General features: G+C 49.0%; 1 protein-coding gene and 1 long non-coding RNA gene across 3 annotated transcripts; one reads left to right on the top strand and one right to left on the bottom strand.

Annotated features, from left to right (window-relative positions):
• Nucleotides 1-59,242: 59,242 nt before the first annotated feature.
• LOC144140991 (uncharacterized) lies at nt 59,243-65,720 on the bottom strand. The gene is made up of 4 exons (XR_013316412.1): nt 65,172-65,720; nt 63,853-63,942; nt 62,630-62,740; nt 59,243-59,380 (listed from the first exon to the last, which is right to left on the bottom strand). It is a non-coding gene; the product is annotated as an uncharacterized LOC144140991 (long non-coding RNA).
• A 1,666-nt stretch (nt 65,721-67,386) lies between these two features.
• Nucleotides 67,387-96,750, top strand: LOC144140990 (uncharacterized). Of its 2 annotated transcripts, XM_077672477.1 has the most exons (12): nt 67,387-67,547; nt 67,681-67,774; nt 73,938-74,231; nt 75,230-75,271; nt 75,825-75,923; nt 82,428-82,460; nt 84,928-85,033; nt 85,488-85,712; nt 86,636-86,757; nt 92,281-92,642; nt 95,854-95,902; nt 96,516-96,750. In XM_077672477.1, exons 1-11 carry the CDS (start codon nt 67,494-67,496, stop codon nt 95,863-95,865), a joined length of 1,443 nt encoding a protein of 480 aa, XP_077528603.1. In that variant the 5' UTR covers nt 67,387-67,493; the 3' UTR covers nt 95,866-95,902; nt 96,516-96,750. The 2 variants fall into 2 exon arrangements, with proteins under 2 accessions (XP_077528603.1, XP_077528602.1); XM_077672476.1 differs by lacking the exon at nt 95,854-95,902.
• Nucleotides 96,751-144,179: the final 47,429 nt, after the last annotated feature.

Raw genomic sequence — 144,179 nt, 5'->3', positions numbered from 1 at the left:
CTGCATTTATTTCCTGTCCAGTGCGTCCATACATACCTAATCCGCGAAGGTGTTTTAAGTGCCAGAAGTATGGCCATGGAACTCTGTCGTGCCGTGGCCGATCCATCTGTGCTCACTGCGCAAGCACTGACCACACCAGTGACGATTGTAACAAGCAACAAGTCAAATGCCCAAACTGCAATGGACCAGACTCTGCCTTCTCACGTGCATGTCCATCATTCAAAAAAGAAAAAGAAATAATCCAACTGAAAGTCACTGAGAACCTAACGTTCCCACAAGCACGCCTGAAGCATGCCTTGCTATCGGGCAAAAGTTACGCAGACGCAGCTCGCCGGGGGGTGGGGCGTCGTCTGGTAGATGCGGGCACCCAGTACAGCGAGGCTGACCTGGTCCCATCGCAGCCCCCCACTCAGCAGCAGAAAGTCGCTACCGTGGCTTCTGCTGCTGCACTCCGACCTAGTACTGGGCGAAAGGCCGCCAGCACGACTCCTGTCCAGGTCAGCGATGTTGACCTGGCCTCGTCTCAGGCACCTGTGCAACAGCAGAAGACTGCTCCTGTGGCTACTGCTGTTCCAGCTGTGCCCAGTGCTGCGGCTACGGCCTCTAGCACAAAGTCTGGTTCTGACAATCATTCAACTTCAGAAACCGCGGTTGAGGCCATGGATGTATCTCCAAGTACGTTTGCTCCTGAGGCATCACAGGAGCGCCGCGGTGCCACAGGTCGTGGCAAACCGACCAAACCAAAGGCCAGTAAAGTCGTTGCCCCTGGAAATGACCCCACAACCTAAGTGAACGTGCTCAGAAGGGCCCCGAGACACGACCTGCTAAAAAGAGGGGAAAAAACATGATCCAGAACATGATCCTTTTTTCTCTTTTGCTGATTTTCATGGCTGCTGAAAGTGTTATGTACTGGAATTGTAGGGGGTTGTTAAGAAATCTAGACGATATTTATGACATCCTCACCAATCACAAACCACAAATACTGTGTCTCCAAGAAACACACCTGCGCCCATCACAGACAAACTTCCTAACACAGTACATTGTTTACCGTAAGGACAGACAAAATTGCATCCAGCCGTCTGGTGGTGTGGCAGTAGTATTCCAAAAATCTGTGGCTTGTCAGTACCTCCAGCTACAGACGTCACTCGAAGCTGTAGCTGTCAGAGCCATAGTTTTTGGCAAACTAGTGACAGTTTGCTCTCTCTACATTTCACCCGACTAGCGCCTTTCCAACGTCGAATTTGAAAACCTAATCAATGAATTACATCATAACCGGTGATTACATCATAACCGGTGATTTTAATGCTCACAACCCCATCTGGGGATCTGTGCGAGCCGATGCTCGAGGGCGGCTCATTGAAAGGTTTGTCACGACATCCGGATGTTGCATCCTTAATAAGAAACGCCCCACATATTACAACTCCACACACCACACATACTCAGCAATAGACCTTGCAATTGGCTCTGCAATCTTACTGCCTATGCTTGAATGGAGTGTATTTAACAACCCGTATGGCAGTGATCATTTTCCTGCAAAACTAACCGCTGGAAACAATGACTCTCAAGGCACAGAACCACTTCGAACATTTAAATTACAAGCAGCTGACTGGAAAACATACAAAGAACTTTCCAGGCTACCCCTTACACCAATATGCCATTTAGATGTTGAAGCAGCAAGTTCACTGATTACAGCCCACATTCTTGACTCTGCTCGGAAAAGCATTCCAGAGACTACTTTTAAAACTCTCCCAAAACCCAGGCCATGGTGGAATGAGGACTGCGCGCGTGCACGGTCTGAACAGAACAAGGCGTGGGCACTTTTACGCCGCTACCCCACGGCCGACAACCTTCTCAAGTTTAAGCAGGCAAAAGCTAAAGGGAAGCGTACGCGACGTATGGCAAAAAACGAAAGTTGGACCAGGTTTATATCATCTATAAATTCTTATAAAGATTCTAGGAAAGTCTGGACTAGAATAAAGAAGCTGAAAGGATACAAGAGTCATCATATTCCCCTAGTAAGTAGTGTGGGTAACTCAGTAAAAGATCAAGCAGATGCTCTTGGGAAACACTTTGAACATGTGTTCAGTTCTTCACATTATACACAAACATTTTTACAGCATAAGAAGGCAGCAGAGCGTCAGCCCCTTCGTGTGAACCAACGCTCGAATGAGGGATATAATGCTCCATTTACCATGCTTGAATTGATAGTGCACTCTCGACATGTGGTAAGTCAGCCCCTGGAGCTGACCGAATCAGCTATGACATGATCAGACACCTACACAGTGAAACCCTGCATGCAATACTCTCTCTCTTTAACAAAATATGGCAAACAGGCCGCTTTCCAAGAACATGGAAAGAGGCTATCGTTGTACCGCTTCTAAAAGAAGGAAAAGAATCCTGTCTTGCTGCGAGTTACAGACCCATCGCCTTGACGAGTTGTTTATGTAAGCTGCTCGAAAAAATGATAAATCGGCGACTATTGTACTTTCTCGAGTTTAATGGTCTGTTAGACAAAAATCAGACAGGCTTCAGGTCTGGAAGGTCAACTACAGATAGCCTGGTTGCATTTGAATCATATGTGAAAGACGCCTTCATCCATAAGCCACACTGCTTCTCTGTGTTCTTTGACATGGAGAAGGCGTATGATAGAACATGGCGATACGGTATATTGCTAGATTTGCAGTCATTTGGCCTTACTGGTAATATGCTCAACGTTATTAAGGACTATCTCTCTGATCGCACATTTCGTGTTCGTGTGGGTAACGTGCTGTCTAGAACCTTTGTTCAAGAAAATGGTGCACCCCAGGGGGGAGTGCTGAGCTGCGCACTTTTTCTTGTTAAAATGAGTTCACTAAAAAGTGTTCTCCCACGAACTGTCTCATACTCCACTTATGTTGATGACATTCAAGTTAGTTTTAAGTCCTGTAATTTATCGATATGTGAACGCCAAATCCAATTAAGTGTCAACAGACTGGTTACATGGGCTGACAAGAACGAGTTTATGTTTAATGCTGATAAAAGTGCTGTTGTGGTATTTTCCAGGCGGCGTGGTGTCCATCCCCCTCCTTGTATTACATTACAAGGTCAGCCCATACCAGTAAAAAATGAACACAAGTTTCTGGGTATTTTACTTGACCACAAACTCACATTTATACCGCATATTAAATTACTAAAAACGAAATGCCTGAAAACGATGAACATTTTAAAGGTACTATCGCATCAGTCATGGGGAACGGACACAAAGTGTCTGCTTTCACTTCTAAATAGCCTAGTAAGGTCAAGAATTGACTATGGATGTATTGTATACCAGTCTGCAACCACAACAGCACTGAAAATGTTGGACCCAGTATACAACTTGGGGCTTCGCTTGGCAACAGGTGCATATCGAACAAGCCCCATTCCATCCCTTCACGTTGAATCTAATCAGTGTGGCTTGGAGTACCAGCGCACTTACACAGCTCTGATGTATGCTGCAAAGATTACTTCTATGAAGGAACACCCTTTGGACGCAATTATGAAAAATAACACTAATAATACTTTTGAAAATCGACCATCCATAGCACCACCCTTCCCTTTGGCAGTGTCACGCCTCTCAAAGGACCTACAAGTTCCTCTTGCTGAAGTTTACTGCACCTTCATTCATGAGTTGGTTGCTCCATGGGACATTTGCCCAATTCAGTGTGACATGTCTTTCAGAGAACTGCAAAAGAAAAATGTGCCAAACTTTGTTATTACTCAGCACTTTCTGTCACTGAGGGACAAATACAAGGCAGCTGAATTCTACACAGATGCCTCGAAGACTTCTGCAGCGGTGTCTTGTGCTGCAATTGGCCCCATATTCACTTTGTCCAAAACAATGAACAGGAACACTAGTATATTTACTGCAGAGGCATATGGTATCCTGCTAGCTTTGAACCACATTCTCCAAAACAAAATTAAGAGCTCAGTTATATACACAGACTCGCTGAGTGTTGTTACAAAGCTTTCATCTCTGAAGGCTAGTAAAAACCCAACTTTTAATGCTGTTCTAAGAGCTCTGTACTTGGCTTATAGTCTCAAGCTTGCTGTCACAGTGTGCTGGGTTCCGGGCCACTGTGGCATTGCTGGAAATGAAGCCGCTGACCAAAGTGATGCAGCTGCTGCCCTTCGTGAAAGCATATTAAGCTGGTTCCATATCAAGACCTCAAACCTTATGTGAGGAGTAAGCTGCGAGAGCACTGGCAACAACAGTGGGATAAAGAAATAAGCAACAAATTACATGTCATTAAACCTAAAATTGAAAAACCTCCCTCTGAGAAACATGCTAGATCAATAGAAGTGGCCTTATGCAGACTTAGAATCGGCCACACACACACATCACACATTCATACCTGTTGACTGACACAAACAAGCCACGGTGTCATCGATGTGGAGGGCAGCTATCTGTCCTTCATGAGCTTGTTGAATTCAAGATGTGCAACATTGAAAGGAAACGTCACTTTAATGAAGTTTACACATATAATATTCCCTTGCACCCTTCATTATTTCTTGCAGACCATCCCATGTTCTCTTACAAAAAAGTTTTTAGCTACCTTGCAGACGTAGATTTTTTAAAACACATAGTATCTTATTGCCCATAACCTCACCTGTGCTCATGACGTGTTGCAAAACAGTGGCGGGACCTGAGGCTTTACACCTTAGGTGCCTGCACTCACTGTGTTTTAATGTGACCCTATAAAGGCACCCTTTCTCTTAGTATACTCATTATGTTTTAACATGGCCCTATACACCATTTCTCTTAGAAAATTTTTAATCTAGTGCCTTTATTACAAATCTTTCTCCTCTCATTCACGATCGTCATGGCGCTCTTTGCCTTTGTCGGCCTTGCGCCATTAAACCTGAAATCATCATCATTCCACCTGCGTTATATTCTTGGCCGATGGCATGCCATCGGCATCAAAAAACGTCACTGTAGTGGTTTTTTAACATCATCTGTAGGGTTTTTTTAACACCATATTAACATCATCCTCCCTAAAGACATTACCAGACTTCTAGAACGTGCTGAGGCGAATTTTCAGAATGCTTTGGCGAATCGGTGGGTGCTTACTCCCCAATAAGCACGTCATATGAACTTTTCAGACCCGTAGTAACAACGCGACATGAAACAAGCTAAACCCGGCCAGCGTTAGCCAATGCGTTCCACATTTGATTCGATGCTGCCGTTACCTCTGCCTTCAAGTTCCCCTGCGCCAAGCTTAGCGACCTTTCTTCGATAACAGCTTATAAAGGTTTCTCCGTGTGGTCTCCCAACACACACACTAGCATGCGCGCACATACATCCTCTAATCTTCCTGCTCACGCCGGGCAAGACGAAAATTTTCGTTTTCGTTTTCGTAACGTTTGGCCGAATGAGCCAGCTTTCGGCTCATTCGGCCAAACTTTGCGTTATTAGGGTTTCCAAAAGCCACTCCAGAATAAAAATTGAATCCATTCTTCCCTGCGAAGGTGGATGACCAGCGGGGCTGCATAGCACCTGGGCGAAAAGGGGGGGAGGGGGGCGAACACCTATCCGCTTGTCGTAAGCCGCGGAACAGCACCGCGCAGTAAGGAATTCATTGGTGTACGCCCTGTGCACACCTTGAACTTGCACGTTGGCCAGGGAAAGGTACGCAGCAACGGGTCCTTGCAGGCTCACGCTTCGCGCCGCTCGTTCAATTCACTGGCATGGCACCCGCGTCGATTCGCCGCATTCTCCGCTTCGCGGCACCCGTCTCTCTGTGGAGCCCGCCGCTTCCGGGCAGACTCTCGGGCGCGACCTTCGCTACCGATCGCCTTTGCATTGCATGGCGTTCGGATTCGTAAGCTGCCCGCTCTTTATCCGAGGCAGCCGAATCTATGATGGCACCAAGCGAGGAACGACATTTGCATGATGGCTGGTTTTTAAGCATTCCTCTACCTTGCTACGCAGGCGTCAGAACATTTATTGGATTGCTTTGCCCCCTCAAAAAGGGCGCTCAAGAGATTTTGGGCCTAGAGTTCCTCTACATAGCTCCCGCAGGGATCTAAGAGTGGCGCGACCTTTTTCCGTGCGACGCCGTGATGACGTCGCTCCGGTTATCTATGCCTCGCAGAAAAGCCCCCTCGACGGCCGCTCTGCAAACAGCCGACGCGGGCGGTATCACTCCTCGCCCAGTAGCAGCAGCTACTCCACTCCTAATCTAGTTCACTCTACAGAATCCAGCGACCGAAGCGCCCCCATCACGCTTCGGCCGCCGTCGGAAGCGCGGCGGCGTGGCTCCTGCACGAGCGACGGGCGGCTTTCCCGCAGCAATCCGGATAACAAGATGGCGGGCAGTCGCGAAACTCTTAGCTCCCCACGGGAGCCATATAGAGGAACTGTATTTGGGCACGGAGACGAAAAATCCACCGGAAGGTAGTCATATACACCTACGCTGTAAAAATAATGTAAAAACACGCAGTCTCGCGCACTAAGAGAATGGGAAAACGAACGGGAGAGCACAGTGCAGCACAACAAAGTAGCCTATGGCTCATACAATCTGGCTCCTTTCCACACCGCTACGACACTCCATGTAAATTTTGCCCAGAAGTAGGTACACATCGCCACAAACTGCGCGACTCCAGCTCTGAGCACCCGGCCCTCCTCCCGTCGACTTCCCAACAAGAGCACTGGGAGATCTTGTTGTCCAGTCCCTCTTTGCCTATACGCCTCGAGCTTCGCGATCCCTGCGCCGCCTGCCGCCGGTCCTCCGCGGCGCTTACGGGATGTTCGCAGAGCAGCTGATAGCGGCCCATGCAGTGTTTTGGTTCTCTTTCGCTTCTTTTTGCCTTTTCGCGACCTAAACATCGTGTTATTCTGATGTCTGTAAGCAAATAGTACGTTTAGGGCACTTTAAAAAACAGCTGCGTCCTGATTAGAGTTGTAAGAGTGCTCGAAAGCCGACAAGAGCTAGCCGGGGACGCGGTACTGCGCGCTTCTTCGACGCTCTTACGGGCGTCGGCGACGGCAGCGGCATAGCACCACTGTCACCTCCGAATATCTCAGGCTTAAAGGAGCCATGAAGATAAAATGCCAGTTTGTGCTATTCGAAAGATTTCGTGTTTTATAGTGCCCCCAGTGCCTGTCCGAATGCAAACGATGCTTTATTCACTGAGAAATAATCAATTTAGGTAAAAAGTTTGATTTTCCCGCTCAATCGTGCGTTTTCGTGGTCCCAAATGACATCACAGGAACCGACCGCTCTGCAGCCTAGGGTCCCTTGATTCACGCATCCACCGTACAGGGTGGAGACACGTATGCGCTGGCGCCGCCATTTTGGTCCACTCGCTCGCTGCCGAAACAAGTCATTGTATCAAAACCGCGCTAAAATTATCGCCGCAACGGGGTTAACTGGCGAAGTTTTAATCATCTTATCTGTTTCGCGTTGCTAGGTCTCGTGGGAAACGAGAACAACGCGTTGTGCACGTTGACCCAACTGCAGCGGCACGGGACCGTTCAAAAAGTGTCTCCACCCTGTACGTTGGCGCTGGCACTGAGGTACTCGCGCGTTTGTTTAAGCTACTGAACCTAGATGGCGCCACCATACCGTGGCGTGTCGTTCTCTGCCTTTTTTTCGTTCTGGGAGAAAATGGTTTCGTGAACCATAGTGACCGCTCGACAAATATGTTCACGTAAGACACCGTCGCGCCAATCAATCGGCCAGTGTCGTCTGAGACAACCCCGAAGCCCCGTAGTTCTGTGCAGCTAAACAAGCATAGTGCGCGCAGTACCAGCAACAGCAGTACGAAGCGCTACTTCTATGTTTACACGTGCTTTCGTAACTTACACTTACCACTATTATTACGGCTTTAAAAAGAATGTGCCTTAAATTTAAGCGCAAATAGCTCGTTCGGCAAGCTTGTAAGCTCTGCCTAATTTGCGTTTACTTTCGCCGGCCTCCGCCAATCGCAGAAGTGGCTCGAATGACATCATAGGTTCTGTTGCGGGAAATGAGCTAGTGCGTCGCATGGCCATTCCCTTTGTTCCTAATTATGTAGCTTATTTGAGCGAAGTTTACGTTAAAAGTGGTGTCAGTATGATTCTAACGAGGCAATCTTTTGAATGAACCAAACTTGTATTTTCTCTTCATGGCTCCTTTAAGTGAATTCTATTGACACCTCGTTTAGTCCTGATATTGGCACAGTGAGAGGTAGGTTTAGTTTTGCAGCGCGGACAACGAATCCGGCCTTGTTTTGAATGTATACGTCGTCCAAAAATATCATTCGGGGAGGTGATTACCTAATATACCTGGGAATAACTTGTGCGTTTTATAAAAATAGAGGTCACGTGGACATGTTAAGTATATTCCAAGTCTATGGGTCGTTAAATATGTGCCCATTCCCGCCTGATAGAACGGACCAAGAGGAGTTAATGAAACCACGGAAAAATAAATGATCTGCCAAGTCTGGAAGCAATGTGATAGCTATTGCGAGAATAACAAAAAAAACAGTGCAGCTTCGAAAATCCTACATCTTACCTCAAGCAAGGTTGAGCTCACTAGACCAACTAGATTCGAAAAGTACTTGTGTTTTCCTAGACGGGGCAGGGGGGGGGGGGGGGGGGAGGAGGAGGAGGGACGCTTAACTATCGTTGTGTACAAATGCGGAGTGAAATCAAGGAAAGACCGTTTTAGAAAATCACACACAAGCTGCACGTTCACCTTTATTTTGTTTTTCGACTTTAACGAGCAGGGGATCACTCGGTGGACACAATTTTTGAAGTACAGTAAGGAAGTTCACAGGCGATAAAAGCTGTCGTTGGATTGAGTAGGGTCCCCTGATTTCACTTTTGTGGTGAATTGGGCAGGCTCCCTGTTTCATATGATGATGTTTCGAAAAAGCGTTTAGTCACCGCCGCGGATATAAGCGGAGAATATATGTAACCGATGACTGTTTGGGGAAGCTCACCTCGCGACAAGACGATCCAGCCGTAAATTCTTGGTGCTGACTCCCGCATGTAATTTTGCATTATCAATACTACTTATTGCGTGGAATGACCGTGATATTCATGCCACATTGGCTTGTTCAGGGTAGTGATCAATATCCGAGATATGAAGCGTAACTGGCGGGCTGTCAGGTATGAGTGCTCCGCTAGATTATGAAACCACACGAAACCCGTTTACATTGCAGTGTAAAGCCGTAGAATGAGCATTTGAACGAACGCTGTTTACGGAGTTACTGTTAGTAAATTTCAGGGAAGTGTAATTACAGTCATATCCATGATATATGCCGATTTCGTGACGCCAGCTTGTGACGCACACCTGGTGCTTATGCGGACCGAATGTACCACAGTAAGATCGCGTCAGAAGTATTTACACTCCCGTAAATGCACCACGTTTGTGAACAGAGTGACTGCTCCACATAAATATGTATTTCCAACGCATACAAACGAAAAATATCAGTCGCGAACGTGCCTCAAAAGCAACGGCGACAGTGGTGAGCGGGCCGACAACTCCCGCGACTGCTTTCGAAACGGGCCGCTAGGGGAATTTCAGTGGCGCCCCTACAGGCAGCGCTCGAGGCGTATACCTGCAGCTGCAGTTGGGGTCCAGAACACAGGCGGCACGGACTGCTCATGGGCTCCAGTGAAGAAGGAACCACTCCCCTGGGCCATCTGCGCTGTTCAGAATGCCAAATGTATTTCCTCCTCCTCCTCCGACTCCTCCAGTAGCCGCACAAAATGAGAGAATCCCTGCAGCTGGTGAGGGCGCCAGCCGCACGGGTCACGAAACGCCACGTGAATCAACGATCGCGTGGGCTTAGAAAGAACGCCGAACAACGCCACACGGAACTTTACCGGCGGCCTCCGCTCCTGATTACGAACACCTCGCTTTGAATGCGACGACGCGGTGTCTCGGGGGGGGAAAAAAGCTCCCAGTCCTCCATTGGCAACACAGCCGAAATTACGTTCAAAGGGCGACCACCTGGAAAGTATACTGTATATAGGCGGTATTCAATGAAAAGTTTAGCGGGCGATTTCTCCGCCTGGAAACACTGAAAACCGCCATGTCGGTGACCACCGTGCCAGCGCATGCGCTTTGCGACCGCATCTCGAAGAGAAAAAAAAACACTAGCGCACATCGTCTGCAGCGTTTCAGCCCGATTATCGGTAGTGGCGTCAAGTGACTCACATTAAGTGGTGGCGCTCTACCTACCCTCGAGCACTTCGAATCCACGGAGGATGAAACCGCGGCTGCGAACGGCGCGTGTAAGCAGCCTAAGTCCGACGCTGCAGTTGGCTGCCGCCGCGGATGTCGACGCAAGTGCACCCGCACCGCATCCACGACTTTATGTCTGGTAGGTGCCCTCTAATACGTGGTTGAGTACAAAAACCGAATAATTTCTTCGGAGAAATGGTTCACGCGTACACCGATTTAGCGCTGGCTTTCTTGAGCGCTAAATGTTTCACACCCAGCAAAACAACTCACGTCTGACTTTAGAGCGCGGCGGCTGGCAATCAGCTGATCTGCGGCGGCTACTTCATACGCGTCTGGCGATAGGTAGATCGTACCATGCTGCACTCAACAGTACTTGGCGTCGAGGTATTACTTTGCGTTCAGAGGGCAACAGTTTGGAAACAATGCAGTTCCTGCGGTCAAACGGACCACTGCGCTCACGTTGCAACCTTTGTGCCACAACCGACTCGCACTCGCTCGTAGGTGTGCGCGGAGGCTGGGGTTGAATTGCAGATAAGGTTGTCACACTGTGAGCCGAATCATGACTTTTCGCGTAACCAACGCTATCGCGGTACAATCAACTGACTATCGAATCACTCGCTCACGCCTTGCACGGAAACCCAAGGTTACGTCGCGGCCCGCGGCCTGCCTGGCCGCCATGAAGGCATGCAGGAGAAGAGGGGTGCCTGATCTGGGGGCCGTGCGCACAACGTCACTTTGGCAACAAACGCTTGGCCCCCTGGCTCTGACGTCGGCTTAGGGACTCGCGCCGCTGTCGTCTGCTACACTCCGCTTGTGAGGGGCAGCAGTGCCTGTGCTAGAAATCGCCCGCTGTGATGCTTTCGTGCATTAAAAGCACATTTCCAGCAATTCAGTTATTTTTCCAGCTTCTGACACCTCTGTGTAATTACAAGCTGTATCACCCACAAGTTCGCAACACACGATGAGAGAGAGAACGTCTTTCTTCAGAGCATCGGTCAAAAGATCATGTGCAACTCGTCCTTTCTAGATTATTCGAGAGGTTCAGCACTCAGAGCTCCTCAACTTAAGTATTCAAAATGCGGAAGCTTCCCTACAGCATTTTTGAGATGCTCTTATGAAGACTCAACAGTCTAATGCTACATACCAAGCAGCGGGCATCGCGCATCGCGCAGCAGGAAATAAAGCGACTGTCTTCTTTCTTTCGTTGTTGTCGACCTGTATCAGATGAATGTTCTTTTTTCTATGCCCAACTCATTATTTTTTCTGCGCCGTCACAAACGTCTTATTCTTAGGTCTAGGGATGTTTGGGAGGCTCACAAAGATCGTGTGGATATTTTCTTCAGGCTGTATGGCATACATTTCATTCTTCACAAATTGGCTTTCGTTGTGGCTGCGTGCAAGAAGGTGCATATCAGCAGCGTGCGTTGTTTATTCAGGTGCAAATACAATGAGAAGGTTCGTGCTACGCACACCGCGATCGCGCGCCAGACAACGTTGTCCATAGTACTCGAAGGCAGCTTTTGTGCTCCGAATTTCTATCGTAACCATCGTTATCATAACCAACCGACTCTCAACCCGAACAATTATGACGTTATTGCGGGGTTGAAGGCTTGATATACACTCTTAAAAAAAAGGTCGGGGCATTCACTAATGGAATACTAGCAAGTTACTTGTCCCACTATACACTAGGTATTTAGTAACTGGAGGTAGTAAATTTAGCACTAGTCAGGATTGCTAACTGAAGCAGGCAGTAAGTACCACTACCCCCCTAGTAAAATTCTAGCGATAGCACCCTTCTGAGCTACATGCGTTTACTAACTGGCCATGCATAACCTAGTCATAAGCACGACCTGAATCTAGTGTATACTACTTCCTACACTCAGTTAATTTACTAACCATGCAGTTGTTAGTAGCAGAGCCTACCTACAAAACTGAGGGGTAGTAACGAACTATTTATTGCGCTAACGAACGCAATAAATAGTATACGTGCATATATTACAAGAATCGAAATCGATGAATATTTCCAAGCAGCTCTTCATTGTTTCCTACCCTTCCAGGCGTAAAGAAAAAATCCTGGTCTACTCGGGATGGCGTTCTATGAATTGAAGAAAATTACTCTTACTTTCTTTCCCTGGACTGGGGACCGGGCCCACTAATCAGCTCAATTTTACTGTTAAATATATCCTCTTGAGTGAGGTTTTTCTATAACGCATATCTGAATATTGAGAAGATATGGCTGCGAGAAATGTACCGAAATATCCCCCCAGGTCTGAACAAACATAGTGTTACTGTATCTTTACCGTAGACCTTACTCGTTTTGCTCAATAAACCTCCACTCTGGCTAGAAGCCTGGTATAAAACCAGTACGCGCTTATACACAGAGTGGGTTATTTGAAACTCAACCTACACTTTTTGCAGCCCGTAGTGCATGTCGGCACACTTTCATGTCATGGCAACGTAAAGTGATGTGATACACTATTTTCGAGCGTTCGGCGAGGTTGCGGAAACTGTTTTACCTTACATAAGATTACCAGGAATCGTAACGCTTGTCAAACCGACAGCCCCGGAGGCCTGGATTTGTTTTGGTCGTGTATTTTCGCTGTTGTCGGTTACTAGCAGCTGGCTGTTCCCTTTGTTTGATAGACTGCTTAAAGAGACACTGAAGTGAATTTGTCAAGCTCCAGTTTTTGCTTGCACTGCGTAGACTGGCTCAAATTAACACAATTTTCATCGTTTATCCGGTTGACAAGTCGGTAATTATTTTATAAAGCGCGAAAGAAGAAAAACTACCATGCGCGGTCTGCGGCGGCCGCACCAACTAAAGGCTGTGACGACGGGAGACGCACCGTGATTGGTCAGCATTCAAACAAGTTTCGGTTTCGGTTCTGTAAAACAACATACTTGAAACCTGACGGCATCGTTGGATGGGCATTCTCAATATCTCAGTAATCGTCGTACCGCGCTTCTGCCATGTTGTCGGCTGTAAAATGCATAATATAAGCCTCCCAGGACGGCTTGGAATCGTAGCAATCACTAGCCGAGGCCTACGCAGTGGATGAACGCCCTCTGCGTCCCCGCAGACGCTCAAATGCCATGCGCTTTTCCCCCATATTTGGAGCTTGCCTCACTCATGCCTGTATCGTAAAAAGCGTGTTCGCACCAGGCCAAGGGTGTGCTGATTCAGGCCTGTGCCCACTGCCCGCAAGCAATCGGTGCTTATGGCAACAGCACGCCAACGAGAACTCGCTAGCGCGCCAGTGTCAGCCTGCAGCGCGTTCTGTGAACTAGTTCGTGGAGCAGTGAACGTTACGGCCCAAAAATGGTGAACTCAGTATAGGCTCCGTGCGCTGGTATGGTGGCGACACCGGCGCCTGAACAACTAGCGCCACCTACGGCCACCAGCGGCATTTATCGGATGTTCACATCGCTTGCTCGCTGCCCTGCACTGCCCGTGCAACGCTGCGATGAATGATTGCTCAAACCTGCGAGCTCGTTTTAAAGGGACAGACAACCGATTTTTGTCGAGTAAATATTCTCTATCCCAAACGAAAGGGCATCTCTTAAAGTACCTTGACGAGAAACGGTTTTGCTGATAACGCTCTAGAACTTTTTAAATCGAATTTTTTGATCTAAGAGCCGTATGTGTCCCTCCCGAAACTAATGCTGGCAACCATGGCATAGAGTAGCTCGGCAACATACTTTTGTCTGTATGCGAAATAAAAAAACGATATTTAAAAACTTGTTCCCAGCTAAAAAAGTTTGAATCGCAGGCTTTCCTGTTCCTCTGTGTGTTTTTTAATGCAAGGGTCTATTTTGCACGAATGCGCCATCTGTTGGGATAGACGATAGGTAGAATCTGGCTTCACGTTGTGGAGGCGGGAAGTTCGATTCTCCCCGGGCGCGACGTTTTCCTTTTTTCTTTTTAAGCCGCCGTTGGCGTATTTGGAGACTGAAATAAAATATTTTGGCAGAACAAACGCCCCTGACTCAGACAGAATCGTCAAAGCTCCTTCGCTGGGTCTGTTTGCCGAACGCTGCCGTTGATTCTGGGCATGGTGGCTCAGTTAGCCACACTGAGAGCAACCCAGCGGCGGCGGGCGGCGTGTCTTTAGAATTTTCAAAGTAATGTTTAGAAATACATATACTATTTAAGCTTGTACAAATACTTGTGTTAAAACGTTTTCAATACGTAAATAAACGTTTCAGCAGTTACAGTAGCTGGTAGGTTTGCAGGTCACGTGACAGGGACACATATTGTAGTGTCAAGTTTCGACACTACGAACCGCCACCCTTCCGATTTCAGGAAGTTTGCTGCCAAATTAAAATTATTTCCGCCAGTTTGTTTAAAAATTGCATGTGGTTACCGGGCTATATAAAACGCTGGCTTTCATATGAGCTAGAGAACATATACGCGAAAAAAATCGGTTGTCTGTCCCTTTAATGGTTTTGAAGAGGTAGGAAAGATGGGTACGTTTTTTTATTTTAAAAAAACCGCAAAACGTGGTCGCCAGCTACAAGCCGCAAAGGATGTTTACTGCGTCCGGGAGGAGCTAGCAAGCGCAGCGGAGCCGTCCGATGTTTCCAGCAATGGCGTTGGGGGCATAACAGGCGTGGCCCTGGGCTACGACTTTTGGTTAAGGGCGGGTACAGTGAGCAGTTATGAGTTCTGTTGCAAACACGCGGCTCACGCATCACTGCACTTTATTGCGAGTTCAGTTAATCCAATTGAAGTAGTCGGGGCAACCTGCACTCGCAAAGCCAGGTGCCACGGCACGCGTGTAAACATGCTGATGCAGTTGTTTTGTTCGTCAAATTATAACTGTGAACACAGGGAAACTAATGCCCAAGTTTAGCACGGGTATCAACGCCGGTGTTCCCTCTGTCCGAGTCAACGACATGTTAGTCGTGTGGAGTTGGCCGCGATATCTGCGTCGAAGCCGCCGCCGAGGCCGCACAGGCAGGAACTCCGCGCGTACACGTAGGAAGGGGTAAGGAGCTATGAGCACCGTAATACAGAAGAGAAATAAACCATACAGATTGTTAAAGCATAAGCGAAACGTAATACAAAAATGCCAGGGTAGGCATAAGCTCAGCGACTAAAAAATATCCTTGCTTGCGGCCGCCAACTGAAGGGAACCGATAGCGCCATCCGAGAAGATTTCGCTCCCGCTACTCGATACGCGCGCTCCAAATTAAAAAATCGATTTTGTAGAATTCAAATTTGGCGCCCTTGGAAGACCGCCTCATAGTCTCTACAATGGCAGAAAGAGGGCGCCAGGAGTCCGCCAGAAGTAGGAGTTACTATACAAACATCCCCCTCGCGAGGGGCACGATCAAATGCAGAGCATTTCCGGGGGCGCACGACGTTAAGTAGTTTGCGTTACGTTAATGTTGTTGCCCTTGTGGCAACTGCTGACGAGAGAGCGCTCGTCAGCAGTAATTTGAATGAGTCAACGATATAAGGCGCGTTAGTAGCGTCCCATTCTGTGTCGGCTTTGTGGCGCAGTGGGTAGAGCACCATGTACATTGCGTTCCGCCCGTAGGGTCGAGGGATCGAAGCCTGGCGCCGGATAGTATTTTCTTTTTTATATAGTAGGGACAACGACGGTGCGGACTACGGACGTCAACGCGGGTGACATCGTGAGTTACTGAAATGCTCTGCATTTAATATATATATACAGACACCGTCACTGCTTCAAGATGACCGACGCGCATAATAATGGCCGATTCGTTAAGCTGCGGTGGTTGCCTGTGAAATCCCTGCCGTTTCGTGGCACCGTTACTCTGCGTCATATTCCGTAGCACTCAGGGAAGATTACTGGGAGGTATGCTGGCACGCTGTTTTTATTCCCGGCGAAGTTCGTGTTGCCTATTGTTGCGACATTGATTCCTCGAAAACCTGCCTTGGACCCTCAGTCATCGACTTTCCACAAACCGGCGTATTCACAGACCGAACTATGGAACTACTTGAATTATGCGCCTTTCAGTGGCCTCGTGGCTTCTCAGGCGCCAACCGCTAACAATGGCAAGTGCTAACAATGGCATTGCTTGGCGCCCTGCACTTCAAGCCTCGGCGGCGTGCCCACGCTTTATTGTCGCGCCCTTTTGTGGCGTGTTGTCTTCAATAGGCCACTCGAAGAATATTGCCACCGAGGGATGCAAGGCGTCTTCGTGGTAGTGCAACATCGCCAGGACAAAGGGGGCTCTGACCCACGGCGGATTGCCACGGCGGGAGCAACTTAGCGCTCTCCTGCCCAGGAGAGGAGCGGGTCTCTTGGGCGTGTGTGTGTGTGTGTTTGTGTGTGGGGGCGCTGCCATCAGTGCCATGCTCTGTGATTGGTGCATCCTGACGTCAACCGGAGAAAAGGGGTGAAGGGGAATGGACCCAACGTGCCCTATTTAATCCCGCGCGCGCAGGAGCGCACTGCCCTTCTGATTTGAAGATGTAAATAATTGTACATAAAGTTTTCTTCTTCTCCGTCAACCTCGCCACGCCATCATGACTGCCCCGGCACAACACCCACCTCAGTCCACAGCAACCACGCTACCATGGTTCGCAACAGTGGAGTCAGCCCCTGGCTTCCCAACAGTGGTGGCCAGCGGTGGGATTCGGCTTCCCAATACTATGCAAGTTTCGCCGGGCACCAGCTGTCGCAGGTGACCCCCAAAGCTGATAGCGGGCGTGCAATAAAACAAGATTCCCTAGTATAAATCGGATTCACACAAAACAGCAAAAAGAACGTTTATGGCCAGAAGTCGATTGGCGTTGTTTACACTGCACGTCGCACTGCGCGGATTCATCGCTCTCGCGTTTACGCTTCATTTCAAGGGAACTGAGATAAACTATTTTTTTCGGCAGCCTGTTCGCGACCCTTCTAAAAATGTTGCGGGAGCCATAGACCCAGAAATACACAGAAATACGCACTACTAGCTCGACTTTTTCGTAACGAGTGCGGAATCTCTGCCCCGTGCAGCCGCTCCTTCGGGCTAACCAACATTCGATTTTGGACGGCGCCGCTGTTCGGCGGCGCTGCGGTCGCGCTTGAAACACCAGCGCACGGAGCCTATAGAAAACATCGCCCGAAAACGGAAAAGTCAAATCCCCCTAGGGGATTCGAACTTGTGTCTTGCAAAATATAATACCTAGCGCTCCAGACAACTCAGCCACGTGCCAGCGCTGCCAGCATTGGAAATATAAAGTATATAATGTATAGCCAGTTTACACTTTTATTTAGTTTTAGCATTTCAAGCAGCTTAGGTGACTATTTGTTGTATAGCGCTCGTGCAGTAAGCGTCCCCCAAACTTCCACAATATCTCACGTCTAGCAATTGCATTTCTTAGATGGAAAAGCGTTCGCAGATGTGTGGTCGTGCTGCTGACCGATGTGCTTGTTCACCCAGCGCAAAGAAGTGCTTCCTGCTCCCTACTTTTACGCTGTACGGTAAAAGTTTCAGCTGATTTTATTTCCTTATAGTACTTATATTGACTTCGCTGACTCTTCTCCTGCCTTCAAGTGGCCTTAGATTTTCTACTAGCGTACCAGTCAGCGAAGCGTCGCATTTGCGCTTGTGCAGCGCTTGTGTTAAGGGACCTTGACTTGGAGCTAGATACAGTGTACAAACTAACAAAGTAAAGAAAGGCACATTCTTCCATCCACAAACGTGTCGTGGCTTAGTTTCAACTGAGCGAATTAATGAATTGCGGTGACTCGTCGGCGGCCGGCGGACTAAACGCTGGGTCGACTGACTCTGTCGGGAGGTCGGCGAGCCGTGCAGTAGCGCAGTCAAGCCAAGTCATCTCCTCCTGACGTCACACGAAAACGCCACAGAAAATGGGCGAAGGTGCAGAGAGGAGGACAGCATTTTCGAATTGATTTTTCTACTAGATAAATTCGCGTAAACGCACTCAGAGTGATCGAAACATGGCCTATGGACTCCGGACTACAATTTGCGCTAGTAATCCCGCAATGTTTACAAATCACTTCCGTGTCTAAGCTGACCCCTATAGCTCTGACTCTCCGCCCGCCGCACTGCAGGACCGAATTCGCAAGGAATGGGGCGACGCCTGCAATGTTTCTTCCATAGCGGTTTCCAAAACTAGACTTTAAAGGGACCCTGAAACACTCTTCGAGCAGTGCAAGTAAACCTGCGTGACGTTTAGATTACACTGCCAAAAATACCTGAGCCAAATATTACACATGCACGTGAAGCGCAAACCGCTGTGAAAGACGCGGAAAAAACAACCGCGCTCTTTTCAATTTTCCTCATTAGGCACCCCTGGCGTGGCCTAAACGACGTCATTGAGGGCATGGATGTCTTATTGGTGGTCGCTGGTCAACTTTGCGGCTTATTTCTCGCATTTCCTGTGACGATCCGCCGTCGTCGGCGCTGTGTTCCAACCTCTTAATGCCTGAAACTGTACGCACAATTTTGGCGTTTGAGTGCGCGCGGAGTTTGAGTGACGAACTCAATACTCGGGACCCTTTCAACGAGACCACTCGACAACAAATGTTTATTGCTTGAAAACGCCCTACCAGCCTGAGCGCGCGCTTGCGAGCAGGCAGCCATGCCTGCTTTTTTTGTGGCACCAGACCGGAAATAGGCCCCTCCACATTGCGGAGAAAACGAGAAAATTCCCCGGCCTGTGACAATCTAAGGCCGCTATTATGCTATTAGTTTAGTTTTTTTTTTTTTTTTTTTGAGGGGGCGGGGAGGGGGGGGTGGATGAAAAGGGTCCGAAACTGTTTGACGCAGGGTGTCGACGAAGAGAACGCCGCGAGCCGCGCTCTCTCCCTCTTCGGGAGAGAGCGCGCAGATTTCGCCGCGTTGTCCGCAATCGAGGTGAGAGGGAACAACTAAGCGCGATTTCTCATCACTCGTATTTACGGTGACAGTGAACGGATTTTCATAATTCTTGCGGGACGAGATTGCTGGGACAATAGACTTTGCCCCAAAATACACTCCGAGTAGTCGATGGTAAGTGTTGCAGGGTCCCTTTAGCTCACGCCATGCGATTTTAAGTCTATTATTATGATAAAAAGTTACGCACACCCAAAAAATCGGGTGCGGACAGCATCAGACGCCAGCCGAGTGCAAAGAAACAGCGTGGAGAGTGAGCCCGAGTGAAGCAGACGACAAATTCGGGAATCCCTAAGCCGACGTCACGGAGGCGCGCTTCGCAGCGCCGCCCGTGATCGCGCTCCATGCTTCCGACGTGATCAATGGTCAGTTAGCATCACGTGACATTTGCTTACACTGCGACGGTTCATGGGCACCGCCATTTCGTTGTTTATGCGTTTTCTGTCGGTCAACTGTGGTAGTCTCAGCTTATCCTCCCTGCTCTGCGGCTGCGCGCGTCTGGCGTCGCTCCGAACGCGAATAAAAAATAACGCGCTTCGCAGTATTTCAGCTGGAGAAGTATGTCCGAAGATACCGTGTTGCTGCTTCTTCGGCAGTGTTGTTTACAAATAACCTCGTCAAAGTGGGCGGTGAGGCCGCACAAGCGGCAGTCTGGCCACACTGAGTAAACACCAAAGTGACCGCCGTTGCTCACTTGCGTGCCTCAATGATGGTACTTTGTGTCTTATCTAGTGACACAAGTCTCTTCTATTCCCTGGTCTCTTAATGCTTCTAGCACGGCTGCGGTGTGTGCGGAGTCAAACGCTTTCTCATAAATGCCATGTAAAGGGGTTTCGTGTACTGTGCGTATTTTTCGATTACTTGATTGACGACATGTATGTGATATATGGTTGACTACCCTTTCCTAAACCCAGCCTGTTCTCATGGTTGTCGGGAATCTAAGCTGTCACTTATGCGGTTAGTTGTTACTTTGGTAAACAGCTTGTAAACAACTGAGAGAAGGCTGATTGGTCTGTAATTCTTAAGGTCTTTGTTATATCCCGAGTTCTAATGAATCAGAATAATGTTCGTGTTTTTCCAGGCCATGTGCACTTTTTGAGTCCTTAAGCATTCTGAAAATAGTGCACCGATCTTTTCTAGTACAATAGCTCATCCATCCTTTAAACGGCCCACGGTTACGCCGTCGTCACCTGCAGCATTTTCCTCTTTTCATGCCTTTGAGGACCTTTTCTATTTTACTAGTGAGACATCACAAGCTAAGCTTGTATGCTCGTCTAACGTCGCTGGCGTATAGCCTGGTGTATAATCGTTCTGCAATCTTTATTATCTTGTCCGTGCTGTGCGTAATGTTACCCTGCTCGTCTCTGAGTGCGTAAATTCTGTCTTTGCCGATGGCTAGCTTCTGAGTCTAATACCCCTGCTACACTGGGGTCCAAATGTCATTTGAACCAAATGTCATTTGACTCAAATGGGTTGCTTCAAATGCCATTCAGAATCCGCCGTGCTACACTACAATTTCGATGGCATTTGAAAGCTTTCACAACTGTTCGCTGTGCTGTAGTGGCGCTGTTGTTGCCCCGTTCAGTTTTCGTACACTAATACAACAATCAAACTTTTTGGCATTTGAAATCTTATACCCCTGCTACACTGGGGTCCAAATGTCATTTGAACCAAATGTCATTTGACTCAAATGGGTTGCTTCAAATGCCATTCAGAATCCGCCGTGCTACACTACAATTTCGATGGCATTTGAAAGCTTTCACAACTGTTCGCTGTGCTGTAGTGGCGCTGTTGTTGCCCCGTTCTGTTTTCGTACACTAATACAACAATCAAACTTTGGAGCAGTCCGAGGCAGTAAAATGATATCAAATTAGAAGAGACACCAGTTTTGACTCTATATGGCTGTCTTGCGTTGTTTTTGTTTGTGTTTTTTGCAACTGACCCACTGGTTTTGAGAGTATGAAAATTAAATTTGTTGATTTCGTATTTTAAGTAAATAAACAGTGAACAAAGTTTTACAAACAACAATATTTTGTTTGTTTTACGTACGGAAGTATTATATTTTTTATTGCCGATCGAAGACGCTGCGTCCGAGAGTGCTGGAAATGGCATTTGAAATCCTAAATGTCTCTCTCGGTGCTCATTTGGCTCAAATGTCATTTGAGCCAAATGGCATTTAAAAGCCTAGTGTAGCAGCACAACTTGGCATTTGAGCCAAATGACATTTGGTTCAAATGACATTTAGACCCCAGTGTAGCAGGGGTATTAATGGCATTTGAAATCTTAAATGTCTCTCTCGGTGCTCATTTGGCTCAAATGTCATTTGAGCCAAATGGCATTTAAAAACCTAGTGTAGCAGCACAACTTGGCAGTTGAGCCAAATGACATTTGGTTCAAATGACATTTAGACCCCAGTGTAGCAGATATACCCCTGCTACACTGGGGTCTAAATGTCATTTGAACCAAATGTCATTTGGCTCAAATGCCAAGTTGTGCTGCTACACTAGGTTTTTTTGCTTTTATGATATACCTCCTATTGCCATGATACCTCCTATCACTGCCATGTTATATGCACGTTTGTTTAACTTCAGTTTATCAATTTCAACAGATCTGCTAATTCAACTTGATCAACCGTATTTGACACTTACGTGTTTCTACAATGCGCAATTATTTCCCTCGTATTCTTAGTTTTCCGGTTTGTCCCCCACATGCTGCTTCGCCCATAGATGCTGATTCTGTGATACCCACACATTCGCTTTTTCCTTTAGTTTTAATAGTCATTTTATTATCCAAACCACTTACCGTCCGAAACACTTCTATTTGAACGTTTTATTTTCGAGAGGATTACATCAATTAGAGGTATGCTTCAGTTTTAATCACCTAGCTTTTCGGGTCATTCTGAATAATCGCGAGTATATCTGCGTCATTTTCCAGCCTTTTTTTTTTCGAAGTTTAAGCGATGTTCGTTATTGTGGTCGCTCTTGCTCAGCGAATTTTGTCTTTTATGTGGGCGTTCTATATAATGTAGTAGAAATGTTTGGTAGTGGTTGTAGCCAGTCTAGGTTAATTTTCTAGTTTAGTAAATTTTAAGTCGTACTGAAAAGGCCTCACATCCCCCCCCCCCCTCCAGTTCTTACACGAAAACAAAGATCGGGAAAAGCATCAATCTTGTACTACGCCTTGTATCTGCACAAAAATGCACAATTTTCGAAGTTAAGGCATTCAAACACCCGCCACGGTGACTCAGTGGCTAAGGCGTTGCGCTACTGAGCATGAGGACGCGGGTTCGATTCCCGGCCGCGGAGGCCGCTGCATATATTTGAGCTGAAATGCAGTTCTGAACAATAATGTTTGTTGTTGATGGTGGGTGACCAGTATCGATGAGCACACCTGCTGCCCTTCCTAGCTCACCTATTTCCTAGCTCTCACCTCCACCACGACGTTTCGCGTTGCCTGTGTTTACCTTTCTCTCAGCCGCTCACAGTGAAGCAGCAATGGTTGCACGGACTTTCCAGCCCCTTCTCGCGCATGTTTTGAGTTTTTGAAGAAACGAACGACCCGAAACGCATCAAATGCGCGCCGCGCCGTCTTCTCGCTGGCGGCCGTGGGCGAATCCGCCGGCCGCGCCCCCTCGATTCCTGAGTGTAACGTCACGTCTGACCGGCCGTAATGGCCCCCCTTTTAGATGCGACGCTGAGAGGAGCATCTCTTGCCGGCGGCCCTGTCATGCGTGCGTCCGCCGTCCGCGTCCGCACAGCAGCGTCTCTCCTCCGCTTGCCTCCTCTCCTCTCTCCGATAGCGACCACTCTCTCCCAACATCTGCGGTCGCGCTGCGCGCGGCTGCGCACTGTGCGCATGTGCAGCACTCTCTCTCTCTTAGCGGTCTCCTCTCCTTCGGGCGCGCTGCGCATAGAAGCGGAGTGCCGCGCTCCGGCCGGTCTCTCAGTCGACGGTCGTCCGCGCTTGCGCTCTTGCCGTACCCGACGATTGCTTGATGCGACGCCAATGGAACCCCCTTCAGCGTCGCATCACACCAGGGTTCCCGCGAGGGGAGGTGGGCGTAATTTTTTTCAATTTCCGCTTGGAAAAGAGCAATTTTTCATCTTCGTTTACAATGCAGCGATGCATATTTGGGCCTCCAAATTTTGTACGTAGCATATTTTAAAGTAATACTACCGGGAAACAGTGCATTTAGGGAGCCGAAAATTTCGTTGCACTTCGGCAGTGTCACAAGCCCAAGTGAATAAACACTTGCTTAGGAGGAGGAGAAAAGCGGACGGAAAGGCTGAGACGTTAAATCCAGGCTTAGAGCCCGACACTAGGGAAGCGGTGTGCATGGGATGGAAGAGAGGGCAGGCGAAAAAGAGGGGATAGGAGCGGGGCCGCCCACACACTTTAGTCCCTTTGTGGGGACTATATTCCTTCAGCTATAGCCTGTGTCCTTCATGAAACGCAGAAGGCCTTTGTTGCCTACTGCGAAGTCGATTGTAGGGGTCGATGCCCTAGAATAGTCTCTACTGTGTACGGTTGATTGCCCAATCGGCTGAGCTTGGCGGCCAAAACACGTCTTTCCGATAAATACTGGGGGCAACGACAAAGCAAATGTTCGATTGTCTCTTCAACTCCGCAGGCATCGCAGTGGGCACTACTGGTCATCCCGATGAGGAAGGAGTAGGCGTTTGTGAAGGCCACTCCCAACCACAGTCTACAAAGTAAAGTAGACTGTGATCGAGATAGCCCACACGGAAGACGGTGCTGGAGTAGAGGGTCCTCGTTGTGGAGGCGCGGAAGATAGTGCTTTCACTGTCATGGCCCGTCCGGGCAGCTGCATCAGCTAAAACATTGCCGGTTATTCCACAGTGACTTGGTAGCCACTGAAATAAAATATTATAACCCATAGTATGACGGCCTGGTGAAATAATTATCCAATTTCTGTCACCAGTTTGTGCAAAGGACCGCAGCGCAAGGCTGATCGGAAGCTTCGCAGGGCGCCTTTGGAGTCGGTAAAAATACACCATTTTTGGGGAGGAGCGTATTGAAGAGCTTCACGTATGGCTGCAAGTTCAGTAGCCATCGAGCTCGTGACATGGGCGACACGGAATCGAATTTCGGTTGATTCTGATGGTATAACCACCGCACCTGCCGAGCTCGAGGGCGTTACAGAACCATCTGTGTATATATGCTTCAACAAAGCGCAATCTTACGCTCACCTGCACGAGATAAAAAACTGCTGCAAGAGCGCTTATACGCACTTATTATTGCTGCGTCGGCACGACCGGCTCCTTCGGAGCCTTGATACCTTGCAAAGGTAAGCGAAGTAAACGTTTTCATACGCCGATACAGCAATTACATTGCATGTCAGGCTAAATATTAGTGATCGCAGAACATTAGCGGCTTGAAGCGCGGTAAACGATTGCCCTGAACCGACGCAGTAGATTCGGCCGAGCGCATCCTCCATGGCCGAGCGCTCGGCGCCGACAGCGCCGACAGCGGCGATCCTAGCGGCAGCTTTTGCCCCCGAATGAAACTGAGGCCGGAGTTTTGTGACCAAGAAAGCATTGAAGGACTCTGTTCATCGTCACGTGATCCGACGTCTTGTCTTCCCCCAATTTTTCTAGTCACGTTGTTTGCACGTGATGCCTGGTTTGCATCGTGGAGAAATATCGTGCCTAGAACTTTGGGGAAAAAAACAGGGCTATATGAATGGACTGGGGGTGGGGTCCGACGGTGAAAGCGAGGTCCACACAGAGAGGGGGTAAGGCCGCGAGCACTGATTGTGTTATGTGGGCTCCTTCCCCTCTGCCCCGAATTTCCTCAGGCCAATACAGCGGGACCAAAGCTGGCCTTTTGGCAGAAGTCTTAATTCAGACGTTGACATTGTGCATTTATATATCTGGAAGCGCCTTAGTTCATTCGTCAAGCACCAAAAACGTGACGAAATGGTAGACTAAGTGGAACCAAAAGCAAGTTGGAGGAAACCGGGTCACAAGAACAGCTGTCTTCGACCTTGTATTTAGCCTTTGAAACCGTTTCAGGAGGCGAGAGAGAGAGAGAAAAAAATTTATTTCGCCAGCGGAGGCTGATGTGTGGGCGTCGCCCCGTGGAAGGCGTCCCTAGTCCGGGATGCCTTGACTTTGGCTGGCCGTCCGTGCTCGGGTCACCAACTTAAGCTGGATATCCGGGTCCGGGCTGGCCAGGGAAGCCCTCCAGGCGAAGTTCTGACCCAGGCGTACGGAGGCGGGAGCACCATGAATAGAGATATCACCGAAAAATAAAATAACAGGTGGCCTGAGCGCCCCCCCCCCCCCAAAAAAAAAAAAATACAGCTATACTCGGATACAAGTCAAGAAAAAAGGGGCGTCGCCTAATCCCCCACTTCCACCACCCCCTTCCAGCCAATAGTGTCGCTCTATCAAGGTGACGTCGTGGCCGACCGCATTGCACCTGCGGGCAGCACTCGGAGCCACGCTTTCCTTAATGCGTCCGTGCCGAAAAGTAGTTCGTAAGGGCGCCTTCACTTTGAGCGGAGATAAAAACCTTAGCTAAAATTTTTTATGTGCCCGTTTTAATGCAATGCGTGAAAGAATTTATCGTCAGCTGCAGTAGCGAGTTTCAATTATATTCCTGATGGTGAATTTCTGCTCTTCCGGGTTTTCCCTCAGCCGCTTGCTTCTGGCAGCTTCTGGTTTTATGCATTGCCGGCCCCATTTCCCGCTATGGATCCCGAAGAAGTCGCATCTGAATGTGCTTCATCGTTCTCGACTGAGAATTGTGGTGCGTTGCCATCTACGCCACGCCGATGGTACAAGAAAAACAAAAGCGGCCGTGTCATCTGCAGCTGCGGACGGGAGATGATCCGGAACGCGTACGTTCGTTTGCGGCATCTTCACCCAGAGCGCAGCGTTGAAGAAACGGCCGCGACCGTTAGCGATCTTCTTGGAGTCAGCGTGAGCTTGGTGATGGACGTGAAGAAGGAGATGAAAAATAACGACGGAAATGTTGCGACGCCCTCCCGAAAGCGCCCGCGAAGCGCCGGAAAGAGACGACGCACAGAAGTGTACGACGACTTCACGAAGTGCGCATTGCGGTCGTCCGTGCATCGTTTTTTTCGCAGCAATGAGATTCCGACAGTGAAGGCAATTGCTGCGGATTTCAACGCTAGCGGCGATGTTACTCCTCTCAAGCCATGGACTGTGCGCCGCCTGCTGAATGACATCGGGTTCAGGTATGAGAAGAGGGGCCGGAACTCGCTGCTGATCGAGCGGGACGACATTGTCGCGTGGCAGCAGAAGTACCTCTACGACGTCACCAGGTACAGGATGGAAGGTCGAAAAATCTTCTACCTTGATGAAACCTGGGTGAATGCGGGACACACGCTATCGACTGTTTGGACGGACACGACGGTTGCTTCCCACCACGACGCCTTCATGCGTGGTCTGACGACAGGTTTGAAGCAGCCGTCAGGGAAAGGACAGCGCCTGATTGTAACGCACATCGGCAGCGAGGACGGCTTCGTCAGTGGTTGCCTGGATATCTTTCGGGGTACGAAGACCGGCGACTACCACGAGGAGATGGACGGCACCCGCTTTGAAAGGTGGTTTGGCGCCGTTTTGCCGCAACTGCCACAAGGTAGTGTAATTGTCATGGACAATGCCTCGTACCACTCGCGGCTGGAAGAAGCAGTGCCTACGACGTCTTCGCGCAAACAGGTCGTTCAGGATTGGCTGACGTCCAAAGGACTTGCTTGGGATGAAAAAATGCTTAAAAAGGAGCTCCTCAGCCTTGTGACCTCTGTAAAGACACGGTACATCAAATATCGTGTTGACGGTGCAGCTGAAAGGGCAGGATGTATTGTGCTTAGGCTCCCACCCTACCATTGTGAGCTCAATCCCATTGAGCTCATATGGGCGCAGATGAAACGAGGTGTCGCAGCCAGAAATGCCACATTTAAGCTGGCAGATGTAGAGGTGCTCCTGAGGGAAGAAGCTGCCAAGGTAACAGCTCAACACTGGGCAAACGCAGTTCAGCATGTGATCAGCATTGAAACAAAGTTCAGGGGAGACGGTGGAGCAAGTGCGCATGTTCAACCTATTATAATCCATCTGGATGAAGATGACATGGACTCCGACAGTGACCTATCTGGTATCGAGTCCTTTGAAGATGTGTAAGGCGGCCAGCTATTCGCCAGTGCCGCCTTTGCCCCTTTCAGTTAGTGTGGAGTGCGCAATTTAGCTTAAGTAGGTGTGTTTCCATAGCTGCAGGAGCAAGAAACTCCATCAGACAGCAGAGAAGACCAGACATGCTGTTTGTGTGCGTTATTAAGACTTATTTCTGGAGTTAACTGAGCTGCCTGTGTGTGCTGCGTAACTTGTTCATGGTTGATTGCTTTGATATGTAGCTATGAGAATCAGAAGATGGAATTGCAGTGTTTGGTTTTTATTTCATTTGCCATTACTGAATGTTGTATGCTGTGTTGTAGAGTCGACAGGGATTTTCCAGTATGACAGTGAGGGTGACAAGTTATTTCAACAATCGATGCATGATATCATTTGCTGTAGTGAACCGAGCGGTGTATTGTGTGGTGCTGGCTCAGGCCTGGTTGCCTTGACATGTAGCTATGAGAATCAGAAAAGGCTGTTGCAGTGCTTGGTTTCTGATTGCATTTGTTGCAAGTGTGGTGCAGGAATTAGGCCGAATGAATGCAGTCCTGACAAGACACTGCGTGGCAGACGTATCCATAAAAGAAAATTGTACATCTCGAGCTAGAGGAAACCCACACTGTTCCAAACTATTTTCTGGAAGCAGGGCCACGCTTGCACTATGCGATAGTTTTCGCTGCACAAGGAGGATGGCTATTCGCATGTGTAGCGTGAGGTGTGTGCAAGCAGAGTCAAGCGAGTTCGCAAATTCACTTCAAGCAGAATCATCTGCAGTGTGTGGCTCTACGGCTCCTTGTGCGACACTATATAAATGGCTATAAAGGCAAGTTTCACCTACAGGAAAAGACGCTAGCTCGAGTTTTCACCCCACGTTTTTTACATTGTTTGGACACTTATGCGTGTATTGGATGCAGAAACAAAGTTGCAAATTAAATGCCTACGTGAAAGCATGTAACTGAACATTGTGTGTCCGTGTGGCTGGCTGAGCCAAGTTGTCTTCTTGTAGAACATTGAGAACAAATAAATCTGTTTAAGTGTCTTATTGCTCGTTTCATTTGCTATGCATAATTCAGCAGTGCGTCTGTTTAGCTGTCTGAGCCAAATCTGACAGGATACAGCAGTGAGGACAAGAAACGTTGCTTCGGTGTTTTATTTCTAATTTGATTCTATTTAGCTATCTGCTGTCTTACGCACGACTTAGGATAAATAGGTTTTATCTGTTGCCTACTCCACTGGATAAAATGCAGAATCACAATGTTAAAAACAATCCCCAAAGCTTTGGGAAGGGGAAACAAGGTTGGTTTCAATCGATCCTCCCATGTATGGGAATCATTTCATGTAGTGCATATTTGGCGAGATTATAAATTTCCTCCTGAACATATGATCCGATTTTGCCTTTGCGTAGCAAGAAAAGTATGATATGCATTGACCAGTTTCAGTGCAGCGATGTGTACCATATGTGTGGTTCCATGCATCAACTCAACCGACATGTCATCAATCAGTGCAGATCACTACGTAACCCTTCAAACAGACTTCATTGCCTGTGTTATGAAGTGGGCATCAATTCATGTTCTGTCATTGTGATTTACACTCCTAATATATGTGTAGACATTGCACGAGTTGAGTTGCGAACAGTCCTGTGGCAAGCAGCAGCTTGCTATTTGACTTGGAGCAGCGAGCTTCTCGCTCCAGCGGCCACTTGTGACACAACAGTGAGAATGGATGAAATGCTGAGCTGTTTTCCACCCTGAATGCTCTATTTTGAATTTAGAGCTCGTGCATGCAGATGACCATTGCAGCAGCAGCTTCTTACTTAAGAGACAAACACAAGGCGGGCAGTGTCTATATAGCTTCAATAATGCACATCTCATGCAAGAATTTGATTTGGTGAACAATATGCATGCGCATGTGTAGAAAAAGCTGAAAGGTGGTTTATTTGATTTCAGTGCTGCGTTTCATGTCTTCACATGCATTGTTGCAGCTGGTCATACCGGTGAAATCTAGCTAATGCAATGTCACTATCGCGAACCACAGCTCATTCACAAAGCATAAACGGGACAATGAAATTGAACTTACAGTGGTAACACTCCTGGGGAATCTTAATTATCATATACAATGCAAACTCAAAGCAGATGCCTATTCGTATTTAATTCACAAAGGTTTTTGTCCGAAACAACAACTTAAGGCACTCCAACAAAAAACAGGCGACAAAAACATACTTGTGGCAATTAACACATTTAACAATGGTATCTCAGCGTAACCGAGAAAAAAAATAGAGAAGGTGGCATATTAAATCCCATCACGTAGCTAAGCTACAGCTCGTACGCATTCACGGTCAAAAAGTGCGAAAATTCTGCTTCTTGTATTTGGCAACTTGATCACAATTTGGGCGAATACGCTTGCGCCCGACATGGACTTGGGACACACGGCTCGACATATATGCTTTAACGAAATGCAGCGCGCGCCGTCGCGTGGCTTGCGTTTCGCCCCGTGCGTACTGTCCATGGCGTTAATAACTTGCTGGCGTAATCTACGAGAAATAAACAAGGAGTTATCGCCCCCTGTCGCAGACACTGGTGCGATAACGTGGGTAGCACAGACACAGGAGGTACTAAACGGTAGAACGGTACTTCACGCTCAAGGCCAAACGCCCGCACAGGATGACGACGACAGCTTCGTATCATACAGCGTACTGCAGTAACTGCAGCGGCGGCTGCTTACCGGCAACGCGAGCGCTCGCAAAGCAGAAGAAAAAACACCGTAGCGATTGTCATTACCGAGCATGTTAAGAACACTGCACACAACACGCAAACAATGAATACGACTGAACGGCACTAAAAATCGTCCTCAGAGAGCCCGACGACGCCGACGGTTTGACGCGAACAGCGGAGGCGGCCATTTTGGTAAAAGTCCGGAAGCGCGGAAGAACATGTTTTGTGATTTCTTCCGTGAGCGCGGCGTGGAGGCGGTCTACCGCGACGTCACGTTGATACGGCGACACCATTGGCTGGAAGGGGGTCCTTTGATGAGGAAAAGCCGCACTTTTCTTGAGTTGTATCCGAGTATAGAAAATGAAAGCGTGTGGGTTGACAACACGTGACACGCCGAGGTGCAAGGACGGACAGACAGACCAACCTGCAGTATGGCGACTAACTTTGTTGTAAGCAAGGCGTTGAGAACAGTAGGACAAGGCCTGGTAACCATCTAGCAACTGAATTCAGAAATCGGAGGGGAGTTTTGCTAGCTGTCCAGTTGGATTTTTGACATTGGAGCCGCAAGCGGCGCGAAATGCGTTACTTATGTAGAACAGACGCGCAAAATATTTAGAATTATGTGCCAATCAAAAGCGAAGTGTGAAAAAAAAAAAGTAAGAAGGATGTCACGGCATTGTAGCCTTTACTCTACAATGCCGCGGGGTCTAGGCCCACTCAAGGGCAGCTCGACACGCGTAAACGGGTCAGGAAGGCCGACTTGTCATAGAGCATTTCATACGAGGAATGCTCGTGTTACCGGAATATTCGTCCCACGGAAAACTCGCATTAAGAGCTTGTTTTGGATCGTTAACGCCATCTTTCCGCCTGCTATATGTCGCCTATATAAAAAAAAAGGTGTTGGCGAGCGAGTGTGCATCAAAGTTTTTTTTTTTTTAAATAGAAAGTTAGGGGAATATGCCGTCACACCGCGTGTTAATTATATTGAAATGATAACTGCATTCAAATTTGTATCAGATGACACGCAAGCAAGGTAAAAAAATAATCGTACAACTGACGCAGTGAACAGGTTGTGCATGAAATTAGCACTGCTGTGCATTGCACTAGCTTAATACCTCATCTCAAAAGCGCACGTTCCGAAGCGTGTTGACTGGGGCTCCGCTGATGGGCCACAAGGAGTCACGGGATCTTACCGTAGCCCATTCTTCCTTGCCCTTTCCAGCTAGGGCTTTGTGTACAAGGTTCGAATCACGATTTTTGTCGGGTTCCGTGACAACTCGGGAGGGAACACTGGGACTCGTTGCAGGATTGAAGGCAGAAACTGTTTCAGCGGTTACGCGGGTGAGACTGAAACGTTGTTTATTCTAACCCACACTTGGTTTGCGTACACAAGGCGAAAAGTGCACCCTTCACTTTCTTCAACACTTTCAGGCAAAGTGACGGCTACCGGCCCCAAACTCCAGCTGACCTCTCTTGTCCACGTCTGCCTCTCGACTCCCCAGAGCCACCCCTTCAACCCGAAAATCCCGCAGCTCCTTCTTTCCCCCCAAAAAACGATCACTCAAAACACACCTCAATGGAATGACGACCGTGCGTGGCACGCAGGGCGCCCGGAACTATTTCCTAAGAATTTGGGTGCTTCAACCTTTTCCCCCGCGAGCCAAGGCCAGCACGTTGCTAGCGTGCTGACCGGGACCCGTCTGGGCACTTGGGCATTCGTCACGGTAGGGGGATTAGTTCCACGGGCCTGCCTTCGCCATGTCTGCGCCTCCTCGCCTTTCCTCCTCACCCTTCCTCAATAATTCCTCAATAATGGTACCCTTCAAACAGACTTCATTGCCTGTGTTATGAAGTGGGCATCAATTCATGTTCTGTCATTGTGATTTACACTCCTAATATATGTGTAGACATTGCACGAGTTGAGTTGCGAACAGTCCTGTGGCAAGCAGCAGCTTGCTATTTGACTTGGAGCAGCGAGCTTCTCGCTCCAGCGGCCACTTGTGACACAACAGTGAGAATGGATGAAATGCTGAGCTGTTTTCCACCCTGAATGCTCTATTTTGAATTTAGAGCTCGTGCATGCAGATGACCATTGCAGCAGCAGCTTCTTACTTAAGAGACAAACACAAGGCGGGCAGTGTCTATATAGCTTCAATAATGCACATCTCATGCAAGAATTTGATTTGGTGAACAATATGCATGCGCATGTGTAGAAAAAGCTGAAAGGTGGTTTATTTGATTTCAGTGCTGCGTTTCATGTCTTCACATGCATTGTTGCAGCTGGTCATACCGGTGAAATCTAGCTAATGCAATGTCACTATCGCGAACCACAGCTCATTCACAAAGCATAAACGGGACAATGAAATTGAACTTACAGTGGTAACACTCCTGGGGAATCTTAATTATCATATACAATGCAAACTCAAAGCAGATGCCTATTCGTATTTAATTCACAAAGGTTTTTGTCCGAAACAACAACTTAAGGCACTCCAACAAAAAACAGGCGACAAAAACATACTTGTGGCAATTAACACATTTAACAATGGTATCTCAGCGTAACCGAGAAAAAAAATAGAGAAGGTGGCATATTAAATCCCATCACGTAGCTAAGCTACAGCTCGTACGCATTCACGGTCAAAAAGTGCGAAAATTCTGCTTCTTGTATTTGGCAACTTGATCACAATTTGGGCGAATACGCTTGCGCCCGACATGGACTTGGGACACACGGCTCGACATATATGCTTTAACGAAATGCAGCGCGCGCCGTCGCGTGGCTTGCGTTTCGCCCCGTGCGTACTGTCCATGGCGTTAATAACTTGCTGGCGTAATCTACGAGAAATAAACAAGGAGTTATCGCCCCCTGTCGCAGACACTGGTGCGATAACGTGGGTAGCACAGACACAGGAGGTACTAAACGGTAGAACGGTACTTCACGCTCAAGGCCAAACGCCCGCACAGGATGACGACGACAGCTTCGTATCATACAGCGTACTGCAGTAACTGCAGCGGCGGCTGCTTACCGGCAACGCGAGCGCTCGCAAAGCAGAAGAAAAAACACCGTAGCGATTGTCATTACCGAGCATGTTAAGAACACTGCACACAACACGCAAACAATGAATACGACTGAACGGCACTAAAAATCGTCCTCAGAGAGCCCGACGACGCCGACGGTTTGACGCGAACAGCGGAGGCGGCCATTTTGGTAAAAGTCCGGAAGCGCGGAAGAACATGTTTTGTGATTTCTTCCGTGAGCGCGGCGTGGAGGCGGTCTACCGCGACGTCACGTTGATACGGCGACACCATTGGCTGGAAGGGGGTCCTTTGATGAGGAAAAGCCGCACTTTTCTTGAGTTGTATCCGAGTATAGAAAATGAAAGCGTGTGGGTTGACAACACGTGACACGCCGAGGTGCAAGGACGGACAGACAGACCAACCTGCAGTATGGCGACTAACTTTGTTGTAAGCAAGGCGTTGAGAACAGTAGGACAAGGCCTGGTAACCATCTAGCAACTGAATTCAGAAATCGGAGGGGAGTTTTGCTAGCTGTCCAGTTGGATTTTTGACATTGGAGCCGCAAGCGGCGCGAAATGCGTTACTTATGTAGAACAGACGCGCAAAATATTTAGAATTATGTGCCAATCAAAAGCGAAGTGTGAAAAAAAAAAAGTAAGAAGGATGTCACGGCATTGTAGCCTTTACTCTACAATGCCGCGGGGTCTAGGCCCACTCAAGGGCAGCTCGACACGCGTAAACGGGTCAGGAAGGCCGACTTGTCATAGAGCATTTCATACGAGGAATGCTCGTGTTACCGGAATATTCGTCCCACGGAAAACTCGCATTAAGAGCTTGTTTTGGATCGTTAACGCCATCTTTCCGCCTGCTATATGTCGCCTATATAAAAAAAAAGGTGTTGGCGAGCGAGTGTGCATCAAAGTTTTTTTTTTTTTAAATAGAAAGTTAGGGGAATATGCCGTCACACCGCGTGTTAATTATATTGAAATGATAACTGCATTCAAATTTGTATCAGATGACACGCAAGCAAGGTAAAAAAATAATCGTACAACTGACGCAGTGAACAGGTTGTGCATGAAATTAGCACTGCTGTGCATTGCACTAGCTTAATACCTCATCTCAAAAGCGCACGTTCCGAAGCGTGTTGACTGGGGCTCCGCTGATGGGCCACAAGGAGTCACGGGATCTTACCGTAGCCCATTCTTCCTTGCCCTTTCCAGCTAGGGCTTTGTGTACAAGGTTCGAATCACGATTTTTGTCGGGTTCCGTGACAACTCGGGAGGGAACACTGGGACTCGTTGCAGGATTGAAGGCAGAAACTGTTTCAGCGGTTACGCGGGTGAGACTGAAACGTTGTTTATTCTAACCCACACTTGGTTTGCGTACACAAGGCGAAAAGTGCACCCTTCACTTTCTTCAACACTTTCAGGCAAAGTGACGGCTACCGGCCCCAAACTCCAGCTGACCTCTCTTGTCCACGTCTGCCTCTCGACTCCCCAGAGCCACCCCTTCAACCCGAAAATCCCGCAGCTCCTTCTTTCCCCCCAAAAAACGATCACTCAAAACACACCTCAATGGAATGACGACCGTGCGTGGCACGCAGGGCGCCCGGAACTATTTCCTAAGAATTTGGGTGCTTCAACCTTTTCCCCCGCGAGCCAAGGCCAGCACGTTGCTAGCGTGCTGACCGGGACCCGTCTGGGCACTTGGGCATTCGTCACGGTAGGGGGATTAGTTCCACGGGCCTGCCTTCGCCATGTCTGCGCCTCCTCGCCTTTCCTCCTCACCCTTCCTCAATAATCTCGCTCCCCGTTTTCTGCGGCATCCTGGCACGTAAAACATTGACAGTCGGGGAACAACGAAATCCAAGCGAGAAAAAAGCACTCTCGCTGGACATAATTTCTGCGCGCAAATTTCCACGGATAATGCTCTGATATCAGCCACGCTTCCAAACACAAGTGCAGGACTGCAGGTCACACCATCGCCTGGTGACAGAGAAGACCTCTCCAGCCCCTTGGTCAGTGCAATCGAGGGGAACCGTGACGGCCTCACTGTCTCCCCCATTGTTGGACCCCTGAGCTATCCGCACCCCCCTCCCTCCAACACACACACACGCATGCACGCACGCGCACACACAAACACACACTTAATCTGTACTATTATGAGCAATATGAAAGGGAACACAGGAACGCGTGGCAAACAGGCTCGGAGCGATACGCGGATGGCGCTGTGAAAAACAAAGGGGGAAAGGAGGGTGCTCTTCCACTGAGTGTTGGCACTCCCACCACGCTAGGATTTCTACAAAGCAGCAGCTTACGTCATTTCATTGATGATATGGTATCGTCCGACAGCCGATAAGACGCACGGCAGGAATGGGAACAGTTGTTAGAACAGCCTCCCCCTTTCCACTTTGTTTCCCACAGCGGCCGCTGCATATCACGCATAGCTGGGCCTGAGGGTGTTTTCTACGCGTTCCTGTGCTCCCTGTCATATTGCTCATAATAGTACAGTGTACAGTTTGCCCTCCCAGACCAACCTTCATTTCATGCTTTCATTCATTCCCTTTTAATTCTTCGTCCTATCAGCCACCTATCTTCCTCAAGTTTGTCTCTCCCAGGTGTTTTTTTTTTTCAAGTCATTTTCGGTTTGGTTTTATGTATGTATGTATTTATTGCACAAAATAAAAAACAAGAAAGGAAGGTCCACCAACAGGCGTTAATTGTCTCGCCTAGGGGCGGACACCGGAACGCCTGCTGGTGTGGGGGAGGTGGGATAGGGAGGAAAGAGTACATAGGCATAGGGGGATAGGGTAGAGGGCTAACATAAATATATAAAACATGGGCAAAAATAACCTATATACAACGTTAGGTGAAAGAGAAAAAAAAAACACACACACAAAAAAACGAAACACTAGACAAATAAATAAATATCAAAATACAGGACACGAAGGAGTAGGACACCTGCACACTTACACACACCCACTCACACACATGTTTTATCTGAAAATGTGGAAATCGGACAGGAGTACACGGTCTCCGACGCGGCCCCGCAAAGACACAATAAAAAGCCACACATTCGCCAGGAGCTCACACAACATCACTATGCGCAACAAAAAGCCACGTACAAAGCAGCCGAAGACAGATAATGACCAGATTCTTCTTAGCCCTTAGACGCCCCTTCCCCCCTCTCCACCGCTACCGTCTGACGCCCGAAAAGCTGTCGTGGACGCGACGAAGGGGCTATGTTGGCCCCACTTTCACCCCGTTGAGGAACAAGCTTGCTCGCTACACACTCTTCCGCGCTTTGCTGTGCTTTGAGGTTATTAGGGTAGGGGGGGGGGGGGTGGGGGGGGGGAGTAGTAAAGGGGCTTGAAACCGTCTGACTGGGGTGTTGTCGACACCTTATCAGGCCCGACACTCTTCCGCGCAGGCTGGTGGTCGTACCTCCGGCACCCTCTCTCCAGAAATCGTTCCATCTTCGCTTCCGGTCACCCAACCACCATCGACACCCGCACATTCTTGGATGCCTCCTCGCCTTCTGTCATTATACCATGAAGCAAATTTGAATAGGCTGGTGGCAGGCCCAAGCTGCGATCTCGTGACAGTCGTCCACTTTACGTATTGGAGAAGCACCAGTGTCACCCCCCCCCCCCCCCCCCCCGCCCTCCCACCCCCTAAGCGACGCCCTTGGGTCCAATGTCGAAAAGCCAACCGGAAAGCTAGCAAAAGACTCCGCCGTTTCTGCATTTCTAATCCTTTATCGGCGTGGAGTTTAATTGCTCAGAAGTTACCACGCTACAGTGTTCAACGCCTTGCATTGAAATAACACGAAAAAAGTTGCTTACAAAGTCAGTCACTACAGAGCAGGTTGCTTCGTTTTTATCTCTCCCTCTCTTTGCACCTCAGCGTGTGAGGGGTTTTCAGCCCATACGCTTCCATTTTTTGGTGTTTATTTTTTGGGGCTCAGGCCACCCGTCTTTTTTTTTTTTTTTTGTTCAGAGAAATCTCTATTCATGGTGCCGCCGCGGCCGCGCGTCTGTGTCAGAGCTGCTCTTTCAGAGACGACTGCATCCCCTCCTGTTCTTGTGACCTTGTTTCCTCCAACTTTCTTTTGGTACCACTTATTCTACCATTTCGACACGTTTTTGGTGCTGGAGGAGGGAACTTCCAGATACGCTTCCAGATGTACCGCTACATAGCGCCGTCCGAATTGTCGCGTCCACGCTTGTCCCGTCCACGCCTCGTCCTGTGTTTTTTTTAAATAGCGCTTGTTTTCTGTGTGACTATGAACCAACACGCCCAAACCTTTTCCCTTCCGAATTAAGAACTCTGCCAAAACACTATCTTTCTTTTGGCCACGCAATATTTGCTTGGGGCGATTCGGGGTACAGGGGAAAGCAGCTGCAGAATGCAATCAGTGATCGTGGCCTAACCACCTCTGTCGGGGTCTCATTTTCACGGTCGAATCCCACTCCCCTCCCCCCTCCCCCTTTTGGGTCCATTCGTATAGTTCTAATCATTCCGAATTTCTTGGCAGGATATTTCTCCAAGATGTAAATAAGGCGATCACATGTATGATCAGAGTATAAATCGCGTGCAAACCGCGTGACTAGAAAAAATAGGGGAGGACAGGACTCCGGATCACGTGATCGTGAAGGGTGACCCAAGGTATTTATTTGGCAATGCGAACCTAAGCACCCGGATACACACCTGAGGAATATTGCGCGCCGGGCTAATATAGTGATAAATTTTGTAGTATAAAAATAGAAACATACACGCTTCAGAGCTATCAATGAACTCACAAAATTTGGAAAATACCAGAGCAAAAAATGGCTGCGGCTTAGCTCAGTTAACCTTGGATACGCAAAGCGAAAGCTTGGCTTAGTCTGTTTGAGTCTTGGTTTCTCTTGGTTAACCTTTGGTGCAGCTGTATTGCCGACCACGTCTCAAAGCCGTTTGGAACCGTGCAACGCTCACAGAAGGAGGCCGGGCAAACGCGGCGTTCGCCGGGGCGAATTCGGCGAACGCACCGTTTCTTTTCGCCGGGCGTGTGGCGATTCACGTGGCCCGCATGGTGGCCCGAGACGATTCAGCGCCGCATGCATGGGAGGCTGCGGGGATGGTCGGCTGCATGGAGGAAAGAATTTCTTTCCTCCATGGTCGTCTGCCTCGGCCGCACCGGCGTCGGCGCCCGGTGCTCGTTCGGCGAAGAACCACTGAAAACGTGGCCTTGTGCGCAGCGCCGACAGAGTGCCCGGCGAATCACGCGATGCGCTTCGAGGGGTGCGTCGCCGGGGTTGTGTCTCCGGTCAAAAGGTCATTTGCGCATCCTCCACGAAATCGCTGGACGAAAGTAGTACAGGGGCGCTATTCCAGAAGGCCCGAGTTTCGCCTACTCCCGAGTTTCCAGCTGCTTGGGTTATGAAAGTAGAGATGGTGGAGCATTCCATACACCTCGAGCGAAACCGCCGGGATCGTACGCAGCACGCCTGGCATACTCAGCGCGCTGCGTTGGGGCCGCTTACGTTAATTACGCAGGCGCCGTACGTTAAGTACGGCGCCGGGCACTCCAGTTCGTACCGAACACCCTCGCGACTGTGACACCGTTAGCTGACGGTGGCCTGGGGACTTCATTTTTGTTTTGTGCTAAGTTCTTGTCGCTGCTAGGGGGCATCAAGTGACGACTTAGTGGCTACAACGCTACGCCCCCACAAAGCGGACGCCATGGGTGGGTGTGGCTTCCATTGTTACGCCGCGCCCCCGAAGGGGCTGGATGTGTTTGACTGACATTAGAACTCGGAGGAAACTCGGGTATGGTTTTGCACGGCCGAGTTGAACTCGGGACGCCCGTGGTGGCCGCTGCTGCGGCGTGGTTTATATTTATGGTCTCCGTAGCACGCATATTTCTGCCCCGACAGGTCTTTCAAACGAAATACGAATTTCGAGCCTGTTTCTTTCTCTCGAAAAGTGCTTTGCATTGGTTGCGCAGTCGTTTGGCGACAGACCCCCGTTTGCGATGACTTAGAGGCGGCTTTAGCTCCATGACCGTCGAGGAGCAAGTGAAGTGTGCGTCTCCGTAGCACGCATATTTCTGCCCCGACAGGTCTTTCAAACGAAATGGGAATTTCGAGCCCGTTTCTTTCTCTCGAAAAGTGCTTTGCATTGGTTGCGCAGTCGTTTGGCGACAGACTCCCGTTTGCGATGACTTAGAGGCGGCTTTAGCTCCATGACCGTCGAGGAGCAAGTGAAGTGTGCGTCTCCGTAGCACGCATATTTCTGCCCCGACAGGTCTTTGAAACGAAATAGGAATTTCGAGCCCGTTTCTTTCTCTCGAAAAGTGCTTTGCATTGGTTGCGCAGTCGTTTGGCGACAGACCCCCGTTTGCGATGACTTAGAGGCGGCTTTAGCTCCATGACCGTCGAGGAGCAAGTGAAGTGTGCGTCTCCGTAGCACGCATATTTCTGCCCCGACAGGTCTTTGAAACGAAATAGGAATTTCGAGCCCGTTTCTTTCTCTCGAAAAGTGCTTTGCATTGGTTGCGCAGTCGTTTGGCGACAGCCCCTCGTTTGCGATGACTTAGAGGCAGCTTTAGCTCCATGACCGTCGAGGAGCAAGTGAAGTGTGCGCTGCGGTTTTACGCTGCGGGCAGCTTTTACAGAATCCTTGGTGGCGACCGCACCATCGACCGTCACCAGTCGACTGTCAGCGGGTGTGCGCGCGATATAATCAGTGGAGACGTGTTTTGCAGACCTCGCCTTTCTTTTAGGTGGTTTGGCGGATATGGCTTCCGAAGGTTTCTACCGCACGTCTATCCGTCTGCAGCCGGAGCGTGCGCTTCAGTTATCGTCTGCTCGCAAAGCATTTTCGAACGAAGCGTTGCATGACCGTGCGTTTTGTTTATCATCAGCGCGGCGGACAGTCTACCTCGCGGGGTTGCGTAGCGCGCATTTCTTGTGAAAACATTACTGACAGGATTCGCAGGGGTGAAGCCGATAGGAACGCAGGTCCGAGCGTTGAGATGACCCAGCTCGTTTCTCGCGCATGCACCTTATGGGGTTCATCTTCCCCTGGCACGTCCTTGGCGCATATCCCCGTGTCTGGATTGGGCATAATCCTGCCTTCCTCTTCCACATGGTCGAGGCTGTGACGGCGAATACCCCGATAGCTTGATGGCCTGTTGCATCTTTTCATTATCCTCTCTACAATACAATGAACGGCGCGTGCCTATTCTTTCAACGGGTTTTGTTCGGCGTCACCGTCGTGTGGTAGGAAGCAGAACATGGAAAGCGAGTAACCCCTGTCACACGGGCACTTTCAATCGCGATTGAGTCGATCCGGATCGAGCTCAATCCGGATCGGGCGCATTCTACACGGCAGTTTCAATCGCGATCGAGCTCGATCCCGCTCCAACTCAATCCTGGTTTCTCAAGCGCATCGAACGAAAGCGGCGATACTCTCGTCCCCGCTCAGTAATGACACAGAAGGTGAAAACTTCAACTAATGCCACAAATTGTGTCAAATAACTTGACCCAAACAAGCGTGCGGTAACATTTCCATAGTTACGTATACCCACGACCGCGCGAAGTTACCAGACGCCGGCCGCAACAACGTTTATAGATACTTTTTCAGTTTCGGAACTGCGCCTTCCAAAGCGGGCGCGGCTTTACCCTAGGCGCTGAGAGGGCGCTCCGGTCGCGAGTTGCGCTGTGCCGGCGGCTGCGGCGGCGGCTCCGGCGGCAGCGTTGACGGCGTGCGCGGCCGCTCCGCGGGCTCAAAGTTGCGGCCGCGGTGTAGTTGCGTGTCTGCCCTACAAGTTTCTTCTTTCCGCTTGCGTTTGTCTTCGCCCTTGTGCGAGAAACGTGCCTTTTCAGTGCATTCGGTTGGGATGCTATTGAACAGTGCGGCCGCGTTCGAACGCATTTCGTGACTCCGTCAACATGCCGTGTTTTCTTTCATGTGCCGGGCTTGGTGCAATGCCGACTTGCGTAGTTCGCAGTGGGCTCTGCGAGATTTTCCAGCCCACTTTAGCAGTGATGCTTGTGAGGAGGCTGTGCACACGCATCGTGCATGGAGCGCATGCTTATGCCCTTTGCAAAATGTACAACTGTGAGGAGGAGGAGAGAATGTAGTTCGAAAGTATTAATAAAACAAAACAGACTAATGAACAAAAACAAAAATTCTTAGTGCTAACATAATATAACTAGAAAACATACAGTTTAAATCTCAATACGAAACTTCCAAATTTATTAGGTTAGCTTTACCCGCGGAACAATTTGATTGCTTTGAAACTACGAAGCATGTGCGGATGTCTTTCATAAAGGAAGCATACATGCAGTTGCTGCGCATGGTTATCAGGAAATATCATTCGTGCTGCAACGAACTCGCGCGATTGCCATGCCAAACGAAATCGTGTGCGCTCTTGACAGCTAATGCTCAGCGAAAATTCATTTAATTAAAATGCTGTCGTTCTTGGTATTTTAGCCCCCGCTAAAAATCACTGGGCGTACGTACATCTCCTTGCATAATCGACCCGTTTCAAATAAATCGCGAAATAGAATAGTGCGGCAACAAAATGTTGAGCAACTTTCAAGAACAGTTATTTCTTTTCGAGTACGCTGATCACAATCCGAGATGCCGCGGCGGAACACTACGGAGGGCCGGCATTTGCATGAAGGCGTAGGAGTACAAGAGCGAAAAAAATCACGTGACCACCAACCCTACGTAACGTTTTACGCCACGTAGTTTTTTTTTTCCTGCGGGTTATGTTATATTTTTCTGCCATAGTTTTTTTTTTTTTTTTTTTTTTTTCGCGCGCGCTGCGTTTGCACGGCGTTGCACGCGGTCTCCGGCAAGTCGACGTTCTGATGTGGTGCCGATATTTCTTCTCTGTGCCTGTTCTATAGGTTCAAGCGCACAGAGCTTTTCTTGCGCGCTGACATCCCAGCGCTCACATGCGGTTTACGTTATGCTTTCCTTCCGACTGGAGCAGGAAAGCGAAACCACTATAGTTAAGCGCTCCGCAAGTTTGCTGTGCGTGCGTGGGTGGGCGCACACATCTGGTAATTGTGTACATTCTTGAAAGCAAACAGCTACAATAAACAGAAGACAACGATTTTTTTTTTGCCACTTGTGTGGTTCTTCCGAGTTCACTCTTGCAGAAGAGCATGCATATACGCGTGCTCCAGTCGGCTGAGCTCAAAGTTTCGGCGTAGTTGCGTGTCTCTACAAGTTTCTTCCTTTCGTTTGCGTGTGTTTTTGAACCCTGTGCACGAACCCTTGCCCTTTCAGTGCGTTCAGTTTGTGACGCTATTGAACAGTGCAGATTTCATCGAGGATTTCGTGACTCCGTCAAGACGCTGTTTTCTTTGATGAGCCTGGCTTACCACAATGCCAACGTGCTCCGCACCTGGCTGTACGAGCAGACGCAGAAGCAACACTCAGAAGTGTCACTTTTTAGCGCCGTCATCGGATCCATAGCTTCTCACCCAATAGAAAAAGAGCGATTCCCCGCGCGGTCAAAGAGATGAGCAAAACGCGCAATGTATGTGGACTTCATTTTCTCGAAGAGGATATTGCGATCATTAACGTAAAGTCATCGAGTTCGGCCGGGCTTACTGGGCACTGAAGGAAGGTGCAGCTTCCGCTAACTTTCCCAACCTTCCCAGCAACTTGTTGAAGAAGCAGACTCGGCGGAAGTCTCCTAAAAAGAGAAAGGTAGCGTCTGCGCACGAGCTATGAGATTACAAAAGGAGAGCACTTTCCCAAGGAGCGACAAGAGGAGCTCTCCAAGGCGCCTGTTCCCCAGCAATGCACCGATTTTGCTCAGATAGTCAAGAATAGTGCGGCAATACGGCTCCCAGCCAACTGGAGAACGGCAGCACTCGAAGAAGAACCGGGGCAGCGTCGGCAAATTGTTTTAAGTGCAATGCACTTCTTAAGCGACCCTGAACCTGCGTCCACCGGCGATGTCCGCGCACGTGGAGATGGGCGCGCGCAGCCTGGCCGCTGACATGGCACATACCCACGTGGGGGATTGGCCAGGAATCTCCTCGTCTTCCTTGGCAACGGGGGGAGATGGGCGCGCGCTGCCTGGCCGCTGACATGGCACATACCCACGTGGGGGATTGGCAAAGAATCGGGCGTGAGAAGGGCTAATGCACCTGCTTAAAGGAGTACTGACACGAAATTTCAAAGCTGAGATCCGCTCTAGCATTAAGTACAACGACAACACAAATAGGTGTCTGTGAATAAATGCATCTTTCTTTCTTTGTAGTTGTGTGTGTGTGTGTAATCTCTCTTTCGCGAACATTACCGAACCGCGCAAATTCAACTCGTGCATTCGCACTTTCACATTCTTCCCCTCGGGGAAATGCGGGGAATTTTTTTACTAGGCCGGTAAGAAAGGGACGATATCACCTATGTTGTCTACGAAAAGGGAAGCTGCTCCAACAGTCGTGTGAGGAAATATCCTTCGTGATGCACTAAATTTGAGCAATTGGCATGGCAAGAGAATTTGTGTGCACGCGTGACAGCCACTGCTACGCGAACGTCCATTTAAAACGCTGTTGTTCTTGATATTTTAGCCACCGCTTCAAATCCCTGGGCGTACGTGCACGACTCCTTGCATAATACCGTCCGTTCCGAATAGATCTCGAACTGCAACGGCCGCAACAAAATGATGAGCAACGTCCGAGAACAGTCATTTCTTTTGGACTACGCAGCCAGAAGCGGCGAGGACCGGAGATGCCGAGCGGAACGGTCCCCGCTAGCAGACGACGCTCGCTCTCCTAGCGCAACTCGCAACCGCAGCGCGCGGTGGCGAGAGTCGCGGCCGGCCGCCTTCTCTCCATGGCCGCGGCGGGGAGATACGGAACTGAAAAAGTATCTATAAACGTTGGGCCGCAAGTACATTGTTAGCGCCATCTGGCGTACACAAGTGCAACCGGTGCAACTTCTCGATCGCGATTGAAACGGGCCGTGTAGCAGCGGCAGTACGTCGAGCGCGCTCGAAAACTCGATCGCGATTCACTTCAATCACGATTGGAAGTGCCCGTGTGACAGGGGTATAAAAGGGATGGCTAAGAATTGAAGCAACCGCGTGACGCCAGAGGGAGGGTAAGCGGAAGTGGGAAGGGCGCGAAGGAAAAGAGGGTTGGGAGGGATTGAACTCTACGAAAAAAAAAAAAAACGACTGGGGAGAGCTTCTTCGAACAAGAGCGGTGAAAAGCAAAATGAAATAAAACAAACAACCCTGAAAAGTTTTTTTCCTTGTTGCTATTCCTCCCTTCGTAACACATGGCCACTTGGGGGATGGGCCCGGAATTTACTAACGTGCCCGGTTCGCAAAATTAGCAACACTGTGGATTCGAACAGTAACACTTGTAGGATAGTGCGTGCAGCGTGCATCTGAACGTGATATAACGGGAGTAGGACAGGTGCACACCCCCCTCGCAGAACCCCGATTCTAGGGAGGCTGTGGCGTGTTCCAGTCTGCTTGCACACTAAGGCGAACAAATGAAAGAGAAGAAACTGACGCAAACACGCAACAGTAGAAAAAAAATTCCCGCGCCTTCCCGCGAGGGGAACACGAGTAAATGCAGAGCATTGGGGCCTCAGTACTGGTTGGAGGCAGTGTTACTTCCATCGCTTCTTCCGTGATGCTGGAGTAGCAGACACGAGTAAACGTGGGAGCGAGCGTCAACCAAGGAAGGAAGGAGCAACGCAGTGACTGAAGCACGAGCGACCGCTAGAGGCTTTATATTTGCAGCGCGCGCAGTAGAGGGATAGCGGTACGGGGGGGAGAGCGCGCATGCGCGAACAGCGCGCGCTCTTCTACGCCCCACCGCGCTGCTATCACGCACCTGTTACGCCGAGACACGGCCGGACTGGAGGAGCGGCGAGCACGCACTTTCATATGAAAGTGCGCGCCCGCCGCTCCTCCAGCGCGGCCGTGGCCGAGACCGCGACGGAGCGTTCCGGGGGTGACGAATGAACGGGCTGACTACGACGCATGCGCGCACCTGCTGCGGACGCGGAGCTGTGGACGCCGTCCGACGCAGGAAGAGGCGAGGCTAAGAAATGCTCTGCATTTAAAAAAAGCCGTTCAAAGTAATCCGTGGCAAAAGAAAAAGAAACGAAAGCGAGGAAAAACGCGCAAGTACAATAAATTAAAAAAGAATTTGCTAATACATCTCACCAGGGTTTCGCCTTAAAAGCACGTAAGCAGACTGGACCGCGCCGAGGAAATTTTGTGTCGAAAATCGGAGGGTTTCTATAACTTAATACGAGCAGCAACTGTTTTGAATGTGGCGCGCTTTCATCACCTGCTTTCTTTTTTTTTTTTTTTTGCCAGTCGGTCATAGTCACGTGATTGATCGGTTACAACTCAAGAACGGCACCACCTCATGTAGTGTATCACTCCGCCAAAGCGCCGGACCCGTGACGTCAGTGCGCGCGCGTTTTGAAAGGAGTTTGCTATGAATGCGTGATATCGTCTGACTTGTCTCACGCAGTTTTTTTTTTTTGTCGTCACTGGAGTCGTTTATACACCATTTTCCATAAGCGGCCGGGAAAGGGGGAAAATACTCTCAAACCAGTTCTCTCGGCGGCCGACCAGCGTTGCCTGTGCGCGCTGGGCTGTTAAAATCGCCCGGCGCGGTGTGCTCCGCTGCGTAGTTCAGGAGTATTTCGCACCGTGTGCTTAGTTTTTGCGGAACTTTCAACTGTTTTAGCCAATGCTGCGCTGCCGTTCGATGCGCAAACGTCGCTTGGCCAGCACTGCGCGGTGGTGGGTTATTGAACAACCAGAGGAAGCGAGAAACAGTCGCTGACAGCACGCATGTGCACGACACCGCCTGGAGAAAATGCACTGCGGTCGCGGCGTGTTTTTGCTGCATCGCTTCCCAACGCACACCGAGTTGAGATATCGGTGGATGCCGTTGATAAATCGCAACGACTTTGTACCAACGACCAACTCCAGGGTTTGTTGGGTGCACTTGGACGGCAAGTAGACGGAGCAAAATCCATTTATTACGTGCTGCGACAGGGAACGGAACCCCCTGAAATGTTAGAAGCAACTTTATCTTTTACAATACAGCATTGATTGATTGGTTGATTGATTAATTGATTCATTATGGTGTTTAACGCCCCAACGCTTCATGGGTGATGAGGCGCGCCGCAGTGGAGGGCTCCGGGTTAATTTTGACTACCTGGGGATCTTTCACGAGCGCCGATACAACATTACAATAACTTCTGGTTCCTTGTAGTCAATTTAAAATACCATATATTGCTTGTCATTACAGCCGATTGGCATTAAACAATCCCCTTTTCATTTAATCTAACCTTTAAAATCACGGCGTTTTGTTTACTTTTTTTCTGGCCAACGCATTACACTGCCAAACGATATGAAAAGATAACTTTCTCCATCGCACACTGCTGGTCGATAGCAGGATAAGCAGGCAGCCCAATCTGGAAACGCAGCTGGAGATACGCGTGAACGCTGCATTTGGAAAATAACTCAACCTGTTCACAACGCGGTCAAAGGAAAAGCTTCTACTCCTTTTGCGTTGGCACGGCATCTAAAGTATTACAATTACAAAACAGTTACTGCTGCTCGCGTAAAGCATTTGTGGTGCAAGCAGCGGTTTTACAAAGGTAGGCTCCGAGCGAAAAGCCACATGCGCTGCGCAGAGTTAGGTCAATCATGATCAACCAATATTAACTCGCCCGAACTTTGACCCTTCTGCTCAACCTTCGAATAGTAAGTTGACTGGTTGTGCAGTCGTGTTATTTTTCCGCCCAGGTAACTTCGTTTTGTCAGTAACCTTCGTAAGTCTAGTTAAGAAAGATTATATTGCATTGCAATGTCAACAGCGTAGCAATCGCCTCGTCGAAAGTCCATCGCGAGCACGGATCACCGTGACCCACATATGCTGTGCGCGCTCCGCATTCGACGTCCGCGCTTCCGTAAACATGACTAATCGGTGAACATAACAAGCACGGTGGCATTGAAAACACGTATTTACTCCCCGATATCGATTTCAATGTCAGTCGGTGCCATACCGGAACGTTTGCATCGCGGAACTGCGGAGCACCAGCGGCACCACCACCACACTGCTACAGTCGGGGACTTAATTTTGCAGACCACGCGAGCGCGTGGCAAAAGCCACCGATGCGCGCTCTGGAGGCCCGGCGCCTGTTGTCGAGACCGCCGCGGCGCGCATGCGCGTCCTGTTTTACTCGCAGGCACGCCGATTTTCTCGCTTCCTGCAGGGGTGCTGCAACGGTCACTCAAGCACCGCATAGCGACGCCTTTGTAGCATTCCTTCTTCCAGATGTCACATTTGGAGCCTGACGTGACGATTGCGAGTGCTTTGGCGCAAGTGCGGCTCGCGTGCTGATAAACACTTGCGCGTGATGTTTTATTTGTTCGTTTTGTGCTTTATCGTTTATAGACGATGAGACTAGCGGCTTGCGAACGGCGTCCCCGAATGAATCTCGTACGAAGCACAGCCTCACGGTACCGCGCTACGGACGACGAAATGCCAGCTATATGAATAGCGAACCTTTATTCACCTTGTTTATTGTGTAATTTGGCCGTTGAACAAATATTCCAGCTCGATCTCCGCTGCCCAATAAGTAGGCGATTTGCAAGTTTGATTAAATAAATCCTCTGTTTTATTTTAATGTCTACTTCCTTACTTAAAAATGATTGTAAGGCATACGCATATATATTGTCTGTTCGTTCGGCGCGTCGGCATTATTCAAAATGGCACCTCGGGTTCCCGTCGAAGAACGCCATAACCTTATTCGTTACTTTTCGCCGTAATATTAATGGCTACTTAGGGCCTTTCGAATGTGTTGTCAATAATGAACGGGTGTTTAACCACTGAAAAACAATCAGTTTGTCCTCCTGCTTTCTTGCTGACCTTGTCCTTCCGCTCCGCTGGGCATCTGAAAGGTGGCTTTTTTCTGATGGAGGCGAACAGAGAAAATGCTCAAGTGTGTTCGGGATTTCGGCGCATGTTACACATGCCAGGTAATCAAAATTAATCCGGAGCTTTCAACTACGATGCGCCTTATCGGCTTTGTAGCATCGGAGCGTTAAAACCTAATAATCAATCAATGGAAGCCGACCTTGAAGAATTGCTCCGGCCTTGAAGCAATTCATCCCCGTAGGAATGAATTCCTCGGCTAACAGCATCTCTTGGCCTATTAGTAAGCCGGCAAAGGTCCCTTTGAAAAACAGCTTCTTAAAAGTAGCGAATAATTTTACGGCATTCAATGTGAGCCCGAGGGGCATTTTTTACACATGCAACGGGCAGAGCGAACAGACAATTTATGTGAGTACGTATTTCTATCATTTTTAAATAATGAAGTAGTAAGCAAAAACATCGAAATAATTTTTTCATCAAACTTGCAAATCCCCTACTTTATGGGCAGCGGAGAGCGAGCTGGAATATTTGTTCAGTGGCCAAATTACACAATAAACAAGGTGAATAAAGGTTCGCTATTCATATAGCTAGCATTTCGTCATTGGTAGCGCGGTACCGTGAGACGGTGCTTCGTACGCGCTTCATTCGGGGACGCCGTTCGCAAGCCGCTAGTCTCATCGTCTATAAACGATAAAGCACAAAATAAACAAATAAAACATGACGCGCAAGTGTTTATCAGGACGCGAGCAGCACTTGCGCCAAAGTCCTCGCAATCGTCACGTTAGGCCCCAAATGTGCCATCGGGAAGAAAGGAATGCTACAAAGGCGTCGCTATGCGGTGCTTGAGTGACCGTTGCAGCACCCCTGCAGGAAGCGAGAAAATCGGCGTGCCTGCGAGTAAAATAGGACGCGCATGCGCGCCGCGGCGGTCTCGACAACAGGCGCCGGGCCTCCAGAGCGCGCATCGGTGGCTTTTGCCACGCGCTCGCGTGGTCTGCAAAATTAAGTCCCCCACTGTACTTGCAACAGCCGGAGTCGGCATTTTCCACTCTGGCAGCACATTAGGACCTAAAATCCGTACGCAGATGATGAAGCCAAAACAGAACACACACACACACACACACACACAAGCACTGCAACCGCTAACTTAACGCCAAACCACTACGGTTCACTCGGTAATGCACGGGTTCCGAGCAGACCATGGATGGAGCAGACGCACGGAAAGAACGGAGCACTTAACAGCCCAGCGCGGAGGTTTCGGCGGTCGCTTCATAGACGGCGCTAGCGGTCCGGTCAGAAAAAGCAAATGGCGGCGCCCACCTCTAGCAAGGAAAATGGTGTATAAGCATATTAAGTCCAAAAAAAATCACAGGAACGGCTCATACCGTGTTCAAAATATTCCAAGTAACGCCCTACTTGCGCCGGGCGGAGAAACATCCGGCTACGGTGATAAGCCACAGCGGCAACTTCCGGTGCCGTTTTTAAGTTGTCACCGAGTAGTGAGAAACTCTATGGTGCCAGCAACGGCAGAAACTACTTCTTAGGACGAAAAAATTCCAACCAAAAAGCTCATATGAACGCATGTAATAAAAAATAAAGTGTACTTTGCAGTGAAATACAGATTAATAAAGTAAAAGTACAATAAAATGAAGTAATTGGATTTGCGTGCCACCAGTAGCCACCAGTGTAACAGGGGAGCGAGAGAAACAACTGAAAGATGTGCCGCGCCCTAGTCGCGCATCCTTGGTGCGCGCTGCCCTGGACCGATTACGTCACCTCAATAATCAGCAAATAGCACGAATCGCAATAGCACGGCGACATCGATGCACCAGCACCCGAGGAGCAGCAGCCGCAGCCACAACGCCGGACGGCAGCCGCCGCCGGACGGCAGCCAAGTCGCCCCAGCCCAGCAGCAGCAGAGCAGCCAGGCACCCCCAGCACGGCCGGGACGAGGGCGGTGGAGTTTACGGCAGCAGCAGGAACACTTAGACCTTGTCCTTCGAAGCGTGGGAGAGCTTCTGCCTGCTGACAATCCCCTCCGACCCCTGTGCGTCCAGGCCGTGCAGGGACGACCACTCCCCGAGCCCCATCATGGCTAGGAGCCGCCGCAAACAGCCTCCGGTGCCCACTGTGCTGCAGTGAAATGTAAACGCGCTCCGCCCGCGTCGTGCGGAACTGAGCGCGTACCTGCTGCAGCACGCGCCCGATGCGGTGGCTCTGCAGGAGAGCTATAGGCGTGTGGGTGGTGGCTCGGGGTTCACGCTGCCGGGATACACGGGTTACCATAGTCCCACGGCGTGTGACAGTAGGCAGTGCTCGGCTGTGGTGTGCGGCGACCCCTCCCACCCCCCAGGATCCTCGCGGGCTTCACTGTTTGTGCGCAGTGACGTGCAGCACGCGGTGCTGGACACCAGTGCGGTGACAACGACTGTGCAGGAGTGTGTGGCAGTGACGCTTCGGCTCGTGCCGGGTAGTGACGTGACTGTGTGCAGTGTGTACGTGCGCCCCAACCAACACTGGGACTCGAGCCTCCTGGATCGGCTGGTGTCCCTCTGCGCAGCCCGGCATCTCCTCTGTGGTGACTTCAACGCACAACACACTATGTGGGGAGATGGCCGGACTGACACACGCGGAGAACACCTGTGGGACACCATGCTGCGCCTCAACCTGACTGTGCTGAACACCGGTGAGTGCACCTTTAGCCGAGGCAATACCACTGCTACGGTCATTGACCTCAGCCTGGTGTCAGCCGGGGTCGAGGCCACCTGGAGGCGGGAGCCCAGCACCTGGGGCTCAGACCACTACCCGCTGCACATCGCACCAACCGGCAAGCCGGACAGGCGACCCACACGGCACCACGTCCCCCACTGGGACCACTTCCGGCGCTGCCTTGCTGAGGAGGACCTGGGGGAGGGAGAGGAGCTGTTCGCGGGCCTGGTTCGCTGCGCCAAGCAAGCCACGCGGAGCTGCTCCATTGCCAAGGATGCCACCACGCCAGACCTAAAGCTGCTGCAGCTGCGAGCGGAGCGGAACCGGACTGAGAGGAAGGCGCAGCGCACCGGAGCCAGGACTGACTGGACGGCATACCGCCGTGTGGACGCGGCCTGTCGACGGCACTCCAACCGCCTCAGCAGGCAGCGTTGGGCCGAGCTATGCGTTAGCTCAGAGGCCGACCCACGTTGCCGCCGCTTCTGGGGCATTTTCCAGTCGGTCCTCAAGCCCCGTGGTAACCGCAACCCCCTGGCAGCCCTGGCCATCAGGAGGAACGCCAGCTACGAGGAGCTGGCCGAGCTCTTCGCGGAGCACTTCCTGCCGCCACACCAGGTATACCGGCTGGGCAGGTTGTTGCAGCGCCGGAGGAGTCAGAGGGACGACATCCCCTCAATGACGCCCCCATCACGGAGGCCGAACTCCGTGGGGCGCTGCGATCCTGCAAGGGGAAGTCAGCACCAGGGGCCGACGGTCTCACCTACCAGATGCTGCGCAACCTGGACGAGGTGGGGTTCGCGAGGCTTCTGGCTGCCTACAACCGCATCTGGGCGACAGGGCGGCTGCCTCCAGATTGGCTGCTGGCCATCCTGCGGCCCCTCCCCAAGCCAGGCCGTGGTTTTGGGGCAGTTACAACCCACCGCCCCGTTGCCCTCACCTCCTGTGGCTGCAAGCTGCTGGAGCGGGTGGCCCTGCGCAGGATGGAGGCCATCACGTCGGAGGAGGAGTTCATCCCGGAGCAGCTCACAGGCTTCCGGAGGCATAGGGCTGTGACGGACTCCATTGCCGACGTGGTGGCAGCACTGGAGCATGCCCGGGCCACCAGGCAGGTGGCAGCCCTGGTGCTGCTAGACGTCAAGGGTGCCTTCGACAACCTGCAGCGCCCTGCCATCTCCCTGGCCTTGGAGGAGGCAGGTATCGCGGGCAAGCTGCGGGGTTTCGTCGAGGCGTTCTTGACGGGCCGCACGGCGCGGGTGCAGGTGGGCAGCGCCCTGTCGGCGCCCCGGCCAGTGAACGTGGGCACCCCGCAGGGCTCAGTCGTCAGCCCCTTCCTATTCAACCTGGTCATGGCGGCACTACCAGACTGCCTGCCGAGAGGAGGGGCACACAAGGTGTACATGTCTGTGTATGCCGACGACGTGGCCCTGTGGGTGCTGGGCCCCAAGGGGAGCTGCCGAAGCATCGTGCTGCAGCTGCAGGAGGCCCTGGATGCGGTGCGGGCCAAGCTGGTCAATGTTGGCCTGCAGCTGTCAGCAAGCAAGACAGAGGCGATGCTGGTCCACCCGGATGCCCAGTCCCGTCGCAGGGCCAGGTGTCTGCACATCGATGGCCAGGAGCTCAGCTGGAAGTCCAGTGTGCGCTGCCTGGGGCTCACACTGGACCACTGCGTCAACTTCCGGCAGGCCACCAGGGAGCTCCGAGCCAGGGCACAGATGGCCACCACGGCCGTGCGAAAGATGGCTGCCAGGGACCGCGGCTGCTCGCAGCGAACGGCCCTGCGACTCTACAATGCTGCGGCTGTGGGTCTGCTCATGTACGGGCTACCATTGGTCACCCTGCGCAGGCCCAGCTGGCAGCAGCTGGAGGGCGACCACCGCAGGGGCGTCCGCACCTGCCTTGGCCTGCCTCGAGACTCCCAGTCTGCGAAGACGCTGGCTGAGGCGGGGGCATGGACGCTCCAAATGACGGCGGACCAGCGCGCCCTGGGCCACATTGACCGGCTGCGGCGGGCTGAGGGAGGCAGCCCCCTGCTGCAGCGGCTGCGCACACACCGCCACTCGCGAATGGGGTGCATGTTGGCCCTGTACGAGGAGGTGGTGGCCCCCGTGGAAGCAGGCCCTCCCTCCAGCCGCCCCCCTGCACTGGAGGCCGAAGTGCACACGGACATCCCGGGCCTGCGTAGCAAGCGGCGGACGTCGCACTGCGGGCAGCTGCAGCTGGTTCGGGGCGTCGTGTGGGGCGACCTGGAGGACCACACCCTGGTATACACGGATGGTTCCGTGCGGCAGCAGCAGGGTTCGGCCACGGCGGCGGCAGGGCTGGGGGAGGCCACCAGGCAGGCGCGGCTGCACTACGCCGCATCATCCGCCACGGCCGAAATGGTGGGCGTAAGCCTTGGCCTGGAGCTTCTACTGGAGCTGGAGCCGCCCCCCGAGCGCTGCGCCCTGCTGTGTGACTCTCGAGTGGCCCTACTCCGGATCCAGGAGGGCGACCCGCGCTCCCTCCTGGTGCGGTCCGTGCGGGACAAGGTGGCACGGCTGGCCCAGCGGGGGACTCGCCTGCGGCTGCAGTGGGTGCCAGGCCACATTGGGCTGGAGGGCAATGAGAGGGCAGACGAACTGGCCGCCGACGCCCACGAGCTGCCCCCTTCGCCCAGGGCAGCCCACGCAGCTGCGGATGTCGCCCGCCTGCTGATACAGCGACTTGTACGGGCCCAGCATCCGGACCCGAGGTTGGCCGCTGGAGAGGCCCCACCACCCGCCCGGGCCACACGGATGCCGAGACATCAACGCTCGGCTGTCCTGCGCCTACGCGTGGGGTGCGTGTGGACAGCCGAGCGAAAACACCGCCTAGCACTCATCAATGACCCGTCGTGCCAGCACTGCCGGGCGGCTGTCCAGACCCTGCCACATCTGGTCCTGGAGTGCCCCCAGTTTGTGGCAGGGAGGACCGAACTGTTGGCCGCCTTCGGGGGAGGGGCTCGACCCCTCGAAGAATTTCTGTGGCCGCCAGGCAGTGCCAGAGAGCGGGACGGAGTCCATGAGGCCCTGGGGTCGTACCTGTATGCCTCAGGACTCCTCCCGGCTCTCCGCTTTCTCCCCACATAAACTAAACGGTGTGTGTGTGGGTGCTTCGTTTTTTTTTCTTGTGTTTTTTTTTGTCTTCGTGTTTTAGTGTTTACCTTGTATATATTGTACATATATGCCCTGTTAGACCTGTATATTTGTATATATGTAACCTCTCCTTCTCTCTATCCTCCCTTCCCTGTACAACTGTTTTCCCCATTCCCCACACCAGCAAGCGTTCCGGTGCCCACCCTTAGGTGAGACAAACTACGCCTGCTGGTGGTCTTTCCTGTCCTTGTTTACAATAAATTCATTCATTCATTCATTTTAAAGCACTTTAAGCCCGCCTTGAAATATGTCCATTACGTGAGGGGGCGGGTACAGAACTCGTTGATTCCCGAGTTTCGGTCAATCTCGGGCCTTCTGGAATAGCGCCCCAGCTTTGCTTTAAAAGGTGCTCGGAAACAACGAAAAGGCGGGAAAAATGCATCAGCATACAAAGACAGGCTCTTGCATGTAATGCACGGCAGAAACAATATCGAATGAAACTATCCGGAGATTAGGTTATTTCAATGGCCAGTGAAACAAAATAAACACTTAAAATAACAGTTAAAGAAGTAAAACCACACTTTCGATAAAACGGACGTAGGTGCTTCGATAAAACGGTGTTCGATAAAACGGGCAATGCTTCGATGAAACGGCGTTCAAGTAAACGGCATTTGATAAACTCTCTGGGAACAACTGGAAGCTAGAATACAAAAAAGCAGCACACTTTGACTACCTAGAATGCGTGTAGCATAAAAAAATATCGGCGTCTTTTTTATGCTACATAGTCAGTCAAAGTATTTATATCTAACCTCTTGAAAAGACTGACCGATTCAAGGCTTTATTGGAGAGAAGCGAAGGTCCACATCCCATGCGTGGTATAGGGGAAGAGAAGGGATGTGAAGGCTGTCAGTAAAGTTATGCGCCAAACAATTGTATGTCTCTACCAGCCCTCATTTGCCGCTGTGCCCATTACGACGAGTCGAGACCGGATTCTGGGCAAATGCCTTTTTTTTTCTTGCGCTCCTACGGCTTTATTTTGATGCAAGAGCATAAATTAGAGGTTACGAAGGGCTTTTATGGCGTTCTTATAGTGCCTATAAATGCCTATTTTAAGAAATTGGTGACTTCTAAAACTATTTAGCCTCAAATTTTGCTTTTCGAGTGCAGTTTGAGATCGCTACCGGGTACCGTTCGTGTTATGAACTCTATGTACTTTAACTTAGTTCTATTGTGCAACCTAGTCCTTTAGTTCCACCAACTCCCGGAAAACAACAGCTGACAGCAGTAACATGTGAGGCTTACACTCAGTGACAAGAGGCACATTTTTAAATAAAAAACCTGGGAATGGTGTAATCTGCTATCACTTCCAAAATTTTCACAATCATTGTTAGGCTACTCTGCGCGTACTATTCAAACAGATTGCAGCCTCGTTTCTAGAAGCGTACCCAATCCAACTCTATTTTCAACGCAACGTTTGAGCATTGAACACGCCTTTTCTAACAGATCACTCCTATATTGAAGAGCCAACGACAAAACATCACTGTGCAGCTACATTTTATTTCCTCACACGTTAAAATTCATACTGCCGACGGGCCCTAAAATACGGTTTTTCATCAAAAATCTCTTCGGCTGCTAAACACCTTTAAAAAAAAAGCTCTTCAAATGCATGTGGAAGTTTTTTGGGAAGTGTTGGGACGTCTCGATTGTACAATTCGCAGAATACTAACGAGACAATTGCCAGAGTTGTACCTAGCCGTCGTGATGTAATACAGTAAAAGCTCGTTAATTCGAACTGCCGGTTAATTCGAACTCAGGCCCTGGTGCCGGCACAGCCCTGTATATTTCAATGGGGGAAAAGTCCAGATAATTCGAACGCGTCGGTATCCAGAACGGTTCATTCGAACTATGATCCCCTGGTTTCCATCGCTCCCCGCAGAAGATGATGATTTGATTGTAGGGTTTAACGCGCCGACGCAACGCAGGCGATGAGGCGCGCCGTAGTGGAGGGCTCCGGATTAATTTTGACCACCTGGGGATCTTTAACGTGCGCCGAAATCTCGGAACACACGGGCGTTTTTGCTTTTCGCCTCCATCAGAAAAGCGGCCGCCGCGGCCGGCAAATCGAACCCGCGACCTCGTACTCAGCAACGCAACGCCTTAGTCACTGAGCCACTGCGGCGGGTTCCTCGAAGAAGAAGTCCGCCCAGTGTGATTATGTGTTGCAAATCCAAACCAAACCAAATTTACTACAGATGCAAAACAACGAAAACGAAAAACAACAGCGTGGCGCGCGCGCTATACGCTTCTGCAACAGCTTATTTCGCTTCCACTGGCGCCAGTGCTCCGGCGGATGCCATTATTATTTACCAAACATTATTTACGAAATCACCTGCCACACGCCTAATTCGTGATAACGAGTCCAGAGGTGGCTTCTTTGGGTTCTGCCCGCGCAGTGTGGCGCGATTTCCATTCATTCTGGCGCCCACCCGCTAATTCGAACTCCGCTTAATTCGAACAATTTTATGCTCCCCTTCGAGATCGAATTCACGAGCTTTTACTGTAAATCGCCGTCTGTCTTGCGTTTATTACTGTGTCTGTTTTTGTCGTGCCGTAATTTAATCTATTCAGGCAGACAAAAAGTAACGATTTTTTAAATCACTATTCCCAGCTTTGGAGTATATTTCTTCTTTCATGCCTGTTTCTTCATATATGGCGCTAGAGCAAGGAACTGGGGCCATTGGAAAATAATGTGAGCAGTGCGCTATAATGTATCGTCATTATTTCAGCAGTTTAATGGGACAATTGAACGGCTAGGTTCAACTGTTTGCGCATTTGTGACATAATAAACAATAGCATTTTTGGTTTTCCTGTCGCGGATGCAGGCCGCGCACGTTTTCGTTCGAAATTATTTGCAGTCATGTAAAAATGTATCGTGCCTATATTTTACGACATCGGGGGCATAAAGCGCTACTTTGCCCAGGGCCGTAGCCAGAGAGGGGGTTTGGGGGTTCAAACCCCTCCCGACATCTTTTCCAGGCAGCGCGCAAGCAATGCTTACTGTTGCTTTCGGCAAAACTACCCCTTTCCCAAAACCCATAACCCCCTCCGAAAAGAAATCCTACCTACGGCCCTGACTTTGCCTGCCTATTTTAGACGCCTAAAACGCGCTTTTGTGCTACCTAAAAATCGGCCCTCTAGTGATGAGGGTCTTCTCGGGATGGGTAGTCCCCCCCCCCCCCCCCCCCTTCCTTTCGGACTACCCTTATTCTGCAACGCCACTGCTTATTTCATTATGTCCAAGTGGTTCAAAAATATAAAACTGGCCGTGATATGAAGAATATACATGCAGCATCCGTGTTTGGGGGAACTGACCAAACAATGCTTGCCGATAAGGTGCGAAATGACTACAGACCCAAGTTAGGGGGTGAATCCGAAGGTGAGAAGATCCAATTGATCTGCCGACAGTAAGGGCAATAAGGGGGTGCATGGGTGCCCAGTGGGTTAGTACCGTTTTCTGGATATGGAGGGCGTGTAGGTGCTGTTGGCAATCTGCCCGGGCGAAGATATCCTTTTGGAGTTTCATGTATAATAGGATTGCCTGGTGTCGTACGCTCCGAGTATCCACTGTACACCATAACTCTTCGAAAATATTGTCGATGAAGTTCAGTCTCACCCCTCCGTCAGATAGACAATATTTCTGGGAGCGCCTCTGCTCGCGCGAGCACTGTGTCAGAGTCCTTCAAAGCATTGAAGGACTCTGGCCGCTCTGGCTGCGTTCAGCTTTCTACGTGCATAGTCCTTCAAAGCATTGAAGGACTCTGGCTCTGGCCGCTCTGGCTGCGTTCAGCTTTCCACGTGCATAGACCATGGCCGATTGTGCTCGTTGACGGTGGCGCCGCGCGGTGGCAGGAGGAGAAAACACTCCATGGAGGATCGGCGAGCGACGGAAACGTCGGAATGCGCACCGCATGCGGCTAAAAGGAGGAAAATATTCCACGTTTTGAATGGCTCCTGAAACCACTGTCAGTTGGGGACAAAAGTTGAGGACATTTAGGGAATTTGTTGTTGGAGCGAGAAGGCTTGTTGTAGCATGTTGTAGTCTCGCGCTTCGTACCTCCTAGGGAATTCCCTGTAAGAAGCTGATTGCCGGCGTCTAGCGGCAGACGACGCAAGAAACGGCTGGAACTGAGGTTTCCTTTTAAGTGAAATGCACTTCTTAAGCGACCCTGAACCTGCGTCCACCGGCGATGTCCGCGCACGTGGAGATGGGCGCGCGCAGCCTGGCCGCTGACATGGCACATACCCACGTGGGGGATTGGCCAGGAATCTCCTCGTCTTCCTTGGCAACGGGGGGAGATGGGCGCGCGCTGCCTGGCCGCTGACATGGCACATACCCACGTGGGGGATTGGCCAAGAATCGGGCGTGAGAAGGGCTAATGCACCTGCTTAAAGGAGTACTGACACGAAATTTCAAAGCTGAGATCCGCTCTAGCAATCAAGTACAACAACACAAATAGGTGTCTGTGAATAAATGCATCTTTCTTTCTTTGTAGTTGTGTGTGCGTGTGTGATCTCTCTTTCGCGAACATTACCGAACCGCGCAAATTCAACTCGTGCATTCGCATTTTCACATTCTTCCCCTCGGGGAAATGCGGGGAATTTTTGTAATTATTGCAGTTTTGACGCGTGTCTTGTTGACATTTTTTTTTTTTTTTTGCGAATGTGGAGCGTGCCTGCCTGACCATGTCCATGGTATTGCCCCGAGTTTGTCCTGCACTGGTTCCTTTTTTTTCTTTCCTCTGTGTGGCCCTGATATTGGTGCTGCCGCGCCAAGCAATCATCAGACTTGGAGGACATTTTCTTCATTATTTCCCCGGCACTGAATTATATCCGCGTCTAGTTTCCTTGTTTCTTCCAAGAACGATGAATAATCAAAGAAAAATTCCGTGCAGAGCTGCAAGATTTTCTAGAAGCGTGCGCGTGTACCGGGGAGAACAGTAATCGCAACAGCAGTTTTACTTATACAGTGTGCCACTTTTTAACTTAAAAAAAAAAAAAAAAAAAAACGTAGGATGAGATATTGCCCCTTCAACACAGTTTCCAGATCTGGTCATTCCTGGTCATTTATTGACGATTGATGATCTAACCAGTTTTGTGTTATTGCAGGATGCTTGATTGCTATGATACTAGCCCTTCGTAGTAACCGATGTACAGCAAGCATTAGATTGCTGCCAACTTACAGGCTCCAAGAGCAGATGTGAAGGCCAGTATTAAAATATGCACAATTTTTAGAAATTGGTGTTGTAAAAGAGGCCTGCAGTGTTGCATCCCAATCTTTATCACGTTCTCTTGAGATGGCCTTTGAAATACTCCTCGGACAAATGAATTATAACTTTTCAGCTTGAGAGGTGCAACTTGAAATGGTCGTGAATGTTGACTACCTGGCAGTTGTTTAAACTGCAGCACAAATACCAGATAAGTGACCAGGGAATGATGACGTGCAAGTGCTTGTATATCATCCTCCACATTCCTGCACTATTTTGCTTTAAAAATGTAAAAGGAATATACGAAAGGAAGGAGGCAGTTTTAGTTTTATTTATTCCCAGTTTCACAGCCAAAGAAGATGGCAGGTATCAGAGGTGCCCAGCACAAATGTTGTAGTGCATCCAGGTGCTTGTTGAGACCTTTGTCACTGAAAAGTAAAAAAGAAATACCATTTTGAGAACTGGTCAAGCATTACACTTAAGGCTAGGAGCCTCCAATTCAAAATTCAAATGACCAAATAGCTTAAACAAAGTATACTATTATTGTGTTTCTGGCGTATACGTTTTTTAGTATGCGTATGGACACTAACGTTTCACCTGTATCGTTTTCTTTTATTTTTTTCTCATATGCACGTGGCAGAATTCTCTTATTATTCCTCGTTTTTTAATTTGCTTAGGTACCACACCCCTCATTAATGCTCGAGGGGCCATAAGGGTATCTCTTGAATAAATAAATATAGAACATCAAATACATGAAAAAACGGCATCTACAAATTAACGTTCGTGTAGCAGCTAAAAAAATTATAAAATAAATAATAAAATGGCACAATTTCACCAAAAACCCTCCTACAAATAAAAACAAGGCCAACTCTAGCTTTCCTCAATATTTTGAATACCAGTAGTCTCTGAGCCGGGCAACAAAACTAAACATCTTGCATACAATTTTGTTTGCACGTAAAGTGCAGGCAATCCAACTTGGGTGTCGCAAAAGCTGTCGTGCAACGATGACTTACTTGCCCGTCTCTTTCTCTGATTTTGCCCTTCTGCAAACAATTCACATCCAAAAAAAGAAAGCTATTGTATAGTGTTTATTTCTAACCCTATTTTAAAGTTCTTACTCTCACTCCTGTGACACCTGAGGCTGATTCAGCTGGAGAGCACCCCTACGTGGGCAGCAAGTTCTATAGTGGTCCGAAGTGACAAAGATTCGGCAAAACAAAACACTTTCTGACGTAAGGACGATCCTCTGCCAGGAAAGTGCAAGGGTGGAGATTGCTTGACCTTTGCACGATAATGCCTTAATCATGACTAAGCTCAGTTAGGTGTCGTCAACATTTCAGAGAAGTGCAAAGCAAAAAATGTTCTGAAGAATGACTTAGAAAGACTGATGGCCAGTAATGGGCGGCCAGAATGTTAGTCTCTCTTGAATACAAAGTCAAAATGTCAGCTTCAAACAACTAAAAAATACCTCAAGGAGTAGCACCACTATTAAACGTTCATAGCATGATTAGGCTCTACTTAAAGGAGTACTGACATGAAATATCAAAGCTGAGATAACCATGCAAAACGTTTCCTTTGTAGATGAAAATTTTAGTTGCAACCATTCAGTATATTCAGTATATTTTAAATCAATTTTAATCTATGCATGCACGAGAAAGCTCCGAATGAATACCCTTTAGACACTGGCATAAGCAAGACACGTGGACTGCCTCGACATGGAGTTCGCCGCAAGCTGCTGACATTGGGGCTCCAGTGACTTAGCCAACACACTGGCTGCCGATGGTGCTCGCTGCACTGCCTTGTGTATCATGTCACAGTTTTGGGATTGATATCGTGTGGCCCAGACGCATGCGAACACGGCCAGCCGGGGCGTGTTCGCTCACTCTAGCGCGCGCGTCCAGTCTGACCATGATGCAATGAGAACAGTGACATCAAGAGTGCCATTCTTTCATGGCGGCCGCCTTGGTGTTCATTTTGTCGAAGCTGAAACTGACACGAATAAACCAGGCTCAAATTAATTATTTACCCTGCTGTCGACCATCTAATGTTCCATTCTACAATTCCTGGCCTGGAAGGCACCCACAGCAATGGGAAAAATGTAACACGAAAATTTCATACCAGCACTTTTTTAAATATTTACATAGACACATAAACTGCATGCTAATTGCCCTTTCTGCCAGTTGTTGCCCTCATCGTTCCACAATTCCACAGCTGAGCATGAAAGACCAGTACAATAAAGTGTCAAGTTTAGATTTGACAAGCTTGCAAGCTTAGTCATTCACATCGAACTTTTTGTGATCTTTCTTGACAAGGTGTGATGAGGTACAGGACAGAGTGGTGTGTGCGTCAGAAAGCGTCGACGACAGGAAAGTTTCGGAGATCATTTAGCAGGGCGGGGACAATCACCCTCTGGGGGTATGTGCCGTCTAAGTGTCGCCTCAAAGTGAACAGGGAAAATAGCGGAGGCAACAATGTGACGTCGGAAAAGGAAGATGAGGGAGAGGAGATCGTGGCTGGGGACGCAGCGCAGTGGAATCGGTGGAGCCGCGCTCTGAGGGCTGCCTGAAAAATGCCGAGGCCCGGAGACCCAGCCAGGCTGCAGTGCTAGCCGTGCCTGCAAGCTGGCCGTCGATGACCGTGCATTAAATTGCCGGCATCGACTGGACGACGTGTCGGTTCCCGTGTCAACCACCAAGAGATCGCCCACAACCGGGACAATGCAGCATTGACCGTGCAGCGCACGAGAGACATTTGATTCCTTACCGGTTCCTGTTGGAAGTGAACTTGAACGTGCTAGTTTTTTTAACCTAGTAGAGCTCTGTGTGTTTAGGATTGACTTAAGTGTCGCAGTCTGGTAGTAACTGTACTTTCAATCGTCAGGTAGTTTCACCCAGAAAAATGTTCGTCTCCGTCTCGTACGCCCTTCAAGCGCCTGTCTCGTGAGTGCGACGCAAGTCTCCAGTTCTAGCCACTAATACCATCACACAAGGGTTTAACCTATAACCACTCCTGACTGGCTTGGCTCATGTACAATGCTTAAGCTTCACGCAAATACTGTACTTGGTACAGTTTCATTTACTACAGTAAAGCTTCCAGCCTCTCCCTGATGTGTCAGTAGTCCACCCAAAATGCACTGCAGGAAAGCCAACTTTTTCTGATGATGATGATCGTAGGTGAAGTGAAAAAGCATTAAAACGCTTCCTGTGATCTCAACTGAACCTAGGTCCCTCATGTTATGAAGCTGACGTCTATCCCATTGCGCCATTTTAGCACAGTTGAAACAATTTGCATTTGCATGAACATGGAAAATTACCCAGAAAATCCACACCTCCATCTAACGACAATGGTTGTTTGCTACGGAAGGTCATGGATTACCTGCATCAGTAAAGCTCTAGAGAGCACAACTGAAGTGCAGCAGACCGTCCGGATAAGAAACAGGTGCTCAGTACTGGGCTGGCTAATTTGGTGTTAAGACTTGATTTTGGAAAGCTTCACGTCCCCCGTTTTGTCGTTTCAACAGATAAGCAGTTGATTTTTTATTAAGTCTTCCCGTCAGTAACTAGGTCACAGCTACATATTTGGTTGTCATACTACCAGGGTGGTCTCCAAGAAGGCACAGTCTGTCTGCTGCTAATTTTGAGTGTACCACAAAAAAAGCCACTTCTGGAGGCATTCACCTGCTTTCCATGGGTACCCAGAAAGGATGCAGACCAAGGCTTGCCCTCCAGGCCCTGCACCAACATCGTAGGGGCCAGGTCCAAGCACTTTTTTTTCCACTGGAAGCCCTCCTATGCAGATGCCGCAGAAACAGGATTAAATGCTGCGTCAGCTCAACTGAAAGTTGGGTGAGCTAATAATACATCTTTGAAAAACAAAATGCGCAAAAGATGGCGACATGGAATAAGACCACACAGGACAACCCACTACAAGAAAAAGAACACACAGCACATCGTCCTGTGTGTTGTTTGTGTGTTCTGCAAAAGCAAAAGTGGGCAATCTCTGCCGCATTGTTAATAACAAGGATCGTCCAAAAAGGGAGGAACGAGTACAGTGTTAACCATGCGCAGCCTTTAATTCGTTGTACGATTGGCATGGTTTACAGAATTCCGTTGTCATTTAAGTTGGTGTATGTGGCCAGACAGAATGCTGTCTAAGCGTCCATCTCAGAGAGCATTTGTTTACGATGACGAATTCAACGGGCACAAATCTTCCTGCGCATTATAAAAAGTGTGGGTGTCACCCTTTGTTTGATGAGAATGTGGTGTTGTACAGGCATAAGGATCAGATTTTAGGGAACTGGTTGAGGTCTTCTTGAACATAGTAACAAGTGTGCCATCAAATCGTCTATAACTCTACGTGGGCAGGAGCACGCGCTAATCAGCACCCTATTTTTTTAATCTATTATTTGTTTTCGTGTGTAAATTTTGTGTTTTTCATTAAAACGGCAGTTGCCAGTAAGTGCTTGTGTGTGTCCCTCCTGCCTGTACACGTTATTTGTGCTCTTTCAAATTTTCAATGGCTTTATGCCCTGTCACATACTATTTGTCCCATATGCAGCTTCTTCCATTCACCTTTAATGTACACTTTACTGACAGTTGCTCCTGGTGCCTTTTCATAAAGGGTCCAAAATTCCGCATAACCTTCACAGCCCCTCGGACGATCCATTCTGCCGCCGTCATTTGGTCTATCCTTTCTCTCTCTCTCCCTCTTCTGTCTTTTTTGGCTCATGGTTTCACGCTTTTTTTCCCCTTTGGCCGTGATATCCTTACGTTTTGCGTATGGAAGTGACGTTTCCCATTCATCTCCCACAACGCAACTTAACTGCCCGAAGAGCTAGAACTCTGATGCGTGCACACGACATACTCGCGAGATTAATGCTATCAAACACATGCATACTTACGTTCGAGGCACTGCACCTCACACATCCAGGACTGCGCTTCAGGGAGTACACGCCACCAGTTCGATCAAGTTTGAGCAATGTTATGGGCTCCTACACAAAAGGAACAACAGTGAAACGCTTGAAACTGCGGCAGGAGTGTGTGGGGACATAGCATCGTAATTCGAATTTAGCATGTGCTGCATACTTGGACGAGAAACAGGGACTGGGAAAAGACAAACCACAGGCACGTCGGCTATCATCTACAAGGACGGTGCAAACGCGGTGCGATTTCCAACGCATACAGAAGCAGACCGTTCGCAAGCACTTTAGGCAGCTGTGGCGACCAGTACATCAACCACTCCTGACGAAAGGCCTGAAGAGAGCTGAAGCCTGCCTGCTCCACTGAGTAAGAACAGACTCAGCCTGTACACCAGCTTCGCTACATAAAATCGACATTGTTTCATCCCCTGTGTGCCCCTCGTGCAGTGTGACTGGTGACATTGATCAGTTCATTATGAACACAGTGCTCCAAAACCAACCCTGAGCGGACGAACTTTTTCGTGATCTCCGGAAGTTAGGAGTGTCCCATGCTACATCGGAGGACATTATTTTTCCTGGGGACCACTGGATTGTGCGAAGAGAGGTGTCTCATCTCCTACTCGGATTCTTGCAGTCCACAGGACTAAGCGAGGTGTGGTGACATTGTGTGTGTTATTTTAGGACTAAGTGAGGTGTGATGACTTTGAGAGTCTCTGATATTGTATTGGGGACGATTAGGCGGAGAAATTGCCGGCAGCTATGCAAGGCTAAGTCCGCCTCATTCAGCAATACTTACTAATACTACTACTATCCGCCACGTTTCTCTATTTTTTGTATTTTTCCTATTTTTTAGGTTTTTTTACAATTCTGATGTTTGACCAGTCATTTCCATTTACGCTATGGTAACGATTACAGGTGGAAATTTCGTCAAATCTGTATTTTTGTGGAAATGCAGGGCGTTAGTTGCACAGTTCGCAGAGAGCCGAAGCCTGCCTGCTCCACCGAGTGAGAACAGACTCAGCCCGTACACCAGCTTGGCTACATAAAACCAACATTGTTTCATCCCCTTTGTCCCCTTCCTGCAGTGTGACTGGTGACATTGATCACTTCATTATGAACTGCTCCAAAACCAACCCTGAGCGGACGAACTTATTTCGTGATCTCCAGAAGTTAGGAGTGCCCCATATGCAGCTAGGAGGCCGAGGCGGCCACGCAAACAAGAATTCACGCAGATTTAGGTACACAGTACAGTGGTATAAACACAAAAACTACAACAAACATAAAATAACGGTGTTACTGACCTTGCTGGGAAAATGAGCGCATAGATGCCCTCTTTTCCGCTCTTCCGTGTCTGTGACAGCAAACGCAGGAGACCGGCATGGCTGATCTACGCTGAAATGTCGCAGTAGGCATGCAAGACACCTAATCAGATAGGGAGATCGCACCAATACTAATATTCACGGTATATTCACGCATCTGCAGCTTCGTTTGGTAGCAATCAACACAGACTGACACGTTTGGTGCTGACAGCGCAAATCATTCTTTCCTCCATGGCGCAAATCGTTCGTTGTCCCTAGTGTCCCTAGACAACGTCACGTTTTGATCACGTGACAAGGATTTCTTTCCTCCTTCTAGCCGCTCCGGCCCAGCATATCCGCACGTTAGCCGGCAGCGTGCGCCCGTAGTATTACAGGGATTTTGACGCCGTTTTCACGTGATAACAAGCACAACATTCACCGAAGGCATATTATCTTCTAAAGGTTCGCGTGCTTGATACAACGCGTGCAAGAGATTTCAACGCGCTGCACGAAAACGAGAGATAGAGAGAGAGAGAGAGAGAGAGAGAGAGAGAGAGAGAGAGGGCTCTTTATTAGAAGAGAAAGCCGAGATGTTCGCGGGAATTTCGACACCGACGTGCTACTCGGCGGGGGAAGGGCAAAAAAAAAAAATTCCCCCGCACCTCCCCGAGGGGGATTGTGAGGATGCAGAAATGCGGACGTCGAACGCAACGTCGTCGGGTACCATGCGAGGAAGGCACCGCATAACCTTCGATACGTCGATGGGCACGTTCACCGCCTGTCCCTTGATTCCAAACTGCCCGTTGCCTCGAGTCAGCCGCCTGATGCTCATTAAGGGGAGTCGTGGCGCGATGAGCCGCTCTTCGACCGGGTTCAAATCGGGAAGATGCGCCGGCCGAGGAGGATAACGGTAGCCAAAACTCACGCAGCCCTCCTCTTCGCAGCTTTGTCTTCTTCTTCAGCGGTTCCCCTACGGGAAGATGACGATGGTGGTTGAACGCGAAGCTATCTCGTGATGGATTGTTTGGTTGGCCAATCCCTAGGGCCATCATGCCACAATCATCATCAGACGCGCTGCGGACGCCGGCCAAGCAACGTTTTCTAAAAACGTTGCGGCCAAGGGACGCACGACAACCCCCACTATAATGCCTTTCTGCATAAAAGCCCGATAGATTACAGGGCAGTAGAAAACGAGGAGCCTAAACACGAACCGAACACAGTGCGCATGGTGTGTATTGTGAGCCTTCTCGATAAACGTCGACGCAGCCCAGCGAAGTTGGCGCCTCTGTAGTACAATGCATGCGAGCGCTCCTCAAGCATTAGCTGGGCAGTGCGAGTCGTGGTGCTGTACGGTACAAGGCCTTTCTTTTGGCCGTGACAAATAAGTACACGTGTAAAACGAACTCTAGTTGTGCCTCCGCTTAGGCCGGGACTGATTATTGAAATGGTCCAGTAATGACAAAAAAAAAAAAGAACTGCAGGTATCATCATTGATTTGGGCTGGCACTGCGGCTTGTATTTTTTCATGTTAGAGCTACACAATAAACAACAAAAAAGCTAGAATTAACTAGCCGATTTCACATAAGATAGCAAAAGTTCCCATCGCTGGTTCCTATCCTTGGGCCCTTTTCATTTTGTTCAATAATGAACCCGTTATAATGGGAAAACTGGAGCGAAGAAACAGACTACCACGCAAGCTTAAACTTAATGGGTGACCGTCTCGAATACTGCCTCTGCTTTAGTGTTCCCGACATTTTTCAAGCTACATTCCTGTAGTGAAATATGCCGAACTGCTTTTAAATGTCTGCGCCTAGAGTGAGCGTGAATGCTCCACGGCTGAAAATTCATAAGAAAAGACGAAATCCCCGCAGCGGACGGAAAAACGGGCTAACACGCGTGATTTTTTCTTCCTCCATGCATGCGAGCAAGAACGTCATTCGAACGTTATTCATAGTTATTCGCAGCGCTTTGTGGCCCCCTAGCACCCCTAGTGGGGCACGGCGTGGTCGGCGTGGTGCATTCGATTTTAAGGAATAAATAAAAACTTCTAGCCTCCATGCGTAATTAATAACAAGGTTTTTTGTATATTGTACCTTAGTAAAAGCACAGTACTGCTGGTATTATGTGTTTTAATTAGCAGCGCATGAAATCATTGTTTTCTTGAATTCCCCCGTCAACACTGTGCGTGACGAGCCTGACGAGCCTCTCGCCCTCTCGCGCTTGCGAAGGCAAGTTCTTTTTGTCCCCACGTGTTGATCGGTTCGGTGGCTTCTCTTGGCGTCCACGAATTCGATTCCTTTCTGAAAAGTTTTTCGGGTCCAGACCATGCCTCCGAAGAAGACGGCGGCGAAGGTACAGCCTGCGCCAGCGAAGGCCGGCGTAAGTTTTAATCTTCAATGTACTCTTTTTGTGCGCGATTGGGCGCTATGCACGTGTGCATAGAATGCCGGGGCCGAGGCGTCGTGTCTTTTTTTTTTTTTCCCCCGTTCCCAATCATTTTTCTTCTGTGCAGGCTAAGAAACCCGTAAAGAAAGTGGTTCCTGTCGAGGAGGAAGAAGAAGACGATAAAATGGAAGACGATGAAGAGGGCGACGACGCGGATGCCGGTGAGTGGGAAACGTGGCGGTTCATACAGCGATCGCCGGGCGCAGCCGCGGCGGCAAACCGCGCTTGTGCTTACGTTCTAGGACTACTCTGCGCCATCTTATGCCTATAGAGATTTCTCGCTGATTTTCATGGCATGAACTGTGCTTCGTCCTGCGAGAACGCAATAAGACTGCTTAGTTTGCTTCTGACCCTTTGTATATCGTGATATTAGCATGGCTTGGTGTCGCGGATGCCAAGTCATCTTGTGGCGCGAAATGGCGCCGGAACAGCGGCGCTTCGGTTGCATTTGCGTTTTTTTTTTGTTTTTGTTGCTGTTCATTATTTAAATAATTCTGCATCTAATCTACCTGCTTTTGTTCGCTGCTGGTGACCGATCGATGCTTATATTTCGCCCACAGGTTTTGTAACTGATGTGTAATCTCGGTTGGGTCGCGCGGGGTGTGTAGGCCATTTCGGTTGTAACGCGCATGCATAAGTTTGCAAGGACAATGGAAGCCAGCCTTAGTTGCCCAAGTGTAGCATAATACGTAATTCATTGCGGTTCTGACTTTCGAAATTTGCCTTTGGCCTCGTATCCCGTAGAGCCCCTGTTAATTTTGCCAACGGTGTGTATCGATCCCGACCCCGGCTCGAACCGGGGTCCGATCGCCGACCCCGGCGTGATGGCGGCTGCCTTTGCAGTTCCGAAGCCGTATACGTTTGTACAGGCTCTTTTTGTGCAGATTCGGTCGGTTCAGAGAAAGTTTTCTTTGTTACTACGGCTGAGTCACGTGGTCGCACGTGCGCTGCACTGGTGCTTTGCCTATGTGGTTTTTACCTGCTGATGTGCGATTCGCGCATGTTGAGTGCTAGGACTGAAACATGCATAAACTTTGTCTCCTCCTTTATAGGCAGCTTTTTTTATTCTTGTGGCGTTGAAATTCCTGTGTATGCTTCGCCACGTGGTCTGATAAACTGAGGCCTTCCTTTTTGTGATCGGAATTGCCCAGAATAAATATTTAGAACTGAGAATGTTTAACGTGGTTTTTTTTTCTTTGAAATTTTCCTATGCAGCCGTGCGCGTCGTATGTATCGGCAATGAGAGCATCTTCAGCAGTCTGGACCTCAAGATGCTCTCTTTGCTCAGGCATATACGCTGCTTATGTATTCATTTTTGTAATTCGATATGGCCTCTGGAATCAATGATGCATTCACATTGGTGCGATACCATGCCGAATTTTAGCACCCTAAAGGTAGCGATCGCGTTAACATAAGTGGTCATATTCTGTTTAAGGTGCCCGCACTCCCGCGGGGTGTGCCGCCCACTTTGAACAGTGTTTGGGGGGCTGCTGTTGCGCCTCAGTTTGCACCAAATACATCAAGGGCGCAGGCAGGGAGGGTTTTGGTGTCAGAACCCCCTCCCCCAAATTTTCTAAGTGGTGCATTCCCCCACTCGGCCCTTTTTGCTGTTCACACTCCGCATCGGTATTGTAATATTAAAAATAGCAAATGAGATGTTTGCGCGCAAACTGCTTTTCCTCTTAGGATTTTATGGCATCGTATCCCCCCCCCAAAAAAAATTTCTCGCTACAACACTGGCATACATGGGCTAATATACCATTGAAAGGCCAGCTTGTCTAATTTTAAACTTGAACAATTGTAGTTTGACATAAGTAGATGTTTGCTGTGCCGAATGTCGTTAGTTGCATAAATTTGTTTCAACCAAGTAGATTTCACCTGGTCTATGAAGGCAAGAAAAGTTAACAGATAACATTACTGTGTGGAAGAAATTTTGCAAATGCGTGATCAAATTTGGTCAATTTCAGGTGACCAAATATGGTTTAAAGACGGGTTTAAAAATGGAATTTTATACATGTGTGTGGATGCGCAAGGGGGGGCCACACAACACGGGTTGTGCACCATGAGCGAGACCACCACCTTACAGCATTTAGGTGCCATGGTGGCCGAGTCATTGAGCACGGAGCAGCTTGTTCAATTTGTGGCCACTGTGGCTATTTTTTCTTAGCATTGTTGAGGTATTGGTGTGTTTTAACATACCCAGGTTGTCAAAATTCTTTTTTATTCCTTAATTATGGTGTGCCTTGTAGCCCTGAAACCCCAATTTCAACTTCTGATGTGGTAGCATACTCAGTAGGTCAAAAAACTGGTGTAACTCAAGAGACCGCAGATGAAATGGCTGATGGTGGGAAGAGAATAAATGTAAATCGAATTGCAAAACCATGGTAAATTTGTGTCTGGGTAGGCATCGAACCTAGGACCTGCAGAGTGAGATGAGTGCGCACCCCAGTGTGAACTGTGGCTCCGTGGCTCTATTCGATTAAGGGTCGACGCAGTGAATGTGTTGTAGCCTTCGGTTTACAAATGTGGGTTAGTAGCAGCTTGGTGATCTGCAAAGTATTTTTCCACTAATTTATGCCTGGCCAAGCTAACGTAGGCGGTACTGGAAAAGAAATGTATATATGTATGAACATGTGTGTGTGCATATTCGTGGCTAGGAAATTTTTTATTGATGCATAGGAGAAAGCTTTTGTTACCATTTTTAGTATAAATGCTAAGGAAGTTAATTACTCACCTTTGTGGGTTCCAAGAGCATTTGAAGGGCCAATGAATGACGGAGGGTGCACGCATTGTCTATTTGGCCGTAACGTAGACCGATTGGAGCTTTCTCTACTCTCCCATAAGAGGATGTACAGGCCTTGTACGAAGGATTATAGGTTCAAAACTTTTCAATGTGGCCCGAACCGTAGATGGCTGTATGCGCAGCTTAAAAAAACCCTGTAGCTGTTTGCGCAGCTAAAAAATACGGCGATTTGGTTAACCCCACAACCTGACTACCGAACTCTAGTTTGTGGCTATAATTCCAGTTCTATAGTTCATTCCACGAGCTACGTGCAGCACTGTGGAGGCTACATTGTTAGCAGTGCGCCCACTCAGGGCACCTAACTCACCGCAAAGAAAGTGACAAGGCGCCGGGGCCTTGGGGTTCCTCCTGCTGAGAGGGGAGAGGGAAATGTCCTTTCAGGGCCCCCTTCATGGTGGGTTAGGTGCCCTCAGTGGGCGGACTGTTGACAACAGTGTAGCCTCCACAGTGCTGCACCTAGCTTGTGGACTGAACATAGATGTGAAGTGTGTTCCTGCATTCTTTGTTACGTTGCTTCTGAATTTTTGTGGAATCTTGTGTGTATGTGTGTGTGAGATTGTGCGAACAGACAATTCTCTCGGAAAACTGGCAGTGGTTATTCGGTTTCAGTCTAGGCAAGCTAAAGGTCAGCTCCAAAAAGCAGTAAACCAATCGTGGTGTGCAGGCCTAGTGCATTCCTTAAGCGTATTTTACAGCAAAGCTGTATACCTCTACCCCGAAACGGTTTCATCGCCGTGGGCAAAAACTCCAAGGCCTAAGATGCCGAGCGCATGTGTCAGGCTAATCAGACATATAGCATAGAGCTCAGAATTTGGTGAAGGAAACCACAAAACAAACATTGAAACCGCATTATTGGTGATAAGGTGCTTGTGAACTTGGGACCCCTTACCACGTGTTCCTGGTAAAGGTTCTGTTTGCAGATTATCTTTGAAGGCTAGGAAGGACTAGTGTCATTAAATAGAGCAGTTCTTGCCCAAGACACCGAGCGCATGAGTCTGTCAGGCATGACCCAGCATTTGCCACCAGAGAAGCTGAGCGTAGTGTCAGTAGATAAGGTGTTGGAGTACTGCTACTGATGCATGCAAGTCAGCAATGGCGGCCATTTTGTCTTTCATCAGTGTTGCGAGAGTGCCGTATCTACGGCCTCGACGTTAACTTCGACCAGGTCGTTATAGGTTTTTAACCTACCGTATATGCAGCAAAACGGCATCTTTGGACACATTTCTGCACGGCGTCAGTCGGGCGCAGCTGCAGAGCAGGGAGGACAAGCTAAGCCTACCAGAGTTAAAAAGCATAAAAAAATGGCGGTGCCCATGAACCGCCGCGGTGTAAATAAATGTCGCGTAATGTGAACTGACCAACGATAATGGCGGTGCCACGGAACAATGGGCAGGGGTGAGACAGCTGCGCATATTGCGCACTTTTGATACAAATCTGCTTTCCTGCGCCAGGCTGCTCCAAAAGCTTGATAATTGCAAAAATTGCGCCAAACTGCTCCAAAACAGTCTGAGAGCCAAGGATTTTAATGCTCCCGCCAGTTTCAGTGGGGGAAAACGCTTACTGACGGCATAATTTTCCAGTACCTCCACGATGATCCTGTTCGTAAAGGTTTTATTGATTGATCATTCAATAAAAAACCCGCATAAAATTGTCCCCAAGATAGTTTTTTCGAAGGTCATCATGTCGGGTTTTTTTTTAAGTTTTCCCATGAAAAACAACTGCAAGGTCTTTAGAAAAAAATACGTATGTGTACTCAGGCGACAAACCACTGGTGAAAATTGATGAAAAGACGGCAATTTTCGGAGGGCCGTATCTCCGGAACGACATTACTGGGCGCCGCCATCTTGGTGTGGTGAAAATTGGAAAACATGGCCGTCGGGCGAAGCCGTTGCTCGTGGTTCAGGCAGAGTGCTCTTCGCCGATTTCTACTGTGGTTTTGGTTATGTGGGTGGCTGGGTTTTCATTTAGTCGTTTGATCTGTTGAGGGAAGTTACGCGACTCGAAGAACGGGGTCGTGTTCATCAAAAACAATATGGGGCTCGCGAATTCGCCGTGTTTCGGCCTCGAGTGAGAGGCGCGGTGTGTGCTTGAAGGGAAATTTCGGACTCATTGCGGTGTTATATTAAAACGCTGAGTTATTGCTGCCTTTGACAGCGAGCTTGCGAGTGGCGGAAATGGGACGGCGCAGGCTACATCGCCGCAAAATGTTCTAGCAGTGGCAGATAATGGCCACTGCCGATAGTGGCCGATAATAATGGTTTATCTATCTGAAGTGAAATTTAATGCCAAGAGGGAGGTGGCTAAACTATACCAGCGTTATTCAAATTGCGACCGAAGTGAATACGCACCTTGGGGATTGAAATGGGCTGGTGGGGTGCGAAGATTGTCATCTCGCTTTGCGCAACTTTTGCCATGCCTCTATAATTGTGTGTGAAGCAGAGTCTGGGATTACAAATATAATAATTTCAGGATTCACATGATCATGAAATTGCCTTACGATTGCTTAGTTTTTTGATTCGATGTTTTCAACGGTACACCATGCTATCTATGCATAGAGCCTAAGAATTTATAAATGGCTTGTAAAAAGGTAGTGCAGTTCGCTCCTTAGTAGAAAAAAAAACTTTATTGAAAGGCTGTTTCAGTGTTATGTACGTTCAAAACCCATTAAAAAGTGCAATCCCCCCCCCCCCCCCCCCCCTTCCCCCGAGTTGCCAAAAATTTGATTTTTAGGCTCCTAAGGTGACATAATAAATGTCATCATTCTGCTCCAAATCAAGGTTCTTCTGCTCCAAAATCGAGATTTCGCTGCTCCAAAAACTGCTCCCAAATCTGATTCAGGTGTCTCGCCCCTGAATGGGAGAAAAGAGTGCCGACGCTCTGTAGTGACACTAGCTGCTCCATCACCATTTGTTGTGGTAGTCAGCTGGAATGGTTTAGTTGATGGGGGGCTGGGGCTGGGTACGTGATGGCTTGGACCTAGTGTGATGTATTTAGGAAATATGCAGGGTATGGATTACGAAATATGTATTAGGAAATATGCAGGGTATGGATTTTAATGTACCCGACTATAGCTGTTTTCACTCAAGTCAACTGACACTCTGACTCTATCCAGCATTTGAAAGTGTAAGCGTTCAATAGACTGAACATTTGTGCCCTGAGAAACTGCTCTTAATTCTTTGTGCATATTTAGTTGCAGTGACAGCCATCACATAGCTAATCATTTTTCAGCTGTCTGGATGCTGTTACCGGTATTTGACACTGGGGGCTCTACTACAGTTGGTGCTCGCTTCCATTAGTGTTGCTGTGTCTAGCCATCTGCCCAACTAATTTCAGTGTGGGCTGCATTTGGAGCGATAATCAACCAGTTATAGTTTGAAGATGTGTATGCGCTTGGTATACTCTCAGCACCTGCTCCTTTTTCTCCCTTATTCGTTTGCATGGCTGTGATTCACATCTGTGTGGTGACAGGTTTGGCACATTGAATGAGCGCATCACCCTGGGGGGGTTGTCTGCCTTTGCAGGGATGGATGAGGCTGGGAACGAGGAAGAGGAGGAGGAGGCGGCTGCCGCGGATGCTGATGCTGATGCTGCTGCAAATGAAGAGGAAGAGGAAGAAGAGGAGGAGGAGGAGGAAGAGGCAGCAGCTCCTGCAAAGTCTAAAGCCAAGAACGGCCTCCAGGTCAAGGCTGCTGAAGCCCAGGAAGAGGAGGACGAAGAAGACGAGGTTGAGGAGGTCGATGCCGAAGAGGGGGATGAGGAGGAGGAAGAAGAGGAAGAGGAGGAGGAAGAAGAAGAGGAAGACGAGGAGGCAGATGGTAGGTGTTGGCCTATTTTTGAAATTTGGGTATATTCGCCCCGAGGTGAACATCCGGCCCTGGCGGCAGAGGGACAAACCGCTGTTAGTGTAGATGTGCTCTTGCGTCTGCTGCTTGTTCACATTGTGCATGATGCAAGATGCGTTCTGAAAATGATGAAAAGACTACTATGCGTACTTGTCGGCAGTAAGCAATGGCATATTGCTACCTTTGCTTTTGGATTTCATCTAGGAACACAATGTTCAGTGGATGTTGCTGGATAACGTGCTGGTTCCCTTCCATGAAACATCGCCCTTGTGGTCTTCGCTTGAGCGTGAAACGTAATAATCGCATTGTTTCGACAGTTCGCACTTCTCTCACTGATAAGTGCAGTCGTCTCTGCTGTCCTGGGAACGTCAGAGTACTTTGTTGGTGGCGGGCTGGTTATTTAAGACAAAAGTTAACTCCATGTTGACTAGACTCGTGCATACCCGTGCGTTTTCTGCGCCATTGTGCAGTTAATTACGCTTCGTCCTTTTAGGAAAAAGAAACAAAAGCAGTTATTCTGCTCAGGACCCTGGAGCTATCGCGCATACATTAATGGGGACGTATTTCACGCTCGCTAAGGAGCCTGTGTCAGGATATTCTTTGCCCTATTTTTCAAACATACACCCTCTTATTGGAAGTCATTGCTTATTCTGTGTGACATTGTGCAGCTTCTGAATTTTGCTATGCACAAGTGCAGCAAAACAATCCTTGCCTCTTGAGAAGCAACAGGCAGAATGTGACCCTAAATACAGTTCTAGAAAAAAGCGAAACTCTTAGGGGCCATTCTTTGTAGAGCTACACACAGATTAAAAAAGTAGCTGACCCAAGCAAATACTTAACTCCTCTGTGGAAGAGTGCTTGGATTATTTGTCCATTTCTATGGATTTGAATTCTGACTGGTGGTGGTATTTACATACTTGCAACACTTAAGTCTTGCCTTCTGTGCTGAGTAGTGTGCATGTTGTGTGCAGGTGATAGTCCAAAAAAGCCAGTCAAGAAAGCTGCCGGAAAAGGTGAGTTAATGTTTGCAATTTCGTTGCATTAACTCGCGTTAACGAAAAGCAGCAAACGGAAGGTGGCTGAAGACGGGCACAGTGCTGGTGGCAGCTCCTCATTTTTTAAAAACCCATTAAAGGCACTGAAGACAAATGGCGGTACTGTCCTCAACCGTTGCTGCTCTGGTTTGAGGTGTCATGCATTGTGGAACCAATCTAATGGAGCTTTGCGAGAACCTTGCAGAGTTGCTTGTAAACAGCACATCTTAGTTCATGTAAAATTGGTTTGTAATTGGTTTTTTGAGTACTGAGTCCTGTCTGTGTGAAACAGTAACTTCACTGTTGACGTCCTGTAAATGCAATATTGAGTATGAATTCGTGTCCTCCATCAGATCTATGCCACAAAAAATTCTACAGAGTTACTAAGCATTTACATGTTCACTTGCAGTTTATTTGGGCTTTGCCCTAAGTTATCATTAATGGAGTTCAGCCCCTGTAGGCAGTTTGTGGTATGTTTGTATTGTGCGAATTGGGAATAATTCTCCCCCTCTTTTCATCGGCGGCCGTGCAGACAAAAAGGCTGACGGTGCAACGAAAAGCGGCAAACGGAAGGCGGCTGATGACGGGCACAGTGCTGGAGGCAGCGACGCCAAGAAACTGAAGCTAGAAGGTGGGCTTTTGTTTCGTTTCACTGATGGAGGCGAAAAGCAGCAACGCCCGCGTGTTAATTTCGGGGCTTGTTAAAGATCCCCCCGGTGATAAAAATTAATCCGGAGCCCTCCACTTTGTCAAACCTAATTGTCTATGTAGCGGCTATGCGTTAAACCTCCTGATCACTCAAATGAATTTTTTTTTCCTGGGTTTGTTTTTTATCTAACCAAGTGGTGGTGGCAGATTCTGGAAGCTCACTTGGCCAGTTAAATGTAGCCTACTAAATGTGGCTAAGTAATATTTTGGCCAATGTATTTTGGTCGGTCATTGCAGCAGCATCGGCGTAGTCGCACATACTTGGGAGACTTTCAGGCCCGTCTGCAGAAATGTGCCTTGTACTCTTTCCCAACCTCTCCTGCACCTTACTGCGTTACAAGAACCAAACTTGTGCCAGATGTGCTCTTTTTTGGAACAGAAAAAAATATATATAAGGTAACACCTCCCCTACCTTCAGCATGTCTCTGCACAATGAAAATGAAAGCAGTAGAGAAAGTGATAATGGCAGGAAGCGTCCACCACACGTGCAGAGCCACTGAGAACCACCCACGCAGGGTGACGCTACAACGATGTAGTACCAGCTGCAGTCTGTAACTGGTGCAGGTAGTTGCAGTAACGGCACATCACTGCTTGCCAGGATAAAATTGTTGGTTGAGAAACATTTACGCATGTTTGAAAAAAGATGCTGATGTGGACAAAAACCAGCAAAAGTCGCATGCGCCACTAGTGGAAGCGGTCATGCAATACTTGCCCAGTCAGTCAGCCGTAACAGCTCCAATCAGGTTCTTTCAGAGTAGGGTTCCTTTGATTGAAGTCTTAACTCTTTCGCTACCGCAGAAAATTGACCAATTTTGGGGGGTCCAAGAAAACATTTTTTTTCTGCTAAAAAATTATTTAGGCACTAATTGCAGGAGCACAAAATGCAGATTATTTAACGACCTTTCCAATAACACCAGTTTTTTAAAGGTTTTCATATATCATAGTTGTGAAAAAAATATCAATCAAAAGTTTTGTCAAGTTGTCGAAAAAAATGATAAAAAAGGAGTTGTGTATATCAAACCACCGGTAGTAGAAAAAAAGTAGAATATACATTTTGCAGGGAAACATTTCCAAAACACACCCTAAAAAAAATGTCGACTTGCGCGGAACAGTTTTTCAGATATAAAAAAAAATGTTAGCACGCACGGTGCTCGTGTCATGCGGTGAAGCCCAACCTCTAATTCAAACTGTGCAATTTTGGGTGGTTCCTTGGAATAAATCTGGCGGTTTGACGTTATCAGAGGCACCAATTTGCCCCCACATAACGTAAAAACATCTTGTCAATGGCTGACTTTGCATTTACAGCGAGCACAATATTTGGGACAAGCACGCGATGCAGAAAAAAACATGCATGAAGTTGAAAACGGAACGCCGTGGCTGATGTTTGTTGTCGTTCACGGTCAGTTATCTCTCAAAACATAAAGCTGAGCTTTATTATCATCTTCTTACTCGCAATTGTAGCCTTGCTCGCAAAAATGAGGTACGATGAGCTAGAATCGTCCCCTGCGATCTTTGGCCGAGTAGCAGTCGCGCTAAAAAAGATCAGCACAACGAGCCTCCTCTATTGCAGCGCCACCTAACATTTTTCAAATGAAACAGTACAAAAACTTATCAGAGACTCCGTCCGAATAGACAGTTCAACTAAGCAGCAACATTAGACACCCGGATATACCCTCGCATGAAAACGAAACTGGAAGGCGAACAGCTGGCAGTGTAAGGCCGGTTTGAAGCGCTGTCCTCGGCGGAACAGATATCTGGCGACTGGGTGTGACCTTTTGACTTGCATCTGAAGTTCTTATCGCAGAAATCGGGTTAGGGTGGGGGGAAATGAGGAGCGGCGTGCTTTGTTCGAGGATCAGTCGCGGACGCTTCAGGCGCCATGGCAGTTAGCCTTGAAGTTGGGTAACTGCGTAGTTGCGCTAAATATGAATTTCGCGATGCAGAAACGAAACCGAAACTGTTGTAAACTGTTTGGGAATGGTCCTGGGGTAAGTAGAACTACCAGAGTACTTAGGACAACTTGCGCAAAGGCAATAAAACTGCCTAAAATCATAAAGTAGCTTTGCAACCAGGCACTGCTTGACATTTTCAGCCGATTTCTGGGATTATTACTGTCAGAGCGTGAACCTGACGATTGAAAATCGTTTGCTAGTTCCCCATTCACGCCCTGATAGCAAAAAACAAGCGCTGGTGCAGAGTAATTACGAGTTGCACGCATTCTTCGTTGGTAGCCTTGAAGCGCGATGACCACGCCCCTTTTCCTCAACCAGGTGATTCAAAAGCGTGTCAAAAATCACGTTTCCGTCGCAAAAATGAAAACAAAACTGATTTTGAAAGGCCATTTTCTGATCTAACTCCGAACAGCTTTACTTGTTCGAGAAACGCCTGGAACGCTATGAAAAGGCGCTCCCAAAAGTATCGATCAAATTGATCGATTTTGATAGGCACGGTAGCGAAAGAGTTAAGGGGGGAGGCTACCCTTGAAGGCTAAGTTTTTTGTTTCTTGAGATATCTGAATAACATTTTCAGCGTATTGTTATAGCATCAACATTAGAAAAAATGCAAAGTTTCATCGAGCTTCGGAGGTTAGTTCTCAAGTTATGAGGGTATACCACGGTGGTTTGTATGGGCTTCTTATCCCAGTCCTGGAGAATTAGCCAAGCGTGCTGAGACTATGAAATTCATTGATTATTCCTGAATATGTACTTCAGGGCAAGACAGAGCCCTTTTTATAAATTTTTCACCAGAAAAATTTTAGCACAACACTAAATTTAGTGTTGCTGATCAAACATGATTTTGTTTTGATTTTTTACAAAATCAAGAGCCAAAAATTTGCAGAAAACGGGCTTGTCTTGCCCTCGGAAATTTATTAAGGAACAGAATAAAGAAAACAACATGCAAATCTGACAAGCACTTCTTGAGATATCACTGGGATAAGCAGTCACAAAAGGGCAAAAGTTCATTTTGAGAAAACTGCCTTCAAAGTTTGTGTACACATTTTCACTTCCAAAAGGACCCCGCATCATAGCTAGAGGGGTCTTGGCGCACTGTCTTCCTCCTCTGTTGCTTTTCCATCTTCTCCTGCTTTCTTTTGCTGGCCTTGTTCATGCGCAGGGCGTCCTTTTCAGCAGCTCGCTGGAGGGCTAGATGGCCTGGTGTGATGAGCCCCACAGACGCGGATATTTCTCGAGTAGCTCTGTAGCAGCCCGCATTGTACCTCAGCATGGCTTCATGCAGTGCTGTCTCGACAGCAATCAATGAAACATGCTGCTCCATGTGCATCAGGGACCACAGGACAATTTGCATTTGCGCTAAGCGAAACTTCCCACCTTCACCTGTAACGATGGCAGGCACAGGGTAGGGCTCCGTGGCTTGGAACTTCCTCTGGGTCGCCGGCATAGCACCAAGTTCGTTTTGAACAGCAGCATGTTGTCTGTTCGCTGCCTCGACCTCCTCGCGTGTCAGGAAATGTGTCTCCAAGTGAACTGTATGCGACACGTCCCCGCTTGTCGAGGTTGGTGTGAGACCGGAGACGGAGGCCGCGGTCGCCGAGGTCGATGCGCTCGAGACGCCGGACACACTCGCAGCATCGAAGTCTTGCACAGCAGGGCAGGAGATACGTCGTTGGAAGCGCGGACACCCTCACTAGCGATGCTCTGTGCCACCTTCTTCTTGGCCATGCGAACGAACTTCATGGAACGCTTCCGCGCACCGAACGCGTGTAGCGTCCTGAACTTCACTCTGCGCATTGTGTCCGATCACGTACACGATTTGGCAGGCTACTCCGAACTATTGAAGTAGGTCAGCGATTGTAAGCACGGCAAAAAACTAAGAATGAGTGGACAAGCACGAGCAGCGCGCGCACGGTCCAATCGCAGCCTCGCACATGGGACGCGGGAAACTCGAAAGCACTGGAAGTCCCCCAATCACAAGCATATCCCTCCTCGGCCACGCTTCAGCCGCCAGCAGTAATGGCGGAAAAAAAAAGCGCAAGAATCCACAAACAAAACGATAAAAAGGGCGGCTCTACGGAAAGCGGTATGGCCGCTGCGTTCGCGCGAAATTTGGGTCTGTTTCGCGTTTGCTCGCTCCTCGGGAGATGCCGCGGCTGGTTATATATTCGTTTTTTGACATTTTTACGATGCATTAGGAGCTGATAATTTCAGCAAAGCTAGTTTATGACATATACAACCTAAATACATGGTTTTCCAAAAATCGCTTCTTTCGCGATTTTTTGGTTTTCAAAGGCCGCGTCCCCCCTTAAATGTCAAACTAAGGCTTTTGAAATGCTTGTCGTTTTTCAGCACTAGTGACAAGTGACCCTCACTGACGGCAGCATCTAGATCGTCGCTGTCACCACTGCTTACGCCAAATGAGGCGTGCCGGAAGCAATTGGCTATCGTGCTTGCCGAAACATCCATCCAGGCACCCTGCAGCATATTGATCGCCATGTACAGGTCGATCGTCGTCCCGCGCTCTATGCGCATGTTCACGAGAATTCTGTCAATCACACGCTTGCGGTAGCCCGACTTGAAGCTCACTGTAACCCCTTGGTCCAGGGGTTGCACAACACGTGCAGTTTGGGGGTAGGAAACATAACTCGATGTTCCGGAGCGCAGTGGCAGTGTGGTGGGCCGCGCAGTTGTCCAGGACGAGGCATACCTTCCGGTTCTGCTTGCCGAGCCGCTCGTCCCATTCCCGCAGCCACTGTGCGAAAATGTCCCTAGTCATCCATGCTTTCCGGTTGGAAACATAACTAACTTGCAGCTTCCTTTTCCCTTTGAAGCATCTTGGCGACGCACTTTTGCCGATCACGAGGGCTGGCAACTTTTCCGAGCCGTCCATGTTTGCGCAGAGCAACACGGTCACGCGGACCGTGCTCTGCTTACCCCCCTGGCAGCGTTCACCCTTTAGAGCCAAGGTTTTTTGCGGCAGCATTTGATAAAAAAGGGCGGTCTCATCTGCGTTGAATACATCTTTCGGGCTGTACTTTTCCAGTAGCTGTCCAACGTTTTTCTCCACCCACGCCACAGCAGCTTCACGGTCGACATTGAGCTTCACCGCTGACGGCCCTGCCGACGATGTCGTGGCGCTCCTTGAAACGCTGCAGCCAGCCGGCACTTGCGACAAAATCGTCGTGTCCCATGATGCATGCAAAGTCTCTCCCCTTCCTCTGCAAAAGTGCAAAAAACCATTTAAACACGGCCTTCTCTACCACTTCGAAGGCTGGGGCTCGGAGCTTCTTCATGTCGCCTTTGACGCCACATGCGACAGCACCAGCGACAACTTCCTTGCTGCTTAAAATCGTGGACAGCGTGCTCACCGCTATGCCGAAATCTTCGGCCACTTTTTTTTTCTTCGCGCCCGACTCGACGGCTTTAAGCATGGCCGCCTTCTGCTCGATTGATATTGTTTTGCGCTTCCATTTGCCGTTGCCGTCCTCCATCTTCTTTCTGCTCGCACGGCCGATCAGATTGAAAAGCTGACACTCGAATGATCGCAGGCAACGCCAAAAGCCGCGGTCGGCGCAGCGCCCAAAACATGCCCGGATGCGGAAGAGCGGGCGGGTCCATGAGTTCCACACGGAGGGGGAGGCCGGCAGACGCGCCCGTTCGCGCGTGTTGCCAAGCGGCTTGTTGCCATTTTAGCGCGCGGGAGTTGGCGGCGGCCCTGCGAGCGGGAGTTTTCAATTACCTCGTCCGTAATGAGACGTTAACTGTCGCACGCTATAAGATTATACATTGACCTGTCGGTCGCAAAGCGGTCAGTAAGTGCTTGTTTTGGGGAAGAAATGGTTCGTTATACCCATTGCAAGGACATTTTAGCTTCGTTAAAACGAGGTTTTAAATACATGGGCATCTATGGGAATTTCTAGGGGACTAACGATTGCTTCGTTATATCCATTAGTTTGTTGTATACCGTTTCGTTATGACGAGGTTTTACTGTATTTGTGAATTGAATATTCTCACACCTTTACCAAGAGTATTTGCAACGAAGTTGTCATGATTCACTGCAGCTAAATACATTGATGATTAATTGATTGATGATTGATTGTAGGGTATAACGTGCCGACGCAACGCAGGCGATGAGGTGCGCCGTAGGGGAGGGCTCCGGATTAATTTTGGTCACCTGTGCATCTTTCACGTGCCCTGAAATCTCGTACACAAGCGTTTTTGCTTTTCGCCTCCGTCAGAAAAGCGGCCGCCGCGGCCGGGAATCGAACCCGCGACCTCATGCTCAGCAGCTCAACGCCTTAGCCATTGAGCCACCACGGCGGGTAGCTAAATACATTGCCTGCTTCAACAAAATATTGTGGTATGCCAGTGTGTGGTAATACAGCCTAAATTTAGCCTCACCTCTTAGTAAACTGCACATGTCAACTGAATCTCTGTAGTCGCTCAAGTTGTCCTCTTTTTTTTTTTTGCAGACTATGTTCCAGAGTCTTGCATCGACAGCCAAGGTGGGTGTTTTAAACTGGTTATTTTTTAGTTATTGCACTGAAGTTTGCAGTGCCTTTATACTGAAACAAAAGCCAAATTGGAGTGGTTTCCTTGCTTCTTCTTGGTACTAAGTGTATTGAAATGTTTGGGTTGTATCTGCTATGCCAGCAACAACCTGTTTTGGTTTCATGGGTAAATGGAAAGCTTTTTGTAGGTTTGGGACTGAAACTTTTCTTGTTTGTTTGTAAAAACACAGATTTAGTATTAAGGGTTTTGTGTTTGGATTTCCAATAACAACCTGTTTTGGTTTCATGGGTAAATGGAAAGCTTTTTGTAGGTTTGGGACTAAAACTTTTCTTGTTTGTTTGTATGTTTAAAAACAGATTTTAGTATTAAGGGTTGTGTGTTTGGATTCAGATTTCTGTTCAATGCCTAGAAACACTGGCCCTCTTGGCTATATTTAGCGGCTTGTGCAGTTCGCAAAAAACAACACACAAAAAAAACGAGGGGGCTGTATGGCATCAAATTGGCACTTGCGGGTGTACTGTAAAGTTTCCTTTGTAATGTTATATCTCATTTTATACAGTCAAACCTTGTTGTATTGAACTGTTGGAGAATCTACAATTAGTTTTAGAAAGTTGAAATTCGACAGATATAACTAGCCAAGACACACCCTTCAAAACAGCATGATTAAGGTAGACGATACTGCAAAATAAGCATTCATTTAGTGAGCAAAAAGAGCGCTGCACACTTTGCGGGGACAAGTTTTGCCCTCTATTCCACTGCACGAAAGAAAACTACAGCTCCAATTGATTTCACAGCAGTCATAAGTAACCAGTTGAAGGGACACCATTATACCATTGTGGCAATTTTGTCACGTGGTGGTCTTGCTGTTGTGCTATTAGAGAGTTATAGCAGATCGGAAAAACGGTTCCGGTACGGTAGCGTCTACCGTCTGGACGCCACCGCGCATGTGCAGAACCTTACCGTATACCGGAGCGACTTGGCCGCACGGTACCGAGACGGTCCGTCGTTCGAAAGCGGGCGGCTGCTTTGGAAGAGTTTGGGAGACGTACGATTGGCTCACGCCTAGTCGAACGGATTGTAAATATGAGATCGCTAAGAAAAATGAGGTTGCAACAAGTTAAATCCGCGTGATTCTGACAGCTCAAGCAGCAAGCGAAACACAGTCCCGGCCCAACTGCCGTGGCTTGTGTCGTCGAGCGACGCATGTCCGATTGCTTCTTTTAGGTTAAATAAAGGCGATACTGCTACATAACTTGTATTGACAGCCACATGGGGCCCATCTACAAATCGACGAGTGAGGAACAGGCAGTGTCAGGGCGAGGGACTCTCAAATACAACTAAAAACGAGAAACAGCCAGCCGTATGTACTGAGAGCCCAATAAAAAAAAAAGTATGTCCTAAGAGCCCAGCTTGACCTGCTGGCGCCATCTATTGAAATGTCGTAGAGGTAAAATGCCCGCTTCATGTTCACGCAGTCGCAGTTCGAATCTCCGTAGGGGCGTTGGATGCTTTTTTTTTTTTCTAATACTGTTTCTAGCGCTTTTGAGACCTGAAAAATAATACTTCAGCACAGGAAACGCCACAAACTCACGAAAAATTGCCATACGACGTACAACACAAGTCGCTCCCAGTCACGGTAGCATGGACGGTAGTTACGGTGTGCTATAACTCTTAAAACGAGCCTTCCCGGTACGGTCCGGTAACGGGTACCGTGTACCGTACCGGAACCGTTTTTCCTAGTTGTTGAGACCAGGCCCTTGCACATTACCCACGATTTTGAGAATTAACTTACTAACTCTTTCGTGACTGTGGGAAAATTAAACCAATTTTTAGGGTCCAAGAAAAAATTTTTTATGCTAAAAAAATTGGTAAGGCACTAATTACAGAAACACCAATCGCAAATAATTTAATGGGCTTTCCAATAACACCAGTTTTTAAAATTTTTTCATTTATCATAGTTGAAAAGAAACATCAAAACCTAAATTTTTGTCAAGTTGTCGAAGAAAATGATAGTTGTGTATAACAAACCAACTATAGAAAAAAATTAGAATATACATTTTGTGGGGAAACATTTCAAAAACACTCCCTGGAAAAAATGTCGACTTGTGCGAAACAGTTTGTCGGGTACAAGTACAGTATTTGGGACAAGCACGCAATGCGGAAAAACATGCATGAAGTTGAAAATAGAACCCTGTGGTTCACTGTCGGTTATCTCAAAACATAAAGTTGCGCTTTATCATCATCTTCTGACTTGCTATTGTAGCCTTACTTGCAGGAGTGAGGTGTCATGTGCTAGAATCGTGGACTTTTCCCTTGTCATTTACGTCACGTTGGTTCTAAATGTTACCAGTAGTTGTCAGGCAGGGTTTTTCAGTTCACTGTAGTGTCTCTTCTAAGTGATGCATGGCTGGCGATTTGTTCTGTAGGCCCTGAGGTAATTCATTTTCTCCTTCTCAACAGAGAAGAGAGACAGCTGTAGCCTCGTCATCACCATGGCTCGGGGAGCCCGGTCGGGTGACCTCACAGAACTGTCTGGCGACATCATTAACCTGGTCGTCAAGGGCGAGTGAGTAGTAGTCTTGTGTTCATTCTATTCTCATGTAGTACCTACACTGTATCATCTGCTGTTGTTCTGAAGTTTGCTTTTAGACTGTTACAAGAGGTTTTAAAGCAATGTTTGTCAACAAATCTTTAGGCTAGTTTGGCATGCGAGTTGCATGCAGGAGTTCGTTGTGTGTGAAAATATGGTACTTCTTGTCAAAAGGCTCCTGGTGCGTACATGCGATGTATAAGGAATAAATTGTGAGAAGGCAGTGTAACATTGTTTAAGGTGCAAAAAAATTCGTGCATTATTTTTATTGGCGCAATTGTTGAGAAATCAAAGAATTCGTTACGCTGGCAGCTTCGTTGAACCGGGGGTCATTATGTGGAGGTTTTACTGCGCATCTTTCTCTTGGGGACTTTGCCCTGGTGCAAGCTGTTTGTACTGAGTCGGCTGTGCCTGGGGTGTCCGGGTGCAGGAAGGCCTTTGCCCGCTACGTGGATGCAGAGACTGCAGCGGCCAACCTGAAGCTTCTGGAGAAGGAGGTCGGGAACGGCAAGGTCTCACGGGTGGAGAAGTGCACAACACATGACACCGAGACTCAGGACAACCTGCTCGACGTGTTCCGAGTGCCCTTCGAGTGCACTGTCAGCCGCCTGAAGGAGCTCTTCCCTGGAGCCAAGGTCTACGTGCTCAACGATGGGTGAGCAGCCCTCAGTTTCTAGTGTTCATCATGCTTTTGTGGATGAGTTCCTCACTGTGTGTCGAGCAGGGGACACAGAACAGGTACAGATGGCCATAGGTAGGAGTGCGCTTTGACTCTGTTACTGAGCCTAGCCCTGTTGAGTAGCAGCATTGTCACAGGCGTTGCAGTGTTTGTACTCAGAGTGTAAATTTAATAGCTGCACTTGCATACCAGGTACAAGTAAACTTTATATCCCTTCCTAAAGAAAGTTGGGTAGCGGGAAAGCTTTCTCACATCCGAAAATGTGTCAAAACCTTCGCTAAAAGTGTGTCCTACTTCGGCTAAAAGTGCGTCCAATCTGTCGTTGAACCTTGAAAGTTTCAAATGGCAGGAACGAACCCATGCGATGATTTTCCGCGCACTAAGTAAACGCGTCTCCGAACAACCTGTTTTCCAAAAGATGGTTAATGAGATAAAGGTATTTTATTGTACTTCATGATCAATGCGTGTATTGTCTTATCTGGGACCTTTTTGAAGATTGTCAAGTAGCCTTTTGACACAATGGAAGTATGGTTTTATCCTCGCACCGCGTGTCCAGAGGTCCCAGGGATTTTCAGTCGATCTAACCATAAGGGCGATGCATTAGTTTTTTTTTTTTTTACGGGGCACCATCAGTCCCATGAAGAAAACTTTCGCTTTAGAAAATGTAGCAGCATTGTCATGTCTGGTCACTTTGGAATAACCCCAAGACAGTTTTGGAAAATGATTGGTGATGCTGTCCATTGGTGAGCTGTGTAAGTCACAGGTGGGTGGTGCAGCATGGTTTCTGGGCACAGCCGGGTGACTGAAACGTGGGCGCGCTGTCCTAGTGTGCACAATTGCAGGTCAGGTGGGTGCTTCTGGGCACTCAGGGCTTCCTTTTTGCTTCCCACTTGCTCCAGGTTTGCGCGGTTGCATTTTGAATCTTCTGAAGATCTGCTGAATGCAGTGCAGAACCCCGAGTGCCACACCATAGATGGCAGCAGCATCCGTTTCAGCCTTGTCAAGAAGTTTGGCGGACAAGGTGAGTGCCTGTAAAACGGTTTGTTGCGATACAATTTTGAACAGCAGTAAGTGCACCGTGCAGTAGGAATTCTGCAGATCTGAAATAAGTGAAGAGCACTGAATGCTTGAAAGAAGTATTCACAGCAAAAAAAAAGTGCTACAAAGTGCCAAACTGCGCTTTGAGTTATATTGGAGCTCAACAAAAGCGGGAGCTTTTTTCTGGCCTTTTTTTTTTTTTATTCAAATACCTTCGTGCCTGGCACGCGCTTCGTACTATTATGCCTGGAACGTGAACCACGAACCTGCTGCCTACTATTTTTGCCGCCGAGAGCAGCAACTTCGGCGCCGGCTACTCCCAATAACGCCATTGGCTACGCCGGTAGTGGTCACATGACCAGGTGGTCTGCCCCAAAGGCGAGTGCTATCGCGCGCGGTGCAGCGTTGGCTCCTCATTGGCCTTTGTTTTGTTCGTACTTGCTTCTGCCTTCTGAGCCACTGCAATGAACAAGCGAAATCGGTACACCACCTCATTGCAGAAACTGGCTATTCTGCTGCGCGAAGAACAGGGCAATTCAAATGCGGCCTGGCATCTGACTAAACGAGTCAACCATTCGAAGTGCCGTGATCGCATCTTTCAAGCTGCACCAACTCGTAAAGCATGCCGTGGATTGATGAATGGCTGCTACGCTAAACTCGAGGATGACCTGGCAGTATTCACGAATGTCACGGCCAGTTTTTGCCTGTAAATGCTGAGCTTGTGCAACTCAAAGCCAGAGAGCTTGCACGTGACGCCGGTGCACTTTAGGACAACTTCAAGACCAGCAGCTCTTCGGTACAAAAGCTCATGTGTTGTGTGGGATTCTCGCTTCGCCAACGGACGTTGATCTCCCAGAAGGTCCTGGCCGAGTATAAAGAAAACCTGGTCGAGTTTCAGGGCTACATCTTTAAGATAAGGGAACGCAAGTACAGTTAAACCTGGATATAGTGAAATTGACAAATTGACAAGGAAGCAAAAACGAAACCAGACTGTTAGACATCAGTGATGGTGAACTCGCCATTCAAAAATTTATTTCACAGTGAAACACTGCATGATTTGCGCCTGCTGCTTTCCCACCAGCTTAACTCTTTCGCTACCGCCAGAAAATTGACCAATTTTAGGGGTCCAAGAAAACGTTTTTTTTTCCTGCTAAAAAATTGGTTAGGCACTAATTGCAGGAACAGAAAATGCACATAATTTAACGGCCTTTCAGTAACACCGTTTTTTTTTTAAGTTTATATATCATAGTTGTAAAAAAATATCAAAATCAAAATTTTTGTCAAGTTGTCGAAAAAAACGATAAAAGAGGAGTTGTGTATATCAAACCACCGTTAGTACAAAAAAATTAGAATATACATTTTCTAGGAAAACATTTCAAAAACACGCCCTAGAAAAAATGTCGACTTGCCCGGAACAGTTTGTCAGATATAAAAAAAATTGTTAGCACGCACGGTGCTTGTGTCATGCGGTGAAGCCCACCCTCCAATTCAAACTGCAATTTCTGGTGGTTCCCTGGAATAAATCTGGCGGTTTGACATTATCAGAGGCACCAATTTGCCCCCACATAACGTAAAAACATCTTGTCAACGGCTGACTTTGCATTTACAGCGAGCACAATATTTGGGACAAGCACGCGATGCGGAAAAAACATGCATGAAGTTGAAATTAACGTCGTGGCTGATGCTTGTTGTCGTTCACGGTCAGTTATCTCTCACAACATAAAGCTGAGCTTTATTATCATCTTCTTACTCGCAATTGTAGCCTTGCTCGCAAAAATGAGGTACGATGAGCTAGAATTGTGCCCTATGAGCTTTGGCCAAGTAGCAGTTGCGCGATGAAAAAAATCAGCACAACGAGCCTTCTCTTTTGCAGCGCCACCTAACATTTTTCAAATAAAACGGTACAAAAACTTATCGGAGGCTCCGTCCGTATAGACATTTCAACTAAGCAGCAACATTAGACACCCGGATATACCCTCGCATGGAAACGAAACTGGACTTGCATCTGAAGTTCTTATCACAGAAATCGGGTTAGGGTGGGAGGAAATCAGGAGCGGCGTGCTCTGTTCGAGGATCAGTCGCGGACGCTCCAGGCGCCATGGCAGGCAGCCTTGAAGTTGGGTAAATGCGTAGTAGCGCTAAATATGAATTTCGCGATGCAGGAACAAAACTGAAACTGTGGTCCTGGGGTAAGTAGAACTACCACAGAACTTAGAACAACGTGCGCAAAGGCAATAAAACTGCCTAAAATCATAAAGTAGCTTTGCAACCAGGCACTGCTTGACATTTTCAGCTGATTTCTGGGATTATTACTGTCAGAGCGCGAACCTGGCGATTCACAATCGTTAGCTAGTTCCCCGTTCATGCCCTGATAGCAAAAAACAAGCACTGGTGCAGAGTAATTACGAGTTGCACGCATTCTTCGTTGGTAGCAGTGACGCGCAATGACCACGCCCCATTTCCACACCCAGGTGATTCAAAAGCGTGTCAAAAATCACGTTTCCGTGGCAAAAATGAAAACAAAACTGCTTTTGAAAGGCCATTTTCTGATCTAACTCCGAACAACTTTACTTGTTTGAGAAACGCCTGGAACGCTATGAAAAGGCGCTCCTGAAGTATCGATCAAATTGATCGATTTTGAAGGCGCGGTAGCGAAAGAGTTAATCGTCGCACAGCATCCAAAGGAGCAAGGTCGCTTATCGCCGTATGCGCAAACGTAACTGAAGTATCCTTTTTGCCTTTTGACACTTTTTGGAGCGTTAACATGTTTCAAGGACCACACTTATGCTGAAAGGGCACCTTTTTGTGACAGTGAGGCTGTTTTATGCACTCAAATTTTTCAGAGGTTGCTAGCTTAGATACTTTACTAGGCGGCGACGTTCTTCTTTATCGCTGGTGGATACAGCTTTAAAATTTCGAGTTTGTCTTGACACGACAAATTTTCGTTTTCTGGCAGCAGAACAGACTCTACAGGTAGCAGCGGGGACGCGCGACTACACGCTGACAGGCAGGCCTAGCCCCTAACCGACACTGCTCTCACTCGCGGAACAGCACAGTAGTTTGCGGTGCGGGTGAAATTCGCTAAATTACTGCACTTCTCTAGCCTATTCTTCTAAAAAATGGCAAAAAACACTCGCCAACACCTCAAGGTTAACCATTGCAACGCCTTTGTTGCATACAGTTTGCTTTGATGGGGGTGGAATTGGGGAATTGAAAAACTTAGTTAAGTCCAGGAATTCACATAGAAATTCATTACATCCAGTTTTAACTGTACCCCATAGGTCAGATTGCAAATGCGGGTGAGAATAATCTTTGGACATTCTGGCTGGGTGTTACATTGGTGGACGCGGTACCAAAAAGGTACACATTTGCTGCGGGTGACCACCTTTTGATTGCTGTTTCCGCTTGCATTACTTTGCGTTATATGGGTAATATATCCTTTTTTCTTTTTTTAAAACCAAAAGTGCCCACCTTGCGTTATATTCGAGGTCGCGTTATTTACGTGCAAATACGGATCTGTTTGCTTCAACTGTGTATTTATTAAACTTTATTGTGAAACCATCCAACTATTTCAGACAGTTTTCAAATGTCAACAGGTAATGTTCACATTTGAGACCTTTCTGCATCTGCAAATATTCTAATGTATTGGCAGTGATGGGAAGTACTGCACCTTGATAGAAAGGCTACGTGCTGCACCAAATAAACTTTTCAGAGAAAACTGCACTGCAGTTTCGCTAAAGCTGCACTAGAGAAAGTCTGAGGAACACTGTTTTTCAGGTTCTCTTGAATGTCGTTATACTCTAGCATTTGTAGTAATGTCAGTGATGTGATAGCTGCGCCAATTGCGCCTAACTGCGCCGAGAGGTAAATCCTGCTACAAGGACTTTGATTTCAAGCAATTTGCGCCAATCTTGAGTCTAAGCTTTGTTACGCTGGGCTTCCTCAATGTGGCGTGCTGTTTATGCCACGAGCATTGAAGAGGAGGGAATCTTGGAGTGTTTTCTGCTCGCGAAAACGCGCTGCGCACCCCACAGGCGTGCTCCGCTGCTGCGGAACACCCGCACGCTGCGCGTGGCGCGGCCGGCAGTGGCGGCTTCAGCCGCGAAGTGCTGTGGGGATCTTGAGCGACTGCGTCTAACAGCTCTCTAAAATGCTGATCAAGCCGCACACGAAGTTGTTTGTGTGGTAAAGGAGCTTATAATGGGGGCGAAAACAGTACTATAAACCATCATCCACGCCGCTAGTGAAGGCGCCCATGCAATATCTGCCGGGGTAGTAAGCCTAACCATCTCTGTCTGAGCCAGCTGGCTTCTCGAGCGCTTCGAAACTTAGGCGCGCGCCTCCCTATTGGGGCAAGTCTGCAAGCTCCTCCCACTGTCGCGCGCGTCACGCGTCAGTTTCTGACCGAGGCAGAAGGTGCGGCGGGAGGGCATTGCAAGGGTAGGTATCAGGAAAGGGGAAAGAAACGAAAGTTCAAGGTTGCTTGATGTGGGGCCGGCTGCAAGCCTGTTCATTGAACAGTTTTGAGTTTCGGAGAAAGTGATCTTGCTTGACTCAACATGTTGTTCAGGAGGAACACTTCAGGAAAGCATTTTATGATAAAACTTTCTTTGCAAAGATTCTCTTTGTGAAGAATGTGGTTGACGTTTTCTCTGATTTTTTTTGTCTTCGTTTCAAATAAGTTAGTCGTTGGTCCACCTAGTCAATGATCATCATGGGTGACCTTCTTTCACAAGCTGGGTGGGCGCTTCATGAAGACAGTCTTACCGCTCAAAAAAAGTTGCCGTTGTTGCAAACCTAGTCCCCTGCAAATTGGAAAGAGAGTCTAGAAGTCTGGGAGGAGATGTAGCATGCGACTTCGTCTTGGGAACCCGGAGAGAAACAGACATTTAGGCTGGGCGCTAGAAGCTTTTACATAAAATGCACTCAGTACATTATGTCGTGTGTTACTGTGTTCCGTTCATTATGGTTTTATGAAACGTTCTGTAGTCTACCGATTGGAATGCTACCCCGATAGTCATTTTTTAAAATAAAACTTCAAGTTCTTTCATGATCTGTTGTTGGTTGATGCAGTCAATGCATGTACACACTCGCACGGACTCTTTCAGTGCTTGTCTGGAGGCATTTCATAGTCACTGCTAAAAGACATCTGTGTAGCAGAAACTCGTCTGCTCCGAAGACATTTTGCTTGTTTAAACATTTCTGTGTGCCCAGGATGCTGCTTTTGGGGCTCCTCTCGGTTGTTTTGCTCCCCTTCTAGCAATATATTTGAAATCCTAGTGCTCGTTCTGGACGCTCCGAAAGCCAAGTTTGCTGCTCCAAAACCTTATTTTGGCTGCTCCAAAAGCTGCTCCAAAATGATTCGACCCAATCACATCACTGAATGTGCAGCAAGGCACTAGTAGGTGATAATTGGCTCTTGCGATGCATTCTTTTGTAGGTGGACTCGGGCCTTCACTCTTGAGGGTGTGGTGCTGATGGCTGTGGCTCCTCTTTTCTGTTGCAGGTGGCTTCCGGGGTGGCAACCAGTCCCGAGGGGGCCGGGGCGGCAACAATTCCTTCAGCCGGGGAGGCAACAACTCTTTTAGCCGTGGCGGCGGCGGCCGCGGTGGCCGTGGCGGAGGCGGCGGCGGCGGCTGGGGCAACAGCAGCAGTTGGGGCAGCGGCGGCAGCGGGGGCGGCTGGGGCGGCAGTGGCGGCAGCTGGGGCCGCGGTGGGGGCGGGGGCCGAGGAGGCGGCAAGTTTGGCGGGGGCCGAGGAGACTTTGGTGGCCGCGGAGGACGAGGGGGTGGCGGACGATTCGGAGGCCGCGGCGGAGGCGGCCGGGGCCGGGGCAGTGGTGGCCGTGGCGGCGGGGGCCGCTTTGGGGTGAGTGCATTGCCGGGCTAACCCTTTCTGCTGTAATGGGGCATGATGTGTTTCTCATGATTGAGTGCACTGCTGCTGAGGTTGGGCAGATTTTGTCTGCAGCACAGAGGTGCTAGCTATGCTAGTTTTGCAGTAGTGTTTGAGTCTCCTGTTCTAGCCTTGTGGGTGGCAGGAAAGAGTAACTGTCAAGAAGGCCTTTTGTCATTTAATGAGTACATCAGCGGTGTTTGTGAGCATAACCTCAATTAGTAGCTGCTCAGTTGTGCTGGTTTGAAGTAATTGAGCACCAGAATGCAGTAGCACATAACCTTACAAATATTTGAGATCATTGAAAGTGTGTATGCCTACATTTTACCTAATTACTTCAATGAAGGAGCTACATTTTGAAAGTGTAGAAGGTATTGCAAGGACAGAAAAAGGAAAATATGCAAAGTCTACTCAGTTTTCTTGGAATTTGTAGAGCCCTCAGGAAAGAAAACTTACTGCTTCCTTACTGCCCAGAAAACTTACTGCCCATAGTCCCAGTTAATGGGAAAGGAACTTGACAATGAAAGTATTGATGAGTAATGTTGCGGTTCTAGGCATGGTGAATTATAATCAGATTTTGCTGGAAAACGGGGAGTAGGCAGTGTTTAAAATTGGCACGGAGGCCACGCTAGAACTGTAGCGTACTGGAGGAAACGGAGGCGTGGTTTTGTGAAGTGTGCGTGCGTGCGTGCTTGTTGTGTGATGTCAATGTGTTGTGAATCGTGCTGTAAAAGGTTTGGGTGGTGGTCGTAGGGAGCATGTGCATGTTGTGCGGGTCTGTACAGGTAATGGAATTTAGTCGTAAGGACCGTGCTCGTCTTCGGTGACCTGGGTGGGGTGTAGAACATACTAGTGTCAGTGAAACCTCGTTATGTGGAACAGTGATCACGAAATAGTTTGGTCTAGCCAAAATAATGTACACTGCCAAAAATCAGCTGGCAGCTAGTGGCCTATTGGAGCACTATTATTAGCACTTCAGGTGTTAATACAATTTACTCACTTTGGTGCAAAAGTCTTTAGCAGTGTAGACTGCTTCTTAGTGGTGATCGCATGCTTGACCATGGCCTGCTTCATGAAATCCACGTGGTCCACCAGCTGAAAACCGCGTTCTTTTTCCGCACGACAAAAGCATTGCAAAGTGGTTTGGACAACTCGGACAACAACCAAAGAATCAATCGCGAGAAAGCTTCCGTTCAGCCATTGTCGTCGTTTGAAGAAACGGCATTCTGTAACCCACCCACAAATGCACTCAGCTTGGCCAGCCCCTGTCGTGTGGCTTTTTTTTTTTTTTTTTTTTTGACAAAGTTGTCGTTAGACAAGCTACACCAGTTGCAGGAGCCACAAAACTTGCAATCCCATACAAAATTTTGTCAAGGTGGTCTTCGAACTTGTCCTGCGCTTCTTCAGCAGAGGCGTACTCTGCACAGGTGCTGAAAGCTTTGTAGCACTGTCCCAAGCGCCTTGTAGCATTTTGTTCGATCCTAGAAGGTTGACTTGGATGTTCGTGGGCTGCCTTTTTGGTAGGCTTTGGTTGTACAGTGCTTAAAATGCACAGATAAACTCGTGGTCCGAAGGCTGCAGCTTCGACATAGCGCTTGGCAGCATGTACTTCATCCCTGGGGTGCGGTTTGCAGTTGACTATCAGGCACAGCGTGTGACTCTTGCTTGCAAGCTTGGTGTCTTATTTTCGAGCCACTTTGCGACATCACGGGTCGGTCATCCACAACTTTCGATTCCACACACAGGAATATAGTTTTGCAGGCATCCTGCCATTTCGAACATGCCTAAAATTACAGGTCGCAACTGTGGGCTACCATCCATTTTTGCTGCCAGAAGGATGGTTATGCAGGTTTTGCTTTGAAGGCATCAGCAACTGTTGACATTTCTCTGCAGTTTCGATTCGCCGTATTTCTAGTTTTGTTGTGCACGTGAGTAGTATCCCTGCGTTTGGGGTCATTGCTGCAAGATGGTTCACACAACAGGACAAGGCTGCACTCGAGCAGTTAGTGAAGTTATTTTTGCTTGAGCTGCAACTGCCTGATGTTCCACTGCTGTCTTTCGCTTACGGGTTCCATACAGGAAAGCCTGAAGAGTTCAGTATATTCATTTTATAGAAAATGAGGTTCGATATGTGAAGTTTAAAATGCATGTGGAGTTTTGGAACATCTTAATAAAAATTTAGTGTATCTCTGTTTGATATAACGATGTTTTACGGTAGTAAGAAGAGCATTCGTAAGTGCAAGAACACTCGCATGCTCTGTGGCGTATGCTGTCTGGGCTCTTTTACTGGTGCAAGATCATCACCGGGGTTCTGACACCATGGTTTGAGTGCAATGCAAATTTTGCACGTTCCAAACTTAATTGGCACTGAAGCATGTTTGTGGCAGGGAGCAACAGCATTTGATTTTGCCTGTGCACTTAGGGTCCTGAAAGCAAAAAAGAAATAGTTAGGCACAGCTTGGCACATTGATTTGTGCATCTGGTATTACATTTTTCTTCGTGTTTAGGAAAGGTGCAGGATTACAAACTGCTTTACATGTGCCTGCCCCTACGCTTTTCTTTTCTTGCAAGCTCTGTTCACTCTCACTTTGCATGGCTGTATGTTAGCATCAGATTCCTTATTGCTGGGGCCAGCAGTTGCACTAGCTACTACAGGTGCATGGCGCTATGTGTGAGCTGTAAGCATGATTCTGCTGTGATGTCTTCTGTTGATCTTAGCCTTCTTTCCCCCCCCCCCCCCCCCTTGTTTGTTCCTCTTGTGATGCTGTTCCTGTGTTCTCATCTGTGCTTCCTGACTTCCTGCGTGCACCATGGAGAGCCATGGGGTAACCAAAAGTGATGATCTCTTGCTCTGGTAAACACCGAGCCTGCCTTTGTATTTTGGCGTCTGCATAACATTTGGGCTCCCAGTATATTTCCCCTACACGTGTGCCAAGACGAAGTGCACATTTTGGTACCACTTTGCAGTGCTATCATCTATTTGATGCCATGCAGTGTTGCCTCTGAACTGTGAAATCTACAACACTCTTTTTGAAGTGAACGCTCACTGTTTGGAGCCCTTGAATTCTTTCCGGCGACACAGTCGCCGGGTGCAATATGATTGCAAAGTAGCGAACAACTGCCAGTGCAATGAAATGTGCCTGTGCCTTACATGGTTGACTCGCCGTAACTTCAATCTTTACAGTTTTATTATTGAAGGGCCAAGTCTCCGCAGCTTGGACGGCAAGGTGCATGTAAGAATTCCTTGATTAACACTGCTTTCTCTCGGTTTTCCTCTCCTGTGGCTGGCTGTGTGTGCGTGTGTATGCAAAAGTAACGTGGGCCAGTCTGTGTGTGTGCGTGTGTGTCACTGTTTGTGTGGTTCTGTACAAGGGGGCACAGAGTGACCGGCAGCTTTCTGCGAACAATTTGCTCTCTGTTCACACTTCAGTTGTGTTTGACTAACGGCTTCCTCGGTGGCTAATCATCGAATGCACAAGTGCAGTGTGAATGCTCAACTTTTTGCGAGGAGTGTTCTGGGGAAATGAAGGGAGCCTACAGCATAGCATGCCTGTGCAAGGAATGTTCAGGGCCAAAATACAGTGCAGTGAGCAGTCAGGTGGCCACGGAGCCGAAGTTGCATGCACCATACACCAAGCTCGCACGTAGAGCGAGCGTTGAAGGTGTATCCGTTGGTGAGTCTCGTTTGAAGCTCGAGTGCAGATCACTGTGGGGTTTTGTAGAGTGCGAACTCTTTGGGGGACCCGCAGGCTGGCCGGTGACTCTGTGCCTTTAATGAGCATCCCGGTGCGTGTTAGGGTGCCTTGTTCATGCACTCATGGTGCCTGTCTTCCTCCTTTCTTGCAGGGTGGCGATGAGTAGAAAGGGAAGAGAGCCACCACATTGCCATAACCGCATCTGCGACTCTAGCGTTGCTTGTTTTTCATCAGGTCATCAGGGCCATTTTTGTTTACACCTTCATTTGATTTTCACATTGACAAGATGCACCGAACGCGAGAGCCATTGCGAGTTTCTCCATCCAACAAGGGGAGCTTGACATCAATCATGTGGTGTGTGAAATAAAAGGACAAAATAAGCAGCATTGTTGGTGTCTTCTCTGCTGCCTGGGAACCAGGCGCATTCCATTGTTGGGCCAGCACAGGGGCTAGGTTTCATTTTGATGAAGCATGTACTGTACGTAAATATACCTTTTTCCAATACCAGTTCTGCTAGCAGTTGCAGCGCTAAACTAGAAGCAGTAGGTCCCCCCCTCCCCCTCTCAAAGATATCTAAAAAAACTTGTCCATGAAAAACCATCTTACAATCCCTCCCACACCCACCCTTCACCAGTACCTTTCACATGAGTCACGGAAGGGGGGAAGGTCTGTAGTGGGCTAAGTGCTGTGTAGCCATGTGTATGCAAAGTGGGCAGCTTGAACAGGGGTTTGTTGGCACTTTTTTTGTGTGCACACCAAACTGATCGCCAGATATCGGAAAAGCAATGATGAAAAGCTTCAGTACTAGGAAGTTTTACGTGCTGTCTAAGCTTGCAGTTGGAATGCGCCTTTTGTTTGGATTGCCGAAAAGGAATGGCAAACTAGCAGTGCGTGAATGCGTAGATATCCTAACTCGAAGTTCCACTGTGTGTGAGGCACTTGATAGGGTAAGAATAGGCTGGACCTTTTACTGAGGCAGTCTTGATGTATGTGCACTTGGTTTGAGGCATGGACTGAGAAAGTACGAGGGGATGACTTGGTGCAGTTATCTGCACAAACCTAGGGGTGAAAGCAGGATTTTCGATGTTTTTCAAGCTTGTCATTTTAAGCTGCCCTGGCTTGCCTCTTAACGAAAGTTCAATATTCTGTGCAGCTGTTTGCTTGGTTCACTAAGGGAGATGTTACAAAGGATTGGTCTGCTGAAATGACGTGGAAATTTCTGGCTAAGAATGTTTTATCGTGTATTTTGGTGCCTATAAATGGCAACTTTCTCGATTGCTGTTTGAGCTCATTATTCATGTTACTGGGCTGCTAGCATGGGTGAGACAGCTGGTCATATTGGGAAGTTTTTATACAAATGTTTTTCTGCGCCAGGCTGCTCCAAAACAGTGAGAACCAAGGATTTTAATGCTCATGTCAGTTTCAGCAAACGAAAATGCTTTGACGGCATAATTTTCCAGCACCTCCAAGGTTATGCCGTTTCTAAAGGTTTGATTGATCATTCAATTAAAAAACGCATAAAATTGGCCCGAGATAGGTTCGTAATTACGTTCGTTGCCATCGTAATGAACGTGCGGCTTGGGGATTGAAATGGGAGGGCTGGTGGGGTGTGAAGGCTGTCGCCTCGCTTTGCGCATCTTTTGCCGTGGCTCTACACTTGTGCGTAAAGCGGACTCTGCGATTACAAAAATAATTTCTGCATTCACATGACAATAATTCTTTACCGATTACCCAATTTTTCAATTGGGTATAACGGCGCTCCATGCTATCTATTCAAAGAGCCTAAGAATTTAAAAAAGGGGTTTGTAAAAAGGTAGTGCAGTTCGTACCTTGGCTATTTCAGTGCTATGTACGTTCAAAACCGATTAAAAAGTGCACTCCATCTCGCTCCGGGTTGCCAAACATTTTTTTTTCGGTTCCTAAGGTGACAATAAATGTTATTCTGCTCCAAATTCGAGATTCAGGTGCTCAAAAAACTGCTCCCAAATCTTATTCAGCTGTCAGACATCACCCCTGCTAGCATTGACTACTGGAACTGTATTGGGCTGAACCTAAAGAAGGCACAATTTTGAAATGAAGCCTTGATACTGTTTCCTCAATTTTCAGAGATCCTGAGGCTATGTTTTCCTTGCAGTTCAAAGAGATTTAATCAACCGTGCAGTCGCATCCTTGTTTCTAGTAGCAAACTCAAATCCAACTCTATTTTTAAATCAACGGTTGAGTGTCGAACACGTCTTTGTTGGCAGAGCATTCGATTCCTATATTGAGCCAACATCTGAACATCACCACGCAGCTGCATTTCGTTACGCCTCAAAATTCGCACTGCCAACGGTTTTTAAAACTTGCTTATTTCATTAAAAATCTGTTCAGCTGCTTAACGCCTTCCGAAAAATGCTCTTCAAATGTGTGCAAGTGTTCTTGGTAGTGTTAGGATGTGTTACCTGAACAATTCTGATATCAACAGTCCTAATTTAAGAGCATGTTAATTTCTTGATAAATCGTCGTCTGATGATTATTTGGGTTTTTTTTTGTGTCGCAATTAAATTGTCAGGCAGATATAAAGTGGCGCTTTTTTGAATTTGTATTCGCAGCTCTCGAGTATGCTTTTCATGCCTGTTTCCAAACACTCGAGCAAGCGGCACAATTCGAGCAGTGCGCTTGTTGAGTAAAACTTATCGCGGTTAGTCCAGCAGTTTTATGGGACATTTGAACGGCTGTGTTTAAAGGAGCCATGACAAAATACAAGTTTGTGTTATTCGAAAAATTTCGTGTTTTATAGTGCCCCCAGCGCTTGTCCGAATGAAAACGATGCTTTTTTCACTGAGATTCATTTCAGTTAAAATTTTGATTTTCCCGCTATATCGTGGGTTTTCGTGGTCTGAAATGACATCACAGGGCCTTGTTTACCGTTAGTGAACCTAGATGGCGACACCACACTGCAGCAAGCCGTTTTCTGCCTTTGGTTTGTGTACGTATTTGTACCTGGATTGTTTTGTTCATGGAGACATTTGTTTCGTGAAACATGGTGCTCGCTCAACAAATACGGTCACGTAAGACGTCGCTTGCATCAACTGGCGAGTTTCGTCTGAAACAACTCCAAAGCCCCGCAGTCCTGTGCAGCTAAACCGAGTATAGTGCGCGCAGTACCAACAGCAGTATACGCATCGGTACTTCTATGTTTACGTGTGCTTTCGTAACTTCGAATGTTTGTCCTACCATTATTAGGGCTTTAAAAAGAATGTGCCCTAAATTTAAGCGCAAATAGCTCGTTCGGCAAACTTTTAAGCTCTGCCTAATTTGCTTTTGCCGCCCTCCGCCAATCGCAGTGCTGTCTGGTATGACATCAGGTTCTCTTGCGGGAAATGAGCTAGTGGGTCGCATGGCCATTCCCTTTTTGCCTAATTATGTAGTTTATTTGAGCGAAGTTTACGTTAAAAGTGGTGTTAGTATGATATGATTCTAGCGAGGCGATCGTTTGAATGAACCAAACTTGTTTTCTCTTCATGGCTCCTTTGTGCCATCATAACATTTTTGGTTTTCCTGTTGTAGATAGAGGTTGCGCACGTATTCGTTTCAAATTATTTGCATTAGAGTAAATCCTTATGGTGCCTATAGGGAGTATTCACTGGCGGCTCAGCGCTTTTAAGCGACTGCACCCAACCTGAAGCATGCATGCTCAAGCACAACCAATAACAACCATCACTGGTCTGATCACTGTCAACGCCGGGCACGATAACAGTTTCATCGGGTAGCGTTCGCTGACGCTACGGCGGCGGGCACCGGGACTCGACTGAGCACTTGCGGAGTCGTTCTGGTAGGGTGGATTAGTTCCGCGGGACGGTCTTCACCATAGTGAACTAGTTCACTGTAGCCATGCCCGCCAGGAATGCCAGGTTTGGGGATTTGTCGCCAAGCTGGCGACTTTTCGAGACTCCTGGCGACGAAAATTTCAGTGTGGCGACTTTGCTACTGTCTGGCTCCTTTGAGCATTGGTGATTTTATGTATTTTCGGGTCCTTCCGACGCCCCAATTTCGACGAAGTAGGCCTTATATGACCGTTCGGTGCATTTTAGTCATCGAGACAAACAACAGAGCAAGCTTTTAGGCAGATTGCAGTGATCTGGCAAGTCTAATAGCATCCTCGATTAACCGCACCGGTGCGCCTTTTCATCCTCGATAAACCGCACCGGTGTGCACCGTCCGTCCTCGATAAGCCGGGGTGCACCATCGCGGGGCAATTTTTGGTTGCACCGCCGGGCACCGAGAGAGTCGACGGTGCGCCGGCGTGCAGTCCCGAGATGCATCGCGGACGATGCCGGCGAAGGAGCTTCCTCCGCCGTCTGCTGCAGCGACGGCGCATCGCCGCACTCGTGTCAAGGCGGACGGAGTTGTGTATTGTTGCTGACAAGGATGGCGTGCTTGTGAATTCATCGGGCAACGATGCGACAGTCTCCTAACGGGCGGTAACAACGGCCAGTGATTGTAAATGAGGACGCGAACTTTGTGTACTTCAAAGACGGCTGCATGCATTGCCAGAAAGTTGGGGATTGACATTCGTTTCGTTCGATCGAATTATCATGAACTGTTACCGGAGTGCCTAGACGATGAAGACCTACTTGTTTTGCTGTAACGGAAGGGCGGAACTAAACAGGCACTCGCATTATGGCTCAAACGAAGATTACAAGCAGCTTGTATGTAGCTGTTTAGTGGAAGCGGTGGCGGTACGTTGTTCCGCATGTGTGACGCATTTAAGTTGTGCGTACATATAATCATTGGCCTTCAATAAATACCACTTTCAAATAGCGCTGTGTCTCATTACAGTGCTGTATTGTTACTTGTGAACGTTTTTATGAGTTGATTTCTTAGATTAAGAGATGGCGCCTGGGTAGAACCGCCCCGTTTGTCCTCGATCAACGCTCCGTGCCGGTACGCACCGTCGTGGGGCACTGTGCACCGCGCCGGTTTTGGGGGCAACACCGGTGCGTGTTTATCGAGGACGCTATAAAACAGGTTCCAACGAATCGGTCACTCAACCGCACCACCGTACATTGCAACTTAGCCGCACAAATCAAAATTCGCTTTATGTCGTATAAACAGCGTCAAAGCCCTTCAAGAAACGCCGTCGGTTTAAACTAATGATTCAGTAGTTAACGGGAGCTTAACTTCATGCAGATTGGTGCGTAGTGTGTATGACGATGTATAGTAGGCACGGGAATGTAAAGAGGTAGCGAAATTACCTAAACTTCCATATTGTTGCTACTGCAAACAAGCAAAATTTGTGATGCGGTTTTCTACTTCTCAGAATGTCTCCATTTTTTCCGCGAAGGTAATCAAAAAGTACTTGCTAGCATCGCCTTGCCGAAAATGACTTTTCTGGCTCCTTTTTGGCTGCTTTGGGCAACTTCCCGGCGACTTTTCCTTCTGAAGACCTGGCAACCCTGATTCTCGCGCATTAGGGGCCCCAGGGGCCCTATTCTCGACTGCACAAATTGCCGGCATTTCGCCCATGTTTTTTTTGCGTAAGCACGACGTAAGCAATCAGTGACGTGCTGCACCTATAGCTATGACGACATGCAGTGTAATTTGACGAGTCACTCATAAAGATCGCTACCAAGGTATCAAATATTGTGCAAGAAAGATATAAAAACACTTGACATGTACTATAAAAATTAACACGGTAGCTGAGGCTGACAAGAAAAACACATTTCTGGAGGTCTAATTTGGCGCCAACACCACAAGGCGATCGAGTAACGTTGATCCAAAAGCGAGCGAAAGGCGGATGTCGAGCTAAAGAACATCACACAATTTTTTTACAGTATCTATTTATTTCTTTCAATCGCTTTTATAAACATAGCTGGGCTCTCTGCTTCAATGCAAGCTTTGTTGCGTTATCACCTTCCCTGCCGCCACCGCCGCCACGCCATCGTCTGCTGCTATGTTACAAGTTTATGGCGTGATCACAGAAAAAGACGGGCGCGACTATCGCTTCTATGACACATAAGAGCAGCGAAGCGCTACGCTTGATAACCGCGGAGCGCACCGATCTCGCCGATTTACTCATTCGTCAAGCTGGACTTCAATCAGCGCTGTAATGAACCAAATAGTCACTTTTCTTTGTTATTTTTTCTGTTGAGTTCGATCATGTGACCCAACAGCTTACTAGGAAGAGTATGGACAAATGCCATGCATTGGGTTCTCTTTGTCATGGAGAGGCTTGTACTGCCCTCTTATGTTGCGGTTACGCCAAACAAATAATTTTTATTTCATTGCCAAACATAAAAGCAAAATACTGCATGTTATCTGTATGTTCCATGATCGCTGACTTGGAAGCAGTTAAAACTATAATTTGTTTCGGTAGGGAACACGCTTTAAACAGCGCGCATGCGAAACTGCGCCTGCTGCGTATTACAAGCAGTATTGTTGTTGAATAGCAAAGACAGCCTTACGTTGTCATGTCCGCTGCATTTAGTCTGGATTTTCATTGCCGGCCAAGAATTATGCGCCTTTAGTAACGAGAAATAAGCCAAACTTTAGAACTGGTGTCCGTAGACGACATGAAACGTCAAAATGACGACAGCACACACAACCGCTTTGTCAACCGGAAGCACGTGACCAAAATTGAAAGCCAATCAGAAAAGACTTCCGGAAAATTGCCTGAATTGCCGGCAATTTGTGCAGTCGAGAATAGGGCCCATAGTGCCTAGAATACGATGATGATTATGATGATGATTGCTATTGGTTTCCCCTTTGAAGCGGGGCGATGACATGTCATCTTACCAAAGGGACTAATATAACCATGTTTTACACTCTTGGTTTAATACTAGCGCTGCTTAGGGCAGGCACCAAAGCTTATTAGGCAGGAAATACTTTTTTTTCCTGTTACAGGTGGTAACTGTCCTAGGCAATATTCCCCTCTCTGCTTTTCATCCACCAGCATTCTAATCTTCTTTTCGTCCCCTCGACAGCTTTGAAGTTAACTTCCTCTGTAATACCCTTAAATCCTAGGGCTTCTGGAAGCCCAATATTCCCTTTATGTAGATTTGGATGGATACCCTCACATTCTAACACTATGTGCCGCATAGTTTCTGTTTCTTTTCGGCTGACCACGCATACCCCATCATTTTGTGAATACTTCCCCACAAAACTTTTAGTTCGCAGGCAACCTGCTCTAGCCTCAAAAAGCAAAGCACTGCCCTGGGAATTATCGTAGAAATTTTCCTTTCTGATGTTCAATTTCGCAGCCCTGTACATCTCTAACGACGTTTTAGCTTCCATTTTTTCCCTCCATTTATTCGTTTCAATCTGCCTTGCCTCTTTTTTGGTTACCTTGGCTGTTTGGGGTTCTCCACTGTTCTTTCCGTATTTTCATCGTTAGCCTTCTAGTCTTTCTTAACCACTGCGTGTTCACGCTTTTCAAGTATAGGTACCTAAAAACCTTAGCTGCCCACCTTCGTTGATCCATTGCCCTCAACCTCATCTCAAAGCATATATTACTCTGAGCTTCTCTAACTTCAAACGACGCCCAGCCCATATCTCCCTGAACTGCTTCGTTAGTTGTTTTTCCATGCGCGCCTAAGGCCAAACGTCCTACCGTTCTCTGGTTTACTTCAAGGCCTGATAGAACGTCTGATTTTAAGCAGAGTACAGCATTCGCAAACGTGAGACCCGGAACCATACTCCTTTCCACATTCCTCTTACTACTTCAATACCCCCACAGAGCTCTATGCTTCATTATAGCTGCGTTTCGCTATCCGTTAACCTTAAGTTGCTCCTCGTGAGTTCTTAAGTAGTTATCCCCTCCGTTTATCCACACTCCCAAATATTTATATTCCTTCACTCTAGGTAATTCGCCTTGCTGGATAGACACTACGTCAGTGGTAGCGTCATTGAAAACCATTATTCCTGATTTTTCTGCACTGAAATTTAACCCGAGGTCGGTGGCTTCCTGGCCGCTAATATTTATTAGCCGCTGCATATCAGTTTGGTTATCAGCTAAAAGAACAATGTCGTCTGCGTATAACATTCCCGGAATATGCTGTTGTACCACTTCGCCTTGCAGCATATGGGTTAGGCTAAACCCTACTTGTCTTCCAGTTTCTTTTCTAACCCCTGCCATGTAAAGCATGAACAGTATTGGTATTGGGCTCAAAGGGCATCCCTGTTTCAGTCCCCGATGGATGTTGACCTGCTGGGCGCATTTCTGTCCTTCCCAAGTAAGGTGCACTCTATTGTCTTTAGAGATTGCTATAAGGAACTGTACTAACTCGTCATCTAATCCCTGGAGTTTCAGCATTATCCACAGGCGTTCTCTGTTTACGTTGTCATATGCCCCTTCAATGTCCAAGAACGTAATCCATAGTGGTCTATTCTGTGATTTCGCAATTTCAATGCATTGCGTTATCACGAACAGATTGTCATCCAGTCGCCTGTCTTGTCTAAATCCATTCTGCAGTTCCCCAAGTATTTCATTTTCTTCCATCCATGCTTGAATTTCTGATTTTATCTCCTTCATTACGAATCTATACACCACTGACGTTACTGTGAGTGGTCTGTATGAATCAATACTGGCTTTGTCTCCTCTGCCTTTATATATTAAATTCATCCTACTTTCTAACCAGTCCTCTGGTATTTGTTTGGTTTCTATCGCCTTATCTATTGCCCTCATAAACGATTCCTTACTTTTAGGTCCAAGCAGGTTTATCAGTTGCATTGGTATTCCGTCCGGGTCCACTGCTGTCTGGGAAGAAACCGTTTGCTCTGCTTTTTTCCAATCAAGGTTGCTCAAACTTATTTCCCTTTCGGCAGTCTTCTGTGGCGCTGATGTTATCGGTGCAGGTTTCCCTACCACTATTGTCCTAAACTTCTCACTAATCACTCGATGAATATGCGCCAACGCGTGCTCTCCTTCTAGATGTTCCCCCTCCTCATCAATCAGGAATTTTTGATGGTTATAGTTTTTTGAGCTTAGTGATTTTACATGGTTCCAAAACTTCTTGGATGCGCTTTTGTCCTTCCGTATTTCTGGCATCCATTGTTCGCTTTTCTGCTTGATCTTTGCTTGCACCATTTTCTGCACTTCTAGTATTTTCCCACGGTAGATATCCCATTTCTCCTTCACTACCTCCGGTTCCATACCAGTTCTTTTTGCTTCCCTATGTTCTCTCGACGCCTTTCTTCGCTGGTCAATAGCCTATTTTATTTCCGTATTCCACCAGCTTCTCGGCTTTCTCTTCCCTTTCCATCGGTTTTGTTGCTTTGCTTCATTCATCTTACCCTTTATGAACGCAATAATTTCGTCGTAATCCCAATTTTTGCCTGGGTATTTATTGATTTCATCTTCCAATCTATCAGCGATGATCTTTAACTGCTCATTATTCAAATTAGTTCCTCCTATTGTACCTATTTCTACATTTTTCCGGGTTGCGCCTCCAAAGTGCAAGCTAAACCGCTTGTGGTCGCTTCCTAAGCTGTCTGTTCCATTTTCATCTATCCTCATTTCCCGCAGCCTTCCGTATACTGTCTCGGATACTAAACTGTAGTCTATGCTGGACTGTCTGTTACCGCTTTCCCACGTTATTTGTCCGTCACACTTGCTTTCCGTGTTTACTATTACAAGCCGGTTTTCCTGACAGATCTATCACTAGAGAACCGTTGTGGTCTGTGTATCCACCCAAACCTTCTATACGCCTCGAGATTCGCGATCGCTGCGCCGCCTGCCGCCGCTTCTCCGCGGCGTTTCCGGGATTAGCGCTGCGTGCCTGATAGGTGGTCATGCAGTGTTTCGGTTCTCTTTCGCTTCTCTTTGCCTTTCCGCGCACTAAACAACTTGTTACGGTGACGTCTGTAAGCTAACTGCACGTTTAGAGAGAGAGAGAGAGAGAGAGAGAGAGAGAGAGAGAGAGAGAGAGAGAGAGAGAGAGAGAGAGAGAGAGAGAAAACGTTTATTGAAAAGCAGGGATGGGGTAGGGGAGAAAAAGAGTTAGGGCACTTAAAAAAAACAGCTGCGTCTTGGTAGAGCGCTCTAACGCCAACAAGAGCTACCCGGGGAGGCGGTTCTGCGCGCTTCTTGGCCGCTCTTGCGGGCGTCGGCGACGGCAGCAGCATATCACCGCTGTCACCTTCGAACACCAGCACAAGTGATCGCCTCGTTCAGACCTGATATTGGCATTTAAGAGGATGGTTCGTTTTGCAGCGCAGACAACAAATGCGGCTTTGCTTCGAATATGTACGTCGTAGAAAAATATGTTGCGGGGATGTGATAACCCAATAGCTGACAAAAACTTGTGCCTTTTATGGGAATATAAGCCACGCGAAAATGTTAAGTACACTCAAAGCCTGTGCATTATCAGATATGTGCCCACTCATGCATTATAGTAAGAACCAACGTATATGTTAATCAAACCACGGGAAAATGAAAGGTTGCAAGTCAGGAATAAATAGAATAGTCGTAGGGGAATGAAAAAAAAAAAAATGAGTGCAGCTTCTGAAATGCTAAAGACGTTTGTTTGAGCAAGGTAGTATTCACCAGACCAACTAGATGCGAAATGCACTGATATTTCGCTAGACATGAAGGGGGGGGGGGGGGGTGAGGAGGAGGACGCTCAACTATCGTTGTTTACAAATGCGGAGCGAAATAAACGAATGAACGGCACACACACACAAGCTGCGTGTTCACTTTTCGTTTGTTTTTCGCCTTCAACGAATGGCTGATCACTCGGCGGGCGCATTTTTTGAAGAATGCAGGGTTGGCAGTTCACAAGCGATACGAGGTGTCTTTGAAAGAGTTGATTGATTGGTTGCAGGGTTTAACGCGCCGACGCAACGGAGACGATGAGGCACGCCGTAGTGGAGGGCTCCGGATTAATTTTGAACACCTGGAGATCCTTAACGTGCGCCGAAATCTCGTACACACGGGCTCGTTGGAAGAGTGTCGTATCTGATAAGGGTCTCTGATATCGGTTTATGCTAGATTCTGCAGTCTCCCTGTGCCATATGACGATGTTTAGAAGAAGAGTTTGGTCACGGACGCGGATTACTCTATAAGCCCATCTTTGCGCTTCTCGTGGAGGATAAATGTAACAGATGAATCTTTGCGAGCGCTCACCTCGGGACAAGACGACCCATCATTAAATTTGTCGTCGTGTGCTGACTCCAGAGTGCAATTTTGCATTATTCATCGTACTTCTTTGGTACAATGTTTGTGAAATTTATGCCGCATTGGCTTGTTCATGGTACTGATCAAAATCAAATATGTGATATTGGCAGGCGTAACTTGCGTGCTGTCAGGTATGAGTGCTCCGCTGGATTTTGTAAGTGCACAAAGTCGATTTACATCATAGTGTGTATGGCCGCAACATGACCATCGGAGGAAACACTGCTTACGGAGACACTGCCACTAAATTTCAGGGCAGCGGAATTGCAATGAGCTGCATGCAAATGCTGGCTTCGGGACGCCGGCCTGTGACACACGCCCGTGCTCATATAGATTTCACTAAGATCGCGTCATAAACGTTTATACTCTCGTGAACACACCACGCTTGCAAACAGAGTGCCTTCTCCACGTTATTCGGTATTTCGAACGCGGACAAACGGTAAATCGCTGTCTTGAACGAGTCCCAAAAGCAACGGCGACAGGGGGGAGCGGGCCGGGGACTCCCGCGCCTGCTTTCGAAACGGGCCGCTAGGGGGATTTCAGTGGCGCCCCTACAGGCCGCGCTCGAGGCGTATATGGGCATTCATATCTCCAGCTATGATTATTTCGCCCGAATCTTTGAACTCGTTTATATCTCTTCTCAAACAGTTTACCATTTCCTCATTTTCCTCCCTAGCACTACTTCCGGTCCATAGATACACCACTCCTAACCATGTATTTTTCCCCTTTATGGTGCCTCTAACCCATAGATGCTCTTTACAGCTTTCATGCACTCTCTGCCAGTCGGTCCCTTGTTTAATGAGCATGCCAGCACCTCCCCCTTTCTTCATTCCTGTGGTCCTGTTGCACCCTTCCCAGACATAATTGTCTGTGATAGGTGGTGCTTCTTGGTCCCGGAGGTGAGTCTCGGCTAAAGCGTACACGTCTATTCCTTCCCGCTCACCCACCCACTTCATTCCACCCACTTATCTGGCTTTCTGCCTCCCTGCATATTTATGTAGCTGAATAAATATTTATTGCATTTGTTTTTCCCTTTCCGCTTACGGGGTCTGTTTTTGTCTTTTACGAAATTGTTTGCTCCATTGTTTCCACTTAAATCGCCTCTGCCAACGCTCTCAGTTACGTCTGTAGGTTCTCCGTTTAGCTCTAGGCCTGGCTGCCTCCCAGCGTTGAGTGTGCATGTGTCCCTTGCTTCCCCTTTGTCTCCTAGTTGGCCTTCCTTAGCAGCGCGGGGCCCCCTAAAAAAGCTACCGCTCTCCCACCTAAGCGCCACCCCACCTTGTTTCCTAGCCTGGGGCTGAAGTGAATCCCGTCCCACTGAAAAGCTTGCCTATGTCCGATGCTGCCCACTACCCTGTTCACGTCTATCACTTCAAGCCCAAGTTCCCTGCCGCACCTCACGATCTCGCTGTTAGCAGCGAGTACTGCCCGTTCGGTGTGCACGCCCTGCTTCATCACCTCCGGCACGGTGCAGACTGCAATGAGCACATTTGGGGCCGTCGCCCGCAGTTCCTTTACCCCCTTCGCTATCTCCTGGCCAAGTTTTCCCTCCTCTCCCTTTAGAACATCGTTAAGCCCCGCGGCAATCACCACAAGGTTTCTAGCTTTACTAGACAAGGCCAGTTGCCCCTTCGCTGCAGTCATCACCGTCTGCATCGTTTGACCTGGGAAACACCCCACCTTCACACGCTTATCCCCCTTTACCCTTTCCACGATGGCAGCGCTGCTCCTCTTCATGTTAGAGTCACCCGCAATGATTACCACGCTATCATCTGTCACGTGCCGCTCTTTACTGGTACCCGGCTTATCGACTGGTTTTGCTGTCCTATCTTGCAGCACGTGGGAGTAGCTATTGCCTTTCGTTGCTTCCACCCCCGGTGTCACCTCGGTGCATGCCTCCGCTTCGCTGCATGGGCCGAGGGGTTCGTCATTTGTTGGCGAAATGACGCTCCTTTCTAGCTTCCTCTCAGCTGCTTCTAACTTTCCCTCAACGGCCCTCCGTTCATCGCGTTCGTTACTTAGCGCTGCCTCCAGTTCTGCCACCCGCTTAGCTAACCCCGAGTTATCCGCTTCTGCGCGTTCTAGCCGCGACACCACTACGCATAACCGACTGTTGCGACCGGGCGGGGGCACCCGATCCGAGCTCCGTGGCCTCCGACATACGAGTGGTAGCGTGTATGATGCGAGCGGCCAGCCGCTGCTGCTGCCGTGAAGAAGTCCAGAAGCCGTAGGCTAACGTAACTGTTTACTTCATAGCGAGAGGTGAGCCGAAGCCAAAGAACAATGCCCCGACGGGCGAGGTTACAATACAGGACTCGAGCAGAGCGACAGCATCGATTCGCTGCTCTTCTAACAGGAATGGTTTACAACGCTTGCGGGGGTCTATTTATACCCCAAAGCGGTAACGGTCAAACGCAACAAGCGGCAACACGCCACGAACGTCACAGACACACACAACGCACTTTCCAGAGTTCGTAAGCCGTTCATAGCCTCGGCGCACGTCGAGTCCGGGAGAGGGGAGAGAGGAGGACTCAGTTGCGATCGACGGGGCCTCTGTGTCCTTGAAGAGCGTGGAGACGAGCCTCGCCGGTAGCCGCCGAAGTTTTGAAATGCGCCCAAAGCGAAGCGTCTGATGCGGCTTGTCGCAACTTGTCACCGACATGGTGGCGCGTGTTTTCAAAGGCGCACAGTGGCTTCGCCGCACAGCCGAGGAGTGATGCGGGGAAGTACTGCGGCGCTGGCCGATTCGTAACAGCTTCTCCGCCGGGGGTCCGAGATCCCGATGGACAAGAATCTTCAACCGTTGTCCGGAGGGATGCTGTCGAAGTGAAGTGTTCGGCAGACGCTCGACTTCAGGCCTGGGCTGTACGACACCAGAGTTACTGGATATAGGAGTTGCGAAACTCCCCATAGGCCCCATGTATCAAAAAGTGGCCCCGAGATTGGTCCACTGCTTTGGATCTTGTTTTACAGTGGCGCCATCTTTTGGAGACAAAATAAACTATTGTCGCGAAGACAAGAACGATGCAGTTGTCTTGAATGAGAAACACGTTTATTGGAGCGAACTTGTGCTCCCCTAACAACTCAAAAGAATACAGAGGCGGCGAAGCAGCGGTCAACAAAGTGACTTGCACAGGCGAGTGTCGTCGAATCGAATGCTTCGGCGTCCGCACTGCAGGCTTCTTATCTTTCGGCGCGCGTGGTTCTCGAAACGTCGATACACATCGAGAACATAGTAGATCCAAGAAGATTATTCTGGGCTGTTCACGTTAGATCGGAATGCTCTCCCTATCACGACAGATAACACATGCGGCACAGAAAGAAAGAATGGAACACGCGCTTCCCTTGGCGCAGAGATAACACAGACCAGCGCAGCCGGGCGGTAAAAGCAAAACACAAATTAACAAACCCAATGTATGGTTCGCGGCATTACCCCCCCTATAAGAATGCATCGACCCGATGCTAACATAAGCGACAGTCCGAAAATAAAAATAAAATTTGTTATCGTCCGTAGAAAGGTTTTAAGCGAACCACGTGAACGACTTCGGGCCGCGTGCGTCGTCGTGATGTTCCGGAATCACCATCGGGGATCACCTCGTAGGTAAGTTGGCCGACACGTCGTAGAATCTGGTAGGGTCCGAAATACCGTCGCAGGAGCTTCTCACTGAGTCCGCGTCGTCGGATGGGAGTCCAAACCCACACACGATCCCCTGGTTGGTACTCGGCGTCTCGGCGTCGGAGGTTGTAGCGGCCCGCATCCACCAGCTGCTGGTCCGTTATACGAACTCGAGCGAGCTGGCGGGCCTCCTCCGCACGTTGAAGATATCCGTGGACGTCGGCGTTGAGGTCGTCGTCTTCTACGTGCGGAAGCATGGCGTCGAGCATCGTAGTTGGCCTTCTACCGTATAGACAAGCTCGAACGGCGTCAGCTGCGTCGTCTCCTGGATAGCCGTGTTGTACGCAAACGTGACATACGGGAGCACTTCGTCCCAAGTCTTATGTTCAACGTCGACGTACATTGACAGCATATCTGCGATTGTCTTGTTCAGACGTTCTGTTAGTCCGTTCGTTTGGGGGTGGTACGCCGTCGTTCTTCGGTGATCCGTGTTGCTGTAGTGTAATACTCCTTGCATCAGCTCCGCAGTAAATGCCGTTCCGCGGTCAGTGATTAGGACTTCCGGGGCTCCATGTCGCAGCACAACTTGGCTTATAAAGAACTTTGCCACTTCTTGTGCAGTCCCCCTCGGAAGAGCGGCGGTCTCTGCGTAGCGCGTCATGTAGTCTGTCGCTACGACAATCCACTTGTTCTGTGATCGTGACGTAGGGAACGGGCCTAAAAGGTCCATTCCAATCTGTTGAAATGGTCTCGATGGGACGGCGATCGGTTGTAGAAGTCCGGCGGGTCTTGTCGGCGGCGTTTTTCGTCGCTGGCAGTCACGGCAGCTCCGGACGTAGTGGGTGACGTCAGAGGTAAGGCCGGGCCAGTAGTACCTCGCCTTGATTTTTCCAATAGTGCGCGCTGTGCCGAGATGTCCGGAAGACGGGTCGTCGTGGCACGCTTCCAAAATTTCGTCACGAAGGTCCGCGGGGATGACGAGAAGGTAATTCGCTCTTGTTCCGGGGCTGAAATTCTTCTTCACGAGGACGGAGTTTCTCAGGCTGAATGCTGGTAAGCTGCGTTTGAAGGTCCTAGGAACGGCAACGTTGCATCCCTCGAGGTACTCGATTATGACGCGTAAGTCGGGGTCGGCACGCTGCTGGGCGGCTAGGTCGCTCTCCGTCACGATCCCGAAGAACGCGCTGTCTTCGTCAGCGTCTTGTGGTGGTGGGTCGACGGGGGCGCGGGACAGGCAGTCGGCGTCGGAGTGTTTCCTGCCGGATTTATAAACGACGGTAACGTCGAACTCCTGCAGGCGCAAGCTCCACCGCCCAAGACGGCCAGAGGGGTCCTTCAAATTGGCGAGCCAACACAGCGCATGGTGGTCTGTTACAACTTTGAATGGCCTTCCATACACGTATGGGCGAAATTTTGAAATCGCCCATATAATAGCCAGGCACTCTTTCTCAGAGGCAGAATAGTTTTTCTCCTCCTTCGACAGACCACGGCTGGCATAGGCGATTACCCTTTCGCAGCCGCTTTGCTTTTGGACAAGGACGGCACCCAAGCCTATATCACTGGCGTCCGTGTGCATTTCCGTTTCGGCATTTTCGTCGAAATGAGCGAGCACGGGCGGTCTTTGCAGGCGTTTTTGCAGCTCGCAGAATGCTTTTTCTTGGTCGTTTTCCCAGCTGAAAGGGGTGCTATCTTTCGTCAAGCGCGTGAGTGGCTCTGCAATGCGTGCGAAGTTTGCGACGAAGCGCCGGTAGTATGCGCACAGCCCGAGAAATCTTCGCACGCCCTTCTTGTCTTTCGGCATTGGGAAGTTCGCAATGGCTGAAGTTTTTGCCGGGTCAGGTAGGACTCCCGCGGCGTTGACGACGTGGCCCAAGAACTTGAGTTCCCCGTATGCGAAACGGCACTTTTCAGGCTTCAGCGTCAACCCCAACGTACGAATGGCCTCGAGTACAGACTCCAACCTTGCAAGGTGTTCGTCGAAAGTCCGGGCGAATACCACTACGTCGTCGAGGTATACGAGGCAGGTGTGCCACTTAAGGCCAGCTAGCACAGTGTCCATGACTCTTTGAAACGTCGCTGGTGCTGTGCACAGCCCAAACGGCATCACCTTGAACTCGTATAGGCCGTCTGGGGTTATAAATGCAGTCTTCTCTCGGTCTCTCTCGTCTACTTCAGTTTGCCAGTAGCCGGTCTTCAGGTCCATCGATGAGAAGTACTTCGCGTGGCAGAGGTGGTCGAGGGCGTCGTCGATTCGGGGGAGGGGGTACACGTCCTTTTTCGTGATTTTGTTCAGTCGCCGGTAGTCAACACAAAACCTTAATGTGCCGTCTTTTTTCTTTACGAGTACGACGGGCGCAGCCCAGGGGCTTTTCGAGGGCTGTATAATGTCGTCGCTGAGCATGTCGTCGACTTGAGTCCGGATGGCTTCCCGTTTGTGTGAAGAGACGCGGTACGGTGACTGTCGGGTGGGTCGGGCTCCATCTTCGGTTATTATTCGGTGCTTCGCTAGAGGGGTCTGACGTAGTTTTGCGCTCGACGAAAAACACTCGCTATAGCGACGCAGCAAAGCCAATAACTTGTTCCGTTGTTCTTGCGGTAGCGCCGGATTCACGTCGAAAGGCTGCGGGAGCTTGAAGGTTTCTACGGGTGTGCGTTCAAAGTCGGCGACCGCGATCACGTCACTTGCTTCTTGCGCTTCTTCGAGGAATGCAATTGCCGCGCCCTTGTTTAAATGCTGGTACTCCTCGGTGAAATTCGTAACCAAAATGTGGGATTGGTGTTCCTTGAAGCGCGCAATGCCTCTTGCGACCGACACACCACGGTAGAAGCACCCTTTGATCGGTGTCTACGATAGCGTCGACGTCAGGAGCAGCATCTTCACAGTAGACTGCGACCATCAAGCTTGCGCGGGGTGGCAGGGTGACATGATCATCGGCAATCCTTACAGCAGCACGTCGTTCGGGGTTCGGTTCCGGCGTCATGGAGTGATTGGGGGAAAAAGTTATTGACTTGGTCTGCAGATCGATTATTGCACCGTTGTCCATCAAAAAGTCCATTCCAAGAATTACGTCGCGGGAGCAGTTAGGCAGAATGACGAACGCCGCAGGGTACGTTGTGCCGTCTATGGTGACGCGCGATGTGCACGTTCCACTTGGCGTCACGAGGTGGCCTCCTGCTGTGCGTATGTGCGGACCGTCCCGTCTTGTCATAACTTTCTTCAGTTTAGACGCAAATGGTCCGCTCATTACCGAATAGTCAGCTCCCGTGTCTACGAGGGCGACTACGTCAAAGCCGTCGATGGACACCTTGACGTCAGATGCAGTCTTCCTCGAGTTCCGGGTTCGTCGGGGCGTCGTATCTCTGCTAGTACGTGTTGACGGTCGGGCACTGTGCATCGTCGTTGTCGTCGTCTTCTCAACGGACGTCTCGGTCAGGTCGGGTACGCGTCGCGCCGTGTAGCTGTCGTCGTGTTCAGGAGTCTCGTTAGGGCTAGGTCGGGTCGTCGGGTTGAGGGCATGTCGTGAATGATGGTCTTCAGCGAGTCGCTGCGTCGTTGGAGGGTTTTCATTTTTCCGCCGTTGTGCAACTTTACCTCCCGAAGTTGCTGCTTTTAGTTTCCCCCGCGTGGGCTGGGGGACCTTCCACGTGAGAAGTCAGCAGTGCTGCGGCGGTTCGGTGACTGATACGGGTAGGGCGACGGTGAACGGTTGAAGCGGGCTGGTCCTCGGTTGGTGTTGGAGAGGTATTCTTCGATCTCAGCAGGGCGCTGGCCGTATCGGGGGCGTGGGGCGTCGACGGAGAACCCTCGCAAACCGAGCCTCTTGTAGGGACAGCGACGGTAGATGTGGTCGGCCTCTCCGCAGTGGTAGCACAGCGGGCGATTATCGGGCGTTCGCCACACGTCGGTCTTCCTTGGCGTCTGGTATTGGTCTACAAGGCGTCGGGCGGGCGGCATTGGACGGCGGTATGGCTCGGCCTCTTGACGACGGGTTGGAGCAGGGCGGGGTTGACGAACAGCCGAGGAGTAGGTCATGGCTTGTGGTTCGCGGGGTGCTTCCGATGGCGTAGAAGTTCCCAGTGCCTTTTGGACTTCTTCTCGGATTACGTCGGTCAGGGAAGCCACTTGAGGTTGCGGCGTCGTTGGAAAAAGCTTCCGAAGCTCCTCCCTGACCACTGCTCGGATGGTCTCTCGCAATGTATCGGAGCTTCCATTTGCGGCACCGATGGTCTCCGAGAACAGTGCGTTGACAGGGCGGTCGTACTGCCTCGTTCGAATTCTAGCGTCTTCTCCATTGCGGCCGCCTCAGACGCGAATTCCGCCACTGTCTTCGGAGGGTTACGGACTAGACAAGCAAAAAGCTATTGCTTCACTCCTCGCATTAGAAACCTGAGCTTCTTTTCCTCGGTCATTTCAGGGTCCGAACGACGAAAAAGTCGCTTCATGTCCGCAACGAAAATCACGACTCCTTCGTTGGGGTGCTGCGTTCGAGTTTCAAGCAAAAGCGCAGCTCGCTCTTTTCTCACCACGGTAGTGAAAGTCTTAAAGAACTCCCTTTTGAATTGAGTCCAGTCGGTCAAAGAGCTCTCATGGTTCTCGAACCAAGTTCGAGCAGCATCTTCTAAGTAAAAGAAGACATGCCGGAAAGTTTCTTCGTCGTCCCACCTGTTGAAGATGCGGACGCGCTCCAGCTTCTCCAACCATTCTTCGGGGTCTTCAGCGGGGGCTCCCCGGAACGATGGCGGTTCTCGGGGCTGCTGCAGGATGATTGGCGACGTTGTTTCTTGCACCATGGTGTTGGTTGCAGCGTTCCTTCTCTTGGGCCCTTCTGGAAGAAGACCGAACTCGGGTAGCAGTCCTTGCAGTCGGGGGCTTTCTCTGGTTGGACTGGCTTGGCGGCTCCGAGATGTCGTAGAGGGCATAAAGACTTAGTACCCCGCACCTCCACCAGATGTCGCGAAGACAAGAACGATGCAGTTGTCTTGAATGAGAAACACGTTTATTGGAGCGAACTTGTGCTTCCCTAGTAACTCAAAAGAATACAGAGGCGGCGAAGCAGCGGTCAACAAAGTGACTTGCACAGGCGAGTGTCGTCGAATCGAATGCTCCGGCGTCCGCAATGCAGGCTTCTTATCTTTCGGCGCGCGTGGTTCTCGAAACGTCGATTCACATCGAGAACATAGTAGATCCAAGAAGATTATTCTGGGCTGTTCACGTTAGATCGGAATGCTCTCCCTATCACGACAGATAACACATGCGGCACAGAAAGAAAGAATGGAACACGCGCTCCCCTTGGCGCAGAGATAACACAGACCGGCGCAGCCGGGCGGTAAAAGCAAAACACAAATAAACAAACCCAATGTATGGTTCGCGGCACTGTACAACTTGCTTCGCCGCTCGACGACCTGGGCGAAAAATGGTATTTGAGTGCTTACGTAAATTTGTTATGTCAAAGGTGCCCAATGTGTTGAACTATGCAGGTGTTTTATATACATACGGAGCAAAAGTAGTAAGCAGAAATGCGACCATGGGGTCTACCGTCGCTTACGCACTGTCGTCTGCTGCGCGTCCTCTTTGGTCTTCTGGCCACAAAAAAATAAATAAGTCGCTTCGATGGCTTTATGCCACCTGAAACTGATTATTTAGAGGCGCTTGATCGGCTACTGGATTATTTTTGGCATACAATGAGCTGTAGGCCAAAGGATAACTCCGAATTTGGTACTTCAGTTCGGACCTGTGTTGTGCCGGAGTGCCCGCGCAGATGCGCGGACGCAGAAACAATCACCACCTAAAAACCGGAGTGAAGATAGCAATTAATAAGTTGAAAAAGCACAAAAATAAAGAATTATGCACTTTAAAACAAAATTTAACCATAAATTGTCAGTTTGAATAATTATTTTGTTTTTTGGATAGTGCATGCGGCGGCCGCAGTGGCGCCACGGTTTGCACGATCCAAAGTAGGGGGGGTCCAGGCGCGGGCCGTTTTTTGATGCGGAGTTTCGCAACTGCCTACATCGAAGAGCTCTGGTACGACACCGTGCTGGAGCTTCACCGGCCGGGTCACTGGACGAGTAGTGGCTCCCCAAGAACGTCTCTGGCTTGGTCAGGCAAGCAACAGAACAACACAGGAAGACACAACCGCATCGCCGGCAAGTGCGAAGACAAATCCACACTGAAGCTTTACCAGGCTTTTAGTTGCGATAAAATACGCTAATAACTAACTACTCTAGTTATATTTTAGCCCAGCAGTACTTTAGACAAGTGAACAAACTTGAAAGGTGACATTTCGCGTGATTGGAAATGTCCCACACAAAAAGAAATGTAATCGTAAAGGGCGAAACCTGCTCCAAGAAAAACAATGAAATTGAAAAAGTCAGGCGTCTACAAGCCACTTCTCGCGCTGAGAGCTGCGATTCGAGCTCTCATCATTGCTCCGAGCTTTCCCCAATTTGTATCGCACTTTAGATGCGCCAGTTCTCTGAAAGAGACTGCTGCGACCGCGTGAAATCACACCGTCTTGTTCGACAAAGGTCGAGCGAGCGGGATTTTCCAACGTTCAAACGTAAGGCGCGCACTCCTTCCTGGAGGCGGCGTTCCCTTGGCGCGATGCGAGCTCACGGCTTTGCCCTTCGGCGTGCCCGCACTGAAACACGCGCCACAAGTACGTGCGGAAATTTTCCCTCTATCCTTCTTGCTCGCCTTTTCACCAACGCGTTCGGCAAGCGAACATCGGAACGTATTTACGTTCTGTCCTCTAGGCTGATCGGTTCCCGACTTCGGCTCAGCCACAGGCGCCACCGAAATCTCAGCTAGCTTAGCCCATATTGGCCTATCGTCGGGAGAATCAGCTGGGAGTGACAAGGGCACGACGTGCTCATTAGACACCTCGTTGCTTCCAACAGACCCTATCTCGGCGTCCATCGCCTTTTTCGCAACACCCTCAGCAAGCGAACACCGAAGGGTGTTTTCGTTCTGTTTTGCGGCTGTCAAGGTTACACTAGATCCAAGCTGCCCTGTTTCAAAAGGCGGCTCAGCCGCCCGTGACACCTGAATCTCTACGAGCTCGGCTGGCCGTTGCTCGAGGTCAGCTACATGAGCTAGTGTCATGACGGAATCGGCTTGCTCAGTGGCGAGATCGTCATTTCTCCCAACTGAACCGTGCAAACCGTTCGCTGCCTCGGCTGCAGGCTTTGCCACCACGTCGCTCGTTTCCGCACTACCGTCCGAAGGAACAACTTCCGTTTCAGCGGACTCGTGCGGCCTCTCGGTAACCTCATCGTTTACGCATTCCTGCGAAACGTCGCTATCTCCCGAAATGTTCACGTTCAAGTCGGTAGCCGTTCCCAAGGCCTCCCGCGAATTTGAACCGTCCGAACACTCCGCCGAGATCTCCAAATCAAACGCCGACACATTATCACACTCAGTGGACACGCACTGCCCTCTGCCGCCTCTGCCGACAGTCTGAGCTAATGCGCCGTCGTTATCTCTCTCAGCAACCTTGCCGCGCTGCTGGGCCGCAACCGTCACCTCCGACTCGCGCTCCCGAGCGTCTGCTACTGGCAGCGCTGGCACGGTGCTTTCCTCGACAACGAGGTCTTTTTCGAGCAACAATTACAACTCGGGCTTCACTTCTTCCTGCTCGAGTTGAATTTCATGCTCTAGGTTCTTGTTCTCCCGTTGGAGTCTCTCTCCCTCGAACTCCCTTCTTTCCTGTTCAAGGCGCTCGAGTTCGAGGTCGTACCATCGCATCTTTTCCTCGTGTTTAAGTTCCAGATCGCGTATTCTTTCCTTGCGTTCCTGTTCTTGTTTCTGCCTTTCGAGCTCCCGTACTCGCTTTCTTTCCTCGCGTTCCTGCTCTCGTTTCTGCCTCTCGAACTCCTTACGCTGGCGCTCAGCCTCTGCCTCTGCAGCCTGACGTTTAGCCTCTGCCTCGGTGGCCCGACGTTTCGCGGTCTCCCTGCCATTGATCAGCTCAATGCATTCCGACAGCTCCTCATCGTCAGCCCCGACAGCGAGTATAGCCTGTATCAGCTCTGGCTTTCTCAGCGCGTCCGTAACATCCAAGCGCAACTCTTTTGCAAGCTCCAACAACTGCGGTTTTTCCTTCAAATTCATGGCCGGTCTAGAGTACTGCTTTCCCACTGCTCCAAAAATGTTTTGCGCGAATAACCCACGCGACAAAAACACACGCCCTAACAGCTATCCTCAGAAGCCTGGTAAAACTCAGTGAAGAAAAGTCCCGCACTCACCCTTGACCGCCGTGAATTCTGCGAAGTCCGAAGCCGCCTTGATGTCCGTGGTGTTGGGTCTCGCACCGCTGGCTTCAGGTGTTACGAAGTTGCCATCCGACCGCTGCCAACCAGTTGTTGCGACCGGGCGGGGGCACCCGATCCGAGCTCCGTGGCTTCCGACATACGAGTGGTAGCGTGTATGATGCTAGCAGCCAGCCGCTGCTGCAGCCGTGAAGAAGTCCAGACGCCGTAGGCTAACGTAACTGTTTACTTCATAGCGAGAGGTGAGCCGAAGCCAAAGAACAATGCCCCGACGGGCGAGGTTACAATACAGGACTCGAGCAGAGCGACAGCATCGATTCGCTGCTCTAACAGGAATGGTTTACAACGCTTGCGGGGGTCTATTTATACCCCAAAGCGGTAACGGTCAAACGCAACAAGCGGCAACACGCCACGAACGTCACAGACACACACAACGCTCTTTCCAGAGTTCGTAAGCCGTTCATAGCCTCGGCGCACGTCGAGTCCGGGAGAGGGGAGAGAGGAGGACTCAGTTGCGATCGACGGGGCCTCTGTGTCCTTGAAGAGCGTGGAGACGAGCCTCGCCGGTAGCCGCCGAAGTTTTGAAATGCGCCCAAAGCGAAGCGTCTGACGCGGTTTGTTGCAACTTGTCACCGACATGGTGGCGCGTGTTTTCAAAGGCGCACAGTGGCTTCGCCGCACAGCCGAGGAGTGATGCGGGGAAGTACTGCGGCGCTGGCCGATTCGTAACACGACACGTACCTGCCCCTTCGTCTGCCTCGCCGCCATCCCGCTGAAACTCCTCTGCGTCTACCTGCCGCGGACAGCTACCACAATGTACCAGCTTTCTGGTATATTCTAGGCACTATGGTTCCGCTAAGGGGTGACCTCTGCGCCCTCCCCGCACGCGCATGCGCAGTCGGGCCGGTAAACCCGCCGTAGCGTGAGCCTCCGCTAGGCGCTATGCTAAAACTCTTAACAACTACATTCACGTAACGATACCGTCTTCCAGTGCGGCCAAGCAAGTTCGATCGCGGCCAACGCTATGGACGCCGCTTGCATGGCCCAGGTTGAAAGCATACTTTTGCGCTGCGGTGACGTCAAGTGAATACTCCGTATATTTGTGACGTTGGAGGCCTCAAACATTGTTCTGCCTGTTTATTTTTGGCGCCTGAAATACTTTTTTAATGCACAGTGCAAAAACGTCCGCGTTAAACTGATTTGTGATAATGTGAACAAATTTTCACGGCCCCTTCGAGTTCGTCTCAGCGGGAGTTTGCTGTATTTACAGCTGAAATAGTACAGTTGCAATAATGTTTGATTTCCTGGAGCTAAGTGCTTTAGCTGCACTGATGCAATCCGCACACCTGGGCTGAGGTTTGTTGGAGAAAGCATTCGCTTTTACCCGAGTACATAAAGAAAAGCACCTCGTTGAGTTGGTTCCTAGCACAGCCTCTTCGTTTGGCTGGCTCTTGCTGTGAAGTGCATTCACTGTTACAGCTGCAGCAGGCCTATAGCACTGAGAAAACTAACCTGTGTTTGAATCCGCCGGCCTTCACGCTTTTGTTCTTTTTTAGGGGTTCTGGAGTGGTCATGATGGTCAGTACGGTGGGGACACTCACCGCAACGTTACAGTGTGGTGGTGTTGGTGACTTCCGCCATATTTTGACCACGTGTGACCAATAGGCAAACGCTTTGCACTGGCCAACAGCAGTACATACATTCGACTGCCATTAATACGAACTTCACGGGGACTGCAAACCACTGTATGACACGGGTTGCCTAGATAATTGAGGCATCACTAAAATCGGAGCCTGGAGGGTCCACCTCGCGAACTGCTCCCACAGCGTTCTGCGCAACAAAGAAGGGCGAGGACCTGTAAAGAGACGCGTACCCTGGTGTGAGTTGCAACTGTCCTGACACTTATAAACTGTGTTGCCTCTGTTGCGATGGCGCTGACATTGGTACAGAACGTGGCTCTGTTTTTGTGATCGATAATTTTGAATTTTATTGAAAAATGATTGTCAGCGAAATACCTTCTGATTAACCAATATAATGGGTTTCAGCGTTGAATTATCAAGCAATTTCCTCCATTGGATTGCATGCGAAGTTGCCGGGACCACCACATAACTTCTGATTAACCGGAAATTCCAATGATGCGACTTTGAGTTATCAACAGTCGTCTCTATAAGTATTAAAAAATTAAAATCTTTATAACCAATCTAAAGGGTTTCCAAAATTGAATTGCATGATCCGTGCAAATTTTCACTAATTTCGTAGGGCTAATGCATTGTCCATTGGGAGTCCATTGTTAGCTTGGAGTTCATTGTTAGCTGCCCGCAAATTGAAATAAAATAGTGCAATATGGGATACACGCGTAAGTAATGCGCGAGATTTAGTTTTGCACCACAAAGAACAGAATGTACGGTATTTCTTAGCGAACACAAGCTAAGGTCATTTATCGGAGAACCAAAAACCTCATCAGTGCCCTCAACGCCAGGCTGTGCTCGAAGATGTCGAGCCCTGGTCCAATTGCCCCAATCACCGTCTGCGCAGCCGTCTTTCCCATAGTGTTCCTTGGTAACCGCTCACCGCGCTTTTTACGCTATGCCCTATCTCACGTATAAGTCCTCAGGTTACCGAGGTCTGGCGCCAACGTGTCGGGGGAACGCGGTTCAGGGTCCAAGCTCACGCTGTTAAAACGATCCAACTGTTAGAACGAATGGCTTGCCAATAAACCCCACTGTCGTTGCATTCAGTTATTTTCAGGGAAACGCACGGCGTCTCCTCGCCATGCAGCTGGTGCACCGACGCCTGGGCTCTGGCAGATCACTGCCATTGCCTTTCGTCCGTATTGTCCTTGCGTTTTTTCTCTTGCGAGCCGCCTTTCAAGGACACAACTGGGAGAGAGAGAATAAACTTTCTTTATTGGGAAAAAATAAACTGGAGTCTTCGGGGTGGCTTCCTTAGTCCAGGACACCATGAGCACGGGCCACGTCCACAGCCCTCTCGACCAGTTGACGCTGATCCTCGAGGGCAGAGCTGGCCAAGGTTCTCTCCCAAAGCTTATGGGTGGGATAGGGCAATTTCGGGGGGAGGGAGAGGGAGTGGGGCTTGGTCGCAACCTCTTACAATGTGATAGAGTGTCCTGGAGGCCTCTCAGAAGCGGCACTGCGGGGGAAACAGGTAGGAGCCAAAATGTGACCCCTGTGAGGTGGGGGAAAGTTCTTCTGAAGGGCACGGAGGAGTCGCTCCAGCTCTCTCGAGAGTTATTTGTGGGCACAATTGACACACCGTCTCTGCTGTGGGCTTCTTCAATCTCGAGCACCAGCGCCGCCGACGGACACAGCCGTTAGAAGCACTGGCCGAACGATGGAGTCGGGCGTCACTGAGTGCCTCCGTGGCTACCCGCTGCGACTTTATGGCTTTGCCGAGCGACGGTTTCGGCAGTTGTCGTGTGCGTATGTCGAGCCAGTGGAACGGTGTTCCCTCTGACGACGGACGTGTCGAGGCAAGACGGATGCGGGCTGCTGATGGCAGCCCTACGCGTAGCAGCGGGTGATGAAGCAAGTTTACAAAACACATGCGAAAGTTGAGTTCTGCGGTGACTAAAAGCAGCAGCCGAGCGCCGCTACGTACAAACCTTGCTTGCTTTGCTTCAGCCTATTTATGTGTCCACTCGGCTGTCTGCCTGTTTGGGTTCACGTCGCTGTGGTGTTCCGCTCCGCAGTCCACGGTGCAGGACCACAAGAAACGCGTCGTTTTCAGGCCAGCGCACTGCGGCTATTCCATGTTTCCTTACCGCGAACTCTCTAACACCGGGCGATCCTCGCACACGCGTTTGAAACAAACAAACCAACGGCACAAGTCGCGCGCGACGCTTTTTGGAACCTGAACTCTGGTTAGCAAAAAAGGTGTCGCGCGCGAAGAAGCCGCGACTCCCCCATGCTTTTGTTATTTTAGGGGGGAGGGGGGGGGGTCCGGTTGGCCAAGCGACTTTAGCGTTAGGCCGAGTTAGGGGAGATAACCGGAGGCTGATGGTTTGAACGAAGTTACATTAAAGGGCTACTGAAGCGCTTTTAAAACCGGGCAAAACTCTGCTTTTTACAATTATTACAGTGGTCAGTTTATGCCTGTAAAGTTTTTTTCGTCATTTTTAGCTTGGGGACAGCGGTATTCGTCGTTAAAGTTGACCCTACGCCCCGCCCACCGCTCCCTGCCGCATCGCCGGAAGAGCGAGAAACTGAGAGGCAGCGACCGGAAGTAGCGTCATATTCGGAAGACGGCCAGCGACGTGCGCCGCCCCTTCCCTGTGTCCCAGTTTTCTGGGCGAAGTTCCGCATTAAGCAGGCGTGTAATCTGCACTTTATTAATCATCATTGTCTAGAGTTGCTTCTGCGTCGATTTTTAACACTAATGCTACTCTGTGATTCCCTAAAGCGACTCCTATACCAGAGATTTCCTACCCGAGCGCCCGTGGCGACTACATTGCCTTCACGAGTAGTCGCGGGGCCGGCCGTGTCGTCGGGTGCTCTGTGCTTCATACGCGAAGCGACGGGCTCAAACAAATACGGAGGTACCCCAAGTTCCTGATCCATTATTATAAGGGAATTCGAAAATTTTGGGGACCACAGCGCTCTGGGCTTCCCGAACTTCTTGCTCGTTTTCCCGATCCCGATCAGCTGTCGTCACAGCCAACAACGTTAACGTTGCTGGCTCTGACGACAGCTTAGCTGAATAGCAAGATTTTAAAGAGAAATCAAACCAACTGAAAACATGAGGCGTTTTCTGCGCGCAGAAGCGCTCCGCACACTCGCCGTTCGTGCGCCGTACGGGCATGCACGACCGGCGTGTATGCCCGTACGGCGCACGAAACGGCTCGCCCCACATATGCCGCGGCAGCGACCGCTCTTCACTGCCGTCCAGAATCAAGGCCGTCGCGAAAAGCAATGTAGACGTGCAAGAGGGGATGATAGTGTGGTGAAAAATTGTGCTAGGGATTGTTATCCAAGGTGATTTCGAAAGAGGTGATCGAATTGGTATCGCGATGCGGAGCGCCGACCGGTCGCGGAGGCTCGTCGACGGCCGCAAACGAACCTGCCCGAGCACGAGATGCGGCGAGAGGCCGATGGATGGCGTTACCTGCGCGCAAGAATGACCACAGCGCCGATCGCTAGAATGACTATCAACGTAGGAATAAGGTTCCACATGCGAGAAAGGGGATGATAGTGTGGTGAAAAACTGTGTTAAGGATAGTCATTCGCAATTGTAGAGATAGCAGCGACCAAAAATCTCCCTTTGTGCTAAGCCTAAAGTTCCCAACATCAGCGGCGACTCCGTGCAACCTGAGCCGGCTGGAGCGGTTGGGGAAGGCGTTCTAAAGCTCGTCGGGGACCAGCGTGCTGCGCTTGGGTTCCTCTACCTTTTGGGGGGCGACCAACGTTCGGCTCCCCTATTCTAAAACATGCGTATGTGCAGCAATGCCACGTTCCGCTGACTGGCCGAGCAGCGACCCGGCACCAGCACCTCTGCGCGACGCAGCGACCGGCGGCGGCCGCACTGCCTGTGCGCATCGCAGGCCGCTGCACAGAGCTTGTTGCCGCCTGTCGAAATGTAAAAACAAAGTTCCACATTCGCGGATGGAGATGATGGTGGGTCGAAAAATTGGGCCAGGAATTGTGACTAGCGCTGGTAGTGAAAGCGGCGAACCAATATCTGCGCAACTTCCCTGCACCCGAGAAACAGGTCGGCCATGAGTCGTCGGGGGAGAACCCCTTTCTAAAGCTCGCCGCGAGCGAACCTGATGCGTTTATACTTCCATCAGGCTCTCCTATTCTAAAGAAAGATTGTGTGAGCCCTCCATTCACCAGAGGACCTTCTGGCCCGTATCTGAACGGGAACAGAATGAGATCTTTAGGCCGAGCGGTCACCGCAGCGCCGGCACTTCCGAATATGACGTCATCTGCCGCCAGCCAATCGCGAAAGGCAGCCAGGGCTCTCACCGCGCCCGCGGGCAGGGGTCGTTTGTTTTGAAGGAAGAAGATGGTTTGGGTGTATTTACACATAAAATAAACATGTTTTTCGAATTCAGCGTCAAGAAAACCATAATGTAATGCCCCCAACAAAATTTTTTTGAAAAGCTCTTCACCAGCCCTTTAAGCGGGGGTACCGTACCCTCGGTCTGGCTTTCTCAGCTCACACGTGTCACTCAAAGTTTTATTTTCTATGTTCCCATACATTAGGCAAGTTAGAGTAGATGGGCCCCCTTCCCCTGCCCTGGGAGACGAGGCCCTCGGCTGCAGCCTCCTTAGCCCTCTTCCCCCTCCCCCCTTAATCCAGCACTAGCCACGACCACTGGGGTATCCTTAAAACCACTGGTTATCCTTAAAGGAGAACCAGTGGTTATATCAGCCTCCCCCGTGATTTTTATGGGTGGGAGCGCCGTCACGAGGTATTTTTCATATTTTACGAGGTTTCTTTATCAGCCAGAATAAATGAGTACGCAATTAGTTCGTCGCTGAAAATACAGCAGTTAGATGCCTCTCATGGGTGCCTACAAGTGCCCCATTAACATTTTAATGATTAGGACAGTACTTCTCGAGTTAGATAATTAATTACTTCGATCTCATTAACGAAAAAAATACTGGCCGCTACTCCACTGTACTGGAAATATTATGTACTGAGTTTACTTCGAGTGGCGCATGCTCCTCCCCCACTCCCGCCAATCTCCAGCACCTAATTTGGCACTGTCCGAAGTTCGCGCGCTACAGAACCTTCAAGCCTCCTCCAAATACAACCTCTCTTTACATCGACCCTCGTACACTGGAACCCTCCATGCCGGATTTAATTGCACACTTTTCCCTAAAAAGCGGTCTAGCGCGAGCAGTCTAGAGTCGTGAGCCTGCTCTCCTCACCCCACGCGGCCTCTTCAGCATTCTTAAGGAGCCCACCTGTTTTAAGACAAACTGTACGCATTTAAGATGTCCCAAGTTACAAACCCCCCACCTTCTACTTCCCCTTCCCCCACTTGACGTAGAGTCTTCCTACCACAATAAAGGCTACCTCCTCCTCCTTTTTTTAAAGTCTTGGTGCACTGATAGCTGGGACACCCTGTATAATATATATACTGAAGCGTAGTTTATTGGACCGCTATAGAAGTTGCCGCAGCTGCGAAGAAGCCCAGAGAGGGAAGGCTCTTTATTGAAAAAGAAGAGAATTTTGCCGGCGTTTGCAATCGCCTACATGATTCTCTGCTAGGGGTCGGGGATGTAGGGAAAACAGGCCCTAGAAAGAGGTGGGCAGAAAAGAAAAAAACACTGGCGTGGCTTGACGAGCTTGACGGACTATTTTGTAGATTGTGTCACAAAATTCACAATTTTGTAATGTGACCAATGTCCTTCACATAAGAAAAGAAACTTTTTAGCGCCTGACGCTGCTCTGAGGGGCAAGTCCATGGACCTAGGATAGTCTTCAAAGTTACCGGCCCTTGATCTAGGCGTTCAATATCTTCAACAACAACAAAAAATAATAATAAAAATAAACGGGATCTTGGTGCCAAGTAGGCCACACATTTTAATAAAATATGTTCAACGGTTTCTACAGAAGAACAGTTATCGCAGTCTGGGTTGGTCGTCAATCGTGTGCAAAAAAACTTCTTTATTCGGTTCGTTGCACCATAGCCGCTTCTCGACCTTTTGGCTAAAATCAAAGTGTAGAAGCCCAGGTTGTCGTACCAAGCAAGTTCTGTCAGATGCTGCACTCGGTTGACCCTCGCGCCAAGCGCTGTTTCTTCCGTGTCGTCGTCGGGCGTGCACCATGCCGAATATCCCCAACGGGGGAATCAATCAATCAATCAATCAATCAACCAATCAATCAATCAATCAATCAATCAATCAATCAATCAATCAATCAATCAATCAATCAATCAATCAATCAATCAATCAATCAATGTTGTATTGTGAAAAATAAAGTTACTTTAACATTCTAGGGGGTTCCGTTTTGTCGCCCCTGTAGCAGCTTTGCGTGTGATAAATGGATTTTGCTCCGTCTGCTTGCCGTCCGAGAAGTGCATCAAACAAACCCTAGAGTTCGTCGTCGGTACAAAGTCGTTACGGTTCATCAATGGCGTCCACCGATATCTCAACTCGGTGTCCGTTGGGAAGCGAAGCAACAAAAGCACGTCGCAGCCGCACTGCATTTTCTCCAGGCAGTGTCGTGCAGATGTGTGCTGTCGGTGACTTTTCCTCGCTTTCTCTGGTTGTTCGGTAACCCACCACCGCACAGTGCTGACCAAGGGAGTTTGCGCCTTGAACGACATCACAGAATTGGCTAAAACAGTTGAAAGTTCAGGAAAAACTAAGCACACAGTGCGAAACACTCTTGTACTATATGCAGTGGAGCACTAGGCGCACAGTCAACGCTGGTCCGCCGGAAGCGGAAGGCGCGCGGACCGCCGAGAGAACTGGGTTGCGAGTATTTTCCCCATTTCCCGGCTGCTTATGTAAAATGGTGTATATAAACCGCTTGGCTTTCCAAACCTCTGGGTTACGCCGCGACGACGGAACACCGTGTGGCTCTACTTGGGTTCAGCGAGCGAGCTACGACAACAAGGCGAGCCCCCAAAGTGATCTGCACTTAATAAAGCTTTGTACTAAGATACTTTGGAATATTTGCGGACGGTGCGATCTAGGCCACTGGTGTGCGAACACGATCTAGCCAGGTGATTCAGGAGGCCCTGGTACGCAGAGCTACCAAAGTCACCCACCAACCCTTAGTTACCGTGGCTCGAATAGGCTCTCTCCCTTCTACGCCATAAATATAAACTGTAATCTGCTAACCACCGAGTGATAGGCTCGCAGGAAGGATTGGAAATGAAAAGGGAAAAGGGGGGCGGGGGGAGGCTAATAAGAGCCGCCTCGTTCCAGTCACCTGCTGGTGGCCTTCATGATGAAGTCCGCCAGGCTCCTTTGCTCCTCCAACTTGGTTGCGGTAGTCAGCCACTCTCTACTGTGGTATGTCCTAACTGGGCTTGGATGTGGGTTTGATCCTGCGGTACTTTACAGCGTTTAGCAAAACAGCGCGATGCACGAGACAAAGGGAAGAAAAGACGACGCGAGCACTGACTAACAACTGCTTATTTGAAAACAAAGAACGGAATATATAGGCAAAATGTTATCGAAGAGTAGCCGTGCGCATGATCAGTGAACGAATTAGGTTATTTGCAAACTTAGACAATGTAACATTTAATAGAAGAGCCTATCTTGACAAGTATGATATTTCTTTTTCCAGGAGTGCTATTGAAGGGGTGCTTACACACGAGGTTGCTCTCTTGTGTATCGCAAACGCTTCGCAGATTTCGCGCGTGCGCTGACCCTTGTATCTTCGTAAGATACTGCATTTCCCGAACTGTGGTGTACATCGGCAAGCCTTGACGTGTTGAGCAAGCATGCTGCCCGTGCCGGTCTTCAGTGTGTTGGCATGCTCCCTTAACCTGTCGTTGATGCAACGCCCGGTTTGTCCGACGTACGACTTGCCACAAGGCACCAATAAGGGGATCTCGTGGACCACTGCTTCCTGGCATTCGACGTAGGGCTTGGTGTGATTTATCTGGCATCCTTTCTCCGCTGCTTGCTCAATAGTCACTCTTATGCAGAGCCCGCCCAGCTTGTTGGGGCAGAGAACAGCAGCTGCACACCCGCCCATCCCACTATTTTTTTGAGCTTGTGGCTGACGCCATGAATGTATGGAATTACAGCTTTTTTTCTTGCGGCTTTCTGGCGGCGTTTCCGGTGTGGCAGTCTTCCTCATGTCGCTCAAAAGTTTGCTGGCTATGCTGCTGAGAAGCTGATCTGGGAATACAGCAGCTGAAAGGCGCTGGACTTGCGCGGTGAAACTGGTCTGAACGGTGTGTCCGCAAGACCGGGCCAGTGCAATCTTCATAACGGACGTGGCGACCACCCGCTTCACAACCTTCGAATGAGCTGATGAGTACTGGAGCAGGTTCTTCTTGTAACGCGGGGCATATGTCCAACACAAGTGTTCAGGGCTTAGTTGAAAACAAAGGTCGATGAATTGTAGCTTCTCACCCTCGGTCTCTTCCTTTGTGACGTCGAAGTCGCAATACACTGTCGAAAAAATGTTGAACAGTTTTTCAACTTCCTGTGAATTGTGCCTTCGGGGTGCCTGGAAGATGACTAAAAAATCATCAACGGACCGGAACACCCTAACAACTGCGGTCTCCTGCAGAACTTCAAGCAGTTTTCTATCCAGGTGCGCTAGCAGCAGGTCAATGAGGACCGGAGCTAGACTGGAGACTATGCATACACCCTTCTTCTGTATGTACAGGTCGCCTTCGAAAAGAACATACGTAGACCGCAGATAAAAGGACAGCAACTGAGGAAAGCCTTTAACTCTCACCCCGCAGAAATTTTGAAACCTGGTCGGACCGAAAGAATCTGAACCACTACAAAAATTGGTTCGTGTGGTAGCGAGATTTCGTATGTCTACCGAGAACGCCCTGACCTTGTTGAGGTCCTCAGCCTTCAAGAAGTCCGACACATCTTGCGGTCTGCGAACGAGAAATGGATCCTCTACAGCCAGCACGGAACGGGACTTCTGTAGATAGCTGCCAAGGCAGCGTTGCCAGGTTCCTCGCGCTCCGACACAATGGCCCAAAGGGACACTCGGCGTTGTGAGTCTCCGCGCTGAAGAACACATTCAGACTGAGGGCACAGCTGTTCTTCACAGAGTATGCCAACTTAAGGAGCCCCATATCCTCACAAAGTTTCATGGCATCTTTCTTCACTTCACGTGGCCGAACCTTGAGGGCAGCTTTAAAGTTGCGGTGTATAGCAACCTTTGCCTTCCGCTATAAATAGCGGCAGGTACCACCACAACACTTCCCTCTTTGCAGGACTGCACCAACGTTTGATTGGGCTTCCCTCGAGGCTTTTACCACACATTTGGAGCGAACTGCTCCGTTGGTCCTCACAGTCTCTGAGAGGATGTCGACGCCTTCGCTGACGCACCTGTTGACGTCTTGAGCGTTTGCCCTCGAGGCGGTGCTTCTAACCAAAGAGAGCAGTTCATTCTTGTCCAGGCTTGGATGGACGCAAAACTTGGGGCCACGCTGCAAGGCTTTCGCAACAAAATCTGGAACGTCGGCATTCCCCATCACGCTGAGCGGATACGCAGGGGGCGAAGGGCGTGACTTCCGTGCAGTGGCGTAACTAGGTGGGACGGCGCCCGTGGCAAATATATTTTCGCGCCACTCATGATGATAATGATAGTATTATCAATATTATAATATTATCATTATTAACAGCTGTTGTAGAAGCCTCAAGTTCGGGGTTGCAGAAAATAATGCTAAGAAAATGCCGAGCGCTCGTGAGCGCGTGCCTCGCGGCGACCGCAGAGTCCCGGCTCGCGCACTGGCTTTAACAAAAAAATTCCAGCGCTGTCTTCAAGCGCCAGAGTGCATGTAATGTTTGGCATGAGGAACACGAGGATATCGATGCATATGACAATGACTACTACAAGCACAGTGCAAAGTAACGACGGAACATGCAAATAAACAATTTCATACTTGTACAAATGCTTGGTGATGTGTTCTTCAGTGCTCGCGTAGAAAGAAATTCTGCAGCTTCGCAGGATTTCTTTTCAAGCCTGGCGCTACATAGTGCAAGCTCCGCCAGTTGAGCTGGCGGAAGTCTACAATTGTGAGGATGACTTTGGATCCACTACTCACCGCGAAGAAGACGATGACTTCTTCGAAATCTATGATGACGATTACTAGAACCGCATCTATGACAATAAACAACGATTCTGAAACTTATATATGTGTCCAGCAATGCTCACCTACAACAGCTTCCCTATTAAAGTCTTGCGCATGGGTGCAAGCTTTCCTGATTTTTAATATCTGGCTGTTTTCAGAAAGCGAATTCTGAGCGATTTCGCGATTGATTGTTCACTACACTTGGCCATAGCCGTCTTAGAAAGAGGGAGATACAACGATCTCTAATGAAGACTGGCGATTTCATACCCATCTGAGCGCGTCCATGCATCGCCGGTGTATAGCCGTCTTAGCACGTCCATGCGTCGTGCCATACACCAAAAGTCCACAAGGTTAGAAAAAAAGTGAAAGAAGAAATTTACATTGCCGGTCACCTGTTTTCGTCTTTTTTGGCACGAAGTAGGTGAAGCTCACAAATTACGTACGACCACACAGAAGAGAACGACCATGTTGGCATGAAATGTACCATCAAATGTATTGCTCAAAAGCATTTATTGCGTACTTCAAATCCGCATACTACGCTATCATTTCTTATCTGTGCTAATGATGCGTTCAAGAACGCGTTCCGGCAATCCCTATTGTCTCCTGGTCCGATAGTATTGCCTCTTGTTACAAAAAAACATGTATTTTTTTTTCGTTTCAAACGTTTCGCAAAATGGTTTAGTCATCAATAACCAAATGATTTAAATGAAGGGCACTCCGTCAAAGCTAGACCAGCAATTTTCTTGTTTTCGAAGCAGCGAAATGGTTTATAATGTCATAAAACTTTTTTTTTTTTTCAGTTTCTTCTCTTTGCGCGTTCACCGGAGCAAGATCAGATTCTTACCTTCCTCTGAGAGACAGCTGCCTATATGTACCTGTAAATAGGTTTTTTTCAGCTGGTATATTATCGCAAGGAATGCCTGTTCTGGCTCAGTATGGCCCACCAATATGAAAGTGTCAGTTTTAGCTTGCTAAAGGACGTCCAACAGCCACCGACAGAAATTTCTATGGTTAGCATTATCTGAATGGTGACGCGAAGTTTGGGAAATACGCTATCATTTCCATGCTGTTCGACAATTTATCGGAAGTTCTTCAGGTCTTGACACTGGCTGGTCAACCCGACGTGGAAGCAGCAATCACTAATTTAAAATCTCTTCATAGAGGTCGTGCGGGTCAACGTCGGAACAGTAAAACTCGCCAAAGGTGTGGAAACCCAACCACGAGCTCAGTAGCGGAATGCCTTTCAGTTGGAATTCGCGGCGGGAATGTTTTGATGAAACATGACCATAAAGATTTCGTAGAGTAAGCAAACCAGGTTCCCTGCCATCCCCTGCACGTACCTCACCTCAACTTTTAAGAATACCTGGGAAGGGTAATAGGAATATAATGGTGCAAATTTTAGGCACTCCACCCCCCCTCCTCCCCCCCCCCCCCCCTCCCCCCCGCCCCCGCCGACTGCTAGAATACAAACGAGAGCAGCTGAAAACACATGCATGCAGCGCGCGCACACGCACACTGGATATCATCTGGGGGTTCCTCCTGGACTCCTTGATCGGGCGCACATGAGTATTCACATATAGGTGGTGGTGCTGCACGACAAGGAGAGCAGTGTTACTGGTAGCTCGAGCAAAGCGCATAACTGGTAGACGTGTACATTTGCCCTCTATCGTTTGTGCAATTGTTGAAGTTTACTCGCCTACCATGAACACAGAATTGCAGTCTACATGCAGTCCAAGCAGTCCATGACTTATAGTCCATCTTAATCCATTAGGCTGCTTGCAGAGCGACATTGTAACAAAAGAATACCGCTGAGGTAGACAAGGACGAAGAGAGGGGGACACACAAGGGGGGCTATGCCGGGGGATGCGAGGGGTGCTAGCTCCCCGTGTATGGTAAATTCACAGGAAGTTGGAGAGCACCGTCTTTCTTTGCTCTCCGCTGCCGCGTGAATCCGTCATTCAGTGGACCGTCTCGGTCACGTGGTCGGCGGCGACCACATTCCATCCAACTGCTCGATGATGCACATCCAATTGAATCATCGGTTTTGCGCATGTATTTTTTGTTACATTACCTGCTACAACACATTTTAAAGGATAATTGAATACGAGGGGCTGCGCTCTGGGCTGCAGCAACACAAGGTATACCTTGTGTTGCTGCAACTCTTAATAAAAAAGGTCGTAAAAAGGTAGTAACGGCCGTATTTACTAACTCCTTACGAACCTTTCTACCCCGCGGTTTTGTACGTAGGCTCTGGCACTAACAACTGCATGGTTAGTAAATTAACTGAGTGTAGGAAGTGGTAGCACTAGATTAAGGTCGTGCTTATGACTAGGTTGTGCATGGCCAGTTAGTAAACGCATGTAGCTCAGAAAAGTACTATCGATGGGACTTTACTAGTGAGGGTAGTGGTGCTTACTGCCTGCTTCGGTTAGTAATTTCGACAAGTGCTACATTTACTACCTCCTGTTACTAAGTACCTAGTGTATACTGGGACAAGTAACGTGTTAGTATTCTATTAGTGAATGCTCCGACCTTTTTTTTAAGAGTGTAGTCTGGAAAGGAACTTTCGTTACGTGTCGTTGAACGGAGTTGACTACGCATATTACTCAAGTTTTGTTCGAGGCACCGTGAAGAACCTTGCACTCATTTTACTTGTTTGTGTAATTTCCATTCGTCCCCTGTCCTGTTTTGTATTCTGGACTTCCCAGTACTTGCCCCCCCCCAAACGCTAACGCATGATGTTGCGGTAAATATACTTTAGTGGGAACTTTCAGATATCACTAAGTTAAACCTCAGGGATGAAGTAAGGGGCTGCACATTCGACGATCGACAGAGCATATGCCCCTCAATAATTCAATGACTATAGGTGATTTCCTGCCGCAACAATTTACACTCTTAAAAAAAGGTCGGTGCACTTACTAACAGAACACTAACCAGTTACTTGTCCCAGTACTGACTTGGTACTTAGTTGCTTTTACTAACTGGCCATGCATGACCTAGTAAAAGGCTTCGCGTAACAATGTGGATCTGCTGAGTGCGCAGCGCGACATAGACACATTCATCACGCACATATCACACGTGGACAATCAACAAATGAATTGAGCAAGACAGCCAACGGGATGCACGAGGAGAGCGAGTATTACATAGTTACCTTTTTTTTTTTTGCTTTATTGCCTGCTTGGCGACAACACAACACGCACTGCTCAGTACACAAATTAGAGCTTCAGCCACAAATCGGCTGAATGGAGTGGCTTAAAACATCTTAAATTGCGCTAGAACATCAAGAATAGGTAACCACTCAGGTTCTTCCGGCATGACTCGATAAACTTCTCTTATATAAGCAACGCTTTCAATGAAGTACTCTCGCACTGTGCGAGCATCCTCTTCGGCATTTTGAACCGCCATGTGAGTTTTCCACATAGAATGCAGGCTAAGTGCCATGAACATATCATAGGGCACGCCTCCATCATTGTTTACGGGCAAAAAGCGAATGCCATAAGGCGTTAATGGTAAGTCTTTTTTCAGGGTTCGTTGGAGGATGTCCCAGTGAAACACCGCATCCCAACAGTCCAGAAAGATGTGCTCAATTGTTTCCAGCTTTTGGCATAATCTACAGTTAAGTGTCCATGGGTGTACATATAGTCCTTTTTCCTGCAGCCAGGGTTTTACCGGTAGCGTGCCGCTATGAAGTTTAAAGAAGAAAGATTTAACAGATGAACGTACTGGCATTCGTTTCACTCTTTTTAGACCATCTTTTCCTGGACCCACTGCATATAACTGACGATAAACCGGAACAGGCAGACACACATTAATCATATCTTTGTACAAACGTTTCCGCGGTACACTACTCAAATACTCCGAGGAAAACCTAACCCTTAAAATCCTAAAAGCATCCACCACTTGGCGTTACCTTAGAAATACATCTGCTCTTCTTGCTTTTATAGCCAGCAGCGGAAAGTCCCCTGAGAGAGTCGGTGGGCTTGTCGTAAAAATATTTTAGCGATAATTTTAGAATTATGCATTTTAATGTGATCATATAGAACAGAGCATGTGGATGTGCAAAAAATGTTTTAATCGTGGTTTGGTTTGGAAACAGAGCTGTAGTTATTATGTTCAATAATTCATAGAATTTGTTACTTCAATGAATGTTAGTATCGAACCAGCAGCAGTTACTAAGTGCACGGAGTTGTAACGGTTCCAAACTTAGTGGCAGGACCTACGTACCGTTCTGGGGGCTAGTAAACTTCGTAAGGAGTTAGTAAATACAGCCGTTACTACCCTTTTACGAGCTTTTTTGTTAAGAGTGTTGAAAACGCACGCTGGGAAAATCAAAAGACGGATTGCATATTGCAGCCTCTGCTGATAGAGATTTTTTTTACTGTTTAAATCTAATTTTAGTCAGCTGGAACATATTGCGATGAACGATAAACAAACTGTGCATACGCTCTGTACGCGGATCGGAAGAGCTGGCGCCCCCATCCACCTCCCCCCTTATAATTATTTTGTTACGGGTGTGCGGATAATCGAAGTTATATAGTTCGAATCAAGGTCACTAATGTTATGGATATAGCTGTTTAAAAGGTTTTGAATGTTAAAAGTGATTTTTAATTTAAATGGTTTCATTGGCTCTCAATAGGCTTGCGCATTGTTGTGAACACTCTCTTCACGCGAAACCCGGAAAGAAATTCAGTGTACGACACTGGCGCATACAGTTAACCTTGATGTTCACTGATGTGCATCATACGCACCACTGCATGTTCTGAAACTGCGATAAAAGTGGTGGGACAATAATCTTTGGCACTTTTCGGTGAAAACAACCAGCTTGTGAACCCTGCGGCACACGAAGTTCCGGTGACTTTACGGCGCACGGAAAAGAGTGTTACTTGCCCTTGGCATGAATATCGTTAACATGCAAAAACAAATACTGTTTTGTAGCCCATTTCGTATTTTGTTCGTGAATTACACGAAATTCTCAAATAACACTTCAAAAAGAGCTAAGGCGGCAGCAGTAGAATAGTTTTCACGCACGCGAGCGGCGATTTCTATGCTAATCAGACGATGCCAACGCTTATATATTCTTTAAACGTTGAACTATAGTGCACAGAATATATTCTAGGCACTATAGTTGGGCGACAGGCCCACAGCGCTGGAATTAATCTGGAAACAAATCCACAATGTTGCCCGCGAGTCGCCCGCTCATGGCAGTACTTTTCTAGTTTTAGTGACTTTAGTGAATGTACCCCGGCCCAGTGTGCCTTGTGTGTCCCCCCCTCTTCGTTCTTGTCTTCCTCAGCACTGTTCGTTTCTTGCAATGTACCGACAAGTTCAAACTGGCACTCTTTTCAACAGCGACTTTTGCCGCTGCTCCGCCCCGCTGAGATTTTTCTCCCTTGGGCCCCCATTATGCATACTTGGATCGGCGCCCCCTCCCAAGTGGCGCCCGGGGCACTTGTACCCCCTTGCCCCCCCCCCCCCCCCCCTAGTTACGCCACTGCTTCCGTGGGGGGGAACACAGCAGCTGTTGCCAAGCAAACTCTGTCACCTGTGACGCCATCCGTAGCTCTCTGAGGAAGCGTGCAACACCCCGCCAGGAGGATCCTCCTTAAAGCAGGCAAGACGCAGGCACTCTCGGAAATATCTTGCCGCATTCAGCCCGAAGAACCCGGCACAGGCGTAGGCCATGTCCTTGTGATGGGGCCAAGGGTCCTACCAGGAGAGCGACGTCGGGGGAAACCCCACCACATGACGAGGGCATTACTGAAGGGTTTAATTAGTATTGCTTTTAGGGGCGCAGCCCCTTAGGGGCTCGGGCTGTCGGCGTGTGGTGTCGTCGTCGTCTCATGTATATAAAGTCAAAGTACTGTAACACCAGGACACTCGCTTTCCAACGCCTCGCGCTAGGACGTTTCATCTCCGTGGGTAACAACGCGTACTAAAACACATCGGGACAGTCGTTTTCCAACGCCTCACGCTAGAACGCTCCGTGCTTCACGAGGCTTTTACAGTTAAGTACCCCTAGCCCAAAAGGTTTCATCTCTGTAGAGGAAAACGCCAAGGCGGGAAGAAGAAGAAGAAACGCATTTATTTAGGAGCACAGTCAGTTGACGATGGCGGCCACCGTTTTGGCGGCGACCACGGCCGCCCGGGCGACCAGTGAAGCTTGAGCCTCCTGGTCTGGGCAGCGCAACGCCTCCTCCCACTGGTCACATGTGGTTATTTTCGGATAGGGATCTCCCGGGCATCCCCACATAAGGTGCTGAAGGGTGCCGAGGGACTGGCAGGCAGTATAGTCAGGTGAAAGATATAGGGCTGGCTGAATTAGGTGTAATTTAGCGGGATTGGGAAATGTGTTCGTCTGTAAAAGACGCCATGTGTGTTCTTGCTAGATGGTGAGTTGTGTGTGTGTGCCGGGGGGTATACACGGCGAGAGAGGCGGTAGTGGGTGGTAATTTCATTGTAGGTGATCATCCGGTCTCTAGCGGATCTGGCGCCATGGTAGGGGAACGAGCTGGGCCCGGCTCGGATGGTGAGTTCTCGAGCCATACTGTGGGCAACTTCATTCCCCTACAGGCCAGCATGCGCCGGAGCCCAGATGATTTCTACGGGGGACGTTGGGGGTGCTTGTTGGAGAATTTTGAGTGCCTGAGGCGAAATAAAGCCGGAGGCGAAAGTTTGAACAGCCGTTTTAGAATCGGTGATGATCGTGGAGGGGGTCGGCTTTTGAGTTAGCGCTAATGCTACCGCCGCCTCTTCCGCTGTGGCTGGGTTGATGGTGCGGATGGTCAGGAAGTTGCGCTGTATCTGATTGGAAGGGCAATGGGAGACGATTGAGAAGGCACCATGCCACCGATATTCGGCTGCGTCGACGAACGCCTTTTGGTGTTGAATTGTGGGTGCATGTTTCTGGGTATAGGCTTGATAATTAAATTAGAATGGATGCCGTGGGGGAGTGTGGTTTTGTCTTCTGGGGGGTCTAGAGGTGAGATTCGTAACCTCTGGAGAATATGAGCGCCAGTGGTAGTTTCCGAGAGTCTGGTGATTTGATTGACGAGATGAGCCTCAATGAGCTCTTCCGCGGTGTTATGCACACCCAGAGCTTCGAATTTGGCAGTGGAAGTGCTCAGGGGCAGTTGCAGCGTTGCTTTATAAGCTTTTCTCAGTATGACGTTGACTCTATTAAGCTCTGTTTTATATGAGTTTAGATAGGGAAGGAAGTAGGTCAGCCTGCTAAGGACAAAGGCTTGAAGTGGACGCAGGCGTTCAGCTTCCCTGAGGCCTCTGTGTCTATTGGTAACTCGTCGAATTAAACCTATCGTTTGTGTGGCGTGTTGTTCGAGCTGGCGTATGAAGTGAGTGTTTGATCTGGTATGTTGGATCGCCTCGCATGTTTATGTGGATATTGGGGGGGGGGGGGGGGGGGGGAGGGGGGGATGAGTTTTGCGTTTTTGGTGGGAGTATGAGCAGCTGCGATTTGGTTGGCGAACAGATGAGACCCGCTCTACCAGCCTCTTCTATCACTATTTCTACTCCTCTTTGTAGAGTGCTCTCAATTTCAGCGTCGCTGCCTTTGTTGATCCACAGTGTAATGTCGTCGGCGTACAAACCAAAATTAAGATTAGGGATTTGGAGTTGTTGGGGGATGGTTAAGATGGCGAGATTAAATAATAAAGGGGAAAGGACGGCACCTTGTGGTGTGCCTTTTGAAGGGAGAGTCAGGGTGGTGGAAGTGATATCGGCGATTTGTTAAATAGCTGTCCTGTTCGTGAGAAAACTTCGGATATAATTGTATGTGCGTGATCCTGGGCCTATAAAGTGTAAGCCTTTGAGTATCGCTGTGTGTGAAACATTATCAAAGGCTTTAGTTAAATCTAATGCTAGTATAGCGGCATTGTCATGTTGATGCTATGGCGTGATTATGTCGTGGGACAGTTGAAGAAGAATGTCCTGTGTGGATAATTTAGGTCGGAAACCAATCATTGTGCGAGGAAGGAATTGTTTGTGCTGTAAATGCTTGACGAGTCTGTTGTGTATAATGTGCTCCATGCGCTTTCCAAGGCAGGAGGTGAGAGAGATCGGTCGTAGATGTTTAAGCGTGAGTGGTTTCTCTGGTTTGGGGATAAACGTGATTTTTGCGTGTTTCCAGGATTGAGGTAAAGCGCCTTGAGTCCAATGGTGCTTAAAGAAGTTCGTTAATGCTGTAATAGAGTTATCATCTAGATTCCTTAGCATCCTTATACACTGCAAGCTTCTCGTGAAAGTTTGCTTTAACTTTACTACTGTGCGTGTGCTGTGTGCGCGATTCTGCGTCTGTTAGTTTCTGTGTGCTTATTTGTGTTGGTAGTGTATGTATGAGTTTTTAGATGTGAAGCAGCTTATGGTCGAGCCTGTTCCCTCTGCCGTTGTGTGGGCGCCGTTGTGCGGCGTCCACACCCCCACTGCGCATGCCTGGCCAGAATCGCTGATGATGATTGTGGCAGGATGCCCCTAGGGAATGGCCAACCAAAGAATCCATCACGAGATAGCTTCGCGTTCAACCACCGTCGTCATCTTCCCGTAGGGGAACCCTGAGTACCACACCCCCACTGCGCATGCCTGGCCAGGCACCGCTGCTTATGATTGTGGCAGGGTGGATTTGGCCAACCAAAGGATTCATCACGAGATAGCTTCGCGTTCAACCACCGTCGTCATCTTCCCCTAGGGGAACCCTGAGTAGTATGCGAGGCATTCCTTTTCTCCTCTCCGACGCTCCTCTCCTCTCCGGCATTCCTCCTCTCCTCTCCGAAGCTCCTCTCCTCTCTGGGATTGCGCAACGAATAGCAACACCTGCGGCTCCGCGCGCGATAATACTACAGTGGCTAGAATAGGAAAGTGTGATTAGCGGCATGCAGCGCCTATGAGGCGCTTTGAAGCCGCCGATAGGGATCCGCGAGGGGGCGCGCGCGATCGTTTACACGTCGCCTGGTGAGGCGCGCGCGGATCGTCTGCAATGCGATTGCTGCTTTGACCAGAGAGAAGCACCGCTTGTTTCCTGTGCCGTAGCAGGTTTAACTGCCGCCAAAGCAGAGCCACAATTTTGTGCCGGGTCGCTCTACGGTGTACAAGTCCTGCAAGAAGAAACTTTCGTTGTTTGGCGTTCCGATCGAACGCGCGTCTATATTGGCGCAGTGGCGACGAGCAATACCACGTACTAAGAAGCGGCTCAAGGAAAACACCGCTATGTGCGAGCTACACTTCGACGTGAGGTAAATCTCCCGGCACATTGAACATACTGTGAACGGAGAAGTTGTCTCAATCTACAGGGGCAGGCCTCGGTTGCCCCCGGAAGCTGTTCCCACGCAATTTCCCAATCTTCCGAAGTACCAGCCGAAACAACTTCCCCGAGCAGGAAGTGTCAAGCGAAAAGCGCACCCGTGGCCCCACCTAGCAATAAAATCGCTAAGGATGGTGACTCTTCTGTGAGTGCAGAGTTTGAAGAACCCCATGCTCCTTTTCTGTGAAGAACTTGACCTTCGGAAACATGGGGGAAACCACACGCTGAGTGTTTCGCAGTACCTTACAGCGTGTGTCACACTGCGCAGGATAAAGCCAAAGCCCGTACACGTACCCTTGCAGACATTGGAAGCATCTGACATACTGAAGAAGCCTGCCACTCTCCCCGTCCATGACTATCAAATTCGTTTTGGTCCTCTAGCTGCACTTTTACACGAAGGCATTGAAAAAGGAGAAGACATGCCTTTTCGTGAAAGGAAGAAGCATTTAAAGCTCGATCAATTGCCTCACGTAACAGCAGAATCGAACGTCGAAATGCTTGAATTTCTTCACACACACACACACACACACACAAAGAAATAGCAGCAAAAGGCAAGGCCCATTGAGCAAAGAAAGTTGATGGCTTCGAGCCTTTGCAATTATGAACAAATCATGAGAAATTCACCAAAAGTGAGTAGTTTCTGTCTGTTTGTAACGATCACGTCGAAAATAAAATGCGTGTTTACCAGTTACCAGTTCCCAATTCTCTGATTTGCTTCATAAGTGTCCGAGCCAGCCGGCTATATTCGGCTGTCAAAGTGCGCCCAGTCGGTTGCAAACTTCGATTGTAGTACTTTAAAATACGACATTCATTGCATCTCAGTTTGCGCGACCACGTAGAATAGCCATGAAAGAAAATATATTCGTACTCCATATTCTGCCGCCGTCGCCGCGAACGTGTAATCGTGCGACAGCGCCACCTGGATTTTCCTCCTACAGCGTCACGCGGGAGAGGGCCCGGTCATCACACTTTCCTATTCTAGCCACTGTAATAATACGAAGCAGCTTAGGGTTAGAGACGCGACGGTAGCCGCTGCATACTCCGCTGGGGGCGCCACAGTAGCTACGCGGTATAAATGACGCGCGCGCGCGCTCCGCTCCCCTCATTATCCTCCCGCAACGCCGCGATCGAACTGAAAACTAATGGCAACTTGAGTCGACCCCATGGCTGCTTCGCATACTACGCAGGGTTCCCCTACGGGAAGATGGTGAAATTTTTTTGTGTCTTCGCTTCCTTTCACTTTCGCACCTCTCATGTTCATGTGGAGTAGCAAGCCAAGCTCACTGCCAGGCTGACTTCTCCTCATCATTAAAGGCATTCCTCCTCCCTCCTCTCTCCACAGGCTTCTTCAGGTTAGTGGAGATGGCCCGGGATATTTTGTTTGGTGAGCAAGGCAGGCTCACGAAACAGCAAATAAAATGAAATACTGATTTTGGAATTGATATTTAGGGGCCCTATTTACACATTCCAATATACAACGAATCGGGCCACAACATGCTTGCATTCGGAACTCTCTGAGAATGTTGCAAAAAATTGCATTTGGAAGAAAAGCTGTACAAATCATAAATTATTGTAGTCAGAAAAATTGTTTTTCATACGCAAAGTTTCACCAAAATACCAAAATTATTCCATGCATTTTAATTGCGTCAGCAAAAAACGTTAAACAGATACGTTTCTGTTATTTTAAACTTTTAAAACACTACGTGTTTTTTTTTTATATTTCAGAAGAGTCAGGAGAATTTTAGTTTTTGTTACTAAGGCTACCGAACGATCGCCGGAGGACGCTGTAGGTCTATTCGATTCAGAAACAGTGCAAGGCAACGGTACAGAGAAATTTATGTGGTGCCGATGCAGTGCAGAGGCGTGGTTTTGCGCACCATGGCTGCACCCATGAAGTTTCATACCAATAAATTGATTTGATTGTAGTGTTTAACGCGCCGACGCAACGCAGGCGATGAGGCGCGCCGTAGTGGAGGGCTCCGGATTAATTTTGACCACCTGGGGATTTTTAACGTGCGCCGAAATCTCGTGCACACGGGCGTTTTTTGCTTTTCGCCTCCATCAGAAAAGCGGCCGCCGCGGCCGGGAATCGAACCCGCGACCTCGTGCTCAGCAGCGCAACGCCTTAGCCACTGAGCCACCGCGGCGGGTTTCATACTAATAAATACTCAAGGAAATCTGGCGCTACAATCGCGGGCCGCCGTGGGCGGCGCCATTGCAGCTAGCGATGTTCCTCGCCTACTTGGCTAAAATGCAAGGTGTGAAGACCGGCCTCCAAAGGCTGGCGCCTAAACGCGTTCCTGCCGCAAGTCTGCGCGGGCAGGGGCACTGGCCCCTTACCTCCACGCGAGCAAATAATCTGTCACGCTTAGTTTTTCCGCTTGAATACTCTTTCCATGATTACGAGTATATATATTTTTAACAGCAGAGCTGTTTATGCCGAGCTGCGTCCGTCCGTCGCACGAAAAAACCTCTAAGCCTCAAGAACAAAAATGTGGTTGGGCAGCTCTCGGTAATCAAACCCCGGACCTTTACGCCGTGAAATCTCCAATCAAACCACTGGGCCACCCGAAAGGTCCGAATGGTATCGGGTTTGCAGCGGCGGGGAACGATAAAATGTGCAGCCGATTGGAAAGCAAAAAAAAAAAAAAACGCTTTGCGTGGTCGAAATCGAACTTGAGTACTTGAGTACTCGCGTTAAGAAACCGGCGCCTATCGGATTGATCTGTCTTTTTTAGGGGCGAAGCTCCTTAGGGCGTGGGTCTGTCCATCCTCGACGTATGTATGTAGCCACCTCTAGTTTAGTTCTTGGATTGTTTACTAGATGGCGTGGCTACCTCTAGTTTAGTTCTTGGATTGTTTACTAGATGGCGGGGAGCGTTGTAATAAAATCCGTTCGCTGTTGGCGCGCGCTCGGAGTCGCCCGATGGATAAGGATGCAGATGTGCGAGCCCGCGAGGCAGAAGCGCTCTGTGAAGCTGCGCGACGCCGCCGCCAAGATCCTGCCGTACGAGAGCGGGAGGCCGAAGCGTGTCGTCTGGCTGCGCGACGACGCCGCCAAGATCCCAGCGTTCGAGAACGAGAGGCCCAAGCGTCACGGCAACGGCGCGAGGACCCTGCCGTACGCGAAGCGGCACGGCTGCGGCGCGAAGAGATCTCCAAAACGTCAGAGAACGGGAAGCGGCGAGAAAGCGCGCGTATCGGCAGGCAGACCCCGATGCAGTGAGAGCTCGTGAGGCGTCTGCAAAACGCATCAGGCGAGCTCAGCCCCAAGGTGCCGACGCGCGGTTTAAGCGAGACTTTCTAGACGTTACGTTCGGACACAGATGTAGTGGGCGAACTTTCACTGAAGAGTCACGGTTTTACCGATGATTTCCCCTCAGGAGCTTCGCCCACTCATCATCATTCACCCCGTGGATATGCTGTGAATTTTTTTTCTTTATTTCATGGAAGAATACGCTCTAACATGACAGTACGAGAACGGCACACAATCAAGCAAGCAGGAGAATGCACTAAAGTTAGGAGAAACACAAATACATCAAAATTCAGGCAAAAGCACACAATCGTTCACAATAGGGAACCAGATCGGTCGTTGGTCGAAAGAATTATACGCACTACGTACAAACGCCACAGTTTCTAGGATATATGACTTTGTTCAGGCTCAGCATGCCTGTCACGTAAGCGACATCGCCACAGGCTGTACAAATCAATTAC

Source organism: Haemaphysalis longicornis, unplaced genomic scaffold (genome assembly GCF_048455015.1).
Source record: "Haemaphysalis longicornis isolate Haplotype H1 unplaced genomic scaffold, Haemaphysalis longicornis Haplotype H1 scaffold_58, whole genome shotgun sequence".
Taxonomy (NCBI): domain Eukaryota; kingdom Metazoa; phylum Arthropoda; class Arachnida; order Ixodida; family Ixodidae; genus Haemaphysalis; species Haemaphysalis longicornis.
Note: the sequence above shows the minus strand (reverse complement) of the source record. Positions and strands in the feature narration are given on the sequence as shown.

Bases quoted from the DNA above. Each gene is read 5' to 3' on its own strand.
- LOC144140990 (XM_077672476.1), top strand. From the start codon at position 67,494: ATGCCTCCGAAGAAGACGGCGGCGAAGGTACAGCCTGCGCCAGCGAAG. The intron at 74,232-75,229 runs GTAGGTGTTGGC...TGTTGTGTGCAG, and splicing joins GGAAGACGAGGAGGCAGATG to GTGATAGTCCAAAAAAGCCA. The intron at 82,461-84,927 runs GTGGGTGTTTTA...CCTTCTCAACAG, and splicing joins GTCTTGCATCGACAGCCAAG to AGAAGAGAGACAGCTGTAGC.